Genomic DNA, 137,641 nt, shown 5'->3' on the forward strand with positions numbered 1-137,641 from the left:
CCCAATGAAATTGAATGGACCTCTTCTAAAGCTCTCTTTACTTTTAGTCATCATTGGTTGCCAATTCTTCAAATAACGATCATATTTATTACCAATCAATATAAGGTTTTTATCACAAATAATGTCTCAGGTTTTATTAAAACATCAATTTGGTTTCTAAAGTGCAATTTCACTTAATGTCATCTTCATCTTTACCACCGAATATCAATTTGGTCATTCCGTCCACTTTTGTTTGATTTTCTGTTTAAAATACCATTTTTCAAGGGCAAATATGTCTTACACCCTTAGACATACTTTGAAAATTCGCCAAAAATAATTCTGAACACGAAAAAATTCTCTGAAAATTTTTACGAACTTGTCTTGATTGCTACTATTTTTATATGGGGTCAAATTATCAAATTGACGTTTAGTATTTTCTAGAAAATTTGGAATTCCAAAACTAATTTATAGAAAATTAAAATAACTTTTTGTTTTAATTTGACCTAGTATAAAAATAGTATTAGTCAAGATGAGTCCATCTGTAGGAAGTTTCATGGAATTTTTCCAAGTCCCAAACTATTTTTGGCAAATTTTCAAAGTGTCTAGGGATATAAAGACGTATTTACCCTTGAAAAAATGGTATTTAAACGGAAATTAAACAGAATTTGACAGAGGGACCAAATTGATGTTCGGTGGCAAAGATGAGGGATGACATTGAGTGAAAATGTACTTTAGGGACCAAATTGATGTTTGAGTGAAATTTGAGGGATTATTTGTGATAAAAAGCCATTAATATATTTACTGAAGTTCTAATCGCTATGAGAGTTAGACTTCCTCATCCCTCGGTTGCAAGTGTAAATAGAATGCCCATAAAAGCCGGTGGAAAAAATCATTAATTTAATAGTTCGATAATTTTAAGGTACTGACAACTCAAAAGTTAACCAAAAACACCCAACTCACAAATTTAACTTGCAGGTAACATTCAAACCCACAAAAATTAACTTCCAAGTAACATTCTAAAAAGCCAAACATTCAAGCGCCATATAATTAAGGACAAAACACCACATGGGAAATTCATTAAAATTTAACCATAGCCACCTTTATCCTCCTTCATTTGCAAACCACATTTCAAAAAATTATTAGATATGCACATCAACAAAATGACAAAAAAAAAACACAAAGAATAAGAAAGTTTTTCTGAAATTGTTACATTAATGAAGAATTTAAGAATTCTGACACTTCATTGGCCAAAAAAAAAAAAATTATGAGACTCCAAATTTAAACTGGTAACATCAAATTTGAGAATTTTGCAAATGAAATTACAATTGAACTGAAAGTGCAATTGAGATTGCAACTGAAACTGAAACTGAAACTGCAAACTGAAATTGTGAATTGAAATTATGAGCTGAAACTGCAAATTGAAACTGCAAACTGAAAAATCGATTTTAATGCAATCAACTAAATATCTGAGCTCAAAATAAAGGTAAATATGGATTTGAAAAATTGGAAATCAAACAAACAATAAAATAAGAAAACAAAAAGTTGCTATGAAACCAAAAAGATGACTCGGCCATAGTCTCTGACACATTTGCAAGCAGAGCATTCTTTCATATAGAGAGAGAGAGAGAGAAAGGAAAAGAGATAGAGAGAGAGAGAGATTGGGTCCTAGTTGCTGGTTCGGTGGTCAGAATATATCATTATGGTGAGAATGTGGACGGAGAAACCATCGGTGTCTGATGTGGTGATTGGATCGGCGGCGGCTCTGAGTGTGTCTCGGTGTGTGCATGTGGTTGGTTTGGCTTTCTTTTCTTCTTGCTTCTACTACTTTCTTTCTCTCCATCGACTCTCTCTCTCTCTCTATCTGTGGACTTGAAAATGGTTGGTTTAAACTGCCAGCTAACGACCAAATCTAGCTATGTGACCTAATACTTACAAATGTCACTTTATTGTTAAATTTGAACAATATGTATAGTAGAGATTAAATAGGATGCTTGTCATGCATCATACACTAATTTATTCTTAATTTAAAAATTTAAAATTAAAAAATGATTAATAAAGGGACTCAACTAAAGAAAAATTATAGTTTACTTTTGAAAAAAAACACAATATTGTTTGGGATTCTCTTGTAGCTAATTAACAGAATTATATATATAATTAATAAGAGGGTAAGATCTCATAAGAAAAAATAATTAAGAAAGAGAATTAGTTAACAATTATTATATTATTATTATTATTTTTTTTAATAGGTTTTCTATTTTCCTAAAACCATAGATGGTGATGAATGGCCAATTAATAGTATGTGTTGTACACTTGTACCCCTTGTTCTTTAGCTATATATACAAACTCATAACTAGCCACATTTTCCACATTCAAACTGAAGAAAAGAATTGTTTCATTGCTCACTATTCCACAGTAATTGTAATCTTAATTTGATTAAGATATGGCCTCGTTCAACTGCTTCATGTTAAGCTTCTTAATTGCTTTTAGCTTTATGAGCATTGATGTTAGTCTAGGTGCTCGTAATCTCTTACAAACTTTGCCGAATATTCCCGGTTTAACATTGCCACCTTTACCATCACTCATAAAACCAATCTCAGAACTTCTACGCAATGTCTCAGAAGCCCTTCCCAAATTAGTTCCAAACCAGCAACAAGCAGCTTTGCAGCCTTCGTCCAGCAACAACATCATGACTTCAGTTCCAATCTTGCCCAACGTCACCGTCCCAACGGTCACTGTTGCGTTGTTGCCTCTGCCAACTCCTTAATTTACTTTCAACCAATCACTACTAGTTGTGTGTGTGTTTAAATATTATACATGTAATAATGAAAGGCCTTGTGTCTATGCTTCTCGATCCATCTCCTGGAAGTTGACTATCAAAGGCTTTAAATCGTTTGTTAAAGTTTATTTTTACATTTGTAAGCATTTTACCTACGTTGTAAAAGAAAAACTTGCGTGTAATTAACGGTTGTATATTCCGATACTTTTACAATATCTATTCACATGCTAGTCATGTGATCAATCATTTATTGTGAGATGAATGATGTATATTGTATACAGTCATTACATGAAAGTTTTTCTCTATGGTTATATATATCTAATAAATTTTTAATTTTCCGTGTCATGTATTTATAGAGATGTTATTTTCATTTCCATATTTTATATATTGTTTTTGTTATTATTATTAAAGAACTTAATTATTATTATCGTTAAGTTATGTTAGTCACTTTTCTATGTTGAGCGCTTCTCTACTGCGAAATAAAGTGCGAAAACATTCCAGGATGTGAGTGAGTCTTCAGAGCAAAGACTCGAATGCTTATTCACATCCTGCACTCAATATGCCGTAGTAGAGAAAATTTGTTGTATATTACCCTTTACATATACAAGAGATGGAAGTATATATTTACGCCAACTGTCTTTCTTATTGGCGCTTCTATCAACAAAATTGCTTCCAAAGCATAGAAGTTAGTTGGGAATGGACAACAAATAAATTTTTAATCAACCCATTATTGGGTTTTACAGTTTCCCATCTTTCATATACGTATTCAGAAAATAATAGGACTCATATTAATTTAGACCCAAATGACCAGAAAATAAGGCTGCTTCAGAAATGCCATTATGCCAAATCACTTGTACACGCTCCCGTCGCATTTAGGGAATTGAATTCGCTTAGTGAAATCTATGCACAAGTAAAGTGCAGTCATGGCATGAAAATTAGTACTTCTGCATCTCCCTGAAAATCTGAGAGACATTTCTGCATACCTTTCCTCATACGTTCAGCCCAAATGAAGAAAGAAATTTTTGTTTTTGTTTTTGATTTTTTGAATGATAGCTAGGATGAAGAATGCAAAAGTAGAGTACTTTTTAATTATGGAAATTGGAATTTTCAGGGGAGTTTTATTTAATTAATCATTTCAATGGTTGACACCATCCTGGTTCCACTCACCTGCTGTCTGGCAATGAAAATGGAATTACTTAACAATCTATACCAAAGAGCATATGCAGCTGCCCCAAGCATAATCAGCTTACTCAAAGAGACAAAGACTGCTGCTCAATGGCTTCTGGAATCATTTCTCTGAGCACCATTCTTTACAATTATTTCCTATTCTTTTTGGGCAGCTATAAGGACAAAGTGAATTGTGAAGGTTTTACCTTCAAATTTTCCTCTGGTTATATTCCAATCAACAAGAGAATTGTCCAGTTCAGTCTCCAAGGTGCCACACACAAGCAGAGTAGTTCTTAATTTCATGTATGAGTAAACCAAAAGCTGTTTACCATCCCTTTCAGCCTTTCCCTGTTTCGACTTCGATTAGATGCTATCAGACCATGAATGCCATGATTCCATCAGCTGCAAGCCTATCAATTCAACTTGTGACTTCAATCCAGCTACATCCAATATCTTTCCTTAACCCCTTTTCTTTCATCAACTCCCTCAGATGACCAATCTCATGCCACATTCCAAACCTAGCGTATAAGTTCGATAACATAACATAAATACCATCATTCTGAGGATCCAACTCAAGGGCCTTTTGAGCAGCAAGTTTACCCAATTCAATATCCCCTTGATCTCTGCAAGCACTAAGCAAAGCCCCCCACATAGAGACACTGCAGCTGCTGTGACCCTTTTGAAGCATCTCATTAACCAGCTTCCACGCCTTACCCAATTCACCAGCCCTACAAAGCAAATCAACTAGACAGCTGTAGTGCTCTGGACCAGGTTCCAACCCAAAGTCACGCACCATAGATTCAAAATACTCAATGCCAAGATGCAATTGGCCGGTGTGAGCACAAGCTGAGATGACTGTGACAAATGCCACCCCATCCGGGTTAATTCCCTCCGTCAACATATCTCTGAACAATCCAATGACCTCTTTATGGTGTCCATTTCTACCGTATACACCAAGCAGTGAAGTCCACATAACCACATCTCTTTTTCCCTCTCCTTTTCCAGCAAAATTGAAAACTTGCCAAGCCTTTGCAACCAGGCCACATTTTCCATACATTTCAATCAATGAACTCTGCAGAAACACATCACTTCCCACATCATAAATTGAATGGATGAGATAAGCGTGCACCTGCCTACCCAATTCTATTGCAGCTAGCCCAGCGCATGCACGTAATGTTGCCGATAAAGTGAAGTGATCATAATCCAAACTCAGTTCGGGCATCATGTGGATCAATTCTAGCCCCTCAACCCACAACTTGGCCTCACCATAACCTGATAAAAGCGCATTTGCACAAACAGTGTTCCTAATCGGCATTTCATCAAACAACATTTCTGCATCTTTAATGAACAATGATTTAGCGTACAAATCAATCAAAGCACTACCAACAAAAACACTAGAATACCAGCCTGATTTTGTCACATAGGCATGTATCTTTCTACCAAAGTTAACATCTTTAATGGAAGATGAAGCAGTTAATGAACTACACAAAGCATACGTATCTATAGAAATGCCACTACTATGCATGAAAGAGAAGGTTTTCAGGGCAAGATAACTAAACCCATTTCGGCAAAAATCAGATATTAACACATTGAAGGGTAATGGGTTACTGGGTTTAATGCATTTGAAGAAGTTTGCTAAGGTCTGAAGGTTGTTGTTTTGGGGAAGGCATTTGGTGTATGAGAGGATGAGTTTAGCTTGAAAATAAGGGGATGTAAAAAGCAAGCCTGTTGTTAGTAGTTGAACATGGAGTTTCTTAACGGCACCGAGATTCTTGGTTTGAGAAAATTGGTGTATATAACGAGCAATGGCATCAAAGATTTGTGCTTTATATAAGGGGGAATGGTTGGACATCAAAACATTCAAAACAGAATGAGTAAGGTTTGGTTGCACGAGTAACCTGAGGAAAAATTGTTGTGCACTGTATGCGTATGCCTTATACAGTTATACTTCAGCATCCATTCTCTCAAATCCCACAGGGGTAGTTTGGTCACTATGCAACTCCATGTGTATATAACAAACAGAGGGCATCGTCAGTGGCCAAAAAAAAAAAAAAAACAAACAGAGGACATCGTCAGTGGCCAAAAAATCCCTCCTCTGCTAGTTTTGGCTCCCCTGAGTTCCGTCGCCTCCTCCAGTTTCAGCCACCGCCCGCCGCGCCCAACCGCACCAACCGAACGACGACGTTTTAAGGCCATCATCACCTTTTAAATTAGGTACTCTAATTCTCAATTCGATATCATCTTATAGATTTATTGGGGTTTTTTGGGGGTGTTTTTGGTTGATTGAGTTGAACGGGTAATTAGGTATTGGTTAATTACATTTTACAAACTCTTTAGGGCTCAGCTTTTTGTTCTCTTTGCCGTTCAATGAAGTGAATGGAATTTCAATTTAAGCTTCGCTTTTGTTTTTAATTTTTCTCAAAGAGTCAAAACAAACCCTCTCGTTCTTTTAGCTTTCTTATAGTCTGTAGAGGTTGTATAGAGCACGAATGTGTAAATTCATTGGGTCCTGTTTTGTTAGTTTTTTTTTTCTTTTTCATAAGTCTTATATGGCTATGGTTGAAGTACATTTTTTTTTTTTTTAATGCTAAGCAGCAGCAAATGTATAATCCCTAGTCGTTTTCTATAAAGAAAAAAACTAAAGTGCCTTCTTTTTCCTAATTCTGGTTTTTTTTTTTTCTAGAGTAGTTGCAGAGGCTTATTGATATTTTGAATTTTTGTAATGGTTATTGCAGAGGTGTTACAACATGGGTTATGATTCTGATGGTGCTTCTCAAGTTGGAAGGGATGAAGGTAAGGCTGGCTGTTTAACTCAAAACTTATCCATATATGTGTTTTGTAGTTCAACACTTTTGTCTGTTCGTTCTTTGTTATGTGAACAAAGTTTGAAATATCAAAGTTGAAAGGGGATAGAAAAATGCCTTAGACCAGACGAGTTATTACTGGTCCTGGCTGTTGATCCTAGCAATATTTCTTTCTCCGAGCTCCACTTTTAGTTAGCTTGTTCTTATAAAAAAAGGTGGCAAGAAACTTTATTATGTAGGTCAAATTAAGTTAATACGCTTCGGTAACATTGCCTATTTTTTCAATCAGAATGTATCTTGTAACTAAATCCCCAAAAACCCAGAGCGTTGCCCAAGCCGTTTGGTTGGATTAAACAACATTCAACATTCAAAACCCCCGAAAGATCAAATTTTCGTCACCCAGTATAGTCCCATGGTCAAAAGTGACTATTTGGTGAAAATTCCCTATGTTAATGTCTTAATTAGGGCTTTATTTTGTTTCTATTTTTTTGGGTAATGGTGTTAGTTCTTATACATTAGCTGTATTGCTGATGTGGACCACAAAGTGTACTTGATTGATTCTCAATAAATGAAGTTGCTGTTTCTCTTTAAAACAAATTTGCCTTGTTTGTAATATTGTGCATTTATATAATACATGCATGGCAGTTGTAATTTATTTCAATTCTTATTTACTATGATTTACAGTTTTGCATACCTGAGTGTTATATACCAAATTTTGGATTTGGCAGATGATGAGGAAGAATATGAGGAGAATGGTAGGGGTAGTCGGCTTCTGGGATTTATGTTTGGCAATGTCAATGACTCCGGTGATCTTGATGTTGATTACCTTGATGAGGTAACCTTACTCCCCCTTAATTTTAGGTTTCATTGTTGTGGTCAACTGGTCATACAGACAAATAACAAGAAGCACTTGCATACAAATATACTAAAGTCTACCTTAGGTGTCATGTGAAATTATATAACAGATTAACAGGTTCTCGAAACTCAAGTGCTCGACTGTGGTTTTGAAATAGATTATGGATGGGTTAACGGTTATAGGAATGCACGTGCAATGAATCCACCTACTTGGACATATTAGGTAATTTCAACTATAAGCTCCCTAGACCAGTCTGGGTAGCAGTTTGTGGAGGGATAATATTGGGGATGGGGTATCAAACTGACCAATCTGTCCATGAATACCACTGCCCAATCAGTAAAGATAACAGAAAAGGATAAGTCCCTAAATTCAGAATATATTGATGCCCAAAACCGAACCCTCTCCCATAATTGATCCGCTTCATCTCCCATAATTGATCCGCCTCCTCTCCCTTAATATCAAATATCCTTCTATTTTTCTTACCCCACACTACCCAGAAAATAGGCATCACAGCACATCTCTCCAGACCGCACCCCTCTTTGCTCTAAACAACTTATTGTTCACATAATAAAGCACTACATGAAGATGTGATGACCCAGCTCAAGTGTGCCTCCCTAAACAATCTTCGCCATAATGATAACGCAACTGAACTTCTTAACAAGAAGATAAATGATCGCACAACTGAATAGTGAAGAAACAGATGTTCCAAGCTATCATCACCACAATTACACTTAACCCACCAATGGGGAGAAAGACAACAAAAAGGTCTTTTCCTCCAAACCATATCAGAACTATTTGGCAGTATGGCTATTCATCTTCCATGTAATTTTGAATGGCTAGTTAAACATATTAATAAATAACTTATCATAGCGCTTCAGATACTTTTTGGTCTACAGAAATAACATGAACTAAATTCCTGGAATATCTTCTAAGGCTGACATCCAAGTAGCATCTCTTTTGGTCCTTTTGAAATTCCAATATATTTGAAGATTTTTTATTCCACTACAAATTATCTGGGACATTTGACACTGCATCAAGTTCTCCCTGTTAGAGAGCACTTGTTCTCATGTTTCGAATGGTTCAAACTTGTCTCTATTCCTTGCCTTTTGAGCTTGCAATAAACTTGATTTGATTCCTCTCTCTTTTTCTCTTCCTTTTTTCTTTTTTCATTTTTATAAGGCAATGAAGATGATAGAGTCATTCTTATTCAGTTAGGCAATGAATTTGTTTGCAATAGAAAAATCAATCATTTAGATATTCATGAGCTTTTTCATCTTGCACATTCTGAATTTTGATTGGGTTTCCAGTTTAGTAATGTAATCTTGATGCTAAAACCACAATTATGCCTTTCAGGATGCAAAGGAACATCTTGCTGCACTTGCTGACAAGCTGGGTCCGTCTTTCACTGATATAGATGTATGGATTTCTTATTCATCTATTTAGGTCTATTGCTCTATTTGATACTCTTGAATATTATTTGAGGGTCTGTTGTCTTGACTTCTTATTATATTTAAGGGAGTTATACTTGCAATTCTTCCTTGGCACTCTCTTATTCTTTTAGTGTGCTTTCTCCCTACCACTCTTTATTTCTCTTCCCTGATACAGAACTTTTTGTTTGTATTTAGCTGTCAGGAAAATCACCACGAACTTCAACTGATGCTGTTGAACAAGGTGATGTTGTAAGCCAGGGAAACCGATCTCGTGCATTTTTGTGATGTTTTGTTTGTAAACTCCCTCTTCTCCCTCATCCCCCCGGGTTCAACTGAGTTCATATTTATTTGTTATACTTATGAATGACATTTTCTGCTATTGGCTATCTAGTAATTCATTTTGAGAATAAAGTTATGTAGTGAATTCACCTTTGGTGTTTCATCAATTCAAGCTGTAGTGCCCTGTTTCCGTTTTCCTAACTCTGAATATATTATTTCCTTGTTTTATCTTGCATTTAAAGAATTGTTAAGGTTGTATTATTACATGTTAGTCAAGTTGCATTTTCTCAGTAACTATAATTTCTTTTTCTTAAATTTTTTTCATTATACATATTGGACTAAACCCAACACTAAATGCATTTTCCTATACGGTTTTATACTTGTTCTAGCTAAATCTCATGTATAGTAATTTGGCTTTTTCATTTTTGTTTATGTTGGTGTTCTTTTCCTGAATGCCATTTTCCTTATTATTTCTTCTTTTTTGTGTGGGAGTTGGGGGGAGATCCATTTCGTAAAGGAATAGGAAATAAAGATTCAGTCTTCTGAATGTTCTCATTTTAATCTTCTGACTATGCATTGATTGGTGTTCTTATATGTCAGATTATGATGAGAAGGCTGAAAATGCAGTTAATTATTTTGATATTGATGAGGATTTTGAGGGACCAGAGATTCAAGCTGCTACTGAGGAGGACCATTTGCTGCCTAGAAAGGAATATCTTTCTGCTGAAGTTTCATTGGCTACTTTGGAGCCCACAGGATCTGTGTTTGGTGATGAAAATTATGATGAGGAAATTGAACAGGAAATGGAACATGAGGTGGTTGAGAATGATGTTGATGTTCAAACTATCTCTTTATCAGGTATTCTTTTGGTAAAATACAGTTTTCTGTTAGTTGCTGACTTCATCATGTGTTCATCAATCTGTACATTTTTTTGTTTTTTTTATAAGAAACAGACTTTCATTAAAAGAAAGAATAAAACAATACAACATACAATGCAGTGAACAAGATGTCTACTAACCTACACTTTCCTAGATAAAAAGCTCTAGGATGATAAAAAACCATACATACAAAAGTTAGGAGAAAGTCTCCCTAATACACAACAGCCCCCCAATTAGACAAGATTACAGAAAATGAAAACTCCCTAAAAATTGGAGTAACTGATGCCCATAAAGAAGCCCAAAATCGAACTCTCTCCCACAGAATATGCACCTCTTCCTCCTGCACATCATCAAAAATTCTTTTATTTCTCTCCAACCAAATTACCCACAAAATGGCCATCATAGCACATCTCCCCAACACCATCCTCTTCTCTTTCCCTTCAAAAAACTTAAAACTCTCTGACAGCAAGGCAGTACTAGAAGCTGGAAACTCCCATCTCAACCCACACTCTCTAAAGAGTCTCTGCCACAAGATGAAGCGACTGGGCACTGCAGCAATAAGTGATCCAAACTCTCCGCCTCCTGTCTACACATCACGCACCAATGAGGAGATAAGCAGGAAGAAGGTCTTCTTCGCTGAACCAGATCACAGGTGTTCAGCCTTCCATGAGCAACAATCCAAGCTAATACTCGTACCTTAGGTGGTACTTTTGCCTTCCAAATTACCCGAGAGGGAGGAAAATGAGAAAGAGAAGGATTATCCATTAAAATCCTCGAGACCACATATTCGTACCTTATGTCTAGACCACATATTTGTTAAAATTATAATGATTTTGCTCATATTTAGTAATATATGGGATGTCAAAATTTCTAAGATATGAAGGTGTATAATTCAATAGATTTATTTTAAAATATAGTGAAAATTTCCAACAGAAATATGGGAACGTCACGTTTATATATTCGGTGCATATGTGTACTATATAATTTGTGTCAATAAGACGGGTATAAATATACGAAAATATGTATATATAAACACACAAATATTTCCTGGCCAGACAATGATGACATAACGATTGCTATGTTGCCATATCATTGTTTAGGTTGACTCTTGACTGAATATTTGGTCCTTGTGGATATTCTTTAGCTTTGTATCAGCATTGCTGTGAAATTTTAAGAGAGGATTTGTTAAGGGTATGTGGGGAATTTAATAGAAATAGGATTATACCATTGACCAATAAGACCTTTATGTGTGTAATTCCCAAGAGAGCAATGAGCGTGGTAACGAGTTTATTTAAAATTAGGAGGTGATGTAAATGCAAGCGTTTTAAAAAAGAGAGGAGAAAACTAGCTAATGTAGACAGGGCTGATAAGTTCATATAGGACAATGAAATAAATCCATAGTTTTTTCTTCGTTTGATATTTTGTTTCTTGTTTCTTGTTTATTTATTTTTTTTAAATTTTTTTTAAATTTTTTTTATTTTTTCTGAGCTTTCTGTTTTGATATTTGACTTAGTTTAGCATATAACTCTTTCAGGTGAGGACGGTAAGTGTCTTGCAGGGGATTCTAAAGAAAAATCTTCAGAGGATGGTTGTCAAATTCGCCGTCTAGATTCTGAAAATTTGTCTGCTCATGTAGAAGAGCTCCAGGTAAGATTTTGATCATATGTATTAAATGTTCCATATCTGTTCTTGCTTTCGGATATTATTTGCTTTGACATGCAAGGTACTTTTTTTTTTTTTTTTTTCCTATATGAGGTGTATGATAAGAGATGATCAAATGCATGTGATTATATTTAACAGTAATTATAAAGCCAAAACTTGATTTAAATTCTATGGAGGCATGGAAAGGAGTGGTGGACTGGAGTATGATACCTTTAATTGGTCCAGCAGTGAAATTTAAACAATTTTTAGGTGAATGAAAAAAGCTGCACTTGGCATATCTTAAATCATACAGCACATCCTTGCCACTCTTTTTTATGGCCTTGGTTTCCTTTCCACTTGCAGCTGTGAATGGCTTCGAAGTTGAATTATTATCTTAGAATTAGAAATAGGTTCTTCCAATTAGTTCTAGCATAAATTGCATAGATTTAGGTTTTTCTTAATGATATGTAGGATTCTAGAAACGCTATAGTTGTGGTTTGAAACACTATGTGTCTTTCTTCTAATTGGTGTCATATGTGCATGTAAGTTTAGACAAGTTTCCTTTGAAGTGGATGAATGAGGAGACTGTTAATCATGGTCTTCTCCACTGCCTGATAGCCTTAGGCATGTGGCTAAAACTGTTTAGCGAGGTGATTTTGAGTTGCGTAATTCCAGTAGGATGTTTTTCTTTGCTAAATGAAAGATTCAGCAGATTTGGTGGAAGGAGAAAGGCCAGGGTATTACGGAAATGCAGGGTGTTGGTGATAATTTGGGTTATTTGTATGGAGAGAAACAAAAGAATTTTTGAATAGTATAGAGGGGTTGAGGTTGATGAGCTGTTGTAGAAAGTAAGGTTCTGGTCATCACTTTGGGCATTGGTTTCATCTGTTTTTAGAGGCATAACTCTTTGGGCCCGTTTGGTTGGGAAATCAATTCTTATGCCTTTTCTAGGGGAAGGGAATGTAAGATTTCCATTCTTGTGTTTGGTAATGTTGGGAAAAGTAAACCAAGATTTACCTTTTTATTTCCATTCCCATGTTTGGTTTGTGCAGAAATAGGAAATAAAAATTGTCCAATTTTTCAATTATACCCTCATCTATATATATATAATGAATGAAGGTATGTAATAAATGAGGGTATTTAATTGGTATTTTCACATATTAGCAGGGGCATATTTGCCAAAAAAAAGTGCAATAAATGCTTTCCCAAAAGGGGGGAAAACAAAACCCAAGCTGGAAGGAGTGATTCATTCCCCCCCCCCCCCTTTGGGTGCATCAGACTCCTATGGGTCAGGAAACCATTTCTCATCCCTGCACTTACCAAACGTGGGAATGAAATTGATTTCCCATTCCCAAGCCTCCAAAACTTGAACCAAACGGGCCCTTTCTGCTATACTGTTAAATGGGAAGTCTGCTATTAGGATTTTATTTTTACCTTAGTAGAATATGGATGTTCTGTTGATATTTTCAGGTGGACACCCTGTCTACTTTGTTTTGTTGTGATGTGTATCCATTTTATTTTATCTCTTTGAGAAGAGACACAACTTTACTGCTAAGCACACAAAAAGTTTACATGATGGTGGACAAGAAGTTGCACCAATGCTACAGTACAAAACAAATTACTGCACAAAATCTCCGAATCTACAACTGAAAACAGACTAAGCTTAAATTATAGCACAGCTGCTCTCCAATCTGATATGATGGAACAAAAAATGAAATGACCCTAATAGGTCGTAGTTGATCTGTAAAGGAAAACAAAAAGGCAATACATAATGGGAAATTAACACAATAATAGGTCATAGAAGATCTGTATGCATTTTTTTCTCATAAGAAACAAGATTTTTATTAAAAGAGGGAAAACAAAGTACAAAAAGATGGACAAGGAGTCCATCTGCCACCTAACGAAACAAGCAAAGCCACACTTGGGCCAAACCAGAAAACTACATCTAGTACAGAACAAGAAACCGATTGGTGCAAGACAACAGAAGCATGGACTGCTATCTGGTAGCTGTAGCAGGTGCAAGAACACACTAGATGAGGGATATCCAGCAGTAAGTGAACAGAAAAAAAGAGATAGAAATAATGGGATCAAAGTTTGAACATCGATAAATGAGATCTAGGGCAATGAGACCCAAGAGATACTATTATACCACAGACTAGAAGCCTTTAAATAGTTTATACCGCATCCTAAAAATATAAGTTATGTGCAAAGGGGCTTCTGCCTTTAAATAGATTCAAAAATTCATTGGTCACCTCTACCTCTGTTGTCCAGTGGCTTTGAGGCTGTGGTATAATATGTTAGATTGACTTGAATGATGCCTTCTTCATGTAACTGCTTATTTGTGAAGAGTTTTTGTGTTGTTTGGTTAGGTGTTGTGCAGGTGCCTATTATGCCACTAATGTTCTGTTGTGGACTGCTGGTCCATATTGATTGTTCATCCCAGTTTTATTAATATATTCATTCTCTGGTGAACAAAGAAACATTTAAGTGAATGCGAAATGGAATAGTTGCAGACAGCTACTCTCTGAATTCGACTATTTTCCTTGTCATCTAGTTGGGGGAACATGAACTTATGCTCATTTTTTAACTGAATTGTATGTTTACCGTGCTTGCCACTTTGCTATTAGTCTTCATTGATGTTTACATCTTTCTTTCTCTTTCTCTCTCTCTCTCTCTCTCTCTCTCTCTCTCTCTCATGATGCCATAGGAACCGTTGTCAGATAAAAATTCCGCACCGCTGCCAGTTCTTTGCATAGAAGATGGATTGGTGATCTTACGGTTCTCGGAAATCTTTGGTATTCATGTGCCCTTGAAGAAGCCGGAGAAAAGAGACCATAGGTACTCTGTTCCTAAAGGTATGTCACATCTGACACACACACACAGATATATATATATATATATATCCCTAATGCCTCTGAGCATAAAACTGTTTGACAAAAATTACATATCCTATTGGCTGTAAACTACTTTCTCAAAGCAATTTCTTTGGTAGAAATTATGTGTACATTTAGTTTTCTTGTTTGGGTAAAATTTTAGTAGCAATTTGGGTCTTCTTCCTGTTCTGTGGGTCTTATAGTTTTGATTTAAAAAAAGTTTCAGTTATGTAATTATTTACTTAGATGCAGTTTTATTTTATTTTTAAATAAATCGACGTCCTTCCAGATAGGTATAAATCCATGGATGTTTCTGATATCGTTGAAGAGGATGAAGAGGCATTCTTAAAAGGGTCTGGTCAAGGATTTCCATCTCTGAGACAGGCAGATGCAGTGAAATATGACATCTCTGCATCCAATAATGACGGCTCGGACTTTGCGAAATTTGGTGTTCTAAAAGGGGCTACCTCAGTGGCTCTGCTGGATGATGAGTCAAGAAAGGACTCATGTTTCATTGTGGAACCAATGAAAGAGGATCTAACTGTAGATCTTTCTGTGGAAAGGCAGTCGCATTTGTGTTCTACATTTTACCCTCTTGATCAACAAGACTGGGAAGATGGAATTGCTTGGGGCAATTCTCCTGTAGTGAGTGACAATTCTGTTGAGAGTTGTGAAATTTCGGGACCTGATGAAGCTTCAGTTAATAGTGAAACAGAACCTGATACTGGGTCACGAAATATTCGGTTAGATCCCCAAATAGAACCTGATGGGAAGGATTATGGTATTATGCTGCATAGCTCCTCTAGTCTATTGGAGCCTTTTGGCTCAAGAAATTCATCAGGAGTTCCGTGTCTTCCTTTCTCGGAAAGCAGATACCATCCCCAACTTTTAAGGTTAGAATCTCGATTTGAAGTGGATGGCCATGCAGATGGTAGAATGGAGAATGTTGGTGAGAAGCTTCATCAGAGAGATGCTGTGAGGCAATTTAGCAAACTTACTTCACAAAACAGGGACATGCTGGAAGGATCTTGGTTAGACCAGATCATTTGGGACCCAGATGTACCCATTGGGAAGCCAAAGCTTATTCTTGATCTTGAAGATGAGCAAATGCTTTTTGAGATTTTGGATGACAAGGATAGTGAACATCTTAGGCTTCATTCTGGGGCCATGATTGTAACTCGTCCTGTAAAATCAAGCAATGGGGATTCTTTTGACCTGCCAGGTCATGGAGGTCAATTTGGTTGGCGATATGTTGCCAATGACAAACACTATTCAAATAGGAAAACTTCTCAGCAACTGAAATCAAATTCTAAAAAACGCACAGCTCAAGGGATAAAGATTTATCACTCACAACCTGCATTGATGCTACAGACAATGAAACTGAAGTTAAGCAAGTAAGATGGATGCTTACTATATTAGCTCTTTTTTGTTTTGTTTTTGTTTTTGTTTTTTTTTTTTCTGTATGCTCAACTCATTTGTCATACTTTCTTTCGTTAGAGCGTGTTGTATTTTTGACTTGTCAGTATGTCATCTAGTTTATTGTCATCTGGCTCAACTCTGTTAAAAACAGTGCCACGCCATGTGAGTCTTACTGTTATACGCTTCTATTTTCAGTAAGGATGTGGCTAATTTTCATCGACCAAAAGCTTTATGGTATCCCCATGACAATGAAGTGGCTGTAAAAGAACGAGGGAAGCTGCCCACTCTAGGACCAATGAAAATTATTATAAAGAGCTTAGGTGGCAAAGGAAGTAAGCTTCATGTGGATGCTCAGGAAACTGTCTCTTCTGTTAAAGCAAAAGCTTCAAAAAAGCTAGGTTGTCACCTCTCTTTTGCATGCATTTATCTTATTCTTATGTATGTATGTTTTACAATTGATAAGTACTTTGCAAGTGTTTTGTGTTTACTACATGAATTTTTTAAGAAGATAAGAGCTTACTCAGTACTCTTGTTATTGTAGATTTTAAGTCATCCGAAACAGTGAAGATGTTTTATTTAGGGAAGGAACTTGAAGATGATAAATCTCTTGCTGCCCAAAATGTTCAACCAAACTCTTTGCTTCATCTTGTTCGTACAAAAATATATATGTTGTCAAGGGCACAAAAGCTTCCTGGTGAGAATAAATCTCTTCGGCCTCCTGGAGCATTTAAGAAGAAATCTGACCTTTCTGTGAAAGATGGGCATGTCTTTCTAATGGAGTAAGTGAATTGAAACACCTGTTTTAAACTTCTTAATGTAGTTGCCTCATCCCCCTCTATGAGATGGTTTGCTTGCTAGTTATTTTTTATTTTTCCAATACTATTCTGCTTTGTACCATTGTGATTGGCTTCATTGTATAGTATTTTATGTATGGTTTGGACAGTAATGGGTTCAGGTTGTTGTGGTGGATGTTTTTCTTTCCATCTTGCCATTGAATTGTTTGTTATAGGGACACTTTATCAGTCCTAATATATACTAAATGATGTCTTTCATTGCTTTATTTTATGGAGATTTATGAAAATGCCTCCCTTCCAGTTTGTTGGTGAAAGCCTTATTTTATCTTTTGATCTGAGACCCATAGCTGCAAGCTTTCTACAGTACCTCTTTTGATACCTAAACTGGTGGAATTGACAGAGGGAGGATAACATTGACGCAGTCGGATGCACTAAGACAACAAACGTTGGTCTTAGAATTGAAGGTTCAAGTTCGCGGGTGTCAAACTTGAAGAAAAAAACTCTGGAATCCACCAGAAAAAGATAAAGCTCGAAAACTCGAAAACTTTGATTAATAATGATGATAAAAAGTGCCCTAAAACATAGCACCTAAGGTTCTTTATATAGAGAAAACCTAAAGCATAAAATAGGAAATTCCTAGAAATAAGGAAAATTACTAGAATCCTAACTAGAAAAGGAAAACACTTAAATTCCTAAAAATAAGGAAAAATTACTAGAATCCTAACTAGAAAAGGAAAACACTTAAAAAGGAAATATCTAGAAATAACTTGTAAGCTAGAATAGATTAGGTATTGTAACCGTCTCCTGCATCAGTCTCCTCCACCTCCAAAGAACTCGTCCCCGAGTTCTTATCTGGATAAAGAACACCATCGGCATGATACTCGTAGATGTCTGCTACATTGAACGTATGAGAGATGCTCATGTCGTCTGGTAGATCTACCACATAAGCATTGTCATTAAGCTTTCGTAAAATCTTGAATGGACCATACTTGCGAGGCTGAAGCTTGCGATAAGTACCAACTGGAAACCTTTCTTTCTTGAGAAACACCATTACTTCATCACCTTCTTTGAAAACCTTGAGCCTCCGTTTTTTATCTGCCGCCCTTTTGTTCTTTTGCCCAGTTTCTTCCAATCTAGCTCGGACTGCTTCTTTAGTGTCCAAAATGTCTTTAGCCATAGCTTCAGCTGACGCACTAACTCCAGGAGTTTTCGGTAGTGGAACTAAATCAACCACATGCCTCGGGACAGAGGTATATACCAACGTAAATGGTGATTTCCCTGTTGCGGAATGTACGGCACTATTGTAAGCGAACTCGACCTGCGGTAGAGCTAAATCCCACTGCTTCGGTTTATCCCCACAAACACTTCTGATCATGTTACCCAGCGTCCTGTTTGTTACTTCGGTTTGCCCATCACTCTGGGGATGAGCTGTAGAGCTTCGTTTTAAACTTGTTCCAAACATCCTCCATAATGTAATCCAGAAGTGACTGAGAAACTTAGTATCCCTGTCGGAAACTATTGACTTCGGAACCCCATGGAGACGCACAACTTCCCGAAAGAACAATTTGGCTATGTTGGTTGCATCTGCGGTCTTTCTGCAAGCAATGAAGTGTGTCATTTTGGAAAACCTGTCGACAACAACAAACACAGAATCCACACCTCGTTGCGTCCTCGGCAACCCCAACACAAAATCCATAGATAGGTCCTGCCAGATATCTTCAGGAACATATAACGGCATGTAAAGACCTGTGTTCTGAGATTGTCCCTTAGAAACCTGACAAACAAAACACCTCCGAACAATAGCTCCAGCGTCTTTCCTAAGGTGCGGCCAATAGTACCTTTCCTCCAAGCTTGCAATTGTCTTATCCCGTCCCAAATGACCACTAAGACCACCACTGTGCAATTCTCGGATCAGCTTCTCTCGTAACGACGAGCAAGGAATGCACAGTCTGTCTCCTTTAAAAAGATAACCATCGCGAATATGGAAGTCTGCAGAAGGATGCTTACCGTTGCACTTGTCCCATAATTCCTTGAATTCAGCATCACTTTCATATAACTCTTTCAAAAATTCGAAACCCACAATCTCATGTGCTAAGGTAGTTAGCAAGGAAACCCTTCTACTCAAAGCATCAGCTACCTTGTTAAGAGCTCCGGACTTATGCTGAATAATGAAAGGAAATTTTTGCAGAAAACTTACCCAACGAGCATGCATCTTATTTATCACTTTCTGGTTGTGAAGAAACTTCAGAGCTTGGTGGTCAGTGAACAGAATAAACTCTCGCTGAATCAGATAATGCTCCCATTGTCGAAGAGCTCGAAATACCGCATAGAACTCTTGATCATAAGTACTCCATTTCTGTCGTGCTTCGCTTAGCTTTTCACTAAAGAAAGCTATTGGTCTTTTCTCCTGAGATAACACAGCACCAATTCCTACACCACTAGCATCGCATTCCACTTGAAATATCTTATCAAAATCCGGCAATGCTAACACAGGAGCAGTACAAAGCTTCTCCTTAATCAATGCAAAACTCTTGTCTTGTTCTGGTCCCCAGTGAAACTTCCCTTTCTTCAAGCATTCGGTAATAGGTGCAGTAATAGTACTGAAGTCTCTTACAAATCTCCGGTAGAAAGTAGCCAAACCATGAAAGCTGCGTACCTCAGTTACGGTTTTGGGAACGGGCCAGTCTTTTATTGCACGCACTTTGGCTTCATCTACTTGAACCCCATCCTCACCAACGACAAACCCCAAAAACAGCAGCTTGCTTGTGCAGAATGTGCATTTCTTTAAATTCACGTACAGCTGATTTTCTTGGAGGACTTGTAACACCTGCCTTACATGCTCCAAATGGTCGTCCTTGGCTTTGCTATAGATCAAAATATCATCGAAGTAAACTACCACAAAGGACCCAATAAAAGGACGGAGAACCTGATTCATCAATCTCATGAAAGTACTAGGTGCGTTTGACAAGCCGAAAGGCATCACTAACCACTCGTACAATCCGTCTTTACTCTTAAAAGCAGTCTTCCATTCATCTCCAGGCCTGATTCGAATCTGATGGTACCCACTTCGAAGATCTATTTTCGAAAACACCTTTGATCCATTCAACTCATCAAGCATGTCTTCCAACCGAGGGATAGGAAACCGGTATTTGATTGTGATCTTGTTGATGGCCCTAGAATCAACACACATTCGCCACTGATTGCCTTTCTTTGGAACGAGAAGAACCGGTACAGCACAAGGGCTCATGCTCTCGCGGATTAACCCTTTCTTCAGCAAATCTTCAATCTGTTCCCTTACAATTTCATTCTCTTTAGGGCTCATTCGATAGTGGGGAAGATTAGGTAGACTAGAACCTGGGATCAAGTCAATGTGATGCTGTATATCACGCATAGGAGGCAGGTTGTCAGGTAGTTCCTCAGCAACTAACTCCTTGTAATCTTCCAAAATTTCTAACACCTCACGTGGAGTTGTTGTCTCCTCCGTCACGGCACTCATCAACCCCTTGACCACAACCGGATAAAAACACTGTGATTCCTTAACAGCCTTGTCAAGTTCTTTATCATCATGCGACATGACTAGGAAGCTTGACTTCTTCTCTTTTGCAACGCTACCAAAATCCTTGACAGGAGCCATTGCAATCTTATGATTCCCCCATGTAAACATGATCACATTGTCTCGTCCTCGGTACGTAATGTCGTTATCGTACTGCCATGGTCGCCCAAGGAGAATATGGCAAACATCCATATCCAAAACGTCACAGATTATCTCCTCTTTGTAATGCTTACCAATTGATAAAGGAATTTTGCAAGTTTCACTAACCCCTACTTTAGATCCTTTCTTCACCCATCCGAGACCATACGGCTTCTCATGACGAGTCGTGGGTAGTTTCAAATATTCCACCAGCTTTTGAGAAACTAAATTCTCGGAGCTCCCATTGTCAACAATCACATTGCACACCTTGTTCTGAATAGAACAATGCGTTCTAAACAGATTCTTGCGTTGTCCCTCTTCTTTGGATGATAGCAACAGTCGCTGTAAAACAATGCTGATTCTGTCCTCAGATTCCTCTTCCGCAAATTCAACTCCCTCATACTCCTCATTCTCCATAAAGTCGTCTTCCTCTTCTTCTAGCAATGCAACCGTCTTCCTACTGGGACAAACATTCGACTTGTGACCTGTTCCTTGACAACGGAAACACTTGTCGAGGGTTGGCCTAGCATAAGGAGTGTTCTGTTTCGGAGTGGGTGCTCTGTCCTACTGAATGCCACTAATGGAACTACTTGCTCCTTTGTTGTTAGAGTTGGAATCTCTGTTAACCACGCCTTTGTCCTTCTCTCCGGCTGGTTCGACGTTGTTCTGAACCGAGGGTCTCCTGAAATTTGTGAAACCCCGAGATGATTTCTCCATCAATTCCGCTTTCAAGGCTAGACTGGATGCTTCTTGAACTGTCCACACAGTCTGTAACCCTATTTTCCCTTGAAGAGAGCCCCTTAAACCACTGATGTATCTAGCCACCTTCTGATTCTCTGTTTCGTTTAAGTCACTACGTTCAGAGAAACGTAAGAACTCTGCTGTGTAATCAGTCACGGTCCTGCTTCCTTGTACACAATCAATGTACATCTTGTAAAGAATCTGCTCGTAGTCCTCCGGTAAGAACCGCTCAGTCATTAGCTGCTTCATTCGGCGCCATGTTCTAACTGGACCCTTCCTCTGTCTTTGCCTTTGGAGAGCCAATTTATCCCACCAAACAGCAGCAGTCTTCTTTAACCGGATAGCCACCATCTTAACCTGTTTACTCTCCGGGACTTCCATAACATCAAAGAACCGATCAACATCAATTTGCCAATCGAGAAAGTCCTCTACACCCATAGTACCATAGAACAATGGAATATCAGCTTTCACTCTGTAATCCTGATTATTTTGATTTCCTTGTTCTTCCTCCTCCTCTTCCAATTCCTCCTCTGAGCTAGAGTCATCAACAGCGACACGGTTATGCCTGCCTTGTTGTTGATTGTTTCTAACAGGCGGTCGGTTGTTTCCACCTTGTCCTGCGTTAGCAATCTGATTGGTTAATGCTGCAATCTGATTAGTTAACGCTGCCACCAGATTTGCCAGGTTCGTGGTTGATTCGTTCAAACTCGCTGTGAAACCCTCCATGTCGGCCCTGGTTACTGGTTGATCACCCATAGCTGTTCAAGCTTTGAAAAGAGTAGGAGATTGCCTGCTCTGATACCACTTGACGCAGTCGGATGCACTAAGACAACAAACGTTGGTCTTAGAATTGAAGGTTCAAGTTCGCGGGTGTCAAACTTGAAGAAAAAAACTCTGGAATCCACCAGAAAAAGATAAAGCTCGAAAACTCGAAAACTTTGATTAATAATGATGATAAAAAGTGCCCTAAAACATAGCACCTAAGGTTCTTTATATAGAGAAAACCTAAAGCATAAAATAGGAAATTCCTAGAAATAAGGAAAATTACTAGAATCCTAACTAGAAAAGGAAAACACTTAAATTCCTAAAAATAAGGAAAAATTACTAGAATCCTAACTAGAAAAGGAAAACACTTAAAAAGGAAATATCTAGAAATAACTTGTAAGCTAGAATAGATTAGGTATTGTAACCGTCTCCTGCATCAAACATGTAAATTAACTGATATGAAAGAACATGGATGATCTATTATATTATGGATTTGTACTTTCAGGTTGACACATTGTCAACATTATGTACCGTTGTGATGTTTATTAATAAAAGCACCTTTCTGTTCAAAAAAAAAAAAAAAAATTCCTTTGTTTTGCTTTTGATGCTTAGCATGAGCTTTTGTTAAGTGTACAGATATGGGGGTGACCTTACCAAACTAATTGGTTTTATTATCTTCGCAGATATTGTGAGGAAAGACCTTTACTTTTGAGCAATGCTGGTATGGGTGCAAGATTGTGCACTTACTATCAAAAATCAGCCCCAGATGATCAAACTGGATCTTTGTTGCGCAATGAAAACAGCAGCTTGGGACATGTTGTTTCACTAAATCCTGCTGATAAATCACCTTTTCTTGGAGATACAAAAGCTGGTTGCAGTCAGTCATCTCTTGAAACAAACATGTATAGAGCACCCGTATTTTCTCATAAGGTGCCCTCGACTGATTATTTGTTAGTTCGTTCTGCAAAGGGAAAGCTCTCAATTAGACGCATTGACAGGCTTAATGTTGTCGGACAACAGGTTTGTTATGGCAATAGCCTTCACTGCTTAGCCCTCCCATATTTTTATTTTATATTTCTTCTCTTGGGTTCTACAATTGTTTTTTTTTGGGTCATTTACGGAGTGATTGATGTGTGTGTTTTTCTATTAGTGGTTTTACTTATGTCTTGTATGATTATAGAGATTCATTTTCTTTTGTGCATTTTAGTGCTTTTATGCATGTCCAATAGTTCCGAGCTAATACGTGCCAATACGTATCAGAATGTATATTTAACATTTAGTTGATTGTATCAACTGTTTAGTCATTGTGGTTCCTTGAAGTTTGAGCTAGCAGGAAATGGGTCCAGGAGCATATATCAAGCTCACCACCCAATAATGCATACCAACACTCTCCCTCATGAGGTCTGCTCTACCAGGATTCAATCATAAGACAGCTAAGACAATTGAACTGTAATAGCATGATAAGTTACCTTTGATCACAAAACATCTTGTGGTATTAGTATTGGACCTGACAACATATATCAAACACTCAAAAAAACACTACGAAAAATTGGATCCTGGTACCTAGTATCTAATTTGTTTAGATCGTAAACCAATAACTTTTCCTCTTTTAAAAATCCTATTCCACCTATTATCCCAATCACTAGGTAGCCCAAAAATTTAAAAGCTGGTCACTATCATTTCCCAAGCCTGCCCTTCTATTTCTTCGACAAGATAAAAAATTATATTTTTGAATCCTTGAACTTGTGCAATTTGTTCCTAAATATCCAGTAACTGATTGAATCCCTAAACTTCAAAATAATTTTGAAATTCAAAAGCTATTGACAAAACGGTAGGTGCACAAACATGTGGGGATTCTTACATCCATTTGAAAGCACATGTTAGTACTACGGATTAAACAAACCTTGGTGTTTGGATTATAATATTAGGTATATTAGTATCATTATTTGCATTTAGACAAAAAAAATTGTGATACTAGGTGTATTAATGTATGATATTATGTATATTACTATAATATTAGGTAAAGGTGCTTCTAAGAAAGGAAAAAGGAGGGTTGGCTACTGGTAGTTTTGCTGGAAAAAAAAAACCTTTTTGGAAAGTGATTGTGGAAGTTTCCATTGGAAGGAAACTCATTATGGCATTCTATTATTAGAAGTAAATATGGGGTTCGAGCAAATGGTTGGGATGTGAATTCAGCAGCAAGAGAATCAAGTAGGAGTCCTTGGAAGGATATTTTCCAAGGGTATGAAGATTTTATCAAAGTATGCAGATTGATTTTTGGTAGCGGGGAGAAAGTGTGATTCTTTGAGGATTCTTGGTCAGGGGGTGTTGCTATATGAGGCAGGTTCCCATGCCTATTGAACTCATCTAATAAACATGAAGCAATGATAACCTCACGTGCTATCACTTTTTCTTTTCCTTTGGGTTGGGATTTGGGCTTCCAGAGGTATTTGAGGGATATTGGAATTGGGGAGTGGTGTTCTTTGTTTAAGTTTTTCTGAAATTGTCAGATTGGTGCGTAATAGATTGGATTCAGGGAGATGGCTGCAGGAATCATCAGGTTGCTATTCATGTAGTTCTCACTTCAGGGTTCTATGTGAAATAGTGATGTTCCAGATTTTGCTGCTGCAAAATCGATTTGGAGAGCTAAGGTTCCACTGAAGGTTAAGATTCTTGTATGGTTGGTGGTTCATGCAGAGGTCAACTCATGTGAAATGCTTCAGAAAAGATGGCCATGGGCTTGTTTTCTCCTCACTGGTGCATCATGTGTAAAAAGGATGGGGAGTCAACTAATCATGTTTTCCTGCATTTCCCAATAGCTTTGAAGTTGTGGCTCAATCTGTTTAAAGAGTTTGGGGTACGGTTAGCTGGGTGATTCCCAAGGATGTTGTGAAAAACAGGCGATGTTTAATGGTGGAGAGAGAGCTAAAGTTTTGTGGGGGTGCAGTGTGGTAGTTGTAGAAATTGGAGAATTCAACCTAAAATAAATTGGGAATGGGTGGAGACGCCTAAGACCATATAATTTGTAAGGCAAGGCTTTACTTCCCTGGTGTGGAATATTATCTGAACACGCCTCCTCACGTGTATGGCATCACTTAAGCCTTGTGGGTGATGTGGGAGCACGTTCTACTGCTCTAATAGCATGTAGAAATTGGAGTATCTAGCCAAAACCAATTGGAAATGGGTGGAGAGACCCAAGACCATTTAAATTGTAAGGCAAGGCTTTACTTCTCCGATGTGGGATATTATTCTCAACAGTAGCCATTCTGTGGGCCCCTTAGATGGAAAGAAATAGAAGAATTTTTGAAGATTTCTAAGGGCTGGGATCAGATGAGCTTCGGGATATGGTCAAATTTTGTTTAAGGCTTTGGGTTTCAGTTTCCACAGAATTTGAGGATAGCATCCTTTCTGCTATTCTCATTTCTTTTAAGAGTATTTCAGCAAAGAGTGTTGCGGGTTTCTTGGTCTCATTCTTGTTTTGCATTGGTTGGGATGGTTCTTTCTTTATTTCTCTTTTTTCTTGTTTTCTGTATATACATTGAGTGGATTCCTTATCCACTGATGTATATTTATAGTTAGTTTTAACAATCATTGGTTTCTTTTAAAAAAAGGTATGATATTAGGCATATTAATATCAGCGAGTATGAAACACATATTTTCATGATTCATTAGGTATATTAATACACCCATTTTCAAAATTTATAATTAAAATGTAGTGTTGAATTGCTATACCTTTGCATGGTGGTGCAGGTGTTGATTACTTATCATATTGTTTAAGAACATATAAATATGTAGGTACATGCATATACAAATAATATACATTATTGGTCATAATTTGGTAATGGTCAAGAGTCACATTGACAATGTATAGTGGCATGTAACTGCTGTATACCTCTCTCTCTCTCTTACTGTATGTCTGTGTGTATATGTGTTTCTATCTTGTCATTGTATTTGATAAGAGTTGTTGATTAGAACATCTCCTCAAAATTTTGTGGTCAGGGTATTCTTATTATATTTCCTTTTTGTGGTACAACTTTTTCTTATTTTATGATCTTTGTTTTCGTTTTCCAATCGGAATATTAGAAGAAGAGACATTTTTTTTTTTGTAGTTGTGTCTAAATTGTACACGGCTGCCACTAATAACTTCAGTAATTCTACCTGTAGTAAGAAACAACATTTTCAGAACTTTATATTATTGAAATTGAGTTGTCTGCTTTAATTGTTATTTGCAGGAACCTCTCATGGAGGTAATGTCTCCTGGGACTAAGAATCTTCAAAATTACATGATTAACAGGCTCCTAGTCTACATGTGCCGTGAATTTCGTGCTGCCGAAAAGCGCCATTCCCTTCCTTGTATCCGTGCAGATGAGTTACCTTCACAATTTCCTTACCTATCTGAAGCTTTTCTTCGGAAGAAGCTGAAGGAACATGCGAATTTGCAGGTAATTTTCTATGTGCTCAAATCTTTTTACTGCTGTCTATACTTAACTGAACATTATACATTATTAATGGATATGCAAAATTCCAGAGAGGATCAAATGGGCAATGGATTTGGGTTAAGAAACGCAATTTCCGGATTTTTTCAGAGGATGAACTAAGAAATATGGTGAAACCAGAAGAGGTGAGTTACACTTTCGGTCTTTTGATTTTCTGTTATACTTCAGGTTCCATTGCATAGTTTAAAACTCCATGCTTTTATGGGTTTCAATTCTGCTCAGGATTAGTTTTAGCACCTTGTTAGTGGATTAAGTTTGTTGAAAGACTTGCTGCAATATATTGTAATCAGGAATGGGCTTCTTTATGCTGTATTTGGAGGGTTCCTTTGCCAAGTTTTTTTCTCTCTCTCTCTCTCTCTCATTGGTATCCTTAAACCATTGATCTTGAAATCAAGTAGCCTCATGAATCCTCAAGCTATTAAGTTCCAAAAGTTTTTATTTCCCCTGAAATTTTCAACAGCCATGTATTTGGATGACCTTACACCAGTAGTTGTAACAGCATTGTGAACTTTGATAAAAATCTTTTCTATTTTCCTTTACTCTTTTCACACATATAATTTTGATGACGATGACAATTATAAGTTTTGTTAACATGGATTTGGAGTGGCATACTATTAGGTTTTTTCCCTTCCTCGGTAGTGTGCCTATGCATGTATGTTTTCCATTTTTGTGTCCATCTGTTGTAATGGTACAATAACGTCCTTTTTTTTTTCTTTTTTATCGACAGCAGTGTGGGAACTCTCTGAATATTAGTTAAAGATGATTCGTACTATGTAAAAATGGCTCTCAATTAGTTTTTAATTTTTTTTATTATTTTGTTTTCATAAGACACATGATTTTAGCAATAAGTTATTAATTTGAAGTCTGAAATCAGCAGGTTATATGGTAGGTATTAGCAAAGAGGTTTGATATTTACATATCCTCTCCTTTTGTTGTTTTTACTTTTGGGGTTTAGGTGTGTGCCTTTGAAAGCATGCAAGCTGGTCTTTATCGGCTCAAACATTTAGGGATAACTGAAACACATCCCTCTGCCATATCATCTGCAATGAATCGTCTCCCTGATGAAGCAATTACTCTGGCTGCTGCATCACACATTGAAAGGGAACTGCAGATCACTCCATGGAACTTGAGTAGCAATTTTGTAGCCTGTACACTGGTAAACTTTCCTCTTTGATTTTATTATTTTTGTCTTTTGATTCTGTTCTTAAGAGTCAAATCATATTCTCATTGCGAATTAACAGTAAGAGGTAGTAATTTTGACAACCATCAGAACATTTTTTTTCCCTTTATTTATTTATTTACAACCCTTTTGCAGGGACGAGAAAATATTGAGCGTTTGGAAATTTCTGGTGTTGGTGATCCGTCGGGTCGGGGCCTAGGTTTTAGTTATGTTCGTTCTGCTCCAAAAGCATCGATGTCAAGTGCAGTGGTGAAGAAAAAATCTGTTCCTGGTCGAGGAGGTTCCACTGTTACTGGAACAGATGCTGATCTACGCAGATTAAGCATGGAGGCTGCACGAGAGGTGAATTATTTCTTCCCTAGAATCTTCGTTTTTTTCCACCCTATATCTGTATGAATTAGTTTTGATTAGTGACTGAGGTCAGTAGTCTAGGTCAAATTGGTACCTCTATGTCTTTAGATGAATATGTAAATTTGTTCTGTTTCTTTGGATAGCTAAAGGACTGATGTAATGCACTTGATGATTAGCCATATACTGATCATATTCATCTATGGAAATCCCATAATCTAGAATATGAATAAACTAACATACTGATTTTTTTTTTTTTTTTTAATAAGAAACAGACTCTCATTAAAATAAGATAAAGCAGTACCTGATACAATGCAGTGGGCAAGATGTCCACTATCCTAATTCCTTCAAGCTCCTAGATATTAAGCTCTAAGAGAATAAAGGGTCCAGCCATACAAAGGTTTTGGAAATAATCTCCCTAAAACACAACAGCCCCCCAATTAGACAAGATTACATAAAATGAATAATCCCTAAAAATTGGAGTGACTGATGCCCATCAAGAAGCCCAAAACCGAACTCTCTCCCACAGATTATCCACCTCTTCTCCCCTAGCATCATCCAAGACCCTTTTATTTCTCTTTATCCAAATTACCCACAAAATAGCCATCACAGCACATCTCCCCAACACCACTCCCCTCTTCTTCCCTTCAAAAACCTTAAAACTCTCTGACAGTAAGGCAGTACAAGAATCTGGAATCTCCCACCTCAACCCACCCTACCTAAACAACCTCGGCCACAAAATATAATGCAACTGGGCCCTGCAACATTAAGTGCTCCAAACTCTCCGTCTCTCTTCTACACATCACGCACCAATGGGGAGATAAACGACAAGAAGGTCTTCTTCGCTGAACCATATCACAGGTGTTCAGCCTTCCATGAGCAACAATCCAGGCTAATACCTGTACCTTAGGAGGTACTTTAGCCTTCCATATTACACGAGAGGGAGAAAAATGAGAAAGAGAATGATTTTCCACTAATACCCTCGCAAAGGATTTACATGATAAAACCCCCGCTGACTCCAAATTCCAAATTATCCCATCTTCCTTTTGCGGGACCAACACAATATCATGTAGACTAGACAATAAAGAGGTTAACTCCTCCACCTCTAGATCATTTAGATTTCTCCTAAACCCAAAATTCCAGCTCAAAGGAAAAGAAGAGGAGTCAACGCACAAAATAAACTAATATAATGATTAGCCATTTACTAATCATATTCAACCCTCAGAGTTTGTTCTATTTAGTCCTAATATTTCAAAATATTGCAATGTCAACCTTCCATATGTGTTTGTCAGTCAAACATTTCTCTGTTCAAGGTATGCTTGGAGAATGTCTTTTGCTGTATATTCTCACCAAACTGCTCATTCTTCTCACAAATTACATCATGTTGTTTACAAAATTTCCAATTTGATTTTGATGACAAAAGGATGAAAATATCGGCATTGAAGGAAATATTAGCACTCAAATTTACGGAGATATCGAAGAATATTTCGATATCATTATTGATATCGGTGACCGTCAATGACGGGTATTTCCTTTCAAGCATGGAAATTTCAAATGAAACTTTAGCAAATTTTAAATCAATCATCAATGCATGCAAATATGCATAACTTATAATGGATAAGTTATGCATAACTTCATTGGTACTTTCAACACTGGAGTACAAAATTACATGAGCGGCCATCTACATCCAGAAAGAGGTCCTACTATGACAATAAATTTGAATAACTTTATTTAATAAGAGAAATAAAAACAGTTAACTATAAATCATAATTTTTGTTCCTACCTTTTTTTTTGGGTCATCTTTATCTCTCTCTCTCTCTCTCTTTTAACTTTTATTTTTTTAGCTTCAATATTTCCAGTTCTTGTTGCATGCATGAAACTCTGAAAATTTATGTAATTTTTGTCATACATGTGATGGTTAAAAAAATAAAGCCCAGCATGCATGATTAAATTCTAGTATGTGTATGTCCTCACCGCATAAGATTATCTTTCTTGTAAAATAGGATATTTAAGCATCTCTGTTTTCTTCTGGAAATGTTGTGTGATATCTATAGTTATTTTGTATTCATTGTCTTTAATTGTGTGTTCTGGTTTCCAGGTTCTTCTTAAATTTGGCGTTGCTGATGAACTGATTGCGAGGCAGACAAGATGGCATCGGATTGCAATGATACGCAAGCTTTCAAGTGAGCAAGCTGCATCTGGGGTCAAAGTTGATCCAAATACTATCAGCAAATATGCACGTGGACAGCGTATGTCCTTTCTTCAGCTGCAGCAGCAGAACCGGGAGAAGTGCCAAGAAATTTGGGACCGGCAAGTTCAGAGTCTTTCAGCCGTCGATGGTGATGAAAATGAGAGCGACTCTGAAGGAAATAATAGCGATCTAGATTCCTTTGCTGGGGATTTAGAAAATCTGCTTGATGCAGAAGAATGTGAAGGGCTTGGGGGTAACCATGAATCCAATCATGATAAATTGGACGGTGTTGAAGGACTTAAAATGAGAAGGCGCCCATCCTTGGCTCAGGCAGAAGAGGAAATTGAAGATGAGGTAGCTGAAGCAGCTGAATTATGCAGGTTGCTCTTGGATGGTAAGAAGGTTTATAATTAGTTATGAAGGAAAATTGTCTATAATTGCTTTTCTTGGCGTTGAGGGAGCTTTATTGTACTTATGTCCAGAAGAATTTTTCTTGCTTTTAGCACTTGCTGTTATTTATGTTTCTGCTATGCAGTAAATTTTAGATTGGAGGATTTTCCTTGTTCCAAATTTCCAATGGAGGTTGTGTTGAATGGACAATGGCAAAAAAATTGAAGCCACAACAAAACCTCTGGACATAAGTGGGCTTTTTCATGCATGGTTCAGTTGTGCTGTAAATTTTTAGATGTCCTCTTTCGATTTGTTTTCTTATTAGTTTTTGGTGAATGTAGCAACATATACTGGTTCTTGCTGAAATTCTATTGTGCTAGTGTAATTATTTGAGATGTATGTGGTGATTGTCATTTGGTGCTCCTACTTGTGATATATGGTTGACCATGACAGCTGTTACACAGATGATGAAACTGAGAGGAGGAAGAAGAAGAAAACAAGAGTTTTGGGGGAGGAAGCAGGGCTGGCTCCAGGCTCGCGAACAAGTTTTGGTGTCGAGAATGCAGATAGGGTAAAGAAAATTATTGGTGCAGCCCAACCTGATGGATCCTATACTTCGAAAGAGAATCCAATTGGAGACGCAAAAGTGGTAAGTAATTGGGGAACAAGCTTTTTTGTTTCAACATGTACTCCCTGTCTGACTGAAGATATTGGTGCTCTATACATGTAGGTTGAACTGTGAGTGATGTTCTATGTTTGGGTTGCAGGTGGAAAATCTTCTTAAAAGAAACAAGACTGGAAAATTTAAAGCAATGAAAAAGAATGATACTACACATGTGGGTCTAATGAATAAGAAACTGAAAATATCAGGAGATGGTGTCAAGGTAAGTGAGCTTGTCCTTCAAGGAAAATTTTGGATGCCTTCTCATTTTTCGGAAGATTGTCATATATTTTACTTTTCATTTCCCCTGAAACCCTTCTTAGTTTAATTTCTTTTCTGAATTCAGATGTTTAAGGAGAAGAAATCAGCAAGAGAGAGTTTTGTCTGTGGAGCATGTGGTCAGGTGCATAACTCAAATTAGTTTTTCTTAGAGCTTTGGTAATATTCTGCTAAATAATATGATTAATAGTGATGTTTACCTTTTTGACGGGCCAGCTTGGACACATGAGGACGAACAAGAACTGCCCCAAGTATGGAGAAGATCAGGAAACACACCTAGAAACTCCAGATCTGGATAAAGCATCTGGAAAAACGACTGCTCTGAATTCATCTAGTCAGTCTCAACAGAAAACTACGACAAAGAAGCTGATACCAAAAAGTGCAACTAAAATTGCTGTGGTTGAAACTTCCGAGGTTGAAAACCTTGGTCCGAGCACAAAAGTACTTCCACTGAAATTCAAATGTGGGTCAACTGAAAAGCTTCCTGATAAACAGGCTCTTGGAGAGACAGAGAGTTCTGAGCGGCCGCTCACATCAGGGCCGCTCACATCTGATCCCGAAATTGGGAAGCCCACTGTTAAAGTTAACAAAATAATAATCTCTAACAAGATGAAACCTGAAAATGTACCAGTTGAATCTCATAAGCCCCCTATTGTGATACGGCCTCCCACAGATACAGATAGGGTCCATGTTGAATCACCAAAGCCAACTATTGTTATACGGCCACCAGCAAATACAGATAAAGATCAGGTCGACTCTCAAAAGCCCTCGGTTGCTAAACGGCCATCAATGGAAGCACATAGAGAGCAACATCATAAGAAAATTGTAATTAGACGTCCAAAAGAAATTGTTGATTTAGATCAGGTCAGTCAGGATGGGAGCACTCGCCAGGAGCCCAGGAAAACTAAAAGAATTGTTGAATTGACTAGTTCTGAAAAACATAGGAAGCAGGAGAACATGTATTTGGCCAAGGAAGCAGCGAAAAAAAAAGCTAGAGATGACAGGAGATGGTGGGAAGAGCAAGAGAAACTGAGAAATGAAAGGAGATTGAGAGAAGAGAGGACCAGGAGGAAACATGAAGAAGAAATGAGGATGATGGAGGAGCAAGAAAAACTAGCAGAGCTTAGAAGATATGAAGCAGCCATCAGACAAGAGAGGGAAGAAGAAGAACGCCAGAAAGCAAAGAAGAACAAAAAGAAGAAGAAAAGGCCTGAGATAAGAGATGAGTATTTAGAGGACTCACGGGCAAGAAGATTTGACAAAAGGATGCCAGAAAGAGATCGCAGTGCCAAAAGGAGACCTTCTCTTGAGTTGGGAAGGTATGGTGGAGAATCTGTCCCGATTACAAAGCGTCGTAGAGGGGGAGAGGTAATCTATTCATGCTTATCTTTATATATTGCTGCAATCAGGTTTTCACTTGCACATGCTTCCTTCATATTACCACTGGTGGTACATTCATTCCATGATACATAATAGATCACCACCTACACCAATGATGGAATTTAGGCATAGATCAGTTGAAAAGGACAATCCCACCCCACCCACTATGAATTGCAAGTTTTCTTTCTTTTGGAATTAAGAATGTTTTCTAGTAGGTTCAGTATATTTACATAGACTGACGTTGAGTAAAATAGTTAATATAGTTTTGTTTGTGGTGTGATTTAAAATTCCTTAGATATTCATTATTCTTAAACTGTATGACAGTAAACAGATTAGGAGTAAACACGATTCACTGTTAGGGGAGTTTATTTAAGTAGCGTCTATGGGAAGTAGGCAAGGAATTGTGTTAAAATTTATATGCTAACTCAAATATTACTTTATCCCTTTCTTTTTTTTTTTTTTTCTATCGTGGAGATTTATTGAACTGGTCTCAGTACAGCATTTTAGTCACTTTGACTTAGAATGGGATGGGACAATGCTTGTTCCAAAAAAAAAAAAAAAGGGGTAGGGGTCCATTGTTCTTTGTTGAAGTTGTGCAAGATAAACTCTCATGCACCATGTCTGAAGCAAGAAATGAATTTACAGCTGAAAATACCTATTTATTTATCTTAATTATTTGTTGTAAGAAATTACAGAGGGTGATAAAGATCCCTTATCACCTTTTCTTTTCACTTTAATTGTGGATGTGCTCAGTAGACTTTTGGAAAAAGCTCAAGAAAATAATCTGATTATGGGCATTCTGTGATAAGAAGTAAATATGGGGAGGCTGCTAATGGTTGGGACACAAAGCCTTTGCCGAGGGGTTCGAGCCGTAGTCCTTGGAGAGACATTTCTCTTGGTTATCCGTCTTTTTTACATTGCTGCAAATTCGTGGTGGGCAATGGGGTTAGGGTCAGGTTTTGGGAGGATTGTTGGCTGGAGGAGCGCCCATTGAGAGTAATGTATCCTCGCTGTTTTTTACTGTCTACAAAGCATCAGGATTGTATCTCAAATTTTGTGGATGCTTTTGTGTCCCCTTATAGTTGGAATCTTGGGTTTAGGAGAAACCCAAATGATTTGGAGTTAGCTGAGCTTGTGGTTTTGCTAGAGAAGCTAGAAGGGGCTCGTTTGTTTCCTTTAAGGGTGGACTCCAGAAGATGGAAGTTAGAAGGGTCAGGGTTTTTTTTTTTTTTCCAAATCCTACAGTATTTTTTTATGCAACAAAAGCAGTGATCCTTATTTTTCTCCTTATTCCCAGATTTGGGCAGCAAAAGTCCCTCCTAACGTTCGAGTTTTTGTTTGGTTGGTGGCTCTTGGGAGGGTAAACATTTGTGATCTTGTTCAATGGAGGAGGCCTTTTATCTGTTTTTCACCTCAGTGGTGCATTCTATGTAAGCGAGGGAGAAGAGTGTGGATCATGTTTTCCTCCATTGCTCTTACTCTTTACATTTGTGGTGGAAGTTGTTTAGGGAGGTTGGCGCTTCATGGGTAATACCACAAAAATGTTCTGAGCTTTCGAGTATCCACTTTCAGGCCTTAGGGAAGGGGAAAAAAGCTAAAACCCTGTGGAGCTGCTTGTTGCTGGCAGTTTTTTGGGTTTTATGGATGGAGCGCAACAGAAGAATTTTCAATGATTATAAGGGGGTTGAAGTGGAAGTTCTTTGGGAGCGAGTGAAATTCTGGGCTGCTTTATGGGCATCAGTTACGGCTGATTTTTGGGCACACTCTATATTTTCTATTATGCTGAACTTGTTAGCTGTTGTGCACTGAGACTAGTTGTACTGTTGTAGTGTGATGTCTTGGGTATTTTTTCCTTTCTGTGATCAGTTTGTTTTTTTTGTCTTATCTCTTTCTAAGTTTGTGGATTCCTTATCCACTCTGTGTTTTTTAATCTTTGTATTTTTAATAAAAATTTTTGTTTCTTCTCAAAAAAAAAATCATTAGTAAAGTGCAATTTTCACAGATGGTATAGGAAGATTCACGTGGACCTCCAAGAGACATTTAAAATTTAAATCAATATCCTTTGTAACATATTACAGACAATTTGTATTAATTCTTAATTTCTCTACAGGTTGGTTTGGCAAATATCTTGGAGCGAATTGTAGAAACCCTCAAAGATCGACTTGATGTGTCATATCTTTTTCTTAAACCGGTATCCAAAAAGGAAGCTCCTGATTACCTGGACATCATCGAACGCCCCATGGATCTGTCTACAATCAGGGAGAAGGTGAGGAAAATGGAGTACAAGAGCCGGGAGCAATTCAGGCACGACGTGTGGCAGATTACCTATAATGCCCACAAATATAATGATGGGCGTAACCCAAATATCCCGCCCCTTGCAGATCAGCTTTTAGAGATTTGTGACTATATGTTGGTTGAGAATGACGAAAGCTTGACTGAAGCTGAAGCAGGCATTGAATCTGTAGATATCTAGAGATGTATGTATATTAATTCAAGATCAATTTTTTTTAAAAAAAAAGCCTCAGTTCGCAGGGGAAATTTTTTTTGAAGTGTTGAGGTTTGAAGGTTTAATTCTATTTTGGTCCTTCTGCATATGATCAAAGAGACAGCTTTGATTTCATCTTGTATGTCGGAAGCATCAATGAAAGAAATAGTCACATCTCTTCTGTAAATTTGTGCATATGACTTATTCAATGACAGTGGTTTCAAGTTGTATCAGTTGTACACTGGAGATGTATGTCTTAGTTTTCATCAAACAGCCTTGGTCTGGCCCCAAGCAGAACCATTTTTGAGTAATCAGGGAAAAAAAAAAGGAAAAAAGGAAAAAAGCAATTCAAGAAGTTTCTTGGAAGCATTATTCCTTGAATTGAAAATGTTAGGGATCTAGTAATGTATTTTCACATTTATGAGTACAACCTCCTTATGCATGTGCTTGCTATGGCCAGTAAAATGTTTCAGCTCTTACAATAAGATTTTCCAGGTTTACTTTTTCTTAAGGTTATGTTCCTCTATCTAAAGTCAAGTGACTTCCATTGCACCAAAAACTTACAAAAAAAATTTGTATTCTGGGATGGTTTCCTATCACGAAAAAAATTATTTGAATCGTATATGCTGATCACTTTCCCAATTTAGTTGGGACCTACTCTATTAAGTGTTTGAAAAGTAAATGGAGTTCCATTTGCAACACTTTAAGGCCATCACTATTGCTTAGGGACTTTGACCTTGGTTGGTTTACTTTAATCTCTAATGATAACCTTTGATTAAGGTTTTATTTATTTGAGCATTGCTTCTTTTAGAAATCCCTTTTTTGTTCTGTAAATTTGAACTTAATATGGCCCCAAGTCCCTAACAAAGTTAAACAAGAAAGACGAACCACAAAAGGAGCAAACAAGATGAAAAGCTCATAATCTATACAAAACCCAGCAAGATAGTACCTCTCCCTAACAATTTTGCAACTAAACTACACAAAAAAAAAAAAAATAAATAAAAGATAAAATAAAAGCCATGCGCATACATGAACTACAAAGTATATTCTATAAGGATTAATCAAGAAGAAAAGTGTATTCACTAATGAAACTGCTTAGCTACAACCCAAAATCACTCTTTTTCACATCAGAGACTTAAAGCAGCAGATCAACTTCTGTTTCAACCCCACCATTGATGTACAGCAACTCCCACATCCCTCAACCTTCCATACAAAGCCAAGCATTCCCAATAAGCTCTCTTGCTCTTATTATTAGTCCTCTTCCCATTCTGCCACCACTGGTTGTTGCACTCCAAAAATAATTCATCTACCAAACAGATTGTCCTCTTCTTTATCATCTCTTCCACCACTACTGCTTCTGCCTTCATCACAACGTATTCCTCTTCTCCCACATTCTTCATTAACCAATCCGAAATGTCATCTCCCTTACTTGAAGCTTCTTCAGGCACTACTTGAAGGTTGTAAATCTCAAACTCGTCATTCATTTTCCAATAATTTTGATGAAACCAATCAATTACACGCCTAAATTCTTTGTTTAATCCCACATTAACGAACATTAAGCGCCTATAACCTCCAAGAGAACCATCCAACAAGTCAGGAAGGAACTTGATCTTCTTTAAGTACTTTCTGAATTTTGCCAAAGAGGGTCGCCTCGGTGGCTCCAGCAGCACATCTTCTAGTCCTTTCAAAGCTGATTTCTTGGCCTCGGTAGCCAGTTGGCAAATCCGCCTTTTTCTTAAATAATCCCCACCCAACTCATCAGCTGAACCTGTTTTCCTCATTGCCACAATGATGGAAGTATAAGGGCGAACATACACAATCCTGTAATTAGTGTTTTCTCTATAACTAAAAGCATTATCAGGGTCATTGTTGCCTAATGGGAAAGCTACAATGCCGCCAATCTTCAAAATGCGATCCACAAATTGAGCATCAACAAAATCGGATGTCCAAACAAAATCCAAAGATACATTCAAGAAGGAGCTTTTTTGCTCCAAATCAAGTTCCACAACAAATTCATCATTATCTAAGTGATGAAGATTGTGAACCACACCAACAACATTGCCAGAGTTCACAATGATAGCTTTATCATCCTTTCTGAGAAGCCCCTCACCAGCCAAATCATGGAAAAGCAAACCCAACTGCTCAAAGTCCAAAGTTTCAAATCTAGTGTCCAATTCTTGATCAGGAACACTTAGTCCCCTCAAGATGGATCCAATGCCGGGCAACGTGATAGTCACCAAAGCCAAAAACACCGACAGCTGAGACATAACATGCAAAAGCTTCGAATGAGGAAGCTTAACAACCAAAAGGCTTTGGTAATTCACTTCCATCCTATCTACCAAAAGCTTAACAAGGTGAAATTCACTTTGTTTTGGTCTTTTGGTATATATCCACCAGCCAATCCTACTACTCTTTCACACTTTGTCCTGAAAGTTATCACCAAAAGCTCGGTGAAAACACGAGATCCGAACTGCAGGACACAAAGAAGAGCTTGAGCAAACAATTTGGCGAATGCACAAATGCAGAAAGCTGAAGATTATAGTGGTTATGAAGAAATTGAGAGGAGTGCCTTGTCCTCTCCACCTCCATTTTGTCCCCTATTAATAAGGGTTTAAAAGGAGAATTCTATGGTACGGACACGTATGACATACAAACACACTTTTGCCTTTGAATTTACATTATAGGGTATAGATTTTTCGATAATTGTATCTATTTGTATGTCATACAGTATCCGTACCAAGAATGAACTCGAAGCTTAGATAGAAATAAAAATGAGGAGAACAAATATATAGGGAATGGAATGATGGGATTAAAGGGTGTCTGAGTTAATTTGTATTGTCCTATGCAAATGAGATCTGGTCTTGCTTTTTTTAGGACTAAGTTAACATGTCGTGTATGAGCTGTGCTTTCTGAGAAGATCAGGTTGGGGAACAGAATTTTGGGAGCTAAATATAGTGATAGGGTTGGCATGATTGCATATCAAATTGTTGTTTAGCTATTGTTTCCGTTGGTTCAGTTTCGTTTACATTAATTACATTACCGTGTGATCCAAGATTTGCTAATACTAGCTGTTTTCTTTGGCCATTAGATTTGTTAACGGTAGGGGTTTTTTAAGTAAATTATTATAAAACCCAAATTTGGGCTCTTTATACCTTTAAGACCCTGTGCTTTTTTTTAGTTTTGAAGGAGGTCCAATAACACCTAACCCGGTCCACATTCTAACAGTCTTTTCTTCTCCGTCTTGTTTTCTCCGTCTCTCTCTGACCTCACTTTGTCTCACCTCGTTGGCTCAGAGCTCGTTGTTGAATGGCTGTGCTGATGCCTGGAAGATTTGCTCTCAGAGCTTCTTCGCGATGGCGAAGATGGTCCTGATGCAGGCCTTGGGAATCGAATCGTTTTCGGCGGAGTAGGCTTCGCCGTCTCTCTCTCTCTCTCTCTCTCTCTCTCTCTCTCTCTCTCTCTCTCTCCGTCTCCCTCCCTCTCTGTTTCTCTCTCTCTGTCTCCCTCCTTTTTTTGTTTCTCTACAAGTGACGGGGACACACACTCACCTTCGTCGTCATGATCGTCGTCCTTCTTTACGAGAGGCTGAGCCATGGCGAAGCGAAATGGATCTCTGAGATCTGGAGGAACTGTACGGACCTGTTGGGCTCGCTCTCTGTCTCTCTCTCTCGCGCGCTCGGTGGCTCGCTCAGCAGATCTACAAAGATCAGAAACCCAAAACCTCTGGCAACCAGATCATCGCGACCACCACTGGGCTTAGGGGACTTCGATCTACCGTGTGGTTGTCTCAGATCTGTGCAATTTGCTTCTTGGACGATGGCAAAGCAATCAGAGGCAAAATCGATTGCTGCGACCACTACTACTGCTTCTTGTGCATCATGGAGTGGGCTAAGACGGAGTCGCGCTGCCCAATTTGCCGGCGTAGATTTACCACCATTCGTAGACCGCCGAAAGACGGTGTCTTTGCCCGTGAGCGAGTGGTTAAGGTCCCCATTTGCGATCAGGTACTGAGGCTGTGGATATTTTTGTATTAGACTGTCTTTTTTGTTTGGGTTTTCTGTTTGCTGAATTTTGGGCCAAATGTACATTCCTGTCGAATTGGTTGTGTTACAATTTGCAGGTGTACCTTCCTTTTGGTAACACAGCTGGGCTTGTTCATTCTTATGAACAAGTTTTGTGTAATGTGTGCCACTGTACAACAGATGAAAGTCTTTTGTTGCTCTGTGATCTGTGTGACTCAGCAGCTCATACATACTGTGTTGGACTTGGTTTTACTGTACCTGAAGGTGATTGGTTTTGCCTTCACTGCACTGCTTCTAGGGCTGAAATGAATTACACCTCTGATGCTAAGACCATGTGTACGTGAAACTTTAGACACTTTGAATGCCATCAAGCTTCTATGGTGTGCAGGATGCCCATGATATCAATGAAACCTGATACCTAACATATTATCTAGAAAAATTGAGGGGAAAAAAAAACAGTCGTAGAAACAGTGAAATACAATTTTTATGGCATAGCGTAATGGGTTGGTTTTGATTGTGAGTTTTCTGATTGTTGTTCTTGTTTGTTTCTTTGGAAAATTGCTCAATTGGGTTTTATTCTTTTGGTTGATGTTTGTATTTGCAGAAGGGTGAGAATGGTTGAAGCTCTATCTCTTTTCAGAAAAAATGATTAACAAGGATATTGTTTCTTGGAATACTATGATTACTGGTTATGCTCAAGTAGGACAGATGGATAAAGTAGTTGAAATCTTTGAGTAAATGTTTATTTGGTTGTGGAGAGAATTTTTTTAGTTGTTACTGGTTGTTAGTGACAACTTATTATTGTAATTTTTATGTTTGATTTATTTTGATTTGTATTAGTATTTAACATGTTACTGCTACATTTACAACTATTTTTATTGATTTGTAATTGTTACTATTCTATAGTAACAATAATATTAATGTTATAAATTGTTACTATTCGACAGTAACAATTATATTTATCAGTAACAATATGTAAATGAGGTTATGATTGTTACTGCCAAGTAGTAATTGATTTGAGTTTATTTTTGTTTTAGTTTGTTGTAATTGTGTCATAGGTTTATAATTCATTTGGTTGTTTATGCTTTCATAAGGATTATATTATGTTTAAATTATATTATTTAATTTATTATTATTGTTACTATCAAACAGTAGCAATATGAGATTGTTACTGTCGGGCAGTAGCAATAGGAGATTGTTACAGTCGGGCAGTAGCAATATGTGATTGTTACTGTGTGACAGTAGCAATCAGGTGATTGTTACTCTCTGAATTTTGTAATTTTCTATGGTTTGAATTTTGGTGATTGTTATTGTATGACGATAACAAGATATATTAGTTATCTTCAACAGGTGATTGTTACTGTAAGACAGTATCAATTTCTGATTGTTACTGTCAGACAGTAGCAATAAGTGATTGTTGTTATCAAACAATGATAATACTTGATTGCCACTGCCCGGCAGTAGCAATAGATGATTGTTACTATTCGATAGTAACAATTATATTTACTATTAAAACGTAAAAGATTATGGATGTCTCATCTTGATTTTTTGTATTTTATATTGGTTATTATTTAACATGTTTTATGACATGAAAATACATAAATTATTATTTGTTTTTTTTGGGTAGTTTATGTACCAATTGGTACTGAAATGGAAAAAAAAAAAAAAAAAAAAGGGAAAAATGGCATTTTAAAAACACTGTAGCGCGCTACAGTAACGGCGTCACTGTAGCGACGTTACTGTAGCACCGGTTGTTTTAAAAGTGGGCCGCTACAGTATTTTACTGTAGCGCTTGGGCCGGATGAATAGTAAATTTTAAAAAATGGACTTTAAAAAAAAAAACCCTTTTTTTTTTTGTTTTTTTTTTTTTCAATACTAACCAATCAAAACAAGATTTGTTAATACTCTTTTTCTTTGGCCTAAACGCTATGTAATATGATGGTGGTTATAATAGGAAAAGAGAATATAAGGTACGCATGATGAAAGTGGCAACTTGGAAGGTAATTTGTAATTACTATAGCAATTTGAAATCTATTATTTATGAAATAAGGAAATGGGATAGGATCATGGGACAAATGATTTGACAAACACTTTAACAAATCTTTTGAGCCTTTAGATCTTGGAATATCTAAGAGTCTGAAATAAAACTAATGCACAAGCTAGGCATTACCTCATTAAATGACATGGCATCTAACGTGGAATGATAATCAATAAAAAAAATAGTGCCTAATTTTAAACACCCTATTCACCAAAAAAATTTGTCTAAACCCCCACCCATCTAGAAACTCTTTCAAAACCCCCTAAAACTTATAATCATAAATTACCCTTCTGACGCATGCTGACGCGCGCTGACACATGCTGACGCGCGCTGACACATGCTGACGTCACTGTAACTGTATTTTGGTGAAACTGTTTTTTTTTTTTTTTTTTTTTTTTTGGAATTGAAGTTTTTGCTAAAACTCAATATTTCACTAAAACTAAAATTAAACACTGAAATTGAATTTCATTATACTAAAACTGAATTTCAAAACTTCAGTTACACTGAAACTGAATTTCAAAAATTCAGTTACACTGAAATTGAATTTCAAGAATTCAATTACACTGAAACTGAATTTCAGAAATTTAGTTACACTAAATTGAAGAATTCAGTTATAAATTCACTTACTGAAACTGAATTAAGTGATAAAACAATTACACCTCGACTAAAATGCAATTACACCTTAATTAAAAAACAATTATACCTTTACTAAAACAATTACACTTCACTAAAACAGTTACATCTTTACTGAATTCCGTTTCACTAAAAAGAACGCAGCAACCTTATCAAAAAAAAAAAAACCAACAATACAACAAGTCATTGAGATGAGAGGAGTAGCCAACAATACAACGTCGTCCGATCACCTCACGCGCGACGAGTACACGACAGTCGCCACTGCCTCGATCTGTTTCTACCTGCAAATTTGATTCATCATATTTCAGAACCATAATTTCATTCAAAATTCAATTAAAACTCATATTTCACGAATTGAAACTGTTTCACGAACTGAAACTGTTTCATGAACTGACTGTTTCACGAACTGAAACTGTTTCACGAACTGAAACTGTTTAATCAATAAATTAAGTAAATTTGTATATACTTATAAATCAATTAAAAAACCCACATTTCTATCCGATTAACATAATTAAGCTAGAATTGAATTTGGGGTGAAACTGAATTTTCAGAAAGTGAAACTGAATTTTCTAGAACTGAAACTGAATTTACACAGTTACACTAATTAAGCTAGAAACTGAATTTGTTGAATTCAGTTGCACTTTTTAATCGCCGAGATGGGAGGAGTAGCCAACCACAAGGGTATTAGTAACCACAAGGGTATTAGTAACATTACATTACATTTCGAGTAATGTAATGTTTTACCGGATAGGATCTTGTAATGTAATATACAAGATTTATAAAACAGTAATTTCAAAAGGCCAAGTTTCAACTTTCAAGTTCGTAACAAATTAAATATACAAACCTTGCATGCTTCTCATCAATATCATCTATGACAACTATATGCATGTTCTATCACAAAGTACATTATATACATCCAAAGCATATGTCACGAATGATAAATACCATTAAATAGGAAACTAATACTTTCTTACCATTGCTCTTCAAACATTTTATAGTTCTTAAATCCTGTGTACCAAAATCCATGCCCGGAGCAACAAAACATATTCTCCAGAAAATGAACAATTAACAGTTCTTGAACCAAAACCAGCAAAACAAAACCAAAAATAAAAAAATAAAAAATCATAAAAATAAACTAAATTAAACTACCAAAGATTTGGCATGAACCAGGTGGGTTTGTCATGTAACCGGGAATGAGAATGATCTTCTGGGAATGTATGGCGTTTGATGCTCTTGTCTGTCAAGGAAAACACTCCGAAATCACGCCTGCTCGACGACAACAATGCTACAGTACAAGGAAAATCAAAAGCAAAATAGATGCAGTTTCTTTGAACAAGTGTGTTATCAAAAGCAAAAAACAACCATCGAGATGGGAGGAGTAGCCAACACAGCAACCATCACACAGCCAAATAAATAATTGTAGCAGATCTACAAAAGGAATTAGCAAACATAACTACAACATCACACAGTCAATGAACAACAATCAATTTAATCACATACAAAGATTTACAAGCTAGATCTAGAAATTATTATGAGCATAAATACAGATCTAAAAGCGATGAGGAGCTTAGATCTTACTGAAGATCTTAGCAGCATCTCCGATCTTAGCATCTTCGATCTTAGCATCTCTGATCTTAGCATATTCGATCAGCATCCCCGATATCAAACTCAAATCCTAGGCTCTCAATCCCATCACCATGTCTCGTAGCGCTTTGTAGTATGACTACCTCCATCTCGAAGTGCAACCTGCTCGCAAGGAAAAGGGGAAGGAAGCAAGTCATCGTCTTCGTTTTCGCCGGCATCGGCCGTCGGATGATCAAGGATCGATGGAAACAGAGGGATCGGTGAGAGAGAGGGAGAGAGAGAGCCCTGATTCAAACAAAAACTATAATTGTTTTAATAAATGTATACAATAAAATAAAAGAAAAGGGTAAAATTGGAAAATTAAAAGATGGAAAGTCAAATTTGACTGGGTATTAGTTGACTAGGGGGTTTAGGAAAATATTAAGTGTAAGATTGGGGGTTATAGGAGAGATAGATTTTGGGTGGAGGTTATGAAAGATTTTATCTCTAACCAGGGGGTTTATAATTATTAACATTAAAAAAAAAACTAAAATAAGAGAAACTGAAACACAAAAACAAAAAAAAAAGAGATTGAGAAATCGATCAGACATTCTCCCTCCCTTCTTATTATCCTTGCAAAATGTTAGACAAATCGGAAATCATTAAGCTATCAAACTTTGTTCAAATAAATAGACGAACATAATGTTTTCGATAAACACTACTTGAAATGGTGAACATAAAGGCTTCTCAAATTGAAGTTCATCATTAATTCGTCATTATGAGAATCCTAATTTTGAAAAATTAAAAAGATTTTATAGAGTATATTTCAACATCCCAAGCAAATGAAATATGTTTTGTATATATATTCCAACTTAATTCATACTCGATCCTCTACTTTTCAAAAGGAAATCATACATAATTAATTTGTCTCGAATGTCTAGTTTCTATATATCTTATATATATGTACATTTTATTTCTATCTGGATCCTAAATAAATAAACATTTTTTTCTCAAGGTACAAAAGAGGCTGAAGGGGAAATGATCAAAAACTTCTACCCTATATATTTTACTATAGGCATGCAACCAAGTGACGGTCTAAGGAAATATACTCCAAATATGTAATAATCTATTTATGTGTACACCAACGCGGTCTTAGAGGATCCTTCCGTTGAGGTATATATCATCTTACGCATAATGAGGTATAGCTAGTGGAATCCACTCCGTATTGTAATTCGATGATTGAAGCCGTCTATTTTTTAAGTCTCAATTTAAGGATCATTCTTGCAAAAAATTAAACAAATCGAAAACCAATAAGACATCTAATTGTGATCAAATAAATATACAAACATAGCGATTTAGATAAATACTTGAAATGATGACTATTTAATCAAACAGTTAAAACGGTTTCTAATTTTTCTAATTATTTACAATGATGATCATTGAATTAAGACATAAAAAATAGACAACTTAATTTTATCATCAAATTACAATATGAAATGGATCCAACAAGCCATACCTTATTATGCCTAAAATAAAGTATACCTCAAATGTCATACATATATTTATTTGATAAATGGAACTCCCATGCATGCACAGAAGAGTTTAAAGAAAATTTTTGTTTATCAACGCATCTAAATCTGTTCAAAGCAGACGTTCACCCTTACTTATTAAAGATGGTAGACTACAATGAAACTTATGAAAGTCTTATTTATTAAAGATGGTATACTACAATGACCCTTATGAAACGGTTGCCCAAAGTGGTCAAATATTACATATTAAATTGTGTATCTATATATCTATATATATATATATTATATATATATTATATATACAGGCTCCTTCTATTGAGGTATACCTCAACTTATTTATGTTGAGGTATACCCTATTGGGGCCCACACGAGTCGTTTTGTGTCAATCCGAACCATTCATTTTTTACATCTTCATTGATAGATCATCCTTGCAAAAAATTAGCCAAATCGGAAATCATTTGTCTATCTAACTTTGATCAAATAAATGGACGAACCAAATATTTTCGATGAACGGTTGTTTTATCAAAGTTAGATAGACAAATGATTTCAGATTTGACTAATATTTTGCATGGATGATCTATCAATGAAGATGATCCTTGCGAACGGTTCAGATCGTCACAAAACGACTCGTGTGAGCCCCAATAAGGTCATACCTCAACATAAATAAGTTGAGGTATACCTCAATAGAAGGAGTCTGATTATATATATATATATATATATAAAGCAAAGGCTCCCTTTAGGTGAAATTTTCAAATATTCCCAAAAAACCATACTATGTTTAAATTTGTTAAAACTTAATGATTTCATTATTAAAGGGCAAACAAGTAAAAAGACAGTAAAAATAAAAAATAAATCAAGTTTTTATTTTCTGGCACACTCCCACTTCCACCCACTTTCTTTTTGCCCTTTTCTTTATCCCACGTTGTTTCTGAGTCTCCACTCTCCGGTCTCCACATTCCACCTCCATCACCTTCAGTTTTTTTCTACTGCGTATTCACCCTCCACAAGTTCTCTCTTCGCACCTTGAGCTCTCACATGTGTGGAAGACAACTACTTGCGAAAATTTAAACTGGTATCTCATCCATATGCTACTATAATGGTTTTTGTTCTGCAAACAAATAAGAAATGGTTCATCCTTCATATTGATTCAATGTTTTGTTTTTATTTTCTTTCATTAATTACTACATTTGGTTAATCAAGTTTCAGAATTCACAGGCCTGTAAATGTTGAATATGATGTGTTTGGTTGGAATGCCTCTGTAAATGGTGATCATTATGAACTATTAGGTGGCTTTGTAAATGGAAAAAAAACACCATCAAAACTCTCTCCCATTTTCAGTTCATATGGTATTTTCTTCCACCCGCACTCCACTTCCTTCCACCCTCTCCTCACCCTTTTCACCAGCCCCCCATTTTCTTATCTCCAAATTAAGCCTAAATTTTACACATCGCCAGCCACCATTACCACCGCTGAATATTCTCCACCGGCCAGCGATTGGTAATCTCTCTCAGTTCATTTCTCTCTCAATTTGATTTGGGTCTGAGTTTGATTTTGATTTGGATTTACATTTAGTCTCAATTGGCGATAATTTGGTCATTGTTTTTGGCCTAACAACCCCTTATCTCTCTAACTCCTCTGTTAGTAAATCATTTTTTGTTTTTTGTCTAAGGGACCAATGTTTCATGCTTGGTGATGCAGATGAGTAGATGAACCAATTAAGGCAAGCAGGTGAGAATTCACTTTTTTTTTTCCCATTCCATTTTCTTGAACCAATATGCAACCTTACCCCTCCTAGAGTCCTAGGTAAGCTCTTCAGTGACTGCCAAGAGGTAAACTCTTCAGCGACTGTCGCTCAATTTTTTATTCTTTTTATATCTATGCAAGTACATATGTGGGTCTCTTCCATTTTTCTCTTCATAGATTTTAGGTATTTACTTACATCGGGATATATATTTATTTTTCTGGAGGGCATGTTTGTGCATTTTGATTGTGTTTCATCAAATTTTCTGCAAATTACATAGAACAATGAGTTACTTTCATATATTACAACTCTTTTGTGATATGCTTCTTCTATCTTTAAATAAATATGTTTCCCCATGGTGCAGGAAGCCTGCCATGACATTCAATTTGTATCTTGCTTTTAAAGAAAACCAATTCAGTAATTTGTAGGATTAATCTTTGTAAGCTTCTCGATCATTTTCCTAATTGGTTAACACTGCTTTCAAATATTTTAGGACCCGCCTTAGCCACATAAATTAAGCCATTTCATTTTCACTATGTATGCATATTAACAGAGAAGGATTGGGCTTTGAAGAGGCATTCAAAGTCAATTTCCATCTTCAATATGCTCTCCAGGTTTCTGATCCTCCATAACAAAACATATTTTTAATGGTCGATTTCTGTAACAAATGTTTTGATTAATCATTCCTTTTATGTCCCTGTTAGGGTACTTTGATACTTTGGTTTCTCTAATTCTTCTTTTCACTTCAGAAATAAGATCTAAATGTGGTTTTGCTTCAAGAGACTTGATTATTTTCTTCCAAAGACTCATTTGCATAAGCAATTGACACACTAATATTATTCATTATGATTTGACTCTTTTTGTTTGTGTGGGTCCGCATGAACTAATTTGAAAACATAAAAATGGAGAGGTGGCAATGAAATGGAAAAACAGTAATTCGTTTTGTTTAGTGAAATGTGGCTGTTGATCATGTGCGAGTTGATTTAATATTTAGCTTTTACACTTAAGCATCTCTTTTTTACAATCCCAAATAGTTCAAATATCAATCAAAGGAAAAGAAGATCTAATACATTAATCCATACAAATAGCTTTCAACTTTGTGTTATTGAACTTATATAAAATCTGCATACAAATTGTCATATCTTCAATTGCATTGTCATTCAAGGAATAATAAACCGAACAGCAGATCGAGGTCTTTACCAGGAGGGCAATATTGAGTCAATTCTGTTGGTTTGAACAAGAACATGGCTCTTTTTATCATAGTTGTGTACTGAAACATAATTTACTATTAAAAAGAATATTTAAAATACATACATAATTATCTGATTGGGATTTATATTTAGTCTCAATTAGTAATAGATCTCTCAAATAGAGCATCAAATTTTAGACCATCAACATACCGGGCACCTACAAAAAACATAGCATCCACCCAAATCGTAAACAAATGAATTCAACATATGCACAATAAAAAGAGCCAATTGACACGCGCGCGAGAGCGCGTGTCGAGAGGCTAGTATATTGTTATACGTTTGAAGTTTCCAATTTATAAGTTTGGGTAAAATGGAATTTTTATTACAATTTTGATTTACATTTACTAACAATTAAAAATTATAAGAGAAAACATGTGATTAGTAGGAATGAAGGGAATTTGAGTATGCAAATCAAAATCAATTGGATAAACTAATATAAAAGACTATAATTTTTCATTATAAGACAACACTCCACATTCTCAAATTTCCTTGGCCACATATGTGGCATCTTAAGTCAAAGACATAGACAATTCATATGGGGAATTAAAGCATCCAACTAAAAACCAATTGACAATAAGTGGAAAGACCCAACACCTTATAAACCACTGTGCATGATTATAATTTTCTAATATAATACATCACTCCACATTCTCAGAGGATAGTTAATTTTTGTATACAATATGGAAGTCTTCTTTTATGAGAAAAATGTCCTATTTATATGATAGAGTTTAAATTCCTTAGAAAATTCACATATGATATATAGAAATATAAGTGCTTATATGTTTTGAATTTGTGTGAATCAAGAAAGAGAGTAGAGTAAGATTCTTCGTACCGCCAAAAGTACACTAATTTCAGACCGCCAAAAGTACACTAACTTCTGACCCCTTAGAGTTTCTTACTACAATCACCAATATGAAGTCGAATACAATTCATGATCACTTCTTTTGGTTCATTTTCTACATGTCGACATTTTTCAGCAATATAATCCATACATTGACGAATTGTACGAGGGGACATTTTCACATTTTGTACTTTTTTATAGAAACTATGACGTAAAAAGAAATTAGTAAGTCCATCAACTGAATAAGGTGGAGAGGGATTGGGAGCTTTTTCCGTTGTCAGTGAAACTTGAATAAGAACCATCCATCCCAATATAAGCACCATAAGGACTCTCCAATATTTTTCCTCCATTGCTTTTACACTTTTTCTTTTTTCAAATGTTTTTCATTTTAAAGGTACATTTATACTACAAGCTTTTAAGGTATGTACCCTTTGGATTGTGAAAGAATATTGTCAAACTTATGTATTTTATTTTAATTTTTAATTTTCTTATAAATTTTATTTAAAATAACAAATTGATTTGGTTAAATAGTAATATACTGACTTTTATTACAGTTGTACGTATCCAGGTTTATTTTTCGTAAAATAGACTTTACCTTTTCTTTGGTGTGAGACTGGATTTGGTGTAAAATAACTTTTGGTTAAAACAGAGTTGTAATTTAAATAAAAACTCTGATAAATATCTTGTGTCCTTTTAATAAACCTAACAGTTTATTTTGACAGGCTCTCAAACAAAAAAAAAAAAAATTACTCTAAAATTCATTTTACAGTATTTAATTATAAACAAACCCATCTAAAAAGTTGCAATGATAAATAGGTTTATTTTGTACAAATAAAGTTCATGTTATATTTGCTTCCCTGTTTTTTGTGTTGTGCGCTCGGCGTATTTTTCTTTTTGAACTCGACAAATTGTCACTATCGTACAGTAGCAATTATTGTTAATTCGATTCATTAAAGTGGACTGGTATGTCATCATGTTTTTTGCAGGTCGGCGCAGATAATGGGCTTTTTTGTTTGACTTAAAAAAAACAGTTTATTTTGATTAAATTATGTCTCTTTTTTTTTTTTTCTAAAAGGAAATCATTGTCTCCAAGCCTCCAAGGTCATTAGTTTTTGGTTTGGTCACTATCATTTTTTCGGTATCATTTATTGTTCAAAGTTCTCTTTATGTTTGCAATACTTCTAGCTAGCAACAAAAATTGTCTGATTTATGTGATATTCTTTCATATAAAGATCCTATATATATACATGTTAACTTCTCTTTTTATATCTATATTCCTATTAACAACTATCATCTATTCTATAATTCAAAGAAGCCATTGTCACCACCACATATAAAATCTCAAGTTTTTTTTTTTTTTTTATCAATATAAAATCTCAAGTATACAAATATCACTTTTAACGGTAATAAACTTAAATATTAAGGATAATTAATATGGTAAACATATGATCCTAATTCATGGAGAATCACTTTCTTTTTTAACTCCTATCACATTTAGATCGACCATTTACTTTTTAATTCTATGTGTGTGTGGTTCATTTAGAACTATAACACCACTAACATTGGAAATACTATAAGCATGTAGTACCACTACATGTGAGATGGTTTCGAGGCCAAACAAAATCAACTTAGGGATATGTTTTAATAAATTAAATTTCTAAGTGATATTTTGATCACATATTCGCATGAGACAAATTAGCGTCATTAGGGAGAGAATGGATTGAAAAAAATGAAGTAACATTGGGTCGGGTGAGGATGCTGGAATAGGTTCCGAACGAGCGATGTTTTAACAGGTCTAAAATGATAGAAATGCATTTTACTTCAAACGTTAATAACTTCTTCAATTTAATTCTGATTCGTACATCGTTTGCGCCAAACGCTCGTGGTCTCAAGCTCTAAGTAAATAGATCAACTTCAATTCTTAAGAATGTATTCTTCTTAACAAATTTCAAGTCATCTTGATGTGTTCACAATTTTTTGTGTCCTAAAAATCCTTCTTAGTGTTTTTTCGAACTGGCTCACCAAACACAAAATGTAAACCAAAATGAAAAACATTTTTTGTTTTTATAAGTGAAAATACAAAGCATATATTGACCCCTTAATTTTCAACTACTCATGTAATTAGTTTATATATGAGTCAACCCAATGAAATAGGACATACTCGACTCTCCCTCTCTTTGTTGTCTCATTTTCTCTATTTTACAACATATTTAGATTTTTTGTGAATGAGACAACAAAGAGTTATTGATATGAGGGTAGTGAAGTCATTTTACTTGCAAAAAGAGTCAATGTTGTAAAATTTACAGGACGGGTCAAAACTCAAAAGACTTCTTTGATGGTTAGAACGTGTTCCCTATAATTTTACATGATTAGCAAGGTCCATTAAAATAGTTCATTAGCCCAATGGGCCTCTAAATGTAAAATGGTAAAAAGAGCTGGACAGATATAACAACCAAAACCCTAAGCAGATAGAGGAAGGAACAGCAGCAGCGAGAAAATAGAGAAGAAGATGGGAGTGGAGAAGGAAGTTCTGAGGGCTGGAACCGGTCCCAAACCGGTACCCGGTCAGAAGGTCACAGTTCACTGCACGGGTTACGGTTCGTTGTTCAATCTCTCGGTTTAGAATTCTGCCTTTTTCTTACATTAATTTTTTTTTTTTTTTAATATTGCTGAAATTGAATGTTTAATTTATTATGTGGACTGATTTTTACTTTCCTTGCAGGGAAAGGTGGTGATCTCAATCAGAAATTTTGGAGGTGAGCATTTTGTTTTATGGTTTTTTTTTTTTTTTCAAGGAAATATAAAATCTCTTTTCAGGCTTGTGTATTTTGGAAAAATTGAATTATGTACAAATTCTTTGCTCTATGTAGCACTAAGGACCCTGGGCAGCAGCCTTTCTCCTTCAAAATTGGCCAGGGCAATGTTATAAAAGGTAACTATATTCTTTGTTTATATATGTATACATATGTGTGTGCATTCATTCTTTTCAAGTTTTCTAATTTTATATAATATTTTTTCACTATTTTTTGGAACCCATTTGCAGGGTGGGATGAAGGTGTGCTTCGAATGCAAGTGGGAGAAGTTGCTCGTCTGCGGGTAATGTTCAAATTCTATACTACTTTTTCTTTTTTGCAAATAGATTTGAAGTACTCTAAAGTTCAATATAAATTGGTGAGATTAGAGGTCAATGTTGAGGAAACCCTTTGGGATGATGTTTACGAATTATTGACAGAATTTAAGCCTCTTTGGTTTGTGATTAAAAAACTGCTTTGAAAAATTGTAAGGTTTTGATTCTTGGGTTTAATGGGGCTTTGAAAACAAAAATCAATATTCAGTAAGGACACCAAACGGACCCTAAGCGTCCCATTTGTTTGTAATTGTGAATTTGATTTCTTTACATTTTTAGCAATAAAGTTGCATATATAGGTAATAGTTTCATGAGTCTTGTCACGTTGTCACTACTCTAATTGTCCTGAATTTGATCTGGTTATTTATATGTCGTTAGTCCCGCGTCGTTTTGTATGTATCTTTTTAATACACTGTTAAATAATCAGATATATTATATGATTTATGTTTGTACAGTGAAAATGTTGCTTTACCTCCATCCCTGGCTTCTTTCTCTATGGCACATATTTCTGCACTAACCTGAAGTTTATCAAAATTTACGTACCATTATGCTTACAGGCTTGATTCTAATAATACTTTTCTCATTTTATTATATGTTGCTGCCTAAATTGTTTGATGATACTTTCTTGACTAATGCCCAAATTATGAATTCTTCTTCTCACTAATAATCCTAGAGTCCTAATTCTGTTATTCAATGGGATGTTATCTGCTATTTCAAAAATAATTGCCTTAAGATGTAGGAAGTTAGGAATGTCTTATTTGTCTTTCCTCTTTTCATTTAGGATGCATTTTGTAAGTCAGGAATTGGAATGCACTTTATCTAATATTAACATTTCATATTCCTTATTGATGATTTTGCAGTGCTCTCCGGATTATGGGTATGGGCCAAATGGATTTCCTGCATGGGGGATACAACCTAATTCTGTTTTGGTTTTTGAGATTGAAGTCCTGAGTTCACAGTGACATCATAGCAGGCAATTAGACTATCTGCAAACCATATGGTTATCCCAAGTAATTTGCCTTTCCATTGGCATATATAAATTATTATGAAAATGTTATTTTTCAAATATTTTCCAGTTATATCCTTTGTGACCTTTTCTGTGCTCAACAATTTCTGCATCACCTTACTAAAGATTAGCTAAATCTCTACTCTTTTATGAAATAATTGCTCGTTGAGTTCTCACATATGTGACAGATGCTAAGGATGTGTTCTGATACAATATTGTATAATACCTCTGTTTGGAGTATGATGATAATAAGATCAGTTTGTGATTTTCAGAATTTTCTCATTCTTTTGATCGTACTCTCTTTCTCTCTCCCTTCTTCCTCTTGGAAGTAGAACCCTAAGTCATTTCTTAATTTCTTAAGATTTGATGCTGCACCGAGTGTCAATCCATTAATAAGCAGTTGGGACAGTTAGTCACCATTACCGGTCCAATGAATACTCACCACCATAATACTAAATGACACTAGTGATAAAGCTGGCTGTTATTCTGAGCCATCAAGGCATGCTTCATGGCAGGCTTGACTCATCCAATGTATATTTGTGCTGTGTGAGGCTTACTGGCTTTAGTAAGAGACCCAATTTTTTGGTTTTATAATTACTTAGGGATTGAATCTATAATCCAGGAGGTGGAAAATTATATTAAAGACATTGACTTGTACTTGAAATCTGACTTTCCCCTTGTAATTATGCAGAAAGGTCCTTAGTATGCTTGTTGGTTTGGCAGGCAGTAGCGATGATGTGTGCATCTAGAGCGAAATTGTTAATGGCTGTGTAGATTAAAGTTTGCCTTTGATAAGAGGGATTTTCTTGACACTAGTTTGGGGGGGTTTTTATGGAAGCTGAATCTTCCTTCTAAGATTAAGATATTGTTAGGGGCTCTGTAGGAAGTTCAGTGATGATGCCTCATGTATGCCAAAGTTGTGCCTGTCCTTTTTGAGTTGTGTTACAGTAATTTTCAGGGTTGCAATAAGGCTAAAATGCTGTGGGGAATCATTAGGGTTCATAGTCAGCTAAGGGCCCGTTTGACACTGTTTTTAGAATTGGTAAAAGCGCTTTCAGATTAGTAAAAACGATTTTGGTTGTATTTGGCAGAAATAAATAAAAGTGTTTCTGGGTTATAAAAGCGCTTAAGTGGTTTTTTTGAGAAACATCTGTTAGGAAGAAGCACTTGAAATTTTTATAAAAATTTGTATGTGCTTATTAGCAGAAACACTTCTAGCAAAAGCATTACTGATTATAAGCGTTTCTAAAAAACAGTGCCAAACGGACTCTAACCAACTCATTTGGGCTCAGTTTATTGGATTAGCTTCATGTTAATCTCAATTCTAAGATTTTTTTTTTTTTTGGGAAAGCTAAAATGCTGGGGATTATATTTGCTTTCTCCATTGAATAGTTGTTAGGGTCTGACATGTTTGCACTGGTGTTAGTTGAGGCTGTTGAGCTAAGGTCTTGCATAAGTTGGAAGAAAAAAAAAAGTAGAGTTCAAATTCCTTTTGAGTAAGGATATACTGATATAGGCTTCTAATTGCACTCATTAAACAAGAATTTCAATTTATAGCATTATGTGTACAGTTATAATTTGTGACACGAGATGGCAGATAATTTCAAATTCTTTTTTTTTTTTTTTTTTAAAGGAGTTAAAATAAAACCATAGATGGCAGATAATTTCTCACAAACCATGCCATCTTTGATGGTCGGCCCCATCTGATGGGATCGATGGGAATGGCAGACCAAATCAGACAGCGATCGATGGGTTGGCTGGCCTATGAACTCTAGCTTTTTTGTTTTTTTGTTTTTGTTTTTCTTTCCTAGAAATTGTCTCTAGCAGTCTAGCTATCGTTTTAATGCACTGATCAGATTCATGGATGCATTCAGAAATATGAGTTAATTATAGCAATAATTTATAAATGATATCCGAGTATCTCGATCTATAGTTTATAAATTTTATTTTGGAACTCTAGAGTTCATGAATTATTGCATTAGTATTGTCCTTCTTGTAAATTTTGTTACATTTTTCGTCCAAAACACTCGTGTCCAAAACACTTGTGCGTAGCGCATGTGACCCATAATTGAGAGATATATTTTGTCTTCACAAGATCATACTCCTTCTCCATCATCTCATTCAGCTCTTATATGATAATTATAATAAATTAGTACCGAGAACCAAAAAAGGGCAAGTTTCTTAAGTGGAAATTCACCTAAAAAAATTAAGTTAAATGACATTCTATTTTTCTTATGCCCGGTCGGCACTGCATTTGTAATTGCATCCGCATTTTATAGGGGATAAATTGAGACAATAAATTTTAAAGAGGTGAAATAAAACTAAATTATAGTTTGAGAATAAATGTGTAAATAATTTAATTTATAGATTAAAATGATACTCGAGGTATAATTTATAGACTATAGATATAAGAGAAGAACTTATTTATTGCTGTGATAGGGATATGTGAAGAGAGAGAGAGATTGGTAAGTTGTTCTCTAGATATAATTAACTCTTAGAAGTATAATGGCAGCTTTTCCAAATATTAGCAAACAAATTAATAATTAAAGAAATAGAAGAGGGTCGGAAACTTTGAACCATTTATTGTGTTGACGGAATGGAAGGTTGGATTAATTATGTAATTTGAGACCAGTTCTCACTTGCCATCACTGCCAATTTGACTTAAGCGCCTTCCTGCCCTTTCTCCAGGCTACCGCAAGCTGACTAACGCGTTTGAAAACTCGTTGCATAATTAAATAATCTTTTCTTTTATGGCGTAAATTCAATTAGAGAAAATACAAGACTATTTCTTTGTTCAAAAAAATTATATAAAATTAGAAGATTTCTAATTGAATCAAATTATAGGTCTACGAGTTGAGGCCGGGTTCAAGTCAAAAGTTGATAGCCAAGAAATAGTCTGGCAGGAGGTCAAACTAGAGCATCTTCGTAGTAGACAGTGAGTAAACACATGCAAAAAAGCATTGATATTTAATTCCTTGATATCCATCCCTATAAATACACGCTTCTCTCTTTAAACTTCCACAAACACACTACTCACAAGTACTACACAAGCTAATTAAGCTCCCTAGCTCACACTCCAGTTTGAGGAAGCTCCTTAATTGTTGTTTGATTTGATTAGGAAGATATGGGTTTGAAAGGTTTTGTTGAAGGCGGCATAGCTTCCATCGTCGCCGGCGCTTCCACGCACCCGCTTGACCTGATCAAGGTTCGCATTCAACTTCAGGGAGAATCCCAACTCCCAAAACCTTATGTCATGCAGATGCAGCCCAATTGTCGTCCACCACTCGCTTTCAGCTCCGCCACCTCCTCCGCCAATATTTCTTTCCCCAATACATTCCGCATAGCCACCGTGGAACCACCGCCGCCTCGTGTGGGCCCCGTTTCCATCGGACTCCGTATCGCCCAAACCGAAGGCGTCGCCGCCCTTTTCTCCGGCGTCTCCGCCACCGTCCTCCGCCAAACGCTCTACTCCACCACCCGAATGGGCCTGTACGACATCCTCAAGCGAAAATGGGCCGACCCCGAATCCGGAAACTTGCCGCTCGTGCGCAAGGTAGCCGCAGGCCTTGTTGCCGGTGGCATTGGTGCCGCCGTCGGCAACCCTGCTGACGTGGCGATGGTCCGCATGCAGGCTGATGGGCGTCTCCCCGTCGACCAACGCCGCAACTACAAGAGTGTGATGGACGCAATTCGCCAAATGTCAAAGCAAGAGGGGATTACGAGCCTGTGGCGCGGTTCAACTCTTACAGTGAACCGCGCCATGATCGTGACAGCGTCCCAGCTGGCGTCGTACGATCAGATGAAGGAGAGCATATTGGAGAAGGGTGTGATGAGGGATGGGATTGGGACCCACGTGGTGGCAAGCTTCGGGGCGGGGTTTGTGGCGGCGGTGGCCTCGAACCCGATTGATGTGATCAAGACGAGGGTGATGAACATGAAGGTGGAGGCCGGGAGTAGGCCACCTTATGCTGGTGCGTTGGATTGTGCCATCAAGACAGTCAGGGCTGAGGGTCCTATGGCCTTGTACAAGGGCTTTGTCCCTACAATCTCAAGGCAAGGACCCTTTACTGTGGTCTTGTTTGTCACCTTGGAAAAGGTCCGGGAGATGCTCAAAGATTTTTGATATTTCTTTTTTATAATTAATATTCATTCATTCTTTTATTTATGTGGTTGGAGATAAAAGAGTTGAAGTTACTTCAAATTCAACATTATACACGTTACAATTTTCATTGTCAATAATTTTGGTCATCACTTGTTACAGTCACGTATAATTCACGTAACCTTTCCATCAGTTAATTTGCCAAATTACAATCAAGTTAATGGGCCAATGGCTAAGTTCAAGATACATTTATGAGTTCGATCACTTTCTCTCGTAAATGAATTAAATTGGAAAATGCAGACATATTAATTGGTCACACCAAGGAATGAAATTTCGTTTTTTTGGGTCACCGAAATTTTATCACATACCCAATTATTTTCGGTAATTATTTCGGCGAAATTTCGGCGAAATTGGCGAAATTTATCGAAATTTCGGCTGGGTTTAGGGGAAAATGGGCTGGTTTCGGGAAAATTGGCAAAATCTTCGATCTGCCGCCATGCGGGGTCGTCGGAGCCAGGGAAGCACATGGGCAGACTCACCGTGACGAGAGGAAGACAACCCAGGTGATGGGAGGTCGCGTCGTCGCCGGAAAAGTGAGATCGCCGCCGGAGCTCCAAGGATCGGCCTCAGCTGGTTCGCGACTCGGGGGAGGTTTCTGGGCTGCGCCGCCACCAGGGGGAGGAAGAAGGAAGAACGGCGAGGAGATCTGGGCCAGTCCCGTTGCCAGCCATGGCTGGACGCGCCGCCACGCGCCGGTGGCAGGCGCGGCGAAGGTGAGGCGCGCGAGAGAGAGAGAGAGAGAGAGAGAGAGAGAGAGAGAGAGAGAGAGAGAGAGAGAGAACCGGGAGAGAGGAGAGAGAATGGGATAAAAATCTGGTTTTTGGGTTTTAAAACCCCTTTTGTAAAAATTACAAAATTGCCCTTTACTTCAAATGTCCGTAACTTTCAAACTATAACTCCAATCGACGCGTGCTACGTGTCTACGAACTCGTAAACTCGAGACCTATCCAACGTGCCCAAAGTCCGAATCAAAAGTTCACTAAATTTAAAAGTTAACTTTGGGTCAAGCCTAATTTAAAACAAAAATAATTAAATAATTAAAATTAAATTTAAACATTTTTAAATTCCAAATAAATTCTCAAAATCCTTAAAATAAATTCTCAAAATATTTAAAATAATTATCTGGAAAATACAGGGTCTCACAAAAAAGGGGCTGGGTGAGGGGGGGTGTGTCGGGGATCCGATGGACTGGGTTGGGGGGAGAGAGGCAGGGGGCTGGTGCTTGGTGGGGAAGAATACCCTAAAGGGCCTAAATCATAATATCTTATACCATATGGTCCATATCTTAAAGAACATACAGTATATAGAGTTTAGTGCATAGATTATAGAGTATAAAAAGTATTAGAATATATAGAGTATATAGGGTTTAGTATTAGGGTTAGTGTATAAATTATAAAGTATAAAGAATATACTGATTTCATTATTCATTATACTAATTTTGTTTAACAGTATTTGCCTCCAACGCGCATTATATTCATCTTATATCACATGAAACCTATTATATAATTTGGTTTCTTCAATATTTTTTATTAATATAGTAGATAATATGGTAAATAAACATATGGTCAAGTTTCATTCAAAATTTCCATATTTTGATAACAATTTTCGTCGTTTTTATCTAATTTTATCGACATCGAAATTTTAATCGAAATTTCCACGAAAATTTCCGTCGAAATTTCCATCGAAAATTTCCTCGAAACCGAAATTTTACTCCTTGGGTCACACATAATTATATATATATGTATATATATACCAGTATTTTTCATTGCATGCATCCATTAAATCCTATGAAAGTTTAATATTTCATGGCACAATCCAAACGTTACATTTAAGTAGTTCGGTTATCGTAATTAATTTATGTATAATCAAAAGAGACAAACAAAATATTAGTGTTAAAAATACATTCAAAAGAGACGAACAAATTTTACTTTTTTTTTGTCACGACGAACAAAATATTAAGTTTGTTAAAAATACAAGTCAAGCCTAAAATTAGGTATTATGATATTCAGTCCAAGTGATGATATACGTAGCATACGAATAGCTAGGAATTGCCATTTAAGTGCTTGAGATAGCCTATGGGCTATGGGCATAATCGTTTACATATGGTATGGGTGTGACCCAATAATTGAAGCTTGACCTCTTAAGAGGGTGAACAGCCCACCGTCTAAGCCCGCAATCAAGAATCAGCTTAAATCTAGAAATAACTGGATAGAGTGGTGTTATTCCAACCACTCTAAATTGTTGAGTTGATTACCCTATTTCAAAATTTTAATTTTACCCTTAAAATAAAAAATTTCAATTTTATTCGTCGGGTTATTCGACAATTATCTACCGAAATATTTGTGGTTATTCGACAGTTATCTGCTGAATATTAGTGAATTTTTCAGTAGATAACCACCAAATGGAAATGAAAAAGGCATTTAACAGTTATCTGCTGAAATGTTTGTATTTATTCAATATTTATCTGCCGAACATTGGTGGATGTTTCAATAGATAACCACTGAATGAATATGAGTGATTTCATCATGTTTTTGCAATAAAGGGTAAAATAGGAAAAAACAATTATGCAAAATATGTTAGGGTACGTGGTCAACTCAGCAGCTGAAGATGATATGCATAACCTCACTCAACTGGATAAACCAACAAGAAAATTAAAAGGGAAATTGCCATATAACCGTCATCTCAAAACATAGGATTATAATTTACCCTTAACAAAATTAGCAAAATTTAAAGCACGAAGACTAAATGTGATTTCGAGTCAAAATATAGGAGTGTAGTTTACCCTTAACTTTTTTAATGGACATGATCTTCAAACATGGTGTGACAAAAGGGAGAGGTATGGGGAGGTTTATTTTTTAAAATATAAGTAAAAGTATAATATATAGTGGGGTCCAACTGTCCAAGGTCACGAGTTCGAATTACCCCTTCCCTAATATCATTTTATTACAAATAAAAAAGTACATGTGAGTGCTTCGGTAAATCAACAGGTGGAAAATAAAATTACCTAATCAAAAATAAAATATGTATAACATTAATGAAACGTGTAAATCTCATATCATAATTAATAATACATTGGAATGTGATTAAGAAATAATTGTTAGAATTTTACTTGGGTGATCGAGATATGGATACATTTATACATTTCGAAAAGCCATTTGTCACACAAGGGTCAAGAGTCTTGTTTGACACTTTTGGAATTGCAAAGATGCAAATCATGCAATTGTAATAAATTGTAATATATTCAACTTTTCATACACGATAATCGACACTTTCAACGTTTTGATTATGCAAGGGGTAAATTGGCTTGATTTTCTCCTATCATGCAACCAAGTTTTTTTTTTTTTTTATATTAATAAAAAAACTAATGATACTAATTAATATTGCTTAGAATTAATCTTGTCTCCATCTTCGTTCATATATATTTATATATATATAAGAAAATTCTTAATCAGATTTGTGAATTAGAAATTTTAATAATCAGAGACAACTAATGGAGTTTGTTAGTAAAGTTCTTCCTTTTCACATAATTGTTTTTGCATGTCTTTTGTTAAAAATTTATGGTGAATCAATATCATTTGGGAGGTCTACATACAGGGGCGGATGCAGGGTGGGGTCAATGGGGTCAATTGACCCCATGAACCCAGAAATGCTGGGCTTAAAGAAAGTTTTTGACCCCATGAAGTTTGGGTCTTGGTGGCAGGCGCAAGGGCAAGAATGCATTCAATGTGTTTGTGTAAATGTTTAAACAAAAAAATAAGAACTAGACTGCAGAGAAAGGGGAAGAAAGGCTGAAAGGGTGAGTGACAGAGCAGAGCCAGACCAGACCCAAGGGCCAAGGCAGAAACGAAGGGCTGAAATGCTGAAGGCAACTCTCCACGCGCGCCTGCGCTCGCTCACGACGTCAGACCCAGAAACGTCATCACCCCCTGCGCGACTGCTCCCTCGCAACTGCCTTTGCTCGTTGGGTTAATTTTGCCCCCATAATAGTTGATTTATGGATCCGCCACTGTCTACATATATCGTTCACATGCAAAAGTCTGTAATGCCTAAAGCATTTCTTAACCATCACACCTGGTACTCATCTATTATTGATTCCTTAAAGTTTGTAAGTCCTATTTCAATAGACCAACAGTACCAATCTTCACCATCAATTTTATACATGTATGATCATGCTCTTCATGGTTTTAGTGCTTCATTATCTTTAGTTGAATTAAGGGCATTAAAAAAACACTTGGGATTTATTTTTGTTTATAAGGCCTTCCACTATGCACCGGATTTTGTGACCCAAAAACCCATTTTGGGCCACAAATGGGTCACACTTTAACACTACGGGCCGGAATGTGTGACCCAAAAGAGGGTGTAACCCAAAGTGTAACTCAGAAGTGGGTTTCATGTGTGACCCAAAATGTGTTGTGACCCAAATCCAAAAAGCAGCCCACGTGAAGAGAGAGAGAGAGCTGCTGAGCTGAAAAGGAGGTGGGGCCCGCGCCTGTTGCTGCTGACGGAAGCTGCAGTTGCTGACGCAGATGTCGGCTGACGTCACGTGCTGGCTCGGTTGCAGCGCTGGGGAATTGGAAGCTTGACGCGTGGCTGGCTTCCTTCTCACCAACGGTCCAGATCGGCCGACCGTTGGTGATCAACGGCTGCTGCGTTTTCCTTTTTTTTTTTTTTTTTTTTTTTTTTTTAGATGGGCCGGTTGATGGATCAACGGCTGATATTAATGGACCGTTGATAATCAACGGTCCAGATCGGCCTTTTATTTTTTTTTTTTAAACAAATATTTAATAAATCATTTAAAATAGATATAATATCCGAAAAATTGCCAAAAAATTTCGAAAAAATTTTAAAAAATTCCCCAAACCCTCCAACAGCTATATTTTCAAGGAAGTCCCGATGTTGTAAGGCTTATGTTGTCTAATTTATGAAATTTTCTTATTTTAAATATATTCAATATTGACCTTATTTTAAAGATCTCATTAAAATAAGATCACTAGAATCATTTTTATTATACTTTAAATTTAAAATTATCAATTAAATATCACTTAATCAATATTAGGCATATTTTAAATATGTATAAAACACTGTGACCCAAAATGGGTCACAGCACCATAAATGGGAGAATTGGGTCACAGCACTATTTGTGACCCAAAATGGGTTTTGGGTCACAAAAAATGGCTTTACCATAGTGGAAGGCCTAAAGATCAAATAGGGAAGCTATATACCACCCGCACACCTGAATTTCTCTCCCTCAATCCAGCATTTGGTTTATGGCCTGACTCAAATTACGGCGAAGGTAGCGTTATTGGCATTGTAGATAGTGGTATTTGGCCAGAAAGCATAAGTTTCAAAGACCACAACATGACTGCTAAAACTCAATCAAAGTGGAACGGATCATGTGAAGGAGGAAAAAATTTTAACTCCTCTTTGTGTAACTTAAAAATCATAGGAGTTCGATATTTTGATAAGGGTTTGAAAAAAGAACATGGGAAATTAGCTAGCACAGAATCCGCGAGGGACGCTATTGGGCATGGGACACTTATTTCCTCCATAGCTGCTGGGAATTATGTAGAAGAAGAGTCATACTATGGTTTTGCTAAAGGAACAGCCAAAGGTGTTGCACCGCTTGCCAAATTATCTATATACAAAGTTGGTTGGGGTACTAACATAATTGTAGGCTCTGATATTCTTGCTGGCATGGATCAAGCCATTTCAGATGGTGTGGATGTAATATCAGTTGCTTGTGGTGGTGTGGAGCCTTCTATTGCAACAGCTTCATTTTCTGCCATGGAAAAAGGCATTGTGGTTACAGTTGCAGCAGGAAATGAAGGCCCAGGTTTTGGAACCTTAAATAATGATTTTCCATGGGTCATAACTGTTACAGCAAGCACAATTGATCGATGGTTTGCTGGGATATTGACTTTAGGAAATGGGGAAACTATTACAGGATGGTCAATGTACCACGAAAATGAATCTCTACCACCATTGCCATTGGTTTACGATCAATTCCAAAGAATTTGCAATTCTCCAGAATTGTTGTCTAGAGCCTCTTATGGCATCATCATATGCCACGGAGGGCCTAATATTGCCAACCAAGTCAAACTGATTGCCATGCAAGCCATCCTACTGCTAGCATAACATTCAAACAAACCATTGTAGATGTGAAGCCTGCACCGATTGTAGCGTCTTACTCTCCAAAAGGCCCATCGAAATTTTTCCCAAGAGTTTTAAAACCAGATGTGATTGCACCAGGGTCATTAGTTTTGGCATCCTCAATCCCAAAACAAGGATCAATATTCAACAATAATTATACAATGGTCTCAGGGACATCATTTGCTTGCCCTCATGTTGTTGGAGTGACGGCACTTTTGAAAGTTTTATATCCAAAATGGAGTGCTGCTGCTATTCGATCTGCCATTATGACGTCAGCAAATGAACTAGACAATAATAAAAATCCCATTCGAGACTACTTGCGTGATCCTAGTAGTGGAAATTATCCAAATGCTTCCCCTCTGGCTATTGGAGCAGGTCACATTAATGCAAATCAAGCGTTGGATCCTGGTTTGATTTATGATGCAACACCACAAGATTACGTGAATTTAATGTGCACCCTAAACAATTCCATGAATTATATTAAAGCCATTACTAGATCAGATCTATATGATTGTTCGAAACCATCTTTCGATCTTAATTACCCATCATTTATCACTTTCTATACACACAATCCAGAAAAAACATGGACTAGGAATTTTACCAGGACGGTTACGAATGTTGGCGAAGGTGCTGCATCTTACAAAGCCAAAATAAAATCACTTGAAAGTTTTAAAGTAACAGTCTTGCCAGGGACATTAGTGTTTGGAGGAAAGTACGAGAGACAATCATATACTCTCACTTTAGAAAATCAAGGGATTATGAAACATGAAACTTCATTTGGTCATCTACTTTGGGAAGAACAAAAAAAAAGTGTTAAATCTAGACACAAGGTGAGAAGTCCTATAGTAGTTATAAATGGTATAGTGCCAAAACCCAAAAATTTGTTAGACCCCAAGATCTCGTGAAAAATTTCTTATTAAATGTAATAACATATTCAAATACGTTTGTAGACTCTTATGGTGTGTTTGGATGAAGGAAAAAAACTCGGAATTTAAACAAAACTCAGCATTTAAGAAATTACATGCTCTAATTTCCTTGTTTGGGTCAATAAATATAGAATTTTGTAAATTCTAGGTGGAAAAAAACTTGGGATTTGAAGGCTGTAAATTCCAACTTTAAATTCCACCTAAATTGGTGTCATTTTCAAAATTCCAATTTTTACAAAAGAAAAAATAAGTCGTGTCGACCATGTTGACACTACCATCACTGCCGCCAACGTCACCACCACTAACACCACCACCCCCGCCACCACCCCCGCTGCCGCTGCCGCTGCCGCCACCACCACCAACACCAACACCAAGACCGCCACCACCGCCACCACCGCCATCACCGTCGCCACCACCGCCACCACCACCATCACCGTCACCGCCGCCACCACCATCACCGCCATTTCCAACACCACCACCGCCACCGCCAACACCCCAATTTTAGCCACCACCATTTCTCCTACCGCTTGTGGGCCATTACCCCTACCAATATGGTCAACTCATCATAAACATCATTTTTATTGTTGCCACCATCACCATCACTCTTTTGAATTGATGTATCAAAAATTAAAACTACTATAAATTCTGTATTTAAACTCCATTATGTTTACATGTTATCCAAACAAGAGAATTTACATATTCTAGAATTTTAAATCACATCGTTTTAAATTCCGTCATTTGTGAATTCCTTAGTAATTTCAAACTACTTCATCCAAACGCACCATTAATTATAATCATGAGTTAAATACGAAATCATGGTAATTTTTATACAATTTGTTTGATGTGGCATTTTTGCACGTACTAATACCACTCATACTATAAGGGGTGTGCACAAATATTACCCATAAAAAAAAAAAAATTACTTTTTGTCACCCAATCTTATTTATATATGTGACAATCTACCACTTGTTGTTCATTTTCGATAAAATTTCGGTTAATTTCAAGGGATTTTTAGATACACCCACCTAATTTGCTCACTTTACCCACTAACACTTATATAATGAATACAATAAATTTTAATGTTTAATAAAAAATAATAGATCCCCCCCTCGCCCTCTTAGCCGTCGGCCCCACCACCAGCGACTCCTCTTTTCGAACAACCAACCCACCCCACCTCACCCCGCCGCCGGGATGTCACCCCATCTCTCTCTCTCTCTCTCTCTCTCTCTCTCTCTCTCTCTCTCTCTCTCGTCTGCCCAGATCTGAGCTACCTACCTGGAGTTATGAGTTAGCTAAGCTGGCTACTAGGCAGAGATGGTGGCATCAACAAAGTGAAGAGGGGAAGAAAGAGAGGGAGAGGAAGAGAGAGAAAGAGAGTGCGATGGAGAAAGAGCGGAGGAAGACCGGCGGCTGGTGGGCTTGCGTCAGAAAGAGAGCCCGCGGCCACTAGGTGGGTAAGGTGGGTTTTTCTTTTTATTTTTTATTTTTAAGTTTTTAATTTATAATTATATTTTAAAAATAGTTTCTAAAAAAAATTATTATTTTTAATTGTACTCATGGACAAAATGGGAAGTTTGGAAAAAAAAAAAATTTCAAATGTGATAGTAGGTGCCACATTGTCACGTATTTGAAAGTATGGGTGGTTAATTATAAGAGATAATTAGACTTAGGTTCTTTAGAAAACAGTTTTTAGATGGAGATCGAGAGTGTTTTAAAATTTATAAGAAAATCATTTTAATTCATAATAATTTATAAAAAAATCATTTTAATTTATAATAAAGTCATTTTAATTTATAAGAAAATCATTTTAATTCATAATAAAGTCCTTCCCCGATTTGAAGGGAATTTCTCCTCCTAGGGTATAGAGTGGGCTTTGTAGAGGCTACATGTTAGATTTTAACACTGAGATTTTGGATAAGCCGTTAAAGAAGAAAAATAAAATAACTTAATTAAAAATCATAAATCACTACTTGTCTTAGTCTAAAAAAGACTCATAAAATGGATTGGACTCTAAATCTTCTTAATTATAATTTTTTTTTATGAATAATATTTGTGCACACCCCCAAAGTTTGGGTGATATATATTAGGTGAGGCTCTTCAATGGGGCATGCCCCATACAAGATTTAGTCTATATATTAGTGCAAAAAAAACCTATTAATCAATAATAACAGGTGATACTGAGTGACAATAACACTTCGGGCCAGTTTGGTATTGCTGTGTGAAAAAACAGCTGTGAGGTAAAACATCTGTGAAGTAAAGTCAGCTGTAAAGTAAAGCAGCTGAGTGTTTGGTAAAGTATGTTTTCAAAAGTACTGTGAGTGCAAAAAACAGTATCAAAGTATTTGGTAAATGTTAATGTAAAAGTGCTGTGACTGTGTATAATTACTAAAATAAACATGATGCTAAAAGTGTCTTTCACTTATTTATTTGATAAAAATAAAATGTGTTTTACTTGTTTTTTAAATTTTTGGCTACAAATTTTTATTAGCATTAATTTTCTAAGAACAACATTATTAAATAACTATGTCTATTATTTTTTTAGGTATATTATAATTTTAATCGTGCAAATAAAATATCATAATTAATTATCACAATATAAAATATAACTAACAATAGACATATTTTTTAATTTAAAATATACAAATTAAAAATATAGAAATCAATGAGGATATTATGGGTAAAATAAAATATTCATTGTTGTTGTGATTCACTACAGCTTTCAAAAGCACCTAGAAACCTGTTTTCTGTTTTTGTTGTGGGGAGTTGAGAATTGTGAGAAAAAACAGTTTTTAATTTTTTTACCAAACACCAAAACTGCTGTAGGTGATTAAAAATTGTCATCTACAGCAGTTTTTGGGTCTTCCACCGCAATTCCAAACGGGGCCTTCATCGCTTGATCAAGGCAACACTATTGTCGATTCATCGGCAGCCTAGCTTACCGATCTATCAACTTAAAAGTGCTCTAGGTTGATTTTTTTCTTTTCTCTCCATGTCTTCTTTTGTTTTGTTTTTGAGGGCTCCATTTTGCCTTTAATTATCGTTAGAAGACCCTAATTAAATATCATTGATGTTTTTGATGATTAGCTATTTTGCTTTTCTTATTATCATATATATTCATGCTTTTCTTTGGAATAAAATAAAATAAAAATCCCAATAACTATCTAGTTGATCGATCTGTTTTAGTTCACTGCACAAATGGAATAATTCAACTCCATGCCTTGATCAATTCTCACTCACCATCATTGTCACAGTATGTGTGCAACACTGCTAAATTAAGTTGCTGATGCCATCACCATTAGCTTATGCATGATTGTTTGTTGAGTAATGAAAAATTAAAATTACAGAAGCAAAGTGCGTTACATGCAGCATAAGTAGTGGCCGGCTAATTAAACATGCCGTCTTTATATATTTTTATTTGATTTTGGTTTATTTCAGTATTAAAAAAAACAAAAGAAAATTTAAAACCTTATGAAAGGTTGACCTACTTACCACTACTACCTGAAGAATGCACAAGCAATTAAATATTGTTGACTTTAGATACCAAATTATAATGATTTTTTCATTTTAACTATTAAAACAGTTATGTTATTTTACTTTAAATATTAAATTTAATAGTGCCTAATTTAAAACTACCTAATCACCTAAAAAATTTGTCTAAACCCCCACCATCTAGAAACTCTTTCAAAACCCCCTATAACTTATAATTATAAATTACCCTTTTGACGAGCGCTGACGCGCGCTGACAGATGCTGACACACGCTGACATCACTGTAACTGAATTTTGGTGAAACTTTTTTTTTATTTTTTTTTTCTGGAATTGAAGTTTTTGCTAAAACTCAATATTTCGCTAAAACTAAAATCAAACACTGAAATTGAATTTCATTACACTAAAACTGAATTTCAAGAATTCAGTTACACTGAAATTAAATTTCAAGAATTCAATTACACTGAAACTGAATTTCAGAAATTCAGTTTTAGTGTAATGAAATTCAACGCACCAACGCACTCAGGACGACGAGAGGAAGCCATCCCTAGCAGTTCGACAGCTCGTCCTTGCTGGAATCGGCGGATCGCCGACGATGGAACTCGGGTTTGCTTAGACCCAATCCGGCGTCGAAGTTTGGTTTCACGGCACATGGAGGGCAGGAGGAGGAAGAAGGAAGAATGGCGGTTGTTCTGAGACTGGTCTCACCGGCAACCGTCACCGGACGACGGAGAACGCGTCAGCACAGCCGCGCAAGGAGAGAGAGAACGCTGAGGAGAAACAAAGATCAAATGTATGAGAAAGAGAGAGAGAGAGAGAGAGAGAGAGAAAGAGAAATATGGCTGGGTATTAATTGTCTGGGGATATAATTGAAATATTAGAAAAATTGAGGGTCAAACCTGGTTGGATATTAGTTGACTAGGGGGTTTTGGGAGAGATTAAGTGACTAACAGGGGGTTATCAAATAGTTTTATTAAGGGTGAAGGTTTATAAATAACCAAGCTCAAACTTGGGGGTTTTAAATAGTTTACTATAAATTTAAATATCAACTTTAAAAAATATGGTTATACTAAGCTATGACTGTCTAACAGTCATAACTTTTTTTATTGATTTATTGTTTTTCAATATTTGTAAGGTTTAAACTTTAATGTTTAGTCTCTAGATTATAGAACTTCATCCCCCAAGCCTAAATCAAAAACATTAAATCTTTGTAATTTTTTAATTTTTATGAATTTGAAATAGTCACAACTGTGACTGTTAGACAGTTATAACTGTATAGCAAATCAATTTGTGACCTAATCCAAAATGTCTTGCTCTAGGTTAGTACCTAAACTAAAAAAAATTAATATCTTAGAAAAACTATTGCTATTTAGTATTTAATCCTAATTTTCTAAATAATAAATTAAATAGTACTAAAGTCCACTTTGGGTTTCAATTAAACTTCATTTAAAAAAGATTAGAGGAATCCCTGAATATATTCCAGCTGCATTTGCATCTCAACTAAATTTGGAGCATATTTTGGTGCTACCAAAAGGGCAGACCATATGATTGGATGAATATATTAAATTGGGTATGTGACACTTGTTCCCTCCACTCTAAGCAACACATATGGTACAGTGGTACTGCACAATGCCTATAATTTTCATTAATTAATTAATACTATTCCTTAACACAAAAGATCACTTAATTTCAAAATATTATATTAATTCATTTGATTCTATGATATCTTTGTTTTCTTTTTCCAGGTTTTGATGCACGGGGATCATATATTGGCATTATGATTATTGTTAGTGTGCAAAAAGATTGGAGCCTGCACTTGATGGCTCCTCCATGATATGCATACATGGGCCCTATATATAACCCTGTGCATTATTTTCTGGTGCAATTAGGGACCCTAAATCTCTTTCCTTCTAATGGTTATTGACTAGATTAGATTACTAATGAGTAGATTATATTAATAATAATTGAATGCCACATGTAATGTCTATGTGACTCATGTGATATTATCATTGTTAGGCTTATTTACAAGGCTTTAAGTATTACCATTTACCAACACTCACAAATATAAATTAAGAGAAGAAGCTTCTACATATATAAATAAGTGGTGTAATTATATCGAAGTTAATTAAAGAGGAGGAGTATGGGTTTAACCCATGGCAAGAAAATAATTAAGATTGATTTACTGTTCATTCAAATTATCAATGGTCTACGTGGTAGCATTGATGAGTTAGATCCTGTAGTCAGTCTTTAGCAACCGAATGCGTACGGATGTGTGACTACACAAGACTTGGAAAGGGAGTATGTAGAAAAATACGTGAATGTTGTATTTTGCAAAATATTTTTCCAACCATAGTAATTAATTGCAAAAAAAGTTGTTTAGTATTGAAGAACAAAAGTAAAGATTACACTTTCAAAATCAATACTAAACCTTAAAGAAAAGCTTGACAGAGCTTAAAAGATATATAGGCATCGACCAATTTCTAACCTTCTTTTGTTTATACCGCCGATACAAGATTCATTGAAGCAAAATGAGTTATTAGTCTTTCTTGAAAACTTACTCGAGGATATGCTTTGGTGATCTCCTTTAAATGTTATTATTTCTTTTAGTTTTACTAGTTTGCCTTTCTACAGCTATTTTCTTTTAACAATTGACATATTAATTTTTGCTTTTCAAAACGTTACACCAAACCCCAAACTTCTCAATTTATAATAGTATAGAGAACAATAGTAATAACACCCATTATACCCTAGAATCTAAAGTATAGAATTTTCCAGACCGTCGGTATTTCCATCGACAGTAAAACCTTGCACATGTGTAAATGTGTTAGTGTCTCGTTAGCCGACAGCCCCTTAAATCTCAAGATATGTTAATGTAATTTTGGACGGACTCCATGTGTCAATTTCGCTTTGTGGATATTTTGGTCTGATAGTAATACAAAAGGGTTGTCCTTTTTCAAATGGGTTATGTTTTTTAACAAAAAAAAAAAAGAAAAGGGTTATGTTCGTACATATGAGGATTGCATGCTTCAATTAAGAGACAAAAAATAATAAGGTCAAATATGAGGATTGCATGCGCCAATTAAAAAACACAAAAGTAAGATAAAAAAAAAAAATCATATTACAAGAGATATAGTAAATTAGTAAGTGATAAGGGCAAAACGGTCATATAAACGAATATATATTCTTAGCACACTCAATCAAAGGCGCTTATTTAGAAATCTCGCCCAACACTCAAACAGTGAACTCTCTCTTCTTCCTCTTCTCCTTTTTATTTTTTTGGCTGTAAGCGGCTTTCAGATCCTTCCAACCCGTTCAATTTCCACTGTAAGCCTCTGATCTTAATCCCTTATTTTTCATTCTTACAAGGCTCTCTTTTTTTGGTCGATATCCTCTGTTTGATTTGTGAGAACAAGTAAAGGAAAATAAAAGAAAAGATATTGGGACATTGGATCTTACAATTTTGGTTCTCTTGGAGCTAAGCAAAGAGCAAACCCCCATTCAGTTTTATTTTTTTATATTTTATAAAATTTTATTTTATTTTGGTCTGTACAAAATTTTATTGACAGGTTGTGGCCCTTGTGGTTTTTATATTAGGTTTAATTTATTTATTTTTGGTAAAATATTTCGTTTGGTATTTTGATTTCTGTTTGTACCCTCTGTTCTGCTGGTGAGAAAGAAAAATTAATTTTTGGGATTTCTTTTATTTCATCTGGATTTGTTTTCTCAGCTGCCAAATTTTTATTTTGGAAAAGAATTGAGGAAGTGGTTAGGATTAAAATCTAAAATGTAAATTTTTTAATTTCCGTTCTTTCCTTTTTTTTTTGTTTCTCAGCACACAATCAGAGCATTTGGCTGTGTTCCTTTTTTTTTTTTTTTTATGAAAAAGGTGGAGGTGGAGAAGAATAGAAAATGAAAGTTTTATTCATTACACCTGTTTGGCTGTGTTCCCAGAAAATAGCTTACAGTTTCCAAACAAAAATAAACTATCTTGAAACATATTATTTTGATGAGTTTGCTTTGTTAGATTTCTTAATTCTTGGCCCTCTTGGGTTAAGATGTTTTCTTATTACTGGTTTGATAAGTCTCTTGATCTTTTACTCATACATATGTTCTCTGTGCAGGAAGGTGAAATATCCATAGACAATCAATTGAGCAGTTTGGATAATTAAATATCACAGAGAAGAAAAACAACATGCCTTGGTTGTGCCTGTCAGTCGAAGTGTTTCGTAAAGTTGTGCACTTGAACTTATATTGCAGAGTTATTCTGTAAATTGTCACTGCATTGACTGAACATTAATTTTCACACCCTTTTATTGATTTAATTCAACCTTCCATGGGATCGATACACTTTTTTGTTATTACTCCTGAGATTTATAGGATTAGCTGAAGGTAGAAAGCAAACCCTTGTTTGTCTTCAAAGTTCAGAACCCCTTTTAGTTTCTCTTCCCATTTCATTTTATACCAGTCTCACAATTAGGTCTCATCCGTTCCTGATCTTCATATCTAGCTTGGCCTCTTTAATTGTTCTCTATCATAAGTCATCCAATTTGTTTCTTACCATCTAGTAAAGTAGATCCAACCATTGCTGATTTCATATATAGCTTGCTTGTGTACACATTCCACACATCGTGTATCTGTTCGGTCCTCCCTCAATAATCTTGTAGATTGAGTGTTTTCATCAAGGTTCAAGTGTAGTTATGGTGTGCCAAGGAGCAAGCCAAACAAGATTTCGGGCATTAAAACATGAAAGTGGGATTGCAGGAAGACCAACAATTATAGTTAGAGTGATTGCATGCTTTCAACCTTTGCAGGATTGCCAGGTTAGTATTACATACAGTAATCAACTTTCAGTTTCTTGAATTCTTTTCAACTGTTGACATGATCAACTGCCGGCCAATTTTCATTAGTCTTTTAACTATGCTTTTATGAGAGTATGAATTATAGTCATTGCTTGCTACAGAATTATTCTTTATTCCCTAGAGTTCAGTTAGAAGCATAATTAATACTGTTTTTTTTTTTTTTTTGCTGCTATTCCGCAGGCTGAGTACTTCCGTCATTTGCTTAAGCCTGTAACGTAGATTGGTTCCAGTTTTTTAGTCATTTTACCAAGCTGGCATTTGTAGTATTTTGTTCTGTTTGGTTTTTCATTCTTCAAAGAACCCAGAAAGTAATTGAACATTGCAGATCAAAGCACCATCAATCTCCTGTCAGGTATGGTACTATCTTGCTTATTGTTGTAGCTATGATAAACATGGGTGGATTGAGTGATTATCTTTTTTTTTTTCTCATTTATAGGTGATCTTTTTGGTTGGATGGTTAAGGCAAACAGCTCTTGGCTTTTCCCACAGCATTCTGCTTGGCAACTGCCTAATTTGAATGGTATGAGCACTTTGCTGGAGCCCAGGCAACATGAATGTTTGCCATCATCTACAAACCAGGGCACATGCCCATTTTCTGGACATATGACATTGCCAGGGTCTACAGTTTCTGGCATTCAGAGTCTGAAGGGTAAACTAACAAATGAAGGTCATGGATTGCTTCAATATTTACCCCCTCATTTGCAGACTTTATTTCCTCCACCAAACTCTTATCTTAATGGAAAGCAGTCAGCATTTTCTTGTGGATTTGGTGGTGAGATGGCTGTGCCAAATGAAAATCCAGGGTCTTCACAGAAGGGATTCTTCATTTTTGATCAGTCTGGTAATGAAACGAGGCTGATATATAATTCTGTTTGCCCTCCTATCCAGGATCCATCTATTTCCAGTGCAAAGCTTGTTTATGGTTATAATTCACATGAGGTGGGACAGACAGCCAACATGAATCAAATTGATCCAAACAAGTACTTCTTACATGAAGAGACTGGTGAGAATCACGTAGTTGAAGAGAGTGAGATGCATGAAGACACGGAAGAAATCAATGCATTGCTTTACTCTGACGATGTTGATGATGGAGAAGATGATGACAATGATTGTGGTGAGGATGATGAAGTAACAAGCACGGCTCATTCTCCAATAATTCTTCAAGATATTTATGGGAAGAAAGAATATGTTGAGGAATTAACAGTGAAGACCTTTAGTTCTGATGCTCCAAACAAAAGGCATAAATTGCTTAATGGTGGCTACCGGACATCATCACCAACAGAGACTATAATTAGTTCAGTAAAACTGGATGGATCTCATGAGTATGAGAATGATATGGAACCAAGCGATGCAAATGGCCAGACCCATGGAGAGGAAATAAATTCAACTTTGGGCAAGATGAAGTCCAGAAAGGACAGGATTCGTGAGACAATTAGGGTTCTTGAGAGCATAATTCCTGGTGCTAAGGGTAAGGACCCCATGGTAATCATCGATGAAGCTATAGACTACCTGAAGTCTATGAAGCTTAAAGCCGAAACTCTGGGAGCGAGCTTCCATTAAGTTGCACACCTTACATTGTGTAGTATGCTTGGTTAAAGGTAGGAGGGGATAAAGGTGGTAGCCCAAGAATTCCTGGCTTGAATGATTGATGAATTTGAAATCACTATGGTGGCTATGGTTTTGTGGGGTCCTCTTCTGCCTTTTGTGTTTCTTTTTATAAACTAGCTGTATATAATGGGCCAATAAAGGAAGCAAAGCATTGGGATGATTTTGCACGCTGGGATGATCAAAGATGGGTTTTGTTTGTTGACCAGAAAGGATTATCTTTTTAGCTTTATGGGAATTAAAGACTTAACCAAAGTCACCAAAGTTTTAAACGCATGGGGGATGCTAGTGGTGGGCTGTGCTGTAAAATGAAGACCTTCTTTTCTTTGAGTGTTGAGAACCCCTGTGGATTTAGTGCATGCGCGTTAGGTATCTCTGGTCCCACTTTTATCCATCTTTTCTGCTTGATTTTATTCTCTTGTGCTCTCTCACTCTCTCCCGTTTATCTCTCAGACCCATCATGTTGGCATAAATTCTAAAAGCAAGCAGAAAGTTTCTGGTGTGGGGGAGTATTTTGGAGGGTGAGCTATGTCTTTGTTTGGTGCTGAGTTGTGTGGTGCTTTTCTTTTTGATCAAATCATGCAGTAAAAGGTTGGCTTGTTTTACATGTGAGGTGTGGAAAGTAATTGCAGTTGTAAAGTGAGCTGTATGGACTGTGTGGTCTGTGAGACTAGTTTCTAAGGACCTGTGTATGAGTTGAATGTGGATTTGCTTCTGCTGCTGAGGCTAGCTATTATGCTTTTGTCAGTACTGTGAGTATAAATAATTTGGGGTGTGAAGGTGGTACTTACTGCAAACCTTGGCTGTATTGTTGTTTGGATGTGTCTTTTATGTATGTATGCTTGTATCATTGTATGTGTATTTTGTTGGGAGATGAAAACAATGTACTGGGATTCCTTTTGTTTTAGAGAGTTATCTTGTGATTTTCATAAATATTATGTGGGGACCGATGGATTCGGATGTGATCTTCCTTTCGGCTTTTTCGTTTTTGGCCCTCCATAAGCTTAAGAAATATTCAGTCTTTTTATTAGTATGGTTTGTTTTTTGTCTTAAATAAATAAATGTATTTCACAACTATTTTTGTTTTTTAGAACGCTTAATGATCCAAATACTAACGCCTTTCAAATGATAAATAAACTCATAAAGTTATAATTAAATCATTCGGGTCTACTTTATAAACAAGCGTTTGAAGGCTCCCTATTGTGCGTTTAATGCCAATTGTAACTTTTGGTTAGTTATGAGCATGTGTAGTCGTAATTGTTCAACAATAGTCATTGTATTTTTTATATTTTAAGATTTTTTTTTTTCTTTGGTGAACTTACGTGTATTACGTTCTTGTAGTTGTGCATTAATATTTCAGGATTATAACTACTTAACAGTTTCAATCTCAACGTTTTAAGTTTTGCGTCGAGGTTAAAAAAAAAAAAAAAAATCAAAGTTATCATGCAACTCATGTTGAAGAGATTATTCAGTTTTCACGAGCAATTTCTCCCCATCAACTTCCATATTATTCTCGATCAATAGGTTTTACAACTTCATTAGAATATTTCTCATCCTCTAGTACACTCAATTTAGAATTGTCTTTCTTAAGCAAGTACAAAGTCTTTGAGACATCCTAGTTTACTTCTTAGCCATGTTAGACATTTCCTTAACAAGTTCTTTGTACGCGTCTGCAAGTCTATGATGATTTACATGCACGCTTCTCTTAATCACAATCTAGATTTCTCTCTATTAGGTCCATGGGAGTTTTAATGGAGGTTTGACTTGAAGTTTGAAGGTATATGGGCGTAAGATGGATTAGCTACAGGGAGAATCAACGCCTATGGAGTAGGATCAATCCCAGTGCAAGTATGGAGAAAACCATCGTTTCTGAGGGATCAATCCCACAACAAGTCTGGAATTGTTGTCTTTTGGGAAAGTTATTCTTGTTAGGCAACTTGTGGTTTTAGTTTCTTACTTCATTTAGGTTTGTAACCTAAGGCCTATGAGCTATAAATAGGTCCTTAAAACTTAGGAAAAATAGAGGTTTCACAAGCAGAGTTTCTAAAGTCTTTTAAGTTTCCGAAGAAGGGAGAAATCAAGGGTGCATGTAGCCAAAGGGTGTAAGAGAAAGACGAAAATCTAAAGGAAGAGAGAATTTGTGTGATCATGGTACTTCTTTTTCAAGTTAGTGAAATCTTTCAGGGAACTCGTCTAGGACTTGGGCAAATTGCCGAACCTTGTAAAATCTTTGGTGTTCTTGTTTTCTTTTGCTTTTGCTTTTGTGCATTTAATATTCTCTTTGCAAGATACATTCATCATAATCCATCAATAACAAGATCCTGAAGAGGAATTGAATCACATCTCGGTTCAATCACAGCAGGCAGCACATAGGCTTGCCCGATATGGTCTAGATTGTGATTTTTCTTTAATTTGGATGGAGGTAGGGCCTGATTGGCTTTAAAGTTTAAACTATTCTCCACCATGATGTTTCTTCTTATTTGAAAGTTAAATGCATAATATGGCTTATATGCCATTTTGAAAAAATAAAAATAAAAAATAAAATGAAACAAGCACTACTATGACGTTCAATAAAAGCACTATTGTGATACAATATTTGATGCATGGTCATCTCATCAACTTATTTCTAATTATTACAAACCAGTTTTTTGTACCAACATACAGGTGAAATGTTACTAAGTCTTATACTTCTGGTAGCAAATTGTCATAGATCTCTCCCTCGTGATCTACACCTATCATAGAAATATAGACAAGATTTTAAGATATAGTTTTGAATATAATTTCCATGTCTCAACGAAATATTGATGATAAGAATTTACAACATTTGAATGCTTATACATAAAACATCACAGCCTCCTGCAAAACATTCACTTAATTTATGTTAGAAGGAAAGAAAAACATTAAATGTTAGGTTTAGTACCATGCATGAGATATATAAGCAAATTTGATATTTTCTCTAGAATAAAACACTTTTTATCTCAAACCAAAAGAGTGTTGCTATTTGCACACCCATTTTCCTCTCACTACACACCCATCCCCCTCATTTATTAAATTAAAATTGTAACCCCTACTCCAAATGACCATAAACCCTCATTACGTACACACTCCAAACCACCCATCATCATCTCCATGTCCAGACCCACTCTGACCCCACCATTATCGGCGCTGCGCGCCCTATCGCAGGCGGTTCAAACCGACGGCCGACCTACCCCTTCTCTCCCCTTCTATGTCTTTTTCCCTATCTCTCATCTCTGCCTTTCTCACTCTTTTCTTCTTCGTTGCCTTTCTCTCACCTCTTTTCTCTGGCCCCTTCGCAAGCCGCCTTTAATTAGCAAGCTTTGAAACCATATTCTCTCACATCCTAAGTTAACTTTATTTTTTTGGCCATATATCCCAAGTTAAACATACATCTCTGTCAATATCTTGGGCACCTAAAGTGTCATTCTCCTCATATAAATGTTAAAAACTCCATAACCACCCATTTACTAAGCCAACCCTATTGAACCGGCAACATTGTTTCAGCAATAAGCATTTATCTAATCTAGCTAGCTTAGTTTTTTTATTTGAACTAACAAAGCAATATATATTTATGTATTCTTAATTAGACACATTGATGTTTCTTAAAGGTATTAAAATTAGATTGAAAGCACATTGATAATTAAGATAGTTTTGCTACTAAATTAATTTTGAAGTGTTGCGGTAACTCCTGTCAAATTGCATATGTAGTATTACTCTTCCAATCATCAAACTGCCACATATTTTTTATTTTTTTTATTTTCACCCACTCACCCAGCATCAAAAGATTCAGAACAGTAGAACACCCTCTTCCTCTACATTTCATCTGACACAAGCAGTCCCACCACCATGACTCTCTTAGTTAAACCATTTGTGTGTGCGTTTAAAAACCTCTGCAGATTTTATTGGATCGGTTTCTTTATTAGGAAATTTTATTAAATAACCGTTTTTAATACAAAACTTACTTTTTTAGCCCTCAGCTACCAACTTAATCTTTTTTTTTTTCTTTTGCCTATTTTTGGACAAAAAATACCCCTAATATACACCCTCCTTTTTCACTTTAGAATTTTTGTCACCTCCCTTCTCTCTCCCCAACCCATCTTCTTTCTAGAATATCATGGACATCGTATCAGATCTGGTATAGAAATACTAGATTGGGAAACACCACTCCACCGCCATCCTCCTCCCTTCCCCGCTCCATCGCTCTCCACCCCTAACAGACCGGCCCATTGACTGACTAGCCACCCACACTGATCCACGTACGGCAAGTTTTTGATTATGTATAAAAAACATTGATGAGAAAAATTGATAAAACTAACATGGAGATCGAAAATAAAGGTTAAAATTGGAGATCTGGGTTTGATAAATGATGGGGAAAGCTTAATGAAATAACTTTTTTGCTCTGAGAGTTTCGGACAACAAACTTTTTTAATCTAGAACAACAAACTCATGTTAGAATTTCAAATCTAGAACAGCAAATCCAGATCAAAATTTCAGATCTAGAACAACAAACTTATGTCGGAATTTCATATTTAGATATTTTTTAGTATCTAACAACAAATCCACTTTTCCAAATCAATTTTTCCATTTAATTATTATATACAAAAAGCAGTTGTCCACATAAAGCGCATAAGAAGATTTTTTTGCAAGCTACAAGATCCAAAGTCCAAGGTCGTTGGTCTTCGATTTAGAGCCCAGCGAGGTCGCGGATCTCTATTTGTGCTTCGGCAATTGTTGTGTTGCAGAGAGAGAGAGAGAGAGAGAGAGAGAGAGAGAAGGGAGGAGAAGGGAGGTGAGGGAAATTATGAAGTGAAAGAGAAGAGTGTATAACATGGGTATTTTTGTCCGAAAATAGGCAAAAGAGTCAAAAAAAAAAAAGATTAAGGTAGGAGCTGAGGGTTAAAAAATTGAGTTTCGTATTAAAAAAGGGTTATTTAATAAAATTTCCCTTGTTTATTTGGTTGGGAATTTGGATCTATATCTAATGTAGCACCTTTTTTTTTTGGCCACTTAATGTGGCACCTTTGAATGTGTTTTGGTTAATTATTTGGTTGGAGATTTGAATGTACAACATTTGTGGTATATTGCTTTTTTACTTACATGCATATGGGTTTGCATTCTTTTTACTATGAGTAACAGTGAATAGGTGTATGCATGCTTGTGTATTTTGAATTCGTGTAAATGTAGAAATAGAGTAAGATTGTTCATACCAAACTTATATTTACCGACGTCTATTTCGTACTGCCAAAACGTGATTTTTAGCACATTCATCAATTTCAATTTCCACGCATTTTGTGCGCTCTTGTAGTGATTCCTTGTTTCGACATTTCCAAGGAACCTTATCAATACATGTAATAAATTTAAGTGTTGACCTTCCGCACTTGCTAACGAATTTATTGTTTAAAGAAGAATTAATAAGCCCATCAACTGAAGAGGGTAGATGATGATGAACAGAGGGAGTGGGGGCATCTTTTGCTTGCACAATAACTTGAATAAAGACCATTACTCGAAATATTAACAGTGTAGAGAATTTCAAATGATTTTCCTCCATTACTTTTACACCTTTTTTGAAATGTTTTTCATTGGAAATGTTAATATATATTCTATATAAGTTTTTCAAAGTGCGTACCCTTTGCCAAACTTTAGCCGTCACAGAATGTCAAAATTATTTATTTTATTTATGTTTTTAATTTAGCTTATACCATGTAATTTAAAAGAAATATGCTGATTTAATCGAAGAGCGGTACATTGGATTTGGTTGAAGTTATTGGCAAAGTAAACTTTTCGTCCATGTAATTTACTAAATATTTCAATTTAGTTATATTTTTTTTCAGTGTCTCTTTGCTGTTGTTGGAGCTATATCTTTTTAGTGAACAATATTAATTCATAGTTTTGAATTTAAAAATACTGTAGGTTTTTGTCTAAAAACTTCCCATCTTTTATTTATAAGAATGACTATAGTGTGAAGTAACGTTTGATTAAAAAGAATCTTAAAACTATTATTTAAATATATTATATGACTATTGCTACACACACACACACAAAAACATTACCAAGTTTTTTGAACAAATGATGTCACAGTGTTCCATTTATCTATATATGAGTCTACTCTGAATTTATTTCTAATAAGACAAAATATGTTATCGGAGAAGAACTTATAAATACAAAAAACTTTCAAGCGATTAGATTTCTAAAATGATTTGTTTGGTTAGCCTATTTAGTTGATGAGATTAATTATGAGTCTTCTAATCACTTTTTATTTTATTGTTAATTAATTAGATATATTTTTTTAAGAGTTGGTTCCAAGGTCTCGGGGTCTCAAGTCTTGTAAGTTGTAACCTGAATCTCGGATCTAGGTTCTTGAGTCAGGGTACCTTGTTCGAGGTCTTGAGTCCTAGTTCTCCAATCCGGGTCCTAGGAGGACTTGGGTACAAATGGCTCGTTTGGCACTGCTTTTAAAATTGTCAAAAGCGCTTTCAAATTAGTAAAAGCACTTTTGATAGCGTTTAGCAAAAATAATTAGAAGTGCTTTTAAGTTATAAAAGCACTTCTAAGGGGTTTTTTGAGAAGCACCTAACAGGTGCTTTCTCAAGAAGCACTTTCAAGTGCTTTTGCATAAACGAATTAGAAGTTTTATAAAAATTTATATGTGCTTCTTAACATAAGCGCTTTTGATAAAAACGCTACTAAATAAAAGTGCTTCTAAGAAGCAGTGCCAAACGCTCAAGAGGACTCGGGTCTAAGTTCTCAAGTTTCAGGTTCTAAGTCACCGGTCTTATTTTCAAATCTCAATGGAATTTGAAAAATATTATCTTTTAGTTCCCAAACAAGGCACTTTAGTAATATGGACATTTAAATCATATTTTAACCCCTGATTCCATCTCAAAGTGCCTCATCCAAACACCCTAAATGTGCACTAACATATTATTTTGGTGAATTGGTGAACAAATTTAGAGAAGCTAGAACTAGTAATATTCTTATTTTTTTTCTTTTAAACAGTCAAGGAATTTAGGGATTTGAATATATCGTATCCTTTCATTGGAGAGAATAGTTTTAATTGATTTTTAATTTTTTTTCAAAAGTTTTAGTTGCCTGTTTTTTTTTTTTTTAAGAAAAGTTGACTCGAATAATTTGAATATTGTGAATTTTCTTCTATCTTAATTAGCTTTTTTGTAAGGTTACGTTCTTGGTAAGAGTGTTTAATTGATTTGAATAAAGGTTTTGCTTGCATATCGTGACTTTTGATCAACCTTAATTAGCATGCAACATTTTTGTAAGGTTATGTTCATGGTAACAGTTTTTATAGGAAACATTCATTATATGAATTAAAAATAAAATTTATAGAGTTGGCTGTAACCAGAACCATTTACTTAGCTACATTATACTAATTATGTTCTTTAATTTGAATAAGTTAAATTTCAATAGAATCTCATTGATTATTACTAAACATTTATTATATGTCATAATCAGCTCATTGATATAAGCCGCTGAGCCACTCGACAAGAAAAATGAACAACATATATAAACACTTTGGGTAAAAACCAAATGGGCTTTTGGATGCATTGGATATATGGAAATTTCATTAAATGGTGCGTTTGGATGACATAATTTGAAACTATTAAGGAATTCACAAATGACGGAATTAAAAATGACGTGATTTAAAATTCTAGAATTTGTAAATTCTCTTGTTTGGATAAATGTAATTATAATAGAATTTAAATACGAAATTTATAGTAGTTTTATAAAAGAGTGATGGTGATTGTGGCAATAATAAAAATGATGTTTGTGGTAAGTTGATGATGGTAGTAGGGGTGATGGCCCACGGGCGAGGGGAGAAATGGTCGTGGCAAAAATTGGGGTATTGGAGGTGGTGGCAACGGCGACATTGGCGGTGATGGTGATGGTGGTGGCGACGGCAACGGCGATGGTGGTGGTGATGGTACTGGTGATGGAGGCGGGGGCGGCGGTGTCAGTGTCGGTGATGGCGGTGTCAGTGGTGGTAACGGTGGCGGCGATGGTAGTGGTAATAGTGGCTGCTGTGGTGGTCCCTCTGAGAGTTTCTAAAAAATTTGGGAAGTCCAAATTTATTTTATAGAGGAAAATTTATTTTCCTCTAAGACCGAGAGGTCTTTTGGGTAGTAAGTGTTCACGAGAAAGGTAGTGTTAGTTTTTAGAAGACCAATGGTACAAACCTCGTATTTTTTGAAGCTCGGGAGATTATTCTATGAATTTCCAAAGAGTCTAGAGTATTTTAATTTTTTAGAAATAAATTTGAACTTCTCAAATTTTCTGGAAACTCTCAGAGGGCAAATTGGTAATTTGGCCCCATAACAAATTAGTACTAGTCAAGGCGAGATCGTAGGAATTTTCCGTGTATTTTTATGAGTCCGGAGTTATTTTTAATTAATTTTTAAAGTTTATAAAAATAGGAAAATAAAAAAAATCTGAAAATAAAATAAAAGAGGTGACACGTGGCACACATTCAGTGCGCCACGTCAGCGTTTAACGGCCACGTCAGCTTCCGTTAGATATCTGGACGGAAAATCCTGAATTGACACAAATTGGATAATTCGGGGTTATTTTTGTCACGTTTCAAAATTGGTGGACCAAATTGAGAAACCACTCAAAGTTCGTGGACCAAAAATGTATTTAACCCTATTATTTATATTGTAAATAATTTGTTTAATATTTAAATATATATTTAAGTCATTTACTGTCAGAAGCTCCCACGTGGAATGGCAGGCGTGGGACATAAAAAGCATAACAAACATTAAAAAAAATAGAAACCCTTCCATCAGAAAAGAGAAGAACATTCTAGAGATTCAGATGAGAGAACCCTCTCACCCATTCCTTCCATCTTCAAAGCTTCATACCCACTGATTTGATCTTCTTTTTCGGTGCTCTTCTGGGGACCGAAGCCCAAAAAACTATAGATTTCATCTTCAAAGCTTGATTTCACCTTCAAAACTTCAGACCCACATTAGAGTTATGTTTTTTCTAATTTAAGATTCTCAATTTTTATGTCCGGTTTTGGGTATTTTAGGGATCTTGACCGATGGTGGCTGCAGCTACATCATGGATTTGGGCTGAAGGGGAATGGGTGATCGATTTTGGTTCATATGCTTGGGTATGCTTTTGGGTTCTTTTGTTGTTTTTGTTGTTTGGGCTTTTGCGTTTTGGCTTTGGTTTTTTTTATTTGTTTTATGTTTGTCCCTTTTTATATATCTATACTGTATTGGGTTTTGGTTCATTAGTTTGGGTTTGATGTGTATTTGTCCACGGCTTACAACTATAATTCAGTTATGGTATGAATTATGTAAGAACATGGATTGTTGCCTTGCTAATTTGCTATGCACTGAATGAATCTGTTGTCATAGAAAATGTGAAAAAAATTGCCCCCATTTCACCCAAAAAAAAAAAAGGCCGAAAAAATGAAATATTATTAAAATATTTTAAATAGATCCATGTATAATTAAAATATAAAAACATTCATACATCCTAGGTTACTCAGTTACAAAAAACAATTATATTTTATTGACATTGATTGTGTAGGTGAGTATTTTATACTTGTTGGGAATGGTAAAAAGTCAACAAATTGTCCCACCATTTTTCCTCGATTGTGAATGAATGACCTACTAATATTTTAAAATATTAGTAGCTGTTCCGTAACTAGATTGGATAGACATAGATAACGGTGAGAAAATTGGGAAAGCCCACAGATGTGGATTGTTGCTAATGGCAAAAATCTACCAAAGTCATCATCTAATTGGAGCAGCACTAGTACACGTCTTCTTCTTATTATGGCACCAAAACGCACTACACTGTTTACACGTACTTTATACGCCTTGCAACTTCACCATTGGACTTAACCCTTTTTGCCTTTGGACTTAGCTCTACACAAGACGAACAAAATAAGCCAAAGGAAAAATATGAAGAACAACTTGCAACTACAAGTGCAACACAAAGATAAGTTCTTAATAATACAGAAAGCTGATATGCAAAACTAAAACATATAACCCAAAAACACACATATTATTGTTACTTGTTTCAATTTTGAACATTTTTTTTTTTAATTTTGAAAATTAGTTTTGATATATCATAATTAATATCAAATTTATATAACAATAATACGAAACTATCCAAAAAATAATATAAGATTTATAAGATTCTTGTTTTGTGCACCTACTAGATTTTTTTCGTGTTTATTTTGTTCACCTACTGATTTTTTCATATTTATTTTGTGCACCTACTGGTCTTTTTTTTCGTGTTTATTTTATGCACCTACTGATTTTTTTCGTATTTATTTTGTGCACCCACTGTGTTTTTTTTTTATATACCTACAATGATTTTATGTACATACATAATTTTTTGTGAGTGTTGATTTGTATTAATTATGAATAAAATTTATTACACTCAATCATGAAAATCTATCAATTAAATCTCCAACGTTTATAAATTTAATTAATTTACTTTTATTAATAACAATGGCAGACTTTGTAATTATAAAATAGTTTTAGGTGTGTTTTAATCCTAGGCAGTGTTCTAAAAATCCTTCTAGGCGGCGCCTACGCGCTAGGAGTTGGCCAGCCGCCCCGATTAACACCTAGGCATTTATGTTTTAATTTTTTTTTAATGTTTAGTTATTTTTAAATTATTTTTAAGCACAAAGTACTAATAATAAGTAACAAGTAACAATTTGTCAGAATATTCATATCAACAAGTAACAATTTTTTTGAACAAGGAATCATTTCTCTCTTGTATGAAACTAGCAAGGCCCCCCTAGGCTAATACTAGTACTAATAAAAAAACCGTCTAGGCGCCCGCCTAGGCTCCTAGGCGCTAAACCCCTTCACTCCGCCCGCTTACTGCCTAGCGATTTTTAGAACATTGATCCTAGGCAAGGTGTTAAATTTCAAAATTTTTGATTTTTAGGGGCATGGAAATTTTAACACGATATTAAAAATATTTCGCCGAAATTCTCAAAATTTCGGCGAAATTTTCAATTGGAGCAAGGAGGCAGCGACTAGAGGGAGAGATGGGAGAAAAAGGAGAGCCGGCCTCGTCGTCTCTCGTCGTCGAGGAGAGAGAAGAGATGAGGAAGAGATCGGCCCAGGGAGAAGAGATCGGTGTGCGCAGAGAAGAGAGGGAGATCGGGGAGGGAGAGGGAGGATAGAGAAGAGAGTAGATGAGACTGACTGAGGGAGAGAGAAAGAGAAGGTGACTGACTGAAATAATGGAGATTGAGAGGGAGATGGCCACTGGAGAGTCTGCAGACTTACGGGGAGAAAAGGAAGGAAATGGGAAAAGGAAGGAAAGAAAGAAAAAAGAAAGGAAAAGAAAAAAGAAAAGAAAAGAAAAAAAAGAAAAGAGTGGAGAGTCTGGAGACATACGGGGAGAAAAGGAAGGAAATGAGAGAAGGAAAGAAAGAAAGAAAGAAAAAAGAAAGGAAAACAAAAAAGAAAAGAAAAAAGAAAGGAAAACAAAAAAGAAAAGAAAAGGAAAGAAAAAAATGAAAAGAAAAAAAAAATTTAGGATTAATTGGAATTTGGGCCTTTGGGCAATTGGAAAGAAAAAAAAAATGTTTAGAGTTTTGTTTGGCTGTTTTGGGGTTTCGTTTATATAAAAAAATAATTAAAAATATCCTAAAAAGCCTAAACTCGAATATCCTATACTATATTCTAAACAATATAGAGTATAGATTGTAAAATATATAGGGTTTAGTGTATAGATTATAGAGTATAGAGAGTATTAAGGTATAGAAGGTTTAATATTAGGATTTAGTGTATAGATTATAGAGTATAAATAATATACTAATTTTATTTAACAGTATTTGTCTTCAGCGCTCATTATATTCATCTTATATCACATGAAATTTACTATATAATTTGGTTTCTTCAATGTTTTTTTTTTATCAATGTAGTAGATAATATGTTAAATAAACATATGGTAAAATTTCATTCAAAATTTCCGTATTTTGATAGTAATTTCCGTCGTTTCCGTTTAATTTCTATCAAAATTTCCTCGAAATCCGAAATTTTATTCCTTGATCTTAGGTAGTTGCAATTTTTGAAATTGGACTTGTAATTTTTAATTTATGAACTAAAAAGTCAATGGGCTTGAGGCTTTAAAAAGAGAGTTAGAGGGATTAATATCCAATTCACCCAAACAAAAATTATCATGTAGAAAGTATTTTACTTAAAAGGGATAAATCTGTAAAATAAAAAATATTCAATGAAAAATAAATATAAAATAAGAAGTTGTTCTTAAACCAACTTATTGTCTAAGAAAACTAAATCTCAAAATTAATGAAAAATTCAACAACCACATCTAATGAGAAGTTGTTCTTGAGCTAACTTCTCTTTTTTAAAAAAACATTTAAGAATTAAGCCCGTGTTAAGGAGTGATGATTCTACAATGTCAAGTGGTGTTTCATTTATTTATTTTTGTTTTTTGCATACTGGGCTGATAGTTCTTGTTCAACAGGAACTCTACAGCGACTAACAGTAACAGCCATTGTTACTATTGAAATTAGGGTGGATGTGACTTCATAAGCTTGAACTTTTGTGTTTTATTGTTGTCCATGAATTTTTGACTTGTTAATGTAAGAAAAAAATGAAATGTATATCTATAATATCATTTTTGTATAGTGACAATGGTGGTTGTTACTGTCAACATGAACTATATTGTAATAAAAAACAAAAAAAGGAAATAGAGAATGCTTGGCTCATTTAAAAGTGGGACCGGCTTATCACTGTGTTTTTCAAGAGAGCCGACCTCTCAGCCTATTTTTGGTTTTGGACTTAAATTAAAAACAAAAAACCCTTATGAGAGTTATATGCACATATGATACATGTTTATGAATTTTAAATTTTGGTCAATGAAGAAGGAGGGTAGAATAAGAGCTTCATATACTAAATCTAAAATTTATACCAACCTAGGTTTTCCTTGTCTTTTTCTGACAATTTCGTAATCCATAACACAACGATCAACCTGACGTACGACACACTTTTTTAGCTCTTGAATTGATTCTAGATAATCTCGACATTTCAAAGGAATCTCATCGATACAATCTATTAGTTTACGAGTCAATTCTCTGCACTCCTTACTAAAATGGTAATATTCAGAGGGATTAACAAGCCCATCAACTGGAGAGGGCGGAAGAAGATGAACGTGATGCAAAGGATGAAAAGAGGAAGTGAGGACTTCTTCTGCTCGCACTACAACTTGGATAAATATCATCCATCCCAATATTAACAATATAAGAAATCTAAGACGATTTTCTTCCATTGCTTTTACACCACTTTTGACATATATTTTTTTAAAGGTTATATATTTTATAAGATTTTTGGTTATATATTTTATAAGATTTTTAACGTATATACCTTTTGGAAAATTTAATCGTCAAAGAATGTCAAACTTATGTACTTTTAATTTTTCAAAAATTAACTTATGTATTTTAATTCACTTTTTAATTTAGATTTAATTGAAAAAAAATACGTTGATTTAATTCACAGTACGTTAAAGTTTTATTATTATTAATTAACTATCGTTTATAAGTTTTGAATTCAAAAGCTAATAGTCATTGGCCAGTACATTGACTTTGATTAATTTATATATGTGATTATGTTTCGTCTTACACAAATTACTCATGTACTCTATTAAATGTTTCAATTTAGTTAGTTTGTTTTTTTGATGAGCTATATATATATTTTTTAGTTTGAACCAAGGGTTTAAATTTCGAAGTTTTCGGCGAAATTTCGCCGAAAATTTCGTTTTTTCGGGGGTCCGAAATTTTAACACCAATTCGACCGAATTTCGGTAAATTTCGGCGAAATATTCGAAATTTCGCCGAAATTTCGAGCGAAATTTTCGGATACCCTAAATGCAAATTTTTTTGAATTTGAGCGAAATTTCCACGAAATTTAGGAAACTTCGACGAAATTTCCCTCAAATACCCAGTAACCCAGCAAATCCCAACCCCCAGCGCACCAAATTTCCCTCACTCCCTCAAATACCCAGCCTCACAATCTCACCTGCATAGTCGTCGGCGCACACCTCCATCGATCTGAAACCCGATCTGCAGTGCACACCTCCGTCGGCGCACACTCCTTCGTCTTCTCGGCTCTGTCTCTTCTCTCTCTCTCGCCTCCATCGTCTCGGCTTGCAGCGCCGTTCCGGCCACCTTGAAGCCCCCTGAAAATCTGAACCCAGTTTGTGCGAAGCCGAAGTGCCAACTGCCAAGTCTGCTACTCTGCCTCTGCCATCAACCCGTGACTTGAGTCTCTAACAATCGGTATGAAAAATTGAAAATAGTGTTGACTGTGTTGTATAAGTATAACTGTCTGTGTATTGCGTGCTTTACATGAAACTCCAACAGGTGCCAGGCTGCCAGCTAACCCCTTCAATATTGATGAGAAGAACTTTAACATTATTTGCGCAAAAAACAAAAAAAAAAACTTTAACATTAATGATTGTATTTTAAAATTAAAATGAAAGGTATATAATACTAAATTGTTATGTGTTTAAATTTTTTTTTAATCTTTTTCGAGAGTATTACTGTATATATCATATCACACTATATTATATATAGTTTGTTGATGTATGTTTTTTCTGTCAATTATTATGGTTAATTGTGGTTTATGTATGAATGTATTGATTGATAATTTGACACATTAATTATCACATAATATTTATTTTAAAAAAATCGAATTTAATGTTTATGTGAGCACTGTATAAGTGTATAACTTGTATACTTGTATTCATTGTTTTTTTAATTAGAGTTTTATAGTTTTTGTTTTTTTTCTTTTTTTTATTTGGTCGAAAACAGGTTCCTGTGGGCTATGGCTGTACTTAGATTTCATTTTCAATCAAGTTTCTAATTTCTATAGTTAGGTTCTATTTTGAATTAGGTCCATCAGTCCATGTCTTAAGGCCGTGACTGTGAGTAATAGTCTAATAGACTAATCTAAAGTTCTAAACTCTAAACTGTCTAATAGACTTAACTAACAGTGTAAATGTCTAAATTAATGTATCATGTATTGATGTATATGAGTATATCTGTATGTATGAGGTTGAGTATATCATTTACCCACTTTTAAATATTATCTAACATCAATTGATCAATATCATATTTTGGGTTTACATGTAAATTATTGGCACAACAAGAGACAAACTCTTCAAATGAGTATGCTTATGGGCAAATTCAACCACAACAGGTTCCTGATCCATATGGTTGGCATGTTGGCAATTACATGCAAAATTATGCTGGAGAAGTATCTTGGGATGATTATTCTTCACATTACACCTACTCTTGACATGATGATACTGAAGACAGCGGAAATTTTGAACCTCCTAGAAACTCTATGTAGTATTGATTACTTTTTTAATTCATGTGGCAATATTATAGTAAAAATAAAATTTAGGTGTTATTGAAGTAATTATTAATTAGTGAAGCATTTTTTTAACAGTATTTGCCTCCAGCGCGCATTATATTCATCACATATCACATGAAACCTACCATATAATTTGGTTTTTTTCAATGTTTTTTATCAATGTAGTAGATAATATGTTAAATAAACATATGGTGAAGTTTCATTCAAAATTTCCGTATTTTGATAATAATTTCCGTCGTTTCCGTCGAATTTTTGTCGAAATTTAAAAATCTTCGAAATTTCCGTCGAAATTTCCATCGAAATTTCCATCGAAATTTCCTCGAAATCCGAAATTTTATTCCTTGGTTTGAACAATGTTAACTCTTGGGTTTTGAAATTGTATTAGTATACTATAACCATTGAACCAATTAAAAAGTTAAAAAGTATACTTTACCCATTTCTTCGTGTATGAGAGTGGATATAGTGTGAAGTAACTTTTGGTTAAAATAAAATCTCTTAATACTTTTTTAGAAAAAGGTATTTTAGATATATCGTGTCTTTTGAGTAAAGTTGATTTTTCTTGAATATAGTGACTTTTGATCGAGCTTAATTTGCATGCAACCTTTTTGTAAGGTTACAATCATGGTAAGAGTGTTTACTTACCCTATGCTTGAAAAAACAAGCAATCTACGACTGACAAGTGTATGGGAAATTATTTTGGGCTATTTGTAGGCTTTTTTACAATTAATAACAAATTAGTCTAATTGAAGGCCCCATGATATAATAACTCATCTAAAGTGTTGGATGTTAAAAAAGACAATCTAATATTTTTAAGTGTTGAAATATATAGTCAGGATATAAATGTGAGCTGATCTGTTTTTACGAAAAAATTATTGGATGTAATCGATATACTGCCACCACCACCACCATCGTCACGACCGCCGCCACCACCACCACCACCACCACCGTTGTCGCCACAGAAGAGAAATGAGAACTGAGAAGAGAAACTCAGAGAGAATTGAGAGGGAATCCAAGGAAAAATGAACAAAATGATTGAAATAACTTTAGAATAGAGATTACAGAGTTTATATATTACAGTAAAAGCCTAACAGCTAAGCAATAGCTAAACAAGATTAGTAACCGACTAAGAACTAACACTAACAACTAATAACTAACTCAGTCAATCACTGAATGACACCTGTCATAATTGGTTAGCAGCTGTTATAAACCTTGATTTGCTGCTTTCCTATGTTCAGGCTTACTGTGAGCCTCTTGTGATACTGATTGGAGGTTATTATCCCCCCTCAAGCTGAAGGGGTTGTAAAACACCTGCAGCTTGGATTTGAGATAGTGAAACCGAGTAATAGACACTGGCTTAGTGAAGATGTCAGCAGTCTGCTCAGTGGTAGAAACATGAGAGAGAGAAACCAACTGAGAAGTAACCAATTCTCGAATGAAATGATAATCCACCTCTATATGCTTAGTCCTAGCATGAAATACGGGGTTAGAAGCCAGGGCCATAGCACCAAGATTATCACAAAGAAGCAAAGGGGTAGCAGATAAAAAATAATGCATATCTCTCATAAGTTGGCATAGCCAAACTATATCCACTGCAGTACAGGCCAAAGCTCTATACTCAGCCTCAGTAGAGGACCGAGCAACAGTGGGTTACTTCTTAGAGGACCAAGAGAGCAAGTTATTGCCAAAGTAGAGACAAAAACCAGTTGTAGATCTCTTATCAATAGGACATCCAGCCCAATCAGCATCAGAGTATGCAGTCAGAAGCTGAGAACCTTTAGTGAATCGAAGACCATGACCAATGGTACCCTTAAGATATCTAAGGACCCTCTTAGCTGCAATGAGGTGAGAAGTTCTGGGAGTATGCATAAACTGACATAATTGACTCACAGCAAAACTAATATCAGGTCGAGTCCAAGTAAGGTATTGAAGACCACCCACAATGGACCTAAACTCAGTAGGATCCACAAGGAGATCACCAGAATCAGCATCAAGTCGATCAGAGGCAGTAGGAGAGGCAACAGGTTTAGCACCAACCATGGAAGTCTTGAGAAGCAGATCGAAAGTATACTTCTGCTGAGTAAGATAGAGAACCTGAGAAGTGCGCACCACCTCAAGACCAAGGAAGTAGTGCAAAGAACCAAGATCCTTCATTGCAAACTGAGTTTGAAGCTGAGAGATGAGAGAATGACAAAAAGAGGAGGAATTGCCTGTAATCAGTATGTCATCGACATAGACCAAGACATAGGTGATAGTATCTTGAGCGCGAACAAAAAGGGAAGTATCAGCATAGCTAGTAACAAACCCGAGCTGAAGAAGAGCATGCATAAGTTCCTCATACCAGGCCCTGGGGGCCTGCTTCAAGCCATAAAGATTTGTGTAGCTTGCAGACATGATGAGGTCGAGCAGAATCAATGAATCCTTGAGGCTGAACCATGAACACTTCCTTCTTTAGATGACCATGAAGAAAAGCATTGGTCACATCAAGCGGCTTGATAGACCAGTCAAATTGAACAGCCAGACACAACAAAAATCTGATGGTAGCAGGCTTAGCAACAGGACTAAAGGTCTCTGTGTAGTCAATACCAGGATTTTGATGAAAGCCTTTAGCCACCAAGCGCGCCTTGTATCTTTCCAAAGTACCATCAGCCTTGAGCTTGACTTTATAGACCCACTTACACCCCACAAGATTCATAGAGGGATGATAGGGAACTAATGACCAGGTACCAATCCGCTGAAGAGCATCATACTCAATTTGCATAGCCTCCCGCCAAGATGAATCCTTGGCAGCCTGAGAATAGGTGTTGGGGGTAGGAGGTATAGAAGTAACCGAAGAGGAAACTGCAGGATTTATAGGGTGAAGAGTAGCAGATAGCAACTTGGATTTGACGATACCAGATTTAGAACGGGTTTGCATAGGATGGTGATTAATTGGAGCAGGAGAAAGAGAAAGAGAAGGTGGAGAAATAGAAGAGGGGGAAGAGGATGGTAAAGGGGTAAGAGATGGTGGAGTAGGGAGAGGTGATGGGGATAGTGGTGGTGGTGATGATGATAGTGATGGTGGTGGTTGTGGTTGTGGAAAAACTGGTGGAGGAACAATTGAAGGAAGGGGAACTATAGGATCGGAAAGAACAGAAGATGAGACATGAGAAGAAGAAGGAGGAACAAAGGTCTTGAAAGGAAAAATTGTTTCATGAAATTGAACATGTCGAGATATATATATCCTGCCAGTTAAAGGATCTAAGCATCTATAGCCTTTGTGAGAGAGACTATATCCAAGAAACACACAAGCTTTACTTTTAGGGTCAAGCTTTTGAGTAGTATAAGGCTTAAGCCAAGGATAACATGCGCATCCAATGGTTTTGAGAAAGGAGTAATCAGGAACATGGTGAAAAAGAACTTGATATGGAGAAATATGATTTAAAAGAGGAGAAGGAAGTCTATTGATGATATAAACAGCAGCGGTGAAGATATCAACCCAGTATTTAAAAGGAATAGCAGTTTGAGCAAGGATTGTTCTGCTAAGTTCAACAATATGCCTGTGCTTCCTCTCAACCACTCCATTTTGCTCAGGGGTGTGAGGGCAACTAAATTGCTGAGAAATACCATGCTGAGAAAGAAAACTTTGAAATTGGCGTGAAGTAAACTCACCACCAGCATCAGTTCTAACTACTTTCAATTTACAGTCAAGCATATTCTCAACTTTAGCCTTAAAATTTTGAAAGATAGAGAAGAAATCAGATTTTCGGGCAAGTGGAAATAACCAACAGAAACGAGACCAATCATCCACTAAACTCACATAGTATTTATAGCCATTAACAGAGAGAACAGGAGAAGGACCCCAAAGATCAACATGCACAAGTTGTAAAGGGGAAGTGGATTTACAAATGGACTTTGGAAATGGAAGTTTATGACTTTTACCTAGTGGACAAGAAACACAAGACTCAAGTTTATTTATACTATCAGAAACAGGTAATTGAAAAGTAGAAATGACTCTATGTAAGACTTGGAAGGAAGGATGACCAAGCCTAGAATGCCAGATTGAAGCTGGAACTTTATGTGTAGTAAAAGCAGCTGGAGAAGCTTTGACAGAAGAAGAGGAAGGCTGGAGAGGGTACAAGCCATCTCTAGCAGGTCCGTGAAAAAGTATTTCCCCGAAATCTTGTCCTTGACAGAGAAAGAATCAGAATCAAAAATCATGACACAATTGTTGTCTTTGACAAATTGATTAACAGAAAGAAGATTATAGGCTATAGTTGGAACATGTAAGACCTTAGACAATTGAAAAGCAGCATTAGAAGTATGCAAAGTAGTAGAGCCAATGTGAGAAATGGACAAACCTTGACCATCTCCAATAACAATCTGGTCAGGACCATCATATTCAGAATGAACATTGAGATTAGAGCAGTCTGAAGTGACATGACTAGAAGCTCCAGTGTCAGCTAGCCAATAAGCAGGTCTGGGTCCTCGAGGAGCAGCCATTGCAACCATAGCTTGAAGCTTATCAGTAGGAACTCGGCCATGAAATGCCTTATTCATCCTATTGTAACAATCAATAGCAGGATGACCAACTTTACCACATATCTGACACTTAGTTTGGCTGAGAGGAAGAGTGGAGGAGCCAGCAGAAAATGTAGAAGATGCAGAAGGAGACCTGATCTGAACAGCAGAGGGAGAACTAAATGGAGGCTTGAAAGTGTTGAAACCACCTCCACCTCGATTACCACCATTGTAGTTGTTGTAGTGCATCTTGCCTTTGCCTTTACCCTGATACTTAGGCTTGAAATTGTTGGAAGAACCACCAGTGAAATGAGGAGCAGCAAATGCTTGAACTGGAGTGTCCAGTAAGCCTTTAGTCTGCCGCTTCCTTGTAAGAGCAAGTTCCTCACTGAGAAGAAGACCATGAACTTCATCAAGAGTAACTGGAGTAGCCCTGACCCTCAAGGATGTACCAAAACCATCATAATCTTCAGTCAAGCCATTCAGAATATGAACAACCATTGTGGTATCATCAATAGGTGCGCCGGCAGCAGCAAGACTATCAGAAATTTCCTTAATTTCTTGTAGATAGTCATGCATAGACCTGGAACTCTGAGAAACACCTTGAAGACGAGTTTGAAGTTGAATCACATGAGATTGAGAGAGAGTAGAGAACCACTTTTCAAGGTTAATCCAAAGATCCCTTGCAGATTTGGCACCAACAACATAAGGAAGGACACTTTCAGAGAGAGAAGACTGAATCCAGATTTTAAGAGTTTTATCTCTGTGATTCCACGAAATGAACTCAGGATTGGGGCTAGGAGGGTCAGTAGGAAGCATACCAGCAATGAAACGTGGAGGAATCGAAACCGTACGATCAATAATATTCACCATGTCATAGTGTTCCAGAACAGGAATGAAGAGCTCCTTCCAAAGCATATAGTTGTCTTTGGTGAGCTTGACTGGAATCATGTTGCCAATACTCTGAACATTCTGAAAGTTCAGAGGTGAGGCTGAAGAAGACGAGGGGAGAGAAGAATCACCATCGCTTTGAGCACGAAGCAGATTGGTGAGACCAGAGAGCAAGGTTGTAAGGAGCTGAGTAGGATCATCGTGTGCCATCGAAAAGAGAAGATCGCGACACCAAATCAAGAACACAGATCTAAACAAGAAATTTTCTCGAGAAAATTGAAGAAATTTTTCGAGAAAATGGCCAAGAACGGATCGAGCAGAGCTGTGAAGCACAAAGCTCTGATACCAAGAAGATAAATGAGAACTGAGAAGAGAAACTCAGAGAGAATTGAGAGGGAATCCAAGGAAAAATGAACAAAATGATTGAAATAACTTTAGAATAGAGATTACAGAGTTTATATATTACAGTAAAAGCCTAACAGCTAAGCAATAGCTAAACAAGATTAGTAACCGACTAAGAACTAACACTAACAACTAATAACTAACTCAGTCAATCACTGAATGACACCTGTCATAATTGGTTAGCAGCTGTTATAAACCTTGATTTGCTGCTTTCCTATGTTCAGGCTTACTGTGAGCCTCTTGTGATATTGATTGGAGGTTATTAGCCACCACCACCACCTCTGCCACCATCACTGTCGTCATCGCCAATGCCAACCACCGTCGCCGCCGTCACTGCCACTGCCACCACCACCACCACCACCACCTCTGCCACCACCATCACCATCACCATTACCACCACCCCAATTTTCACTACCACCGTTTATCTCACCTCCCGTGGATCATCACCCCTACCAACATCGTCAACTCACCACAAACATCATCCTTATTATTGCCACCTCATCACCATCACTCATTTATAATTAATGGCATTAAAAAATAAAACTACTATAAATTCTGTATTTTGAATTCTATTATTTTTATATGTTAGCAAAACAAGAGAATTCACGTATCCTAAAAATTTAAATCACATGATTTTAAATTTCATCATTTGTGAATTATTTAATATTGTCAAACTACTTCATCCAAATGCACCATTATGGATTTGGCACGAATCCAATTTTTGCAGGAGATGTAATGGATAATGCCCACAATAAATAGATGGATTTGGCATGAATCCATATATTCTTAACCAACTAAAGACCACCACAAGATAGTACAATAACCTAAGAACCAGGTCATCAATCAATGGATCAGTGCTCGTTGTTGTTGAGGGTATGAGCTAGGTGACTCATAAAATGAGGTCATTTATCCTTCATATACATTATTTAATTAAGTGTAACATAGTATATAGTATATAAGTATATAATGAATCTATAAAATTTAGGAATCTTCAACATTTCAGAGACTAAGGCGGTTGGCTATTTTGCCTCCTCTCAATGTCACCCCAACTAAGAGAGTCCCAAGAGGATCAAAGAATGTATACATTGTGTAATGTAAATGTGTGATCTAGAAATTGAAGGAACAATTTGTACACAAAATATTAAACTTTGAAAGGTATGTGAAGCCTCCAAATATTCCCCAAGGTTAACTATGCAGCAATGCAATGTCTATCTGAGTACACCCAGTTTACCAAAGGATTTGAAGTCCCAAGTGTGGATGTAACCAAATTAATTCAATGTTATGTCTGTCTCGCACTCTCGCTCATATTGCATGGGTTAAGTTAAAAGAAGCTGGTATGTTTGTCCCACATCGACTAGAAGAGAAAAGCGGGGTGACGAAACGTCTTATATATTAGAGCAGCAGACAGCCTTTTAAACTCACGGAGCCACGCGGTGAGCACAAAGCGAACTATTCTTTCGCCTTTTACTAAAGAATACCGTGTGCACGCCGCAAATAGTGGCATACGCTTATTTTTGAAGGACACTCTTCCTTGGGAGGAGAGTCCAAACAAGTCTAGTTATAAAAGCTTGGCTGCTTGTATTCTTTAACTTGTTTGTTATCTGCTTTCTTGCCATTTTCTCATCTACCAAACAGAGAATATGTGAAGAGTTCAGGTCTTTTCATTCCTCCAATGAACCATGACGATTGAAGGTTTAGGATAAGAAATTGAGTAATTAATTTCATTTATTGTGCAACAAACTGAAAGGCACCAATAAAAGTTGAGAACCAGCTGAGAATCTCAAGGTCTGGCATAAAAAAATTTGAAAGGGGAAATCCCCAGAACAAGCCCATCCTATGATTTATCAGACAAAAAGGGGTTCCTCCTTATGATGAGAGAGCCTTTTGAACCTCAGCAGTCACCTCTTTTGGGGGTTCTCTGCATGTAGTTGCACAAGTACACCCTTTTTGGCATAATAATCAATTACCTGCAAGGACATTTGGGCAGAGAGATGGGATCATGGGACATTGCTTAAAAAGCATATTTTACCGCAAATTCTTTACCAAAATATATAGAGTTGAAAAATACAATGAGTTAAAACAAAATATGCCTACTGGTTCAGTTTGCCTATGAAATGCCTGCAGCCTTGATTTTAGAACTTCAGCAGTATCATCTTTTCGTTGAATCAAAGGCTCACCAGCGACCTTCAGTACAATAGCAGTAAAAATTCATGATTAATTATGGAATTTAATCATTTATGGTTGCAGCATAATTCCTAAGTTCAAATATATAGTCAACGGTATAATGACAGTAAAAATATTGACCTTAAAAATATGGGTCTATATGGTTTAAGGCTGACTGATTAGATGAAGGGCAGTTTGGTCTTTTGCAGTTTGGTCTTATATTTGCAAATATTTAAGAAGATATTATTTCTTTGTATCTCTCTAAAATAAAACCGAAATTAAATTTTCATGCCACTTGGTTTAATTAGTTATTTTCCTAAACATGTCCTCGTGGCGACCCATCCTTAAGACATTTTCTTTCCCGAATAATGAGGGTGCGAGAGAGGGCCCAGCACAGTTGATTAATTGACACCAACTGTGATCTACAGACTACAGTTATTTTCATTATTCAATTCTTTCCAAGCCCAGATCTCTGTGGCAATCATCTTAGTGGCATTAATGTTTAATACTGTGCTGCAACACCGACCACGTGGAAAATTGTCTTCCACATTTGCACTCTATTAGCCGAAAAATTATTATAAATGTAACGACATGTTTATATTTGTAGGATATAAATTTATAATATTATTAACGTTCACTCATATTATAGTATTTGGATTACTTATATTATGTATTGGTATAACAGTTATACATAATTATTACTCTTCTCAGATATTTGGAACACATTAGTTTTGAACAAATCTTTGCTTCAAGTGGAAATTTATGATGATTAATGTTCCATAACATACAACATTTTTTAATCATAAACCCAAACTTCTAATCTATTTATTTTAAGCCACAATTCAAGAAAAATCAAGTATTGAGCATTCAATACTATTTAAACTCAAACCTATCCAAATAAGGTATTCAAGCATATCCAAGTTTTATTTTAATTTTGTTTGAATTCTTTTGAAAGTTTATGATTTATGGTATATTTTTTAAAATTTAGGGCTAAAGCCCTAAAACTCTAAATATGAAATCATAAAACCTAAACTCTAAATGCTTAAACGTTAAAACAATAATATATCATTCAACAAAATATATTCTATACGAAATTATAAAGTATAACTCTACAAAAGTTATATACTGCATCAGAACAAAATAAAGTGTAACTCTGTGAGGGTTACATACGATGTCATAAAAAAAAAAAGAGTTTACTTTTAAACCACTTCTTGTGGCTTAAAAATAAATAGATCTTTTATATAGTTTTACGAGTGAAACTTACAATTTTTTTGTAGCTTTTTGCTATTTTACTTTAAAAAGAATTACATAGAATCAAACCCATAAGGCCATAACCTCAACCTATTTTAAACAACCATTTTTCTATCACGTTACTAGCTAGATATATTGCTAATCACATTTTCTAAATGTCTATAGTGTGACCTACTATTATAAAAAGACCTCATATAAATTCTATTATTGTAAAGGATCGATGTAATGAATAATGAAATCAGAAAATGTGATACACATATTGTTTAATATTTACTGCCGGCTAATCAACGAGGCTATTGACCGTCCCTTAACTGATCATTTTATTTCTTTTGTTTTCTATTTCTACTTGATTTTTTAATAAATTTTTTAAAAAAAAAAGGATAAATAAATGAAGTACATATGCACTCTGGTATCACTCGGGGTATTTCAGTTTTAGCTTCTTTCCCTTTCTGACCAAATAAAAAAAAAAAAGGCTTCTTCCCCTTACTAGACCAATTTCATTTCAGCAGTGACATGCAGAAATCACTCCCATAATAAACAATCAGATTTCTGTGGCATTGATGTTCAGCTAAGCTTTTGAAACAAATTGCTACAGAAAACAAGTCTCCCAATTCCTGTTGAAATTGAAAAGAAACCCCAAATGATGAAAGAAAACCTTTAATTGGAAGAACACAAAATCAAATGTAGATGTATATCTCTTTCCTTCAATGGTCTTTGTTATTTCAGGAAATGGAATTCCTCCACCTCCTAGGTGTCTTTCTAGTCTGCTCTGCAGCAGTTGGGTGGTGATCATGATGAGGCCCAATGTGCTGGTTTTGATCTATAGCTGTATTCTTAGTGAGTTTGCTTAGTTTCTTCCACCCACTGCTCCATGCTGATGTATGTTTCTGCTTTGACATCTTATCAAACTGTCTCTGCAAGATTTCCATGTCATTCTGGAGCTCAAGGTACTTGGCTTTCACACTCTCCAGCTCAAACTTCACTGTGTTGATGTCTTTTTTGGCTGCTGCCCATCCTTCTTGGAATGATTGCGGGGTCCCTTCAAGTAGTGTTTTCCGATTCGAAACAATTGGCTGATAGTGAGAGTCTGCAGCTTCTTTGAGGGAGTTGTTGGCTAATGCATTGCTTATTTTCACTTGTTCAGAGAAAAGGACTTGCACCACCACTCTTAATGGGAGCCTTTCATTTTGGGCGGCATGCATGCAGGCATCAATGGATAGCTTTTGGCAATCCATCACTCGGCAAAGCCTCTTCCTTTCGTGCTCAGAGAGTGTTGGATGGGCCTGATAATTTGATAAAGATATGGAAACTCTTAATCTCAAGAAAATAATCAGCATAAATACCATGTTGATTTATAAAAAGAAAGAAAACTTAATTTCTCAAGAATGGTTCATCAAATGTATAAACAAGAGGCAAATGACATTGTTTAATTGTCTTGTCAAGTCATGTTCAGAAAAGCCAGCCTGCTATACATAGTGGTAGATCTCATATCAGCATTTGGTCACTAACAAAGACATCATCACTAGCAATAGATGGTTCATATTTTCAAATCAGTAATGCTCTCCCATTATTCTAATATTTGAGCTAGATTGATATTGTTCTGATTTCTATACTTTTTATGTTAATGTTAAACATTCTGTTGTATTATTGAATCCTTGATGGGCAGATTTGCATACAAGATAATAACAAGCACACATTCATGTCAAAAAGCTCAAGTAAGATTGCATTCCTCTGCAGTAAATTAAGCATCCAGATTCATAATCCTTCTAAGTTTTCTGCTTAAATTAATCAAGCATGCAACCTTTCAACAATCAATACCTATAATATAAAGTTTTCCACGCAGTTTACTGCATAGGAGCTATGCTTGTATGTAAAATTCTTGTGAGTGACATTTCTCAATGTTGCACAATCCATATCATTTTTACTTTTTACTTTCAAAGGGTGATCCAAGCATGTATGCATGAAAAAGGTATATTCTGTAAGACCATAAGATGGAATGAACAATTCTATGGCACACTAACTTTGGAAGAAGGAAATAATACCTTAAGATAGGAATCGATTGCTCGATAAAGTCCATCATCACAGATCCGTGCAGATTCAGGCAATGCTTCTGCCAGTACCTGAAACTTTGTTAGGGAGAGGCTTCTATCTCTGGACACCTCTGTAAGATAACTATCAACAAGCCTGGCTACCCTCATCTTAGCATTTGGGCCTGCACCCCTTTGACTTCCTTCATAGTGTTTGTCAGTAAAAGTTTGTTGGCTTGGACTCGAAATGTCTGTCTGTTCTTGAACCAGAAAATGCTCCAGAAGCCTCTGAACAAGATCCACATCATACATAGTTTCACTTTTATTGTAAGAAGGAATGAGAAGATCGGCCAACGAAGCCTGTTCGAACTGCATTCCCACCCGTTTTTCCAACTCAGTAACCAAAGCTGGAGCTACTTTCAACATGTTTGCCATTCTCAAAAGCCGAAGAAGGAAGCTGCACGAGACACTATCCTTCTGTGGTGGAATTATGCTAATGAGGCTCTCTATGATCATCCGTTGATCTTTGGCCTGAACGGTTGAAGGCTCATCTTTATTTGCAGCCACGATCATATGAAGTCCACCCTTCCAACTGCTGCCAATAATACTAGTATTACCATTGCTGCTACTGCTTCCTTCATCTGCAGCCCCTGAGCAATCATTTATCAAACCCGGAAGCCATTTAGATGCATAATGCATTATTGCAGCTCCAATCAGTTCAAATCTCATCCCCTTTACCTTAATTGCAGTAATGACCCTGACAAAGTGATCAATCCTAAGAATTGAAACATCTTCAAACCACCAATCAGGAGGGACCTGCTGGTTTCTACTTGGACTTGAGTCCTTCGCGTCATTCCAGCTTGGGCTTGAAACTTTTGGTGGCCTTCCAGTGTATGCCCATCTTATACCTTTTGGATTGGCACAAGCCTTCCAAGCAATAGACTCACTGCATCTTCGGACAATTTGAAGGTTTTCTGCCCATGGTGACAGCTTCTCACAGTTTTTCAAAACCACTATGGAGTCTCTCCATGAGGATAAAACCACATAGCTGAGAAACGCTTCGGTTTTGAAGATAAGATTGCCTTCTTCCAAGTCCTCTGTCATTTCAAGGAACTCGGCAGCACATCTCAGGCCTGAAATATTTGCTGCTGTCAAATCAACAGCAATTCCATAGCAGAATTTTGCAGCTAGCTCGAAGGCCTCCGGTCCACCCGGAAGGTCATCCAACACCATCTTACTTATGTCCGGGTCGCGTAATTCATACATGATTCTGTTGATCTTCCCACTCCTTGAAAGCAGGGGATACTTCCACAACAAAATGAAAGAAAACCAAAAATTTCATTCTTTTTAGTAATCAAATTCTTAGTGGTGTAAAATTTTAAACATTTGGGCAGAAAATTAGCTACCTTGTGTAAGTGAAAATTGACATCCCCAACTTGAACTAGCAGGTCACTTGGGATATCAGTTGCAACATACCTATATTTAAATCAAACCCACCAAATATTTTAATCAAGCTTGCATGTTCAATAATCAGCTACCTTTATTATAAACAAGATTACCCACAAGCAAGAACAAAGTAAAATCTCATTATACTTAGACTTCAACTACATAATTAACACTATATATATTTGTTCATACATACCATGAGTTGCCTTTCAGCTCAAACCCATCAGTCTTAACTCTCTGCTTGCTCAAACTCAGAACTCCATTCCCATAATCTCTGCCTCCAACAGACTCAGTCTCTGAATCCCACATGGTACAGAACAAAATCCGGGAAAATTGAAGGTGGGTTTCTCAGGAAAGTGGCTACAAACAAGAGCAGGCACAGAGAGAGATATGTAAGCTGCAGATAGAAGGAAGCACAAGGCACTAAGGCAGTGAACTGGGATATATGTGAAACTAAAAAGGAAGAGTAGTACCTCACATGGGATGGTTGGAATTATCTCCAATTGTCGGCTTCTAAACAGGTTTCCGAGAGCTCTTACAGGCTGTGTCGTAATGGGCATAGTATGTACTGTTTTGGATCACTCGGAGAGCCTCCTTTCTAATTTTGCTTTTTCAGTTTTGCTTCTCCCTATAACATAGAAAGACATGAGATTCAGCTTAATATTCCTTTCTCTGTTTTTGTGTGTGAGAGGACACAAAATCGTATATAGCTTAATTAATTTTCTTTCGTAAATGATTCAATGGTTAATTTTTTGCAATAATGCAATAGGAAAATGAAGTTTTTGGGAAATTAAATTATAAAATCATTCGTAAAAATCAAATAGTCCCATGAAGTCATGGGTAACATTCTCCTGTTTGACAAATAAAGAATGAAAGAACCTGAAGAGAATGTTTACCATTTAGGGACATATGATGGTTTGTCCTCCATTCTCTTTGCATTTACATATTAATATCTGAATACAAAGATAGTATTGAAATTGGAAAATACAAAGAATCCTAACTTTTTTTTTTTTGAATATTTGTTACCCATTTTAAGTGTCATTATTTTACTTGATAGGATTTTTTTTTTTTTTAAATTTTTTTTTTTAATGTTTAATGTATGAATGTCATGTAAATTAAAAAAAAAAAATTAGAATCTCTAACATTATTAAATTTTTTTTTTTAGATAAGATGAGAATTTTATTTAATGATGGTAATCACTAATCCAATCCACATACAAAGTTGGCCCAAGCCAAGAAGCCCCGGAGTCCGCATCCATCCATACATAGCAACCATGGTTAGACAAAGCAAAACGTGCTAAAGAATGAGCAACAACATTGGAGTCTCTTGACTCTTCGTTGGAATTGACATAGTGCATTGTCAAACCCGGCCAAGAGATCTTTGAGGTCTTCAATTATCCCTCCATCTGCTGCAAAGGAAGGTTGTGGGTTGTTGACTCACTGCACAACATTAGAAGAGTCCATTTCTAAAATGACATTGTTTAACTGCATATCTTGAGCAAGTTGCAAACCAAAAATCTCAGCCATTATCTCTGCCTCATCCACCGAAAATAGACATGGTTGCTGCCACTACAAGCTGTCTTTTATCACTGCACCCTAGACCTCTGCCTCTAGTTTTTGAGTTCACACCCTCATTAGTATTTATCTTAGGAGAAGGATCCATGAAATTCTATTTTTGACACAAGCTTTCCACAAAATAAGAATAAATATTTGTGATAATGGGCATCCCTGCCTGAGTCCACACTTAGGGACAATGTGCCCCAGAGGTGATCCTCTCCACAAAATTGAAAAGGAAACCGTAGTTATACAATCCATCACCTTACTCACCCACTTTGCATGAAAGTCCAACCTTAACATCATTGCTTCTAGAAAATTCCCTTCGACCCGATCATAAGCTTTTTCCATATCAAGCTTGATGGCCATCCCTCCACCTATATTCTCTTCCTTCTCCATTGCTCTCCCACCTCGTCTCCTTCTCCCTATCCTTTTCTATTTATGATTATTTTCGATGACTTTGGTAGCAATTTGGGTAGTAGGTTTTTAGAGATTTGGAATCGGAGGAGACCATATTTGAATTGGGAGTGATTATATTGACCATGTAAATGAATTAATATGATAAAACTTTTACAAAAGACGGAACTTAATTTTTGTGTATAGGCGTTACACAACTCAATTTTTTACTATTCTTTGAAAAAATCTATAAATCCTACCGCTATTTTAGAAAAAGTAAATTTTTGCTAGTTTTGATAAAAGCTATTATATGAAAAATCAAAATAAAAAGAGGTAATTGAAGGAATCTAGGCATCCATGCATTCCAAAATCAATTGGCAATGAGAAGAGTAGTCCAAACTCTTATAAGCCACTAGCAAGGGCCTCACATTTTCAATGTGAAATTTCTCTCAACACGCCCCCACACGTGGGGCGTCATTTAAACCTAACACGTAGACAATTTAATTGGGTGACGTAGGAGCACGTGTGACCATTAGGCGCATCACGTGGATAGCATTCTCTGATACCATGAAGAAATCTAAGCATTTATCCCAAAACCAATTGGCAATTGGAGGAGTAGTCCAAACCCTTATAAGTCACTAGCAAGACCCTCACATTTTCAATGTGAGATTTCTCTTAAACATGCCTTCAATATAAGATACAATTTGCAATCAAACCTGCAGGTTTCTACATTATATTTTGTCATTTAAATTTAATGAGATACTAAAAGTTTTAGCATAGGTAATAATCAGATAATTGAATCTCGACTGAGTTTGTTCAAGTCATTCACTTTCCTTTCCTCGATCTCCAGGTTTCTTATAAACAAACAAGGTATAACTTTTAAAGAGATTTATCTTTTTAAGATAATAAAATACGATAAATAAATATCATATTATTAGACACATTCTGTAATGCGGTTTTATGATTTGGACTTGAGCTCTTAAGTCATCTTAAAAACCACCTCGCAATCAATCAAAACTTATGTAATTATTTAATAATTATAAATAAATGGTATTATTTATTTCAAATAATTATTCAAATGATCATGATGGTAATTAAGTTCAACAATTTTTTATTTGATCTTTTTATATGAATTATCCATAAAGAATGACCTCAAAAAATAAGATGTTTAAATCATTAGACCACACTATAGGCTGATGGACCCAACAATGTCTTAGTGTCTTTTCTTAAAAGAAGGAATCCCTCTTTATAAGAGGACTCAATGTAATAGCTTAAAAATAATTTGGTATAGTAACTTAATTTATTAACGGCGTAGATTTATATTAAAGAAATGCATGGTATGTACTAACATATAGTAGTATCATATAATTATTAGGTTAAAATCGCTTACACTAAGTTAGAGAGGATAATATATAGAAGGGATGGAGAAGGGGCGGAGGAATGGAAAGTGGCAGAATCATATGCGATATCTCTTGTTCAGTAGAAAAAAATGATTAGAGGGAATGAGAAAATAGAAGGTGATCCATGCATCCACCCATGACCCCATTTTTAATATTTCTTTTGGCCATTTGGTGCATAACAAGCAACACGAGGAAAAAAAATTAGGAATCTAGGAATAATTTATAGCTTAAGGTCGCACAAATTCTAATGAAAAAAAGGCTTTTTAATTATCACAAACGATCCCTAAACTTTTACCTAAATTTTAATTTAGTCTTTAAAGTGCATTTACACTTAATGTGGTCCTCCATCTCTACTACAACACTTTAATATTGTCCTTCCGTTATATTTCATCCGAATTTTCGTCAAAACTTGTCATATGCAAGGGACAAAATGGTCTTCACATTTTCCATAACCACCCAAAAAGACCTTATAAATTTTTTTTCACTCTTTAATTCCAAGTTTACCTTTAAAAAATACTAAAAAAATTAAAAATAAAATTATTAAAAAAGACAAAAGAAAAAAAAAATCATCCCCAACCGGGGAGAGAGTGTTAAGACATTTTTACCCTTAAAAAAAAAGTTTTGTACACCACATGTGACTATATTTTATGGCAATTTAAATAGATTTGAATGAAAGGGCAACATTGATATGTGATGATAAATACAGAGGACTATATTGAGTGAAAATATATTTTAAGGACCAAATTGATATTTTAATAAAAATTAAAAGACTATTCGTAATAAAAAAGCTTAAAAAAATTTATGTAGAAAAGAAATGACACAAGAAATTTAACGCAAGTCCGACTTTGTCAATAGGAGATGACGATGATCTACTAAATAGAAAGAAGGATATTACAAATTGAAGAACAAATAAGTTAATCACTCTTGAGTAATGTCTCACTCCTCTCAACCATTCTTACAATGAAGAACCCCAATTACACCCAAAAACTCACAATCGCTAAGAGTGCGTTTGGTAATGTTTTACAAAACGGGTTTTCATTTTACAAATTCAAAAATGATAAAAATGCGTTTGGTTGTCGTTTTGAGAAAACCGTTTTTGAAACACACAAAATAAAATTTCTAATTTACAGTGTAAATTTAGAAAACGACTAAATGATGTTTTCAGTGAATTTAGAAAATATAGAAAACACGGATACAAATAAAAAAAAATTTACAATTGAAAAAAGAAAAAGAAAAAACATGTGATCTGCACCTCCTCCCCACATAGTCAGACCCACCTCCGGCAGCAGCCCTACCCCCCGCCACTGCCCACCTCACCCATCTCTCTTCATCTCTCCTATATTCCTCTATTTCTCTCTCTACCCATCTCTCAAAATATATACTTTGCAATCCCTCTATAGTTTCCAATTCTCGCTTTAATAAACGAATCAAGACTCCCCGTAACATCCATGACAGGAAGCTCACGAGCTTTAACAACCCTTACATAGAGAAAATACATTCGTTCAACTAGATCATAGGTGTTTGCAGTCTTGTGTCCATTAATAATACGGTCACCAACAATTCTTCCACCTCCAAGGTAGCCGCGCCGGCCGAAGTGGGTTGGGTTTTATGAAACTTCTCTATTTTTTAATTATATATTTTATGAAATTGATTAATAATAATTTTTAAATAATATCTTTTGTAAATATAATTATTTGGTTGTAATAATTAGTTAATATCAAATGCGTTTTCATTATTTTTGTTGTATATAATTGTTTTTCAATTACGCTACCAGACGCCTTCTCATATTTTGAGAATGTAAAATTTAATTTGTCATTTTCATTTTACAATACAGTTTTTAAAAAATTGTTCTATAAAACCTTACCAGACAGGCCCTGACTATCTGCATGGGTGAAAAATAAATAGGAAAAAAACCGAGTTATGGTAGAGTTTGACTTTCCCTTTTTTTTTTTTTTTTTTGAGAAAGAGTTTGACTTTTCCTTAGAAGTTTGAATAAGTTTATAACAAAATAAACCGTACCCCAAATTCGAAAATTAAAATTAAAAAATTAAGTGATGAGCAGGTGTCGAGATATTGGGAAAGAGTAATTTTTCAATTGCTAATTAATTAGATAATTTTTAATGTGTAACCGATACACTGTCATATAGTGTAATCGATATATCGTCACGTGGTGTACTCAATCCAACGTGTAAAAGTATTGTTAGACGATATGTTTATCTCTCCTAAGGTATAATATTCACTCATATTATGACACGTTAAATTAATTACAGCAACATGACAATTTCTTATTCACACAAAAAAATCTCTCAATCAATTGACCCCTCCATCCGTAACATCTAGAATTTACATCCAGATAAAAGAATTTATACATTATATATATCATATTATTCCAGCCTACCACATTTTGAACTTTGGACCACTAAATATGAAGTCTGGTAGGAATAAAATGCATTTACTACTGCATCTGTAATAACTGAGTGGGCACACATTCGGACAAAATGTGTGCCAACCTTTAAATTATTAAATCGAACAAATCAAGTGCACATGCTTCTCCATTCCATAAAGTTTGGTGTGTGGGGTCCCGTTGTATTTACTATTTATGGCGTCAACTTTCTAGTGACTTGTTCAACGGCGAAACACAGAGACAAATTTGTTTTCTAGTGAATAACTGATAATTTCTTTTTTTTTTTTTTTTTATTCGACAATCTTTAAAACTTTTAGAGAGTAACATATGAAATTAACAATTTGTGCTACTTTATCTATTTTTCACATGTACATATAACAAAAAAACATAATACATTTGTATAAATATCATTTTCGTATGAATAGGATTGAAACTATTAAACAATTTTAACTAGGTTATACTGAAACTATTCAACAATTTCATAAAAATAAAAAGCTCCAAGTGCTGGACGAGCTTTATTTAAGAGAGAATGGGGAGTGAATCAAAAGGCTTCCGTTTCCTAAGCGCCGACTTGAAACACATACGAGTCATTTTATTCTTGGGAACCATGTTTCAGGCTAAATAAAAAAAAAAAAAAACCTAAAGCTTAGGCAGTTCATATGAATTTATTTGGTATTAAGTTTGAAAGTAACTTTGATTTTCAATTTGACCCTTGAAACTTTATTCCTCCTACTTTACCCCTGAACTTTACAAAATATCATATTTCGTCAAGTCCGTTACAAGCTCTGTCAAATAAGCTGACGTGGCAGTTTTTGCCTCTTCCACATAAGCGTCACGTTGACTTTTTTGATGGACTCATAGACAGACTTAACAGAATATGGTATTTTGTAAAGTTTGGAAGGCAAAGTGGGAGAAATGAAGTTTCAGGAGGTAAATTAAAAATCGAAGTTACTTTCAGGGGGAAATTGACGCGAATAAGCCATTTTTTAAAAATACTCTCATTTACACACCAAAAAAAAAAACTAAAACTCAACCACCCCACCCCAACGCCGACTCCTGTCCCGGCGGGTGTCGGCCTCCCTTTCTCTCTCATTTCGTCTTTCTTTCCCTCTCTCTCCTCTCTCTCCTTTTCTCTGTCTGGTTCTCTCCTTTGTGAATCTCTCTCCGGTTGATTGCAGTGGCCGCCGACCTTGCCAGCCTCTGCAACCGACTAGAGAGAGACTCAAAAAGAGAGATAACCAAACACAAAAAGGGAGATAACCAAATAAAAGTTTAATCGATAAACAAAGATCCAAATTATATGTCATATCATCTCTACATTTTCATACAATGCAAATATCGAATGATATAAAGGATTTGAACGTGAATACACTAAAATTGAAAATTCAAGCTTTTTTTTCCGTAAATAATTAATTTGTCCACCTTAGTGACTCTCATGAAAAACTTACTCAACTAAAATGTTGGATGTTAGAAAGGTCCACCTAAGTTTTTAAAGATGATAAGCCGGCCCACGTTTTAATTTTAAGGGCGTGTTTTGTTGACTCTCTTTTTCTTTTTTATTGGACCATTGAAATTGTTCAACAATAACATGTAAAATTAGGGTGAATGTGATTCCAAATGATTATACTTTTATGTTATTTTATTCAATTTTCACATGTATATATAATCCAAAAATACAAAATATTTGTGTGAAATATAATTTTATACAATTTTTGTGTTAACAGTTTCAACTAGTTGTAATGAAATTGTTGATTAGTTTTATAAAAACAAAAACAAAAAAAAAAGTGTCGAGTGCTCACTTATTAAAACGTAGGCCAACTTCAAATGAGCTTATGCTTTTGGGCCGTTTTGTCATTGGGGGCCATGTTTGGCCTTAAAAAAAGGGGAAAATTTTAACTAAAGGACTACAATTATACCCAATATCTCTATTTAGGACATGATTTTCACTTTGTGTCAACTAAGGACTGAAACTTTCATTTTGTGTCAATTAAGGACTTTTTTTTAAAAAAAAAATTTTTATTTCAACTTTAATTCGACATTGGACCCATTAAACCTCCACCAAATTCAGCAAACTTATACTGAGTTTAAAGTTAAGGATATCATCTTTACAATCATATAAAAATCACTCAAATTGGACATCTACAATTCCAGATAATCGGCCCCAAAGTAGGGTACTCGAAACTATCAAATCGGATCTCTAAAAAATTAGACAGTTTCGGGTACCCGAGTTTAGGGCCGATTATCTAAAGTTGTAGAGGTCTGATTTTGATCATCTTTATATGGTTGTAAAGTGGACATACATATCTTTAAACCTAGTATAATTTTTCTAAATTTATTGGAGATTTAATAGGTTCAACGTCGGGCCAAAGTTGAGTTAAAAACTGAAAAAAAAAAACAAAAAAAAAAAAAAAACACAAAGTCCTTAATTGACACAAAATGAGAATTTCAGTTTTCAGTTGACACAAAGTATAATTTATGTCTTGAATACTTGAATAGAAACATGAAGTATAGTCCTTTAGCTAAACTTTTCCCTAAAAAAAAAAAAGCCATTTTTTACGGAAATTCAAGCTCTTATATCTTTAATACAAAGACCTTATACTTTGTTATTCTTTATTTTTATCAACAATTGTCTTTTATGAAATTTTAATTAATTAAAGACTTTCTCCCACTAGGCGTTATTCACTAGATTAAATGGCTATTGACATAATTTTTACTCTTATATATATATATTTATATATCCAATGCACTTTTTCTTTTCTTTTTTTCTATTGGAAGAGATCGGACTCTTTTAATCTAAGTATTTAATTTATTGCCACTTACTCTCACCATTTGGATTAGTCTGTCAGATACACATATATTTTGATATCGAATGTATACTCTCATAAACCTAGCAAAAAATAAAGGTCAATCTGTATAGTGCTCCCATATATATCCTAATACGAAAATGAAACTTGCCACACTTAGTGTTTAGTCGTCTATTAATTGACCACATAAAGAATTAGACATATATCGTATCATGATATATTTTAGTTGGATAATGTTATCCACTTTCTCCACTGATTTTTTTTATTTTATTATTCCCATTTTGTAGTATGTTTTTATGATCGAAACTGTTTCTTTTTTATATTACTTTCTGAAAATCATCTTTGTAAAAAATTAATAAAATTAAACATTGTTTGGTCAAATAATCGTTATCTAATAAACAAATGGTGAATCAACTACTACCAAAACCGTCCGTTTATTTTATCACAGTTACATAACCAATCGATTTTCGATTTGATTGATTTTTTATAGAAATGATCTTTATAGAATTATTTAAATAATAAACGGTTCCGATCATGAAAATATATTGTAGAATAAAAATAATAAAAAAAAGGTTGGTGAAAAAGGTAAATTGAAGATTGTGGATAGCATTCCCCATTTTAGTTTCAAGTCATATGCATTAGATGCTCATATAGTCATATGACTTTCTTTTTGTTGCTCTGTCAAATGGGAGTTGAAACTCTTGATCTTTTCTTTTTCGTCTTTGTATTTTTTCTTTCATTTGCCATACATAATTTTTTCAACCAATTAACTTATGGTTTAGTCATATTTTTCTCCATAGTATTAGAGATATCTTAAAATGGAACTCCCTCTCCTAATATAAAAGAAAAAAAAAAAAAACTTCATTTTTCTTTCCCTAGAAAAATGAGTGAAATTAGCGTTGAAACTTGAAACATTTTGTTGGTGCTTTAAACACCACGTAGAAGTGATCTTATGTTTCACTCTCATGACGTGAAACTTTTCGCTCCCTTGCATTGGTTTTCGGCTTGTTTCTTTTGGACCGTGTGGCCGTGGTGAGGCTGGTGACTTCACTTTCATCAGTCTCAAAATTTATGTTGACCATGTAGATTGGTCATCTCTAATTCCAAGTGAATTAAGTAATGGGACGTTCAAAGATATCAGAGATTCAGAAGGGCTCTCCATTTTTCTTCTTGAAGTTCGTTGCTTCTTTTTCTTTTTGAAGTTCATTAATTTCTTTTTTTTTTTTTTTTTTTTTTTTGAAGTCATAAACGGTTTTAACTTTTAGGATCTAGTTAATATTATAGCTCAACTTTTAGAGATTTTGGATTTGAAATTCTCACCCTCATTTGTCCCTTCACCTGTAGCTGTAGGATGACACTTAGACACTAAACATAAATAATGGTCTTTGTTTGATATAAATTATTAACTTATTTTTTAACTGGATGTCCAATTGTTTAAATTTGGACAATACTGTTTATCCCAACTCTTTTACCAATTATTTTTTTACAAACTTATGTGGCATATATGCTTTGATTTAGCTGTCACATCATAAAAAATACAGATATTGCATGCTAATTTACAGAATAATTAACCCGTATTTGCTTCCGTTAATTGGGACTCGTTCATCACATAAATCTTAGATTTTAACACTTAGATATCCGAGAGTTCAAATTAATATATATCTAACTCCAACAGTTATTGTACACCTTAAAATAAGTAACCATGTTGGTAATGAAATTAGTAGAAAAAAAAAGTTGGAGAGTGAAGTTGGTAACAAAAACAATTGGTAAAAATGTTAGACTACAGAGTATTATCCACATAATTAACAGGCAACCACAAATAATCTCTTTACAAATTCAAAATCTGACCACAATATCAAGAAAAGAAGTACCACAGATTAAATGTGGTAAATGAAATGGATCGACAGAAGCCAAGAGCCAACCATGTGAATACTGTGGATTTGTGGTGAAGTGATTTGGTTATTTAATCTTGTGAATGTGATGATTGTTTGAAAGCGAGGGGGTTTGAAATAGGTGGTTGGAGTTGTGCCGCGTTGGCTCCTCGGTGTGCCCCCACGTGCATGTCCCCCCTTGGCCCCTTCCTTGTTGGGGTTTCCCCGGACATGATGCGTTGAAACCTTAACCGGCGGCTGCAGATTGTCAATCGCTTATAGCTGCCTATCCATTACTATAATTATTTCCATGATTATCATTATCCACAACCATTCTTTCTAATAATGTAAAGGAGAGAGTCTTGGGTGGGGGCTGTAATGCCACTCACCTAATGAGACTGCCATTTATATTTTGACATCTGTCATTTTTTTAATTCAGCTGGACCCAAACTTCTCTGCCCTCTTCCACTTCCTTGCCTTTTCTCTCTGCAATTTTTTTTATCCAGCTGCCGTGAACTTCTCCGGCTTCCCGACAACAACCTCCCCTCTTTCTCCTCTCTCCCTTTTCCTATCTCTTTCTCTTTCTGCTCACTCACTCTTCGATCACTGTCAACGAGTTCCTCCTTTCATTGGCCCACGAGCATTGTCATGAACCCATAAAGAGGCGTGTAGCTCGAATTTATAATTTGAAGGCCAAAGTTTAAAAACTCAAAATGAGGGGGGCCACTATTAGCTTAATCACAAAATTTATGAATAATATAACATAATATGTGTCATATATTAGAGGAAGTTAGGAAAAAAGTGGAATGGCCACTTCAGGCCTAGCTGTGGCTCCCCCGCACATAAATCACCTCTTGTGATTAGAGTCACTAAATCTAATTATATAAAAAAAAACCACATTTTTTTATTAGATGTGTATTAACTTTTTAATAAAAGTGTGACTTACTTGTATTGGTGATCGGTAAGCCTCATTTCTATTAAAAATTGATACACATGTAATATCTAAAATATGATCTTTCACATTAGTCCACTAATAAAAAATTCAAAAAATAGTGTTTGCATTTATTATCTAGATTTACTTTGAATATTATTTATTCTTCACAAATTAAATACCTATATGTATATTGATATATTATTCAATAAACAAATATGGTAATATATTTAATTAGTATTGTCTAATAAATTTGGTGAATCTAACATTATTATTTATTGTAATTAGACTCATAAATTTATTCACCAGATTTGTTGATCAAATAATATTTTTAGATACATACTAATATCTTATTTGTTATAAATGAATTAACTTCAAATTAAGTGAACTCATAATTAAATTAATAAAACACTTTTGGTGATAATAAAAATTAGTGAGTGCACAACGGTTGTTTAGAAAATGATAGTACATTAGTCGTGATACTTATGTCAACACATTATTCGGTGATCAAATTTAATAAATAAATTTGATAAATATAGTATTATTATTTAGTAAGTTTGGTAAATTTAGCATTATTGTTCAGTAATATTAGACTCACAAATTTATTCACCATATTTGTTCGCAGATTTATGTATAAATATACATATGAACACTATCTATTCTTTGAAAATAAATGAATATCAAAAAAGATTTTTATTTAAATTAATAAAATTATGTCACATGATTTGTTGATAAATAAATTTGATGAGACGCGTTGGTCTCAGTGCATCACTGCATTTTAAGAAACCCAAAAGGAGATTGATATATCATATATGAGGTTGATTGGACAGTGCTGTGTTAGATTTAGTCAAGATTTGGTTGGTTTTATTTTTTGTTCGGTCGACTTGGCCCGCTGGTCTCATTTTCTAATGTCCTCTCTCTGTCTTAGATGCACATAATTGATATCACAGTTCTCACTTACATTCGTACATGCGGAAACATAGTTTTAAAGGATGCTATCATATATATCAAATCTATACTCTATATAATATCACTTACATAGTTACATACAAAAAGTTGTGCAGAGAATAAGGTACAAAATAATTAGGTTCAACCCAGAGTTTTTTTTTTTTTTTTTTTTTTATAAAAAAAGCGCAATATGATCAATTAAGTACCAAAAATAATAATAAACTTATATTATCAATTACCATAAAGAATAAATATTCAAATGATGCAGTAAGGTTTGAGTTATGCAGAATTTTATTTAACTGTAATGTTCATGAAAATTATAGAATATACCAGAACAAAAAATGTATTTGTAAATACAAATATACTCAACACATTAGTATTCTACAATTTATATTGAATTAAAAAAAAAAAGAAGCTTGCAGGGACCATGGCCCCTCTTAGTCCCTTCTAGGTTTTCACCTCTAGAATATAACCTACACGTACTCTTCAAACTCAAACTTATGCAGACTAAGCATTTTTTTCAGCCTCACCAGTCTACACAAGATAGGCCACAGTATTGGAGGCTTAGAGCAATGAAATGGCCGTGTGGGTTAAATTTAAAACAAAAATTAAAAAGAAAGTTAATTGTATAAGGAGTAACCCGATGCATATAGCGAACAATACACGACCCTACAATGAACTCCCCCTTGATGAATATCTGTGGGAATATTGGCCACTGGCTGCATAAAATCTGCCCTATAATTAGGGTCTGAATCAATAATTTAAAATGTAAGAGGCCATAAAAATTAGTAAGTTCAACATGACCAACAGTAACTTGTCTTCAAATTATTTAACATACAAGGGAGAACTTCTACAAGATAATCATTTATGTCATACATCTTATGATAAAAAATCTATACTATAATAGTAAGAGTTAATTACACTTACACCCTCTGAGATTTATCGTCTTTTCACATACACCCCCTGGAGTTTTAATAATTACACATACACCCCCTGAAGTTTCAAAACTGTTACATATAACCCTTATAGTGAGACGAAAAATGATGAGAAATTATGCAAAAAAACACGCTAATGGATAAAATGACCTAATAAGATTACTCAAGGTGTAAGGTCCAACCTCAATACAAATATTTTCTTTTTTATTTATTTATTTTTTTCTCTTGTAGGGCCGTATGTAATAGTTTTGAAATCTCAGGGGGTGTATGTGTAATTATTGAAACCCTAGGGGTGTATGTGAAAAGACGATAAACCTCAGGGGGTGTAAGTGTAATTAACTCGTAATAGTAAATAGATGGAGGCATAATCTAAACAATATCATTAAAAATTTTATATATATATATATTATAATTTAAGTGTATCGATTACTTCTTTAAAAAATACACCTCAAATTAAGAGTCAACTTACATAAAGGCTTCCACAGCACTTTTCAGCTCATCATCTTCCAAAATGTCTGTAGCACACACAAAAAACATCTGTAACCACTTTTAGCTGTTTTTTTTTTTTTTTTAAACAGTGAAATCCCACTTTTAGGGCTTTAGCTGTTGGCAGTCCACATTTGGCACTTGGGTTCTCTGTTGAAACAGTGAAATCCCACTTTCCATCTCACCAGCTCCCCACCATTGTCAGATTGCTCAGACCATTGTTCAAGCACATAACCCCATCACACAAGTTGTTTGCAGCTTTCTCTCTGCATTTCCTGACTTAAAAGAGTCTTTGTATTCTCTCTCAAGCATATGCCCATCCCCCTTTTAGCTATTTTCTCTGCTTTCTTTGTCTTTGAATATATGATTTTAACTTACTAGGATGAACTTGAAAAACCGCAAAGACCCAAAAAAAACCTCTGTGGAATCCGCTCACCAGCTTCCATTGCTGCCACTAACAGGAGCCCATAACCACCACCTCTTCCTTTTTGTTTTAACTTTTTAACTTTTATTTCCTGAAATCTTTTTAGAAATATTTTATTATTCAAGGTAAAGAGTTTTTGAGTCATTTAACAATAAGCTGCAAGCCTGCAACTATGACCAAAAAACAAACAATAAAGTGCAATGATCTTTTAAAATTGTTATTCCATTGGCATCCAAACTCGTTTCCTCAGAGTTCCCTCTTGGGCCTTACTGTGTTAAGTGGAGGTGTTAAATTGAAGCTCACGTGGACACAAGACATATTGCATAGAGATGACAGATGAAAGGAGAATAATAAGCGACATTTATTGCTCGATAAATATCGAATCGGGTTTATTAAATCTGAAGAATTTAAACAAAACCACATATCTAGTCATCTTTTAGCAACAAAAGCTTACATGGATGAAATTTAACCTACACTCTTCAAATTCTAAAACTTATGCAGACTTCTCTTCTCTATCTGCAATATCCTTAAGCATTTCCTTCAACTCACCATTCTACACAGGATAGACCACAGTATTAAACCAATGCAATGGGTTACATTTAAGACAAATATAATATAATAACTTGATTTTATATGTAACCTGATGCATATTGAGAATAATATCTGAACCTCCAATGAACTCCCCTTTGATGAATATCTGTGGGAATGTTGGCCAGTGGCTGCATAGGAAAAGAAGATTAAGAAAACAAGCTCACCAGGCATAGTATGTGAACTCTTAAGTCTGAATCAATAATTTAAAATTTAAGAGGCCAAAAGGATTAGCAAGTTTATCATAACCAACAGTCCTGTGTCTGGAAAACCAATGAAACATAACCAACTAAATAACAGATGAGTGCAAAATTCAAAAACTAACGATAATCATATTTATGGGCACTATGAAACAACATAGATGACCATGGTCTTGTCTACAATGTATTTAACTTACAAGGACATTAGTAAAGAGAATAGGCACCATTAAGCAATATAGACTTCGATCAATCTAAAAATAAGGAAAATTTATAGAGAAAATTGTCTGAACAGAGAAGTAACATAGTCCAGCCTTTTTATTTCTTGGGAATCTGATGCCGCAGACAATCTGAAATAATTTTGACCTCAAAGTTGTTGGTGTTACTCAAATAAAATCCAGGGAAAAGCAGGGCACTTATTAATTTTAATACAATACACGCAGTCTTGGCTGGACCGAAGATGAGGAGACAGGTCCCCTTCACTCTAATGAAAATGATGGGCATCTATAGTGAGATAAAAAAATCATGACAATTCGTTCAACCATGATTCACCAAAAAGGGGGAAAAAGAAACTGTACTTACTAAAAAAGTTTATTAATCTTATAAAAAAAATTATTATTCCAATTTTATTTGAAAAAAAAAAAAAGGTGTGCCAGCAAAGGGAACTTTAAACCTAGTGGGAAAGCTTTGAAAAATACACCCCAAAGAGTTAACTTACCTAAAGACTTTTACAGCACTTTTCAGCTCAGGATTTTCCAAAATATTTCTGGCACTCAAAGGAACATCTGCAAGGGCCAAAATTATCATAAGAATACCGTTGGCAGAAATGTATATTATTTGGTTATTGTTAGACCACCATCGAGCACAATTTAGTAACTAAAATTTTTAAATAGGTTTAACTAATGACATTGTTTGTTCATAGCCTTAAGTTATTCCCAGGAACATATGAACAGTTTCTTTAAAGTTCATTAAATCTCTAGTTTTAGTTGCTTCGGACAATAATGATCATATTGTCCTGTGTACATGTTCATAACTGTCAAACCATTTAGATGTCTATCTTTAGCTAAAATTCAGTGATGACATGGTTTTATTTCAGTTACTTATGTTCCTATGTTAACAGATTTCATTGCTAAATAAAATTAACCAAGGGCTGAATGGCAGTTCGACAACTAACTGAACATTTCAGAACTTACCGTATTGTTTTAACACTCTTACTGCAAGTGAACTGAATCCACATTGAGGAAGATCAGGCACTCCTTTCATATAAAGCATTACAGGGTTGTCCTTCACATCCTGCACCAGAAACACACCACAATAATTAACTTAAAGAAGAATGAACATACTTTCGTCTGGATAACAATGGGAAACAGCGAGCTCATATTACAAAGATTTATTGACATATATCTACCTGTTCAACAAGTTCCTTCAAGGTAAGGCCAGAACTCTCAAGCTTATTTGTGGGTTTAAAATCATCATGTGTGTCGGCATCATTCGGCACAGAGGTCGAGTATCTCATTCCATTCTGATACAACGATCCTGATACCTACTACCAATTTAAAAAAAAAAAAATCATTAAATGGTATCATTTGTGAGTATGAAGTATGAACATTTAAGCAAAAGAAGTGCACATTCAAGAATCAAGACATGACATTGATTATACACGCACACGCACACACATGCTTTCACTTGATTCAATTAACTCTGCAAACATATACAATATGCAATAAGTATCTCTAGAACATAAATAATCCAATCAATTCAGCACTAAAACAAGTCAAAAATCGGATTTCCCCATTTCAGGTGATTCAGAATTTAAGCCAAAACAACCCATATTTTCTCATTAATCTTTTCAGTTTTGACTTTAATATGTACTACCCAAATGTGAAAAACCCAATATTTTCTCTGAGCAACAACAAAGAAAAAAGATGTCGAATCTTACAATTCTACTATAACTGGCAGCTGGGAGGCCTGAAGTTCCATGGAAGAGCAATTTTGAAATTGACCTTGACATGCTGTTAACCATGAACACGCCTATCAGTGGCATAAAGTAAAAAACTTTCTACAATACCATTCATTTCTCTTCAACAAGTTAATAAGCATAGACAAACTAAAAAGATGTTTGTTTGCTCGGAAACCAGAGGGAACGGATGGAAAGTTGGAAGCTGAACCGGTTTACCTGAAAGAGGAGAGGTGGAAGAAGCAACAACAGATTAGGGCTTGGGAGAGAGCTCACAACTCACAACTCTGGCAAGTGAAGGGAGACGGAATTCCAGTGAGACGGTGCGTTTTGCTGGATAGTTGTTCAGTGACCTGACGCTATCAACGACGTCGTTGATCTACAAAGAGAGAAATACTCTTTTTTTTTTTTTTTGCTAATTATAAGTTTATAACTTACTCTCCTAAGATTTGATGATTCATAAATTGCACCATATTTTTTTAATTTTTTTACTTTAGTATTCAAGATTTTAATTTCAATACAATTTGACACTGTCATTTTTTCGACCGTTACGTTAAATGCCGACGTGCCAAGTAGAGGGCCTGCTGTTTAACTACCTATACGACCGACCAACATCTCTTCATGCCCACTAAAGTCCAGCATGACCAGGTACTGCCTGCATGTGGGTATCCCTTTCTCTTCAACTTATTACAAATCTTTACTTATCTTTTATTTTCCTTTTTGATTACTTGCTTAATCCAATTGGTTTGGTGGCTATTTTGGTTGGGCACTAGTAAATATGTTTTGGTTCGGTGACTGTTTTTCTTTTTCTTTCACAATATAGTTTTTTTTTTAATTTAACTAATTACTTGAATTGACAATTTTAATTGTAAAAAACTAATAATGTGATTGGCATGTGAACACTTTTTGACAGAAAATCGAACTACTACTGACAAAAAGGGCATTTTAAACTCAAGATTAAAATTGAGGGAGAACACTAGTTAGTATAATAAAAAATACTCATCTTTAATTGACATATGATTAAAGTTTAAGTACTAAATTAAATTTTTTTCAATAGTTTAACTAAGAAAACCATACACTGTCATTGAAGCTAGGACTAGAGTCCAAACCCAGCACTGGCCACCTATAAGGCTCATTTGGTTCAAGTTTTGGAAGGCTGAGAATGATAAATCAATTTCATTCTCACGTTTGGTAAGTATATGGAAAAGAAATCAATTTCTAGCTCAAAAGAATTTGATGTCCTTATTGGGGGGAAAATGAAACTCTTGCTTCGGCTTGAGTTTTGTTTTTCCATTTTCAGAAAACATTTATTGCTTATTTTTTAACAAAACTAACTTTGCTATTATTTCAAAATATCATCTGCTATTATTTCATATATTTTCATCCCTTAGATAAATAATAGAAGGGTATAATTGAAAAACTGACACTTTCATTTTCAATTCATCTACAAATCAAACATGAGAATGAAAATAAAAATATAATTCCTGGTTTACTTTCAAGGATTAACAAACACAAGAAAGATAATTTAACATTCTCTTTCCTCCGAAAAATGCAAAGAAATTGATTTTCATACAAGTTCCCAAGAAATCAATTCTGTGAAACAAACGATCCATACATTATTGTACTATTCAAAGTCTCAATTATTTAAATCAAAACAATTGTATCCAACACTAGCCACCTATATAGTACTGTACTATTCAAAGTCTCAAACCCTTACACGATCCAAGATGGATTTCCCATCAAGCATGTTGCTTTGTTGACGTTCCAAGTAATCCTTGTACTTCATCCCAATATATACTGCCGGATGGTTTTCACCATCTACCAACTCCGGTGTAGGGGTAACAACTGTGTCCAGAGATGGACCAGTTGGTGTAGCTAGGGATATTCTTGTAACTTTGTTGTTCAGCACTGCTCTATGTACATTGCTCCTGTACTTCCCATTGCTAAAAATCTGATAGAAACAAGGGAAACAAAGGGTTTTGAAATATAGTACGTGTAATATATAAAATTAGGATAACGAAAAAAAGCCTCAATTTTTATAAATGAATCTTTTAATTACAGCACAATAAAATTTGACAATAGTATATATCCTTGCATTGATAGAAAACCACCAAGAAACAAAAATGGATTATATATATATCACTAATTAATCTCACATTGGTTGGGTTATAAGTCTAATAATTAAGTATACATCCATTAATGATTTTCTCCATCTAATAGCTTACGTTCTTAAGAAGATATAGAATCACAACTTCACAAGTGTAGGTAAGGCTGGGTCGGGTTGACCAAAAAACCGAGGCTGAGCCCGAAACCGGCCCAACTGATACCGAAAAAAACCATACCGAAATAAAACTGTACCGGAAGTTCGGTTTGACTACCGAACCGGGAGGTTCGGACTCGGTCCCGGTTTCCATATCCTTAAACCATCGGTAAACCGAACCGAACCGAACCGAATATACTTAACAAATCATTTACATAATTCATTTTTATACATTTCTTATACATTTCTAATAAATAATTTATAATTGTATATAATACATTTCTATAATTTATATAAAACATATATAAATTTATAAACCCCTATAATTTTAATTTATATGTTTTTTAATATATATACATATATATATAAACTAATTAAAAATACCCTAAACCATAATATTAATATATTATACTAAATTAGTGAACGGAGTCAAGGCCCAAAAATGGCCCAAAATGTGGCCCAAAACATGGCCCAACATGTGTTTGGTCTAGGCCCATGACCGAGTCGAGTCGACCGGATTCTTCGGTTGACCGGACATCGGTTTACTAGCTTGCCGGTCTCGGTCTCGGTTGCCATGGAGGCTTACCGGAAGGGTTCGGTTCGGTCTTCGATTTAGGAGTTTCGATTCGGTTACCGATCCGAACTCACCCCTAAGTGTAGGTCACTTTTAATAGGAATCGCACATAAATAAGGGTCATCAGTCCCAAAAAAAAAAAAAGAGCTAGAAACCATTTGTCCACCATCCATGTGTACAATTAACTACCCAAAATAGGAGTTTCACCTGAGAGTTTTGAGTACGAGTTTCGCATTGGCCAGGTTAATGCTAATTGGTTAGCAATTTAGTAATAATTAAATCTCGAATTGGTGAAAGATAATCGTAGAAATTAATTAAAAATTTGTGATATAAACGCACCTCAAGGTGATCACCGGTGTTAACAAGGAAGGAGTAGGGCATGGCATTGACATTTACCCACTTGCCATTGTGTTGCACTTGAAGACCATTAATCCCATTTTGTATAAGGAGGGTCAAGAGGCCATGATCAGAATGAGGGGGCATTCCCAGTGCAAGTTCTGGCTGAGGACAAGGAGGATAAAGGTTTGCAATGAAGATCTGTAAACCTGATTCCACATTCAATGCCTTGTCTAAGTTGGTCGGTTCCAGTCCCAAGCTCTCTGATACTCCCTTTAGAAGTTCTCTTGCCACTTCTCTGGTTCTTTTGCAATACTCTGATGCAAGCTCACTGCAGCAAGAAAAAGTAATCGTGTTTCAACAAATCATATTTAAGCAAAGGCCAAAGCGGATTTGCATAATACATTATAGAAGAGTTATCCCTTGTGTCAAGAATTACTATAAGAAGAAGAGTAACACGTTACACTCTAATATTGATAATCCCTTGTGCCAGTATTTTTATCATGACAACTTGAATAAAAATTTAAAGAGACAAAGACATTGACGTATGCACCCGTATTTTTATCATAACAGTTTGAATAGAAACTTAAAAAAAAAATGGTCCATATCATTCAACTATAATAAAAAATTATAAAAAGAAAAAAAAGCAAGTAATGCATTTTTTTAAAAAAAAACTATAAAGAGAGAAAAAGACTTTGACGTATGCGCTCGTATTTTTCTCATAACAGCTTGAACAGAAACTTAAAAATAAATGGTTCATATCATTCAACTATAATCCGCTTACAAAAGCAAGTAAGCATCTGTTTTTTTTTTTTTTAAATAGGGTTTATTTCATATTTAGTAACTAAATTTTGATCCTTATCTTAATGTGGTACCTAAACTTTTATTTGTCCCAATTGAGTACTTAAACTTTTATTTTGTGTCTAATAGGTACTAAAATGAATTTCTGTTAAAATTGTCAACAAAAGTTAGGGGCAATATAGTCAAAGTATATTTTAATTATTTTCTTTATATGTTTAAAATTATTTTAAAAAAACACAACAAAAAAAAATAAAAAATTATAATTAAAATATAAATTTTTTGAAGTGACTATATTGCCCCTAACTTTTGTTGACAATTTTAACAAAAATTCATTTTGGTATCTATTAGACACAAAATAAAAGTTTAGGTACTCAATTGGGATAAATAAAAATTTAGGTACCACATTAAGACAATGGTCACAGTTTAGGTACTAAATATGAAAAAAAAAAAAAAACCTTTAAAATATAAAGAGACAAAAACGCTGATGTATGTGCTCGTATTTTTCTCATAACAACTTGAATAGAAACTTACAAATTAAATAAATGGTCCATATAATTAAACTATAATGAACAATTATGAAAAGAAAAAAAAGTAAATTCACATTTATTACTCTCAATTATCTAAGATAGCAGTTGATGAGTAGCTCGGTTGAAAAGACTCTACATTTAATTATGTAGTTGATAATATATAAATCTATACATGCATAGTCGTCAAAAGCCATGGAGGTGTCAAAACAAAATTGAAGCTTTAATTTCAAGATAAACAAATGGAAGGCAACTACAGATCAAGAAATCGATGCAATTGATGAAAAGAATAAAACTTAATTGGGAGCTTACGTACATGAAGCCAGCGGGTTTATTAGGGAAGTGAAATTGAGGGTGTACAAAAACCTTGAGGAAATCTCTCCAATACAACACTTTCTCCACAGAAGCATTGAAGCTGGTCCCACACCTGATTGGGTCCAACACATGCTTCCCTTCAAACTCCTGCTTCTCCTCCTCCGTCAGATCAAAAAATCTTTCACAACCATCCAGGATCGCCTTCATCAGACTCTCTGGCACACCATGGTTGACCACCTATATATATGTGAAGCCTCAGTAACTTTGTAACAGAAAAAAAAGAACAATTTTAATTATTTCATTAATTAATTTTGTAGATACCAAGAAGAAGCCCCAGTCCTGGCAGGCTTTGCCAAGGTCACTGATGGCTTTGGAGCGCTGTTGGGGAGTGGCAGATGTGAGGAGAGAGAAATCAACGGTGGGGATTAATGTTGCTGCTTCTGAATCTTCCAGAACTGGCTGGTGATCGTCCTGATGACTGTCTGTGTATGTGTAAGAGGAAGGAATGAAGGTGACGTCTGGTGATTCTGAAAGCTTTTTGACGGTGGTTGGTGGTTGAATATTATGGGAAGCTAGTGTTGTAGCCATGGAGATGGAGAGAGATCTAGAGACCAAATTAAGGTCAGTGAAATGGGGATAAGGATGTGAATTATTTGTGTCTGCTTTGCAATCTGATCAGACCAAAGGCTGTTTCAAAAGCAGACAAACTCACACGTTTACAAATTGAATTATTGGATTGAAGGTTGCTAGCTTCAGGAGCTGAAGAAGTTATTCTATATAACTGATACATTGATACATGATATAATCAATTTATGTGTTATAATAAAAGTGAATGTTATCAATACTATACTTTATTAGTATAAATATATCGTCCAATAATACTTTTATGACGATATATCAATTATATTCTATAATTTTTCAAAAAACAAACACAAATAACTAATAGTTTATAAATTGTTGAAGGTTACTTCAGGAGTCTTTATTGACTAAACTTGAAATACTTTATTGAATTGTTACAAATAATTAATATTATTATTTATTGGGCATATTCATTAAGAAATAATGATAGATTCTTTGGCCATGTACAGTGCATGTTGCCGCACCAGATCATTTCCAACCTAATCTTATCTCTTTCTTTTTTTTTTTTTAAAGATTTTTTTTTTCCAATTTGGTACTTGAATTTTAGGCTATGTTCTAATTTGGTACCTGATCAACTTATTTGTTTCAATTGCATACTTAAATCTTTTATTTTGTATCTATAGTGATATATCCCGTCTAAATTAATAACGGAAGTTGTTAAACCTAGGGGTATTTCAGTAAATGCAGTTAAGATTGCTTACCAAAATAGATATTTTCAGGGGTAATTTTGTCTTTTCAGGAGCCTTCAACCAAAGGCTATGTGAGACACATTTTCCTCAGTAGAGCACTCACTTCCTCTAGATGGGTATGATTAATTGGGAAGGAAAGAGTTTACTTGTGACTATATCCCTCACACCTGGCAACTTAATTGACCAATCATACTCCTGTCTTCTTACGGCCGGGGCGCAACGCAGTTGCATACCCACATAATTTGAGGGCTGATACAGAAAACACCACTAAATTCTTTCATAAATTAAAGCACACATCATGCTTTCCAGTGCTTAATTATGTGAAAATTAATTAAGATTATTATAAACAAATTGGTGGAATATTTTCTGCATAAACAATGAATGGTCTATATAGTTATATAATACGTTCCCTAAAATAAACCTAACTACACAAACAACCATTAGAACTTGGGGAAGCACCCTTTGTTGCTTCTTCAATCTTCCTAGTCTTCACCTCATTGAGAACATTTCTAGTCCATTCAGAAAATTGGCTCTCATTGTATCCAATTCTGCCATGCTTGTAGATGGACATGCAGCGACGATCATCTTCACCAAATGGGCAAGGGTCTCCATTCGGGTCGCGCCACGCCCCTTGGTGTCTCATTCCCGACCAGCTGGCGATCCATTGGTACACATATTGGCCTACACCAGCGAGCTTTAGCCATCCTTTTGGGAAGAACTCCATAACACTACTGTTTCTGTCCATCAAGAACATGTTGGTCAATTGTGCACCATGTGGGGATACCAAAATGTCTGTGGAACTCATCACCTTCACCTGGATATTCAACAATATATCAATTATTAAAATTTCAGTTTATATATGCTAATTCTAATTAAAATAACAACATGAACATGATTTTGATCTATAAGGCATCGTTTTATGGGAAATTAGTTATGGTTGAGACTTGAGGGAAAAGAATTATTCTCTATCAATTCTTTTGAGGTTAATTCTATTTACACCAATCGATCTCTATACTCATGACACCCTCAAATATTTTAATACTCATATTGTACACTAATTTAATCTACCTCACCACACTGCTAGCTAGTACCTTGAAAGATATAAACTATATAATATTGCCACATTTTGAACGATCAATAATGCTAGTGTAAATAAATTTTAGGGAAAATTTTAGCTAAAGGATTACAACTATACTCCATATCTCTATTTAGGACATGAATTTCACTTTGTGTCAACTAAGGACTGAACTTTTCATTTTATGTCAATTAAGGACCCTGTTTTTTTTTTTTTTTTTTTTTTAGTTTTTATCTCAATTTTGGCCCGATGTTGGACCCATTAACCTTCACCAAATCTAGAAAAATTATATTGGGTTTAAAGATAAGCATATTCTATTTACAAGCATATGAAGATCACTCAAATCGGACCTCTACAACTCCAGATAATCGGCCCCAAACTAGGGTACCCGAAACAGTCCAATTTTCCAGATATTTTCCTAGAGGTCCGATTGGACAGTTTTGGGTACCTACTTCGGAGCCGATTATCTAGAGTTGTAGATGTCGGATTTGAGTGATCTTTATATGATTGTAAAGAGGAGATGCATAGTTTTAAACTCAGTTTAAGTTTGCTGAATTTGGTGAAGGTTTTATGGGTCTAATGTCGGGTCAAAGTTTAGATAAAAACTAAAAAAAAAAAAACAGGGTCTTTAATTGACACAAAATGAAAATTTTAGTTCTCACTTGACACAAAATGAAATTCATGTTCTGAATAGAGACATGTGATATAGTTGGAGTCTCTTGACTAAAATTTTCCCTAAATTTTATGTAATATATATATATATATATCTTACGGATATATCCTACTCCTCTACATTTAAATTGGGTGATTTTCTCTGCATTTTAAAAAATTCCAACAACTTTTATAATCTAACGGTTGCCATTAGTCCACATCAACACAAGTTCTTTTTTTTTTTTTTTCTTGTCAACACAAGTTTTTTATTTTCTTAAACTTATCCTTTTTTATCAGCATCTATTTCGTCTCGTTCTCCCACTTTTTCCTTTGTTGGTTTAGTTTTTTCTTTGTTAGCCGTTTTCCCTCCCTTCTCTCTTACCCTTAACAATGATAATCTTTAAACTTAAACCATAAAATGTTTCTTAAAAGAAACCCAATTATGAGGTCAAGCCAACAAGTCCCAATTCCCATCGAAAAATACATTGCAAAAAGCAGAATTTATCATAAAATTGTAAGAATAGAAGGATATTGAAATTGAAGTTAGGAAGAAATTTTACCATTCCAAGTATTTTAGAACACCACAAACTAAAACACCCAGATCATGAATTTCATCAAAACCAAAATAAATTAATCGGTTTTCTGTCATACCCAATATTATGTTATTCTCCAATACATTTGAGAACATGAGAAAGAATGAGAAAGGACAGAGGGAGTTTGTAAGAGGAGAGAAAGCCAGAAGAAGATGACAGCGAACAAAGCAACTGACGGGATGGAGAAAATATGAGAAAATCATAAACTTGTGTTGGCGTACGTGGCCCAGTGGAAACCACAGATTATAAGAGTGCTCATAATTTATCAAAATGCAGATAAATCCACCTTTTTAAAATGCAGATCGAGAAGTCGGATCCTTATCTTACTTATTAGATCGACTTTTTTTTTTGGCCACTTATTAGATCGACTTAAACCAACATAACTATAGTAAACAAATTTGGCAAGTATATAATCTTAAACCAATATGTTTTTCTTTACCTCGATCTTAAAGAGGGATCTTAATTACACTTACGGCTCTATATATAATCAGTAGTGCTACATATACCACATTTTTATACCATAATTTCATACCACCTTATGTGGCAACTTACATGGCATTCATACATTGGATACTAAAAAATAAAAAGAAAAACCCAAAAAAGAAAAGAAAAACTTTGTCCAATAAAGTAATGACACGTCAGATGGTATAAAAATGTGGTATAAGAATGTGGTAAGTATAGCATTATTCATATATAATAGGCCAAATAATACTTTTAATTCTTATAGTTTCGGTCATTTTTCATTTTGTATAAAATTAAAATTATAAAAAAAAAGTGAAAAATAATTAAAACTAAATGAACCAAAAATACAATATAATATTTCTAACAATCACTCTGTCATCCCACTGATCTCCTCTAATGCTTTCCAGATATATCCTTACTCTGACATCCAATTAAAAATAATATAAATATTCTTCCCCCCACGCATGCACTCATTTTGAAGTGCTGATAATATGTTATATACTTATATATCAAAAGGTTTCCTACCATTATTTATAGTACGGAGTGCGTCGCTATTCACTTCGGTATCTAATTCTTGTTGAACAAAGTTCATGATTTGTTCTTCTGTATAAACAAAATTAGACGTTTGGGATTATGATCATCCAATAAAAAGTAGTTTAATTGTTTCAAACCAACCATTTCAAGACATATTGATTCTAAGTTTTTAACTATTGGAAAAGCTTATCCCTTTTGACAAGATTCAAAAGAGATTGCATTGTTCGGGATTGCATTTTTGACCCATTCATCTCAACTGTTAATTTTTATATGAATATTTAAAAATCATTTTTGTTAAAAATTAGCAAAATTGAAACTCGTTTGACCATTAATATTATTTGATTATTTTAAAGTTTATCGGAAACATTGTCTTCATCTATTTATTCAGTCATAGCTAGTTAGATGTTTAAATGATTTTTGATTTAATTTATTTTTTATAAGAATAATCTTTAAGTTGAGACCTAATAAATAAGTGGTCGGAATAATTAAATTTTATTGAGAATTGAGGCCACATGCAATCCCAATTTTATTCTTATTAGAAGGAATCCCTTATAAGAAAGTCTTCCTTTAACTAATTCCAAAATTGATTATATATGTGGATCTCGAACCTGCTAACAAAAAATTATTACACATATTTTGATTTTCTTAATGGATAATTAGATTTTTATCCTTGCATAAGATTTAACTTTTTTGTCAAATTACGTTGTTAAAGTCAGTTCTACTTTAAATTCCTCATGTTTAAATTGAGTCAATTTTATCCTTATAGTTTTCTAATGGTTGCAATATGTCAAGGACACTATAATTCCGTAAATTTTTTTTGACAAAAATAACATATGAAGCACACGAATGAGATATTTTAAAATTTTAGATGATCAAGCTTTATAGTCACTATCTTGAATACCGTAAATCGTGTATGACATTATATTTGGGTTGATCACTTTAACAAAATTAAGGATGTATTCTTGAATTGCAACTGTTAAAAAATTATGAATATATAAGATCATAGTAGAATTTGATCCAAACTAAAAGGAAAAAAAAAAAAAAAAAAAGATAATTTATCTAATTTTTAATAGATCCGAGTGTTAGATTATATTTTGGTTTAATAAAATTAAATATTATGAAAAATGAAAAATGAAAAATGAAAAATGAAAAATGAAAAATGAAAATTGATTTTTATTTTTTTTTTTTGACCTTTTGGGTTTTGTATTTTGAAACAACAAATTCCAAAGTAAAAAGCCAAAAAAAAAAAAAAAAGAATATTGGAATTAATGCGCACCTGGTCACAAAAGGTGAGATTATTGGAGTAAGCCACAGTCATCCGGCAACCCTCCACCTTGGCACACTCCCTCTCGAAGATCCTAACCACTGCACTCTCGTTCTTGAACGATCTCGCCCCCGTCCTCATAAACAACGTCATCCCAATTCCAACCGTCCGATCACCACCCTCTGACGTCATCATCATCATCTTCTCTCCCAAGCTCACATTACAATACACTCTCGCCTTGCACCTCATCAGATCATAAACCTCCAGCCTCCTCTCCCTCGACATCCCGCCCTCGTTGTGCCTCATCACCACCGCCTTCTCGAAACACACCGCCCTCCCTTCCTCAACCCCGTCGAACACCTCAATTCTCGGGGGCCCGCCGAACGTGGCCTCCATCAGAGTCCTCAACCACACTCCCATCCCCGCCCTCATTTCTCCCCAGTGGTACAAAATCCACCGGTCAGGAATGGCACAAGAATTCTTCTTGTGCCACGCAATAAACGGCACGGCCGCAGACAGGCCATGCCAGATGTTGTCGTAGTCGTAGTGGTTGTACGACACGAAGGTGAGGCCCGGGAGGAGGGTGGCGTTGGCCGGGAGAGCCTCGGGCCACGCGAGGCCGTACGAGTTCCAGGAGCCATCGTGGTCGTCGCGGCCTTTGAGGCAGAGGAGCCTGCCGTGGGAGTTTTGGGAAGGGAATTGCTGATACTGCACTTCTCCTGGCTCGTCTTGGGTGTCGTACAAGGAGCTCATGAACCACGTGTGGCCTACGAGGGCGGCGGGCGAGTAACGTAGGTCTTTTAGCGGGAGAAATGTGACCGCGTGGCGGAGTTTGTCGGTGATTGCTTTGAGCTCGGCGGTGTAGTTGGTGGTGGTGGTGGTGGTGTTGATGACTCGTTGCCGCCACTGCTGGAGGAGAGAGTGGGACCATGAAGGGGAGAAGGAGAAGGAGGGGTCGACTGGGGTTTGGAGGGACTGAACATGGAATATGATGAAGAGGGTGACGCAGGCTGCGAGGAGGTAGATGGAGAATTTTGGAGAGTAGAAAGAGAAGCAGCGTGAGACTGAGAGGCTACTACTACTGTTTTTGAGGTGGTGAGGTTTGTTGGGTGTTCTTTTTACTAATTCTGGTGCTGCTTTGATGATCATGGCGACAAGAACAGGGATAATGTACGTGATCTCTCTCTCTCTCTCTCTCTCTCTGTGCTGTTTCTGTTTGTGGAGAAGAGAATGTGGTGTGAGAGAGAATTGAAAACTGTTAGCTTTTTCATCCTTTTCAGGGATACAATAGAATATAGAGAATTATAACAAGGGACGTCACGAGGATGCTATGCCAATAAACAGAACAGCTCATTTCACACTTTTCTTAACGTCTATTTTGATAAGAGAGTATATTCTGAGTCACCTGCCATGTCAGCATTTCTGACTTGAGTCATCTGTGCTATGTCAGCATTGTTGACTTCATTAGTTAGTTTTGGCTGTTAGTGTTAGTTGTGTGGTTCTTAGAGAACCAGCTGGCTGTATTACTAGTTTGTTAGCATTGGATTCGTATATAGGCTATAGTGATCTAAGCCTCTCTTAGTAATAATAATCAACAATTATCATTCTGCTCAATATAGAATTGTTCTTCATTTTTCTCTCTAGCTTTCTCTTCGTTTTCTGTTTGGCTTCTGCATAATCACTGAACCTTGAGCCATAATCATGGTTGGTTATCATATTTTTGCACTTAATTAATTATACATTTGGGCAAATTACGTAACTAAAAATGTATACATTTTTTAGTTTGACTCAGTTTTCACTTAAGTTTATGTAACTTAAAATGTTGCAATCGTATTCCTATAACTTGATTTAGTTGGCAATATTTGAGGATAAAAACTATATGAGTATGAGTTGAGTTGTCCACGTGTGAGTATGAGTTGAGTATGTGAAGTGTCCACGTGAGTATAAGTTGTCCACGTGTTTGGTTTGAATGACGCCACACGTACGGAGGCATGTGAGAATGTGAAGTATTGTTCCACATTAAAAAAGTATAATTTTACTTAGTGACTTATAAAAATTTTGAGCTACTCCTCCTATTGTCAATTGATTTTGAGATGAACGGCGCCTATATTTCTTCACGGATAAGGTTTAGTAAGTCAATTGACGAATTGGACTTGTCACACTTTTTTTTAAAGAGAGCAATTTTAGGATTTGGTGTAACTTTTGAAATTCTTAAAATGCCCCTTTTCTTAAATCTCGAAGGCAAACTTATTGATTCAAAGAATGTTTTCAGACCAAAAAAAGAATCAAATAGTGTTTGTGTATACAAGGGGCCGGGAAGATTAGAACAAACGATCAAAAGAGAAAGCAATAGGCCAGAAGCAATAGGCCAGAAGCATTGAACTGATAGTATAAAGTCCACGTCTTTTGCGAGCCACAATATTGTCAACAAGAAAGCCTGGAGTATGGTCCCATCATTGATTAGAAGCATGGAGCACAACAAAATTGGCCAACTTATTGTGTCAAGGACTAGGAGACGACCTTCTCTGAAAATATGAGAGACTTTGAATGTCATTTGGCTAAGCAAAAAATAAGTCATTTCCACTTAGTTTGAATATGTCATCCGCTTTGAGTGACAGTTTTGCATTGATTCATATCTCAGTCTGCTTTAAGGCTCAATTACAGCAAGTATAATGTACGGGAACTCTATCTTGCCACATCCTCCCTGATATTATTCTTACATAAATATTGGTAAAATAAGATATGTCCAAACAAAACAAATTTATATAATGAAGATAAAATGATAAAACACAAAAAATAAAATTCTCTCTTTCAGAAATGCAAGATGCCTTCTCTTTGTGCACTTCTTCTCTTGTTCATTCCACAATGCAGCCTCTTGATCGGAACCGTTCATTTTTTAGATAACTATTTAAAGATTATGTATATAAAAAATTAACCAAATCAGAAATCGTTTAATTCATTTAAATAGACAGTAAACTAACTGTCACCGAAATCGTCTATTTATTTGATAACAGTTAAATAACTAAACGATTTTTGATTTAATTAATTAGTTGTTTGTAGAGATAATCTTTAAAAGGTTATCTAGAAAATAAACGATTTCAATCATGACATTACATTGTAGAATGAGCAAGAGAAGAGAGAAGATATAAAGAGAAAGTACAAAAGAGAAGACAACTAGCATTCTTCTTCTTTTTTAAAAAAAAAAACTGTTATAGTATACACAATATATAGTGGGGTGAAAACTATCATCTTTTTTTCATTTTTCTAATAATTATTTTAACTTTTTATTTGTTTTATTTTACCATTTTAATATTCTTTGGAAAAGCCTCTTGAATTTTGATACGTGCGTCATATCAAGAGGTTAGTCTAGTATTTCTTAGTGACTAATCTATTCAATAATGAAAATGTAAAACCATATGAAGAAAAATGATCCACCAATGCTTAGTTTTCAAATAATACTACCTAATTTATTAAGAAACAGAATTCCCATGCACGTACATATATATATATATATATATATATATATGGAAACAATTATTAATGAAAAATATAGAAACGGGTTAGTCGATCAAGCTGTCAACTCGAGAAATATATATATTCAAGTTGGGTCAATTAATAATGCATGTTAAAATAATTGCCACAGAAAATATATGTTTACAGCTGGTGTTTAAACTCTAAAGTTGTTCAAAAGCTTCCCCATTTTGTTGCGGAAAGCTAGCCAAGGTACGGCCAAAAAATGCAGCTGAATTTATGGGGCTTTTGCTTTAATCACGAGGTCCAACCATGGCACCTGCTGATCAAAGCTTGCTTGCTAGCAACGTAAAGTCACCTTGGAATTTTGATCAACTGATTGATGATAACAACACTCTGGATACCAGAGTTTTCTTCTTTTTTTTTCTCCCCCAAGGTTTTTTTTTGGTAAAATTTCTCCCCCTAGTTTTAGACACCAAACTGTGGCAATATGTCATATATGCATGTTAGTGACTTAGTGTCTCAGTTGCTTGATATTGAAATTAAATGGGTTAAAAAGTGAAACAAGTTATGAACAATATTCATAACTTGACTTAGCTTAAGCACTTCACTCGCTCAACACCCAATTCAAAACATCCACCTTGTTCTTCTGGAAAGAAAAGAGATAGGTGGTTGATAACATCTACAGTTCAAACACATATCATAAACATATTTAATAGTTGAGAATATATATTCTAAAAGTGAAAATCTGAACCCGTCAAAATTTAAAGATTAAAAACCGTAATTATTTGTTCGAATTGTAAAATTTTCTTAACTTGAGTGGTAGAGCATTTTTACTTCCATAGTCCATACTCCTGATCCCCTTAGGGCTGCTCTAAAAAAAAAATAACAAAACAAAATGTATGGTATAATAGATACAGAAAGATTAAGTGATATTGTATTTGTATGTTCTATGTATCATCACCTAGGCAGTAACAACAAATTAATAAACCTGTTTTGACATCAAAGTTATGTATGAACTAATCAAGTACTGGCTTATTTAAAGTTAAAAGCGCCTTCCCAACAAGCTAGGTAACAACAATCTCAAGTAGTCAAGCCTCGAAGTCTTGAAATTTGTACCTAATAAATTATATATTCGTTAAGCTAGCTCAAGTAGTCAAGCCTTCCAGGCTTGAATTTTCTCTTCATTAATTCCACATTGGAAAACTCTCCAAAAGTCAAACTTGCTTGTTTTTTTCTTGGCCTGAAATTAAGTTCCTTACTTGTTAAAACCCATCATATGATCATATCCAAGCAATTAAAGCGTTTAAGATTTGTTTAATTTGAAGTATTTAATAGTACCCTAAACACATTGCTTATTAGGTGAAGGAGCACATGCATGCATCACATTATCAGAAGATGAAAAACAAAATTCAAGTTGAAACTTCAAGTTACTTGTGAATGATCTGTTTGATGTCCACATGCACAAACTACAAATTTCGATGTTATTTTAAACTTCGGGATCATATCACACCCAACTCTTTTTCTAGTCTAAGGAAAAGGTCTTGATGTACCCAAAATCAGCACTCAAATCCCAATGTCTTCTCCCAATTTAAATTGGAGGAGAAATCTGAAAGCGAAAGATTCAGGTGGAACCTCATAGACTGATCATTTTGGCACCCTTTTGTTGTATCAAATTATTTTCATTAGTTACTGAACTGGGACGGGGCCCAATATTTATTTTTTCTTTCTTTTAATTGAATTTTGAATTTTTTTTTTTTTTACTGTTTCAATCCACGGCACACTGGCAGGCTAACAGAGGATGAAGTGGACAACCAAACGGTAAAAACCAAAAACACATACATCTATTCCATGGGTTATGTCAAAAAACCAAAAAAGAACTAAGCTTCAAACGATGTCATATAATTAGTGTGGGCTGCTAAAGAAAACAAAGACTAATCTATGACCACACGATCTTCATCAAAGGTTCCTGTTAAAAGCTTAGGTAAACTCAGCACTAAAATAGTTGAACCTCGGATGGCTACTGAAATATCACCATATGAACATAAGAAATTGCATTACTTCCAATTTATGGTCAAACTAAAGCTCTGTTTCGCACAACTGTATCGGAATAGTTTAATTGGTACAGTGTATATTAAAAAGATAATTAAATTGAATCACGAAATGTCCCTTAGGGGGACAAGGACAAGGACATCCGGCAAAATTGAATTAAAAAATGACATAATTTTCACCACAAATACAATATCAACCCAGAATATATAAACCAAAGATCCGAACCAAAAAAAAGAAAGAAAAAACAATCCGGAGAAGTCATTGCCAACACCCAATTGGTCAGTGGTTGTATAAGCTCCTTTTAAAAAGATGCACAAGTGATGTGCACTTCGGGTTCGCGTGTTGTGTTTGTCTCGTGTTGAGACACACGTATTATAATTTGGTCAACATGAACACGATAAAATTATTAATCATGTCAAATTTTCAACACAACAAGATTATTAATCGTGGGAAATTTTTGCAATATAAAGTCCAAGGAATAAAATTTCGGATTTCGAGGAAATTTTGATGAAAATTTCGACAGAAATTTCGAAGATTTTTAAATTTCGATAGAAATTAGATGGAAACGACGGAAATTGTTATCAAAATACGGAAATTTTGAATAAAACTTTACCATATGTTTATTTAACATATTATCTACTATATTGATAAAAAACATTGAAGAAACTAAATTATATAATAAGTTTCATGTGATATAAGATGAATATAATGCGCATTGAAGACAAATACTCTATAATCTATACACTAAATTCTAATATTAAACCCTATATACCATAATACTCTTTATACTCAATAATCTATATACTAAACCTTATATATTTTATAATCTATACTCTATATTATTTCGTATATGGTATAGGATATTAGAGTTGTTTAGGCCTTTTTAGGATATTTTTAATTATTATTTTTATATAAAAATATGTTGAGTTTAAAAATAACTAAACGAAACCCCAAACATTTTTTTTTCTTTCCAATTGCCCAAAGGCCCCAAACTTCAATCAATCCTAAATTTTCTTTTTCTTTTTCTCTTTTTTCTTTCCTTTTCTTTTCTTTTCATTTTTTTCTTCCCATTTCCCCGTAAGTCTCCGGCCCACAGCCCACAGCCCACAGCCCACTTCTCTTTTTTCTTTTTTTTCTTCTTTCTTTCTTTCTTTCCTTCCTTCCTTTTCCCATTTCCCCGTAAGTCTCCAGCCCACTTCTCTTTTTTCTTTTTTTTTTTCTTCTTTCTTTCTTTCCTTTTCCCTTTTCCTTTCTTTTCCCCGTAAGTCTCCACTTCTGGCCATCTTCCCAGTTCCCTCTCAATCTCCATTATTTCAGTCACCTTCTCTTTCTCTCTCCCTCAGGTTACTTATTAATAATATGAACACAACACAATTATTAACATGTAACTAAAATAACAAGCATAACCCATTTATGAATAAGTTCAAAATGAGTTATATTTAAGTTTTCAAGATTTACCCGTTCATTTAGAGATCCCTCAAATAAGCTTAATGGAGACATATTACAAATAAAACAACATTGAAGGAAAAAAATGTCCGAAAGTAGATCAAACACCTAAAACAAAATGTTAAATAGCAAAAAAGAGAATCATTATTTTGGATCTCACTCTCAGTATCATAAACAAGTTTTCAAAAATTCCGACATCATAAGTAAAATCTTCTACTTCCTGAGCCATTGCAGATTGTCTTTGTCATACTGCTGTATGGACAGGAACAAATTGAAAAGAAAATAAAAACAAATAGAATGGCATACACGATCACACATAGGGAAAAATCAGTCTACACTGTCAAAAGTACGAAATAGCAATGGCAGCAACTGTGGTTTTCTTTTCCAAACTCAGAAACTATATGAAACTTTCGATTACCAGGCTCCCAGGCTTCACCAAAGCTTCTATATTATTTATACACTTACCTTTACCACTCAACAATGGTATTATGAAGTTTATGAAACATGGACTCTAGACCGACTTCAAGTGCTACGTAACTTA

General features: G+C 35.3%; 9 protein-coding genes, 1 non-coding gene and 2 pseudogenes across 11 annotated transcripts; 6 read left to right on the forward strand and 6 right to left on the reverse strand.

Moving 5' to 3' along the window:
- Window positions 1–3,873: 3,873 nt before the first annotated feature.
- LOC147277245 (pentatricopeptide repeat-containing protein At2g13600-like) lies at window positions 3,874–5,826 on the reverse strand. The gene has a single exon (XM_086252886.1). It carries the CDS (start codon window positions 5,772–5,774, stop codon window positions 4,341–4,343), a length of 1,434 nt encoding a protein of 477 aa, XP_086109012.1. The 5' UTR covers window positions 5,775–5,826; the 3' UTR covers window positions 3,874–4,340.
- Window positions 5,827–5,973: 147 nt separating this feature from the next.
- Window positions 5,974–35,750, forward strand: HAF01 (HAC13 protein (HAC13)). Its single transcript, XM_086252885.1, has 22 exons — window positions 5,974–6,136; window positions 6,658–6,715; window positions 7,455–7,561; window positions 8,936–8,998; window positions 9,208–9,253; window positions 9,892–10,149; window positions 11,704–11,816; window positions 14,518–14,665; window positions 14,973–16,077; window positions 16,298–16,500; window positions 16,644–16,881; window positions 22,777–23,113; window positions 26,326–26,535; window positions 26,622–26,714; window positions 27,545–27,745; window positions 27,905–28,111; window positions 30,216–30,702; window positions 31,163–31,347; window positions 31,466–31,582; window positions 31,706–31,762; window positions 31,855–33,006; window positions 35,129–35,750. Exons 2-22 carry the CDS (start codon window positions 6,670–6,672, stop codon window positions 35,489–35,491), a joined length of 5,736 nt encoding a protein of 1,911 aa, XP_086109011.1. The 5' UTR covers window positions 5,974–6,136; window positions 6,658–6,669; the 3' UTR covers window positions 35,492–35,750.
- A 913-nt stretch (window positions 35,751–36,663) lies between these two features.
- Window positions 36,664–37,833, reverse strand: LOC147277247 (uncharacterized). The gene is made up of 2 exons (XM_086252887.1): window positions 37,562–37,833; window positions 36,664–37,423 (listed from the first exon to the last, which is right to left on the reverse strand). The coding sequence occupies exons 1-2, from the start codon at window positions 37,831–37,833 to the stop codon at window positions 36,664–36,666; spliced, it is 1,032 nt and encodes a 343-aa protein (XP_086109013.1).
- A 13,727-nt stretch (window positions 37,834–51,560) lies between these two features.
- On the forward strand, window positions 51,561–53,527 carry FKBP12 (FK506-binding protein 12). The gene is made up of 5 exons (XM_086254212.1): window positions 51,561–51,717; window positions 51,843–51,876; window positions 51,991–52,052; window positions 52,164–52,216; window positions 53,108–53,527. The coding sequence occupies exons 1-5, from the start codon at window positions 51,630–51,632 to the stop codon at window positions 53,207–53,209; spliced, it is 339 nt and encodes a 112-aa protein (XP_086110338.1). The 5' UTR covers window positions 51,561–51,629; the 3' UTR covers window positions 53,210–53,527.
- Window positions 53,528–56,302: 2,775 nt separating this feature from the next.
- On the forward strand, window positions 56,303–57,492 carry LOC147277249 (mitochondrial uncoupling protein 5 pseudogene; annotated as a pseudogene).
- Window positions 57,493–61,406: 3,914 nt separating this feature from the next.
- Window positions 61,407–64,467, forward strand: LOC147277250 (subtilisin-like protease SBT3 pseudogene; annotated as a pseudogene).
- A 6,724-nt stretch (window positions 64,468–71,191) lies between these two features.
- Window positions 71,192–75,465, forward strand: LOC147277251 (transcription factor bHLH143-like). Of its 2 annotated transcripts, XR_015124100.1 has the most exons (5): window positions 71,192–71,296; window positions 72,094–72,792; window positions 73,012–73,183; window positions 73,268–74,805; window positions 74,890–75,465. XR_015124100.1 is itself a non-coding variant. In XM_086255780.1 (4 exons), exon 4 carries the CDS (start codon window positions 73,285–73,287, stop codon window positions 74,389–74,391), a length of 1,107 nt encoding a protein of 368 aa, XP_086111906.1. In that variant the 5' UTR covers window positions 71,192–71,296; window positions 72,094–72,792; window positions 73,012–73,183; window positions 73,268–73,284; the 3' UTR covers window positions 74,392–75,465. The 2 variants fall into 2 exon arrangements, 1 of the variants encoding a protein (XP_086111906.1); XM_086255780.1 differs by having other exon boundaries at window positions 73,268–75,465.
- Window positions 75,466–97,057: 21,592 nt separating this feature from the next.
- On the forward strand, window positions 97,058–97,176 carry LOC147277252 (U5 spliceosomal RNA). Its single transcript, XR_015124119.1, has one exon. It is a non-coding gene; the product is annotated as a U5 spliceosomal RNA (small nuclear RNA).
- A 2,336-nt stretch (window positions 97,177–99,512) lies between these two features.
- Window positions 99,513–103,181, reverse strand: NPH3 (Phototropic-responsive NPH3 family protein). Its single transcript, XM_086253857.1, has 5 exons — window positions 102,994–103,181; window positions 102,717–102,880; window positions 102,481–102,550; window positions 101,090–102,379; window positions 99,513–100,330 (listed from the first exon to the last, which is right to left on the reverse strand). The coding sequence occupies exons 2-5, from the start codon at window positions 102,827–102,829 to the stop codon at window positions 99,770–99,772; spliced, it is 2,034 nt and encodes a 677-aa protein (XP_086109983.1). The 5' UTR covers window positions 102,830–102,880; window positions 102,994–103,181; the 3' UTR covers window positions 99,513–99,769.
- Window positions 103,182–117,009: 13,828 nt separating this feature from the next.
- On the reverse strand, window positions 117,010–119,805 carry LOC147277254 (monothiol glutaredoxin-S15, mitochondrial-like). The gene is made up of 7 exons (XM_086254657.1): window positions 119,634–119,805; window positions 119,397–119,469; window positions 118,866–119,000; window positions 118,651–118,750; window positions 118,176–118,242; window positions 117,313–117,391; window positions 117,010–117,225 (listed from the first exon to the last, which is right to left on the reverse strand). Exons 2-7 carry the CDS (start codon window positions 119,466–119,468, stop codon window positions 117,166–117,168), a joined length of 513 nt encoding a protein of 170 aa, XP_086110783.1. The 5' UTR covers window position 119,469; window positions 119,634–119,805; the 3' UTR covers window positions 117,010–117,165.
- Window positions 119,806–120,875: 1,070 nt separating this feature from the next.
- LOC147277255 (2-oxoglutarate-dependent dioxygenase 19-like) lies at window positions 120,876–124,915 on the reverse strand. Its single transcript, XM_086253794.1, has 4 exons — window positions 124,546–124,915; window positions 124,226–124,461; window positions 122,588–122,915; window positions 120,876–121,365 (listed from the first exon to the last, which is right to left on the reverse strand). The coding sequence occupies exons 1-4, from the start codon at window positions 124,810–124,812 to the stop codon at window positions 121,120–121,122; spliced, it is 1,077 nt and encodes a 358-aa protein (XP_086109920.1). The 5' UTR covers window positions 124,813–124,915; the 3' UTR covers window positions 120,876–121,119.
- Window positions 124,916–125,973: 1,058 nt separating this feature from the next.
- LOC147277256 (uncharacterized) lies at window positions 125,974–131,280 on the reverse strand. The gene is made up of 2 exons (XM_086255613.1): window positions 130,144–131,280; window positions 125,974–126,366 (listed from the first exon to the last, which is right to left on the reverse strand). The coding sequence occupies exons 1-2, from the start codon at window positions 131,278–131,280 to the stop codon at window positions 125,974–125,976; spliced, it is 1,530 nt and encodes a 509-aa protein (XP_086111739.1).
- Between the last annotated feature and the right edge of the window lie 6,361 nt (window positions 131,281–137,641).

Source organism: Dryas octopetala, chromosome 8, assembly GCF_963921425.1.
Source record: "Dryas octopetala chromosome 8, drDryOcto1.1, whole genome shotgun sequence".
Taxonomy (NCBI): Eukaryota; Viridiplantae; Streptophyta; class Magnoliopsida; order Rosales; family Rosaceae; genus Dryas; species Dryas octopetala.

What these genes read in the sequence shown, in the direction of transcription:
- LOC147277247 (XM_086252887.1), bottom strand. Translation starts at nt 37,833, where the DNA reads ATGGAAGTGAATTACCAAAGCCTTTTGGTTGTTAAGCTTCCTCATTCG. An exon ending in ATCATTGTGAACTCTGGCAA is followed by an intron (nt 37,424 to 37,561) that starts TGTTGTTGGTGT and finishes TGATGCTCAATT; the next exon opens with TGTGGATCGCATTTTGAAGA.
- FKBP12 (XM_086254212.1), top strand. Translation starts at nt 51,630, where the DNA reads ATGGGAGTGGAGAAGGAAGTTCTGAGGGCTGGAACCGGTCCCAAACCG. An exon ending in AGTTCACTGCACGGGTTACG is followed by an intron (nt 51,718 to 51,842) that starts GTTCGTTGTTCA and finishes CTTTCCTTGCAG; the next exon opens with GGAAAGGTGGTGATCTCAAT. An exon ending in CTCAATCAGAAATTTTGGAG is followed by an intron (nt 51,877 to 51,990) that starts GTGAGCATTTTG and finishes TGCTCTATGTAG; the next exon opens with CACTAAGGACCCTGGGCAGC.
- LOC147277254 (XM_086254657.1), bottom strand. Translation starts at nt 119,468, where the DNA reads ATGTCAAGGTCAATTTCAAAATTGCTCTTCCATGGAACTTCAGGCCTC. An exon ending in TGAAGGAACTTGTTGAACAG is followed by an intron (nt 118,751 to 118,865) that starts GTAGATATATGT and finishes TTTCTGGTGCAG; the next exon opens with GATGTGAAGGACAACCCTGT. An exon ending in AGTGCTGTAAAAGTCTTTAG is followed by an intron (nt 117,392 to 118,175) that starts GTAAGTTAACTC and finishes TTTCCTATGCAG; the next exon opens with CCACTGGCCAACATTCCCAC.
- HAF01 (XM_086252885.1), top strand. Translation starts at nt 6,670, where the DNA reads ATGGGTTATGATTCTGATGGTGCTTCTCAAGTTGGAAGGGATGAAG. An exon ending in TTAATGTTGTCGGACAACAG is followed by an intron (nt 23,114 to 26,325) that starts GTTTGTTATGGC and finishes TGTTATTTGCAG; the next exon opens with GAACCTCTCATGGAGGTAAT. An exon ending in AGCGTCGTAGAGGGGGAGAG is followed by an intron (nt 33,007 to 35,128) that starts GTAATCTATTCA and finishes ATTTCTCTACAG; the next exon opens with GTTGGTTTGGCAAATATCTT.
- LOC147277251 (XM_086255780.1), top strand. Translation starts at nt 73,285, where the DNA reads ATGGTTAAGGCAAACAGCTCTTGGCTTTTCCCACAGCATTCTGCTTGG.
- LOC147277255 (XM_086253794.1), bottom strand. Translation starts at nt 124,812, where the DNA reads ATGGCTACAACACTAGCTTCCCATAATATTCAACCACCAACCACCGTC. An exon ending in AATAAACCCGCTGGCTTCAT is followed by an intron (nt 122,916 to 124,225) that starts GTACGTAAGCTC and finishes TTCTTGCTGCAG; the next exon opens with TGAGCTTGCATCAGAGTATT. An exon ending in ACACCGGTGATCACCTTGAG is followed by an intron (nt 121,366 to 122,587) that starts GTGCGTTTATAT and finishes TGTTTCTATCAG; the next exon opens with ATTTTTAGCAATGGGAAGTA.
- NPH3 (XM_086253857.1), bottom strand. Translation starts at nt 102,829, where the DNA reads ATGTGGGATTCAGAGACTGAGTCTGTTGGAGGCAGAGATTATGGGAAT. An exon ending in GAGCTGAAAGGCAACTCATG is followed by an intron (nt 102,551 to 102,716) that starts GTATGTATGAAC and finishes ATTTAAATATAG; the next exon opens with GTATGTTGCAACTGATATCC. An exon ending in CAATCGATTCCTATCTTAAG is followed by an intron (nt 100,331 to 101,089) that starts GTATTATTTCCT and finishes TCAAATTATCAG; the next exon opens with GCCCATCCAACACTCTCTGA.
- LOC147277256 (XM_086255613.1), bottom strand. Translation starts at nt 131,280, where the DNA reads ATGATCATCAAAGCAGCACCAGAATTAGTAAAAAGAACACCCAACAAA. An exon ending in ATCTCACCTTTTGTGACCAG is followed by an intron (nt 126,367 to 130,143) that starts GTGCGCATTAAT and finishes TTGAATATCCAG; the next exon opens with GTGAAGGTGATGAGTTCCAC.
- LOC147277245 (XM_086252886.1), bottom strand. Translation starts at nt 5,774, where the DNA reads ATGTCCAACCATTCCCCCTTATATAAAGCACAAATCTTTGATGCCATT.